The 121,896-nt window shown below is 43.3% G+C and overlaps 2 protein-coding genes across 5 annotated transcripts; one reads left to right on the forward strand and one right to left on the reverse strand.

Annotated features, from left to right (window-relative positions):
- The first annotated feature begins 12,061 nt into the window (after positions 1-12,061).
- Sh3bp5 (SH3 domain binding protein 5) lies at positions 12,062-77,635 on the forward strand. Its single transcript, XM_027389524.2, has 9 exons — positions 12,062-12,339; positions 13,962-14,024; positions 38,132-38,260; positions 63,175-63,339; positions 70,645-70,775; positions 72,649-72,691; positions 73,362-73,581; positions 75,544-75,804; positions 76,129-77,635. The coding sequence occupies exons 1-9, from the start codon at positions 12,193-12,195 to the stop codon at positions 76,344-76,346; spliced, it is 1,377 nt and encodes a 458-aa protein (XP_027245325.1). The 5' UTR covers positions 12,062-12,192; the 3' UTR covers positions 76,347-77,635.
- Positions 77,636-78,644: 1,009 nt separating this feature from the next.
- Capn7 (calpain 7) lies at positions 78,645-119,968 on the reverse strand. 4 transcript variants are annotated; one of them, XM_027389523.2, is made up of 21 exons: positions 119,637-119,968; positions 116,654-116,762; positions 110,744-110,901; positions 109,797-109,864; positions 107,109-107,309; positions 104,469-104,555; positions 101,377-101,503; positions 99,903-99,988; positions 97,518-97,611; positions 93,578-93,724; positions 91,523-91,629; positions 90,715-90,835; positions 87,469-87,613; positions 86,516-86,615; positions 85,195-85,330; positions 84,619-84,694; positions 82,343-82,488; positions 81,512-81,574; positions 80,922-81,052; positions 79,900-79,992; positions 78,645-79,811 (listed from the first exon to the last, which is right to left on the reverse strand). In XM_027389523.2, exons 1-21 carry the CDS (start codon positions 119,736-119,738, stop codon positions 79,667-79,669), a joined length of 2,442 nt encoding a protein of 813 aa, XP_027245324.1. In that variant the 5' UTR covers positions 119,739-119,968; the 3' UTR covers positions 78,645-79,666. The 4 variants fall into 4 exon arrangements, with proteins under 4 accessions (XP_027245324.1, XP_035308495.1, XP_035308497.1 ...); XM_035452605.1 differs by lacking the exons at positions 78,645-79,811; positions 79,900-79,992 and adding an exon at positions 80,011-80,310; XM_035452604.1 differs by lacking the exons at positions 97,518-97,611; positions 99,903-99,988.
- Between the last annotated feature and the right edge of the window lie 1,928 nt (positions 119,969-121,896).

Genomic DNA, 121,896 nt, shown 5'->3' on the forward strand with positions numbered 1-121,896 from the left:
CAAGCCAGACAACCTGTGTTTGTTCCACTCACATAGTAATAGGAGAAAACTGACTTCTGTATGGTGTCTCTGACCTCTGTGTCCTGAGGCATGTGCATGTGCACATACACATGAATAAATTAATGCATGTATGTAAAGTAAATAAGCAGGATAAAATCTGAATTCCTTACCATGGCAGACAGGCACTGCATAGTCTACCCACTGGCAGGTCTTGGTTTCATTTGCCCTTCTCTGACCTACACACACTCCTCCTTGCTCTACCCATTCCCTTCTTTCCCCAGCACATTGCCATCTCAGGACTTTTGCACGTGATGCGTTAGTGGCTAAAATGTTCTTCCCTGAAAGGAGGTACAGTGGTTTATATTAGTGTCATTCAGGTCTTGGCATATTAGGTGCATGTGTTCTAACCACAATAGCACCTCCTTTTCTCAGTACTGATCACACCTGACTCATGTCCACGTGTGTGTGTGTGTGTGTGTGTGTGTGTGTGTGTGTGTGTGTGTGTTGTCGTCTGACTCTGAATAAAATGTAAGCTCTAATATCTGTGGTGAGTTCATGTCTTTTGGTCACAGGAGTCTCTTGGCATCTGGGGGTTTTCAAATGTTAAGTACCCAATAAGTATTTGTCAGATAACTAAATGAACAGACAACTAAGTGGTACCTCATTTTCCACAGTTCATATTTGTGATGGCACATATTCATGACAAACTTGGCCTGATTTAGGATCACCTAGGAGACACACTTCTGGCCCGCCTGGGAGGGGGTCTCTAGAGAGGTATGACCACAGGCTGTGAAGACCTACAATGAAAGCAGGTGGTCATCGTCCCATGAGCTGGGGTCCAAGCGAACAAAAAGGGGGAAAGGAGAAGGTCAGCAAAGCACTAGTGTTCCCTTCTCTGCTTTCTGATTTGTCCAGATGTGACACTACACTGTCGAAATAATACTGCTGGTCCTTCCCTGCCTGCATGAGTTGTTCCCTTAAACTGGATTCACTCACAGTGCTTCAAAGTCATATCTCCTTGTCTCCCCCCCCCACCCTCCATTCTAGGGTTTTCTAGACTTTTGAGGAAAAAACCCAAAAAGTTGGGTTTTGTTTTGTTTTGTTTTGGAGACAGGGTTTCTGTGTGTAACCTTGACTGTTTTGGAACTCCCTCTGTAGACCAGGCTGGCCTACAACAAGACACCCCCCCCCCCGCCCCCCGCCGCTTCTGCTTCCTGAGTGCTATTATAAACAGTTCCTATATCACACAAGGTATAGTAGCTCAGCAGGAGAATTATTTTTGCAAAAAGTATGCCACAAGATCCAAATTGGGCTAGTAAGCATGTCTGTGGGATATTCTTCTACACTGTGTGACTATGCATCATCGTGATTGATTTAATAATCTGCCTACACACTTCAGGACAGGTAGTTCACTTTTTTAAAAACGTATGTTCATGAGTATTTTGCCTGCATGTTGTCTGTAAACCACATGCATGCAGTGCCTGAAGATCTCAGAAGATCCCTCTGGACAGATGGGTGTTAAAGCTGCCAGATGGGTGCTGGGAACTGAACCTGGGTCACCCGGAAGAGCAGCCAGTGTACTTAACTGCTGAGCCATCTCTCCAAACCCTGGTTTTTATGCTAAGGCAGATGGAAACTCTGTGTCTCCCATTAGCTGGTTCCAAGCTCAGTGTTTCAAGATTGGCTAGTTTTAAAAGAATTGGAACAAAGGAAATTGGGAAGAGGTGGGTCACTTAAGCTCCAAGAATGGGGTATGTGTGTGTGAACAAACATTTTGCTGATGGTAGAAGATTAAAACATTTGTATAAAGATATCACAAGATGGAGGAGATAAAAAGATGAGCATAAAATCTTACAAAGTGAGAGAACAAGAATTGAATTGTGGGCTGGAGAGATGGCTCAGAGTTTAAGAGCGCCGACTGCTATTCCAGAGGTCCTGAGTTCAATTCCCAGCAACCACATGGTGGTTCACAACCTTCTGTTATGAGATCTGGTGCCCTCTTCTGGTGTGCAGACATACATGGAAGCAGAATGTTGTATACATAATAAATAAATAAAATCTTTAAAAAAAACGTTATTAAGAATTGAATTGCTTGTCCTAAACAAAAGTTTTTGAGTGTTTGGCAGACTAATAGTAGGTGAGTGCACCCTTTAATCGAAGCTCTCAAGAGGCAGAAGCAGGTGGATCTCTGTGAGTTCAAGGCTAACCTGGTCTACATAGTGAGACCCTGTCTCCAAACAGAATAAAACAAAACAAGACTAATATTTAATGTTTCTTACCCTGCTGAGATTAAAGGCATGTCCACCATGCTAGCCTGGAAAAGACTTTTTTCTTTTATTCGAAAAGAGGCAAAGGAAAATTTCAACACAGCTGAAGATGGAACAGCACAGGACTTCCACTGAGTGTTGAGTAAATAAATCAAAGTGGGTATATAAAAATAGAAATACCCTCAAGTTCAGCTCTCTGAGGAGTGGACCAAACAAGGAAGGATCCTTGTGTTGGAGTTCTGCTTATTTGATCACCCTGGACATCAGGCTTGGATGGCACAGGCACAGCAGTCTGACAGGTATCCTGGCTAGAGAGGAATATGCTGGCACAAGTGTAGCCTGACAGGCATCTTTGCTGTCCTCCCTCCCTGATTTCTTCCCACTGTTTTAGCTGGGAAGCACAAAGCTTATGAGTTTTACCCAGAAAGATTTGTATCTTGAAGAAGTGGCGAGGCAGTGTACAGCCACAGAGAGCATATTTTCACCTACTGTTTGGAAGAAAAGAAACGAACCATGGGGCAATAAAAATAATACCAATGAAATCTTTAAGCAAAGCATTTCTCAGATTTAGGCTAAGACATCCCACCAGTGTTAATCAGACTTAAAAATATTTTAAGTCTGATTAATTTTTTTTAATTTTTATTTAAAATTTATTTAAAATTTATTTTTAAAATTTTTTAAATGTTTTTTTAAATTTTTTAAATTTTTAAAATTTATTTAATGTTTATAGGTGTTTTGTCTGCATGTATGTTTGTACAACACGTGTGTGCCTGGTATCCACAGAGGCTAGAAGAGGGCATCAGGATCTCCTGGAACTGGAGCTACAGACAGTTGTAAGCTACCATGTGGTCCTGAGAATTGAACTTGGGTCCTCTGGAAGATCACCCAGTGCCATCTCTCCAGCCTCCCATCATCACTGTGACAAAAGATCAGAGAAATAACTTAAGCAAGGGAAGATTCAATTTAGCTTCTAGTTTTAGTTCATGGTTGGCTGGCTCTGTTACTTTGGGCCTCAGGCAGGAGCATGATGGTGGCTGTTTATCTCATGGTGGTCGGGAAGCAGAGAGGAGGAGGAGGAAGGGGTCAGAGCAAGATGCAGTCCCTTCAGTGACTGTTTCCTCCAACCAGCCTCCAAGTTCCACAGCCCCACTCTCTCCCAGCAGTCTAGTTAGACTCTGGGTTCAAATATGGATCAGTCCACTTGTGGAGGCCAGACGTGCATGACTGAATCATTTCCCCCAAAGCCACACCTCAGAACACTGCTTGTACCAGGACCTAGCACTTGAGCTGGCTTGGGGATACTTCACATCCAAAGCATAACAACATCTTTGTCCACACCGGAAGCAGGTGATAAGCAATGCCACTTTCACACACGTAGTTCTGAGTTTTGTAACAAGGAAAACTGTAAAACTATAGTTTTCAATCACCATCAGAGACCTGAGAAGGATAAAATATTACCTGAGTAAACATAAAGTGCAGAGAAAGCAACTTCTGAAACTATAGAAATGACAGAGACATCTTGCTGCCTGGACAGTCACCCCAAGGTTCCTCTGTAGTACTGGGGCATCCATCTTTAACCCCAGGGCCTAGAATATTCAAAAGACATTTCTGTGAAGCAGGAAATTTTTTAAGGACTGTCCTACCTTGTCTTGATAAAGTTTGGCGTGCGCGCGCGTGTGTGTGTGTGTGTGTGTGTGTGTGTGTGTGTGTGTGTGTGTGTGTGTGTGTGCCATGCTTGTCCAGTTTGGACAGCATACTGTCAGGAGTTGAGGAAAGAGCAGTTTTTGCTTAAATGACTACTAGCTTTTGTCACCAAGAAAGCACACTCCACAATTCTTCAATTTCCATCATCTTTTTTACGAAGTATATTGGTGATGCCTTTCGTGACAATGAAATGAAATGACAATGTCACGAAAGGCCTTATGTTTCAAAACAGTTTAAATGCTGTATTCTGTAGGTCTTTGAAGTGTTTGAAGACCATCTATCTATTTAAAACATATCTGTTTGCCTAACAGTTTGCCTAAAGATACCTAACATGACTATAAGTTTGATTGTTATAGATGACTACTAACCTATATTTAATAACCTAAATAGCTTTTTAAAGTTAAAACTTTATACAACCTTTTTTAAAAAGATTTATTTATTTATTTATTTACTTATCATGTATACAGTGCATGCCAGAAGAGGACATCAGATCACATTAGAGATGGTTGTGAGCCACCATGTGGTTGCTGGGAATTGAACTAAGAACCTCTGGAAGAACAGTCAGTGCTCTTAATCCCTGAGTCATCTCTCCAGCCCCGAAAACTTTATATAACCTTTTAAAATGAGATGCATAGGTACAATACCTTAAACAAGAAGAGAAACATATATACAGTATAACAAAAATAACTTTAAATTTGTGTCAATATACAAAAATCCATACCAATGTAAATATGAGACTAGTTTAAAAGTAGACTTATCAATTCACTCTTTTATCTTATCATTTCTATATTATATCACTGCTTTTTCCCTTTAGAAAGAGATCCTTGAATCTAATCTCCTTCATTTAACTTTCTCCCTGACCATGATCAGTAACAACTTGTAACCAACCCCTTTAAATAATGACAATCATCTATAACCCATTGAATAACCAAAAAGCATCCACCCCACCTCTGGAGAATGTGGGCATCATGTTCTCTAAACTGCTTCCTGTTGTCTGGGGGCAATGACATCTTTCAGGGACCCTGAGAAAATTAAGATAACATTCAAGTCCTGGGAGCTATCTGTTGTCTAGTCTCCATGTGATGGGAAAATGTAGGGCTTAGCTGAAGTCCTGACTGGAGTAGTTGGTGAGGCAGCCAGCATCCTTGAAGCTGTTCTGGATGTAGAACTCTAAGGAAACTGTAACAGAGACTCTTGAGAGGCTGGATTGCTTGGGCCACCCGTTTTCAATGGTGTCTGGTCCCCTCTGAAAACACACTAACTTCTAAAGGTAACATCCATATCTGCATTAACACAGCTATGGAATGTGCAGTGTGCACAAGTCAGCTAAAGATGGTTTAGTTGTTTAGGACATCAACTGTCAAGTCTGTTTGGATTGCATAACCAAACTAATACAAATCTCTATTCATGACATATGAAAGGATGGCATGAGAACTCTGTAGCCAACAAGATTTGTCATGTCTCATCTTATCTCCAAGCTGATCCCATGTAGACGGATAAGCTAACATGTCACCTGTCCTGTAGTCTTTCTTGGCTTCCTCCCCCATATCTGTAGCCAAGATTTTCAGGAGGTCTTACCCAGTCAAATCTGATCCCTACTAACCTGGAAGGAATCAACCCTTTTGCTTCCTATGGAAACAAAAGCACAACCTCTTCCAACACAATACATTTTTTGACTTCCATTTTAAAGTTAAGGCATTCCTAAGGTATATAAGTTATTTAATTCAGCAGTCCCTTCCACAATCCAATGTCTCTCAGCAGCTGTTGTTTTTAGTATTCAAAAAATTCAAAATTAACAAAGCATCTTATAAAGTCCAAACTCCCCGTGTTATTTCTCATCCTTACGTGGATGATTTTATTATTATTACTACTTCACTTCTCTCTTTAAAAACTTTTTAACATTTATTTATTATGTATACAGTATGTCTGTATGCCAGAAGAGGGCACCAGATCTCATTATAGATGGTTGTGAGCTACCATGTTGTCCCGCGCTATGTTCTCGCCGGCAAGAATCACACAGGACACTCGGATCCTTCTGCAGGAAAGCTTTAATGCATCTTGAGAGGGGAGAGCATAAGCTTACCAGAGCTGAGACCCCGAGCTAAGAATCCCGTCCCTTAATAAAGGCTGGCAGCGGCCGCCTGGGACGTGTCACCCTATGAATGGCTTCAGCTCCTCAGGCCAAATGAGCCACGGGATAGGCAGAGATCAAAGGAATGGAAATTACCAAGCGCCTGCGAAATAATTTACATTCGGTGCCTGCAGGCACCATCATTGTAATGGAGAATGCAGGGACGGCTCCCTACACCATGTGGTTGCTGGAAATTGAACTTGGGACCTCTGGAAGAGTAGCCGGTGATCTGAACCTCTGAGCTAACTCTGCAGCGCAACTTTATTAATTTTAAACTATTTTTATGACTATATCCTTTTTTCTTTTTTTGTCAGCATCTAAGCATATTTTTTAATACACTGTAACCTGTTTAGAGGCTTTTGTTTTTTTGTGGTTTTTTTTTCCCCCATTTGAACCTGTTTTACTGTGTATCTGTAACCTTTTCTGTCTGTGTGAGCAAAATCTTAAACCGCCACACAGCTTTTAGCTCATGGCATGTTGGTGGCTCAAGTCAGCAGGCAGTGGCTGGGGGACATGTCTCTGTACTGCTGCCAGTATGAGAGACTTAGGGACTAGGAAGCTGAGTTTGGCTTTGTTTTTATGTGTTTGGAACCCCCGCCCCCTTTTTTTTAAAGCTTTTTTTCAGGTCTTATGTGAAAATACTTGTCCTCAATTGGTTGCCATTGTAGTCAGCCTTTTTTTTTCCCCCATCAGGATCATCCAGCTCCCCAATAATGACATGGAGACTTATTATTAATTAATTATTATTAATTATGAAAGCTTGGCTGATAGCTTAGGCTTGTTCCTAACTAACTCTTAACTCTTAACTTAAATTAACCCATGTCTACTAATTTGCTTTCTGCCTCATGGTTTTATTACCTCATCTCCAAAGGGTCTACCCTTCTTGCTCTGCATCTCTTGGAATCTCTCTCTTCCTCCCAGAATCTTCTCTGCCTGGAAATCCTGCCTAGCTATTGGCTGTACAGCTTTTTAGTAACCAATCAAGAGTAACACATCTTCACAGTGTACAGAAAGATTATTCCACAACAGACACAGATGAGCCACACACATACCTCTCAGAGCCACTGAAAGCATGGTAAGGAGCATTGCTACCCTTGGAAACACATTACAGACAGCATTAGAAAACTGTCTGAGAATGACACATTATGGTCAAGTAATAGGTGCTTCCCAGAAATAACAAAAGGCAGACCCAGGAAGGCATCATCACAGCACACTTTTATCTATCTAGCTCCTGGGGTATTTAAACTGTAAATTAAACTGAAAGTGTTTAGAGTGGCCAACAAGATCCCAGCCTGAAGTATGCCTTCAAAGCATCTGCTGTTTTGTTTTGAAGTTCTGGTTGTGTGGCTCAGGCTGCTCTGGAACTTGCGACCCTCCGGAGCTTGTCTTAGGTTATGGACTAGATGTTTGGGTTTGGTTCCCTGCAAATTCCCTCTTAACTCCTAATTGTAGAATAATATTTTAAGTGTGTTACATTTCTTCCTACTGCTTTTGTTTACAATGTAAAAACATGTTCCATTTGTTTGATTAAATAAAATTAACCCGTGGTCACGAGGTTGAGTCAGCAACTAGCTGACAGGAAGTGGTAGGAATGAATCTGGTGTCTGGAGTGCTCCTAAGTGGGAGGTGGGCAGAAGGTCTCACGGGCTTTTCGGGAAACAGGAGCAAGGAGAGGTTAGCTATTAGGGATCCAGCCTCTCTGAGCTAGCAGAATTTCACCTCAGTCTTTGAATCTTGAGTTCTATAGAGGGGTAGAGATCTAGATAACGTTTCCCTTTGTAGCTTTGAGAGAGGGAACAGAATCCCCCCATAAAAGAACCCCTCCAACAGAACCCCCTCCCCTGTGGCCTGAACCAGCAATGAGTTGCAGTTGCTGATTAGGACAGCAGTTACTTAAGGGGCAGCCACTGAATTGGGTGAAAACAACACCTAATTGATGGTCTTAGGAAGTGAAGCCTTGGGAGGTTGTAAGGCCTGGAGGGTGGAGGTCTGAGCAAATGGAATTAACATTCTTAGAAAAGAGATGTAATGATAAGTCTTTCCATCACCGCCCGAATTCTGCCTGCCACCACGTTAAGGCCCCAAGTAATACACAGAGACTTATATTAGGTACAATGCTGCTGGCCAATGACTAGGATTTCTTATCTGCTAGCTCAGTCTTAATTATCAACCATAACTATTAAACTATATATTTTATAAACTTATTGAGCAGCAAGCATCCTGCCTCCCTGGGCTCACATGATGACTCTCCCTCTACTACATTTCCCAGAATCCTCCTCAACTCCTAGTCCCACCTATCTTGCTTTCCTATTGGCCAACAGTGCTTTATTTATCAAGCAATAAGACAAACATACACACAGAAGGACGTTCCCCCATCAAAGAGACTTCAGAGATTTTCTTTCTTCTTCTATTTTTGTTTTGTTTTTACATCCCAATCCATTTCTCCTCCCCACCCACTCCTCCTCTGTTTTTCTTCTGAAATAGGTGGGCCTCCCAGAAGGCCTAGGTCAGTCCCATGCAGGATCCCTGGTTGTTGGTTCAGTGTCTGTGAGTTCCTATGAGCCCATGTTAGTTTTGGGGGCTGGGGAGGGGTTAGGTTTGAAACAGGGTGTCTCTGTGGCTTTGGAGGCTGTCCTGGAACTAGCTCTTGTAAACCAGGCTGGTCTTGAACTCACAGAGATCCACCTACCTCTCCTGAGTGCTGGGATTAAATTTTTTCACTTATACCGTCATCACAGCTTCCCTTCCCCTCCTCCTCCTCCCATTTCCCCTCTGCCCCTCTCCCCAATACAACCCTCTTCTACCTCTGTTCAGAAAGGGGCAGACCTCCTATGGGTGCCAACAAAGCATGGCATATCAAGTTGAGGTAGGACTAAACTCCTCTCCTTGTATTAAGGCTGGGCAAGGCAATCCAGCATTAGGAGCATAAGGTGGAAAAGCAATACAGAGTCAGGTCTAGAGATATAAGGGTATTTGTTTAGGAGGATCCAACTCACCAGAACAGCCTAGCCAGCCGGCAGGGAGCAAGGTAAGTAAAAGAAGGGGCCCCACGTGTGTGTCCCTCACTCTTAAACCTTCCTGTAACCAGCCCCAAGCAGGCATGGTTAGGCACACCTGTAACCAGCCCCAAGCAAGCATGGTTAGGGTGTCCGCTACAGGAACAAATTCCCAAAAGCCAGCCAAAGCATTAGGAACAGGCCCCACTCCCACTGCCAGGAATCCCACAAGTAGACCTGCAGAGGGCCTAGGCAGGTCCCAAGCACGCTCTCTGGTGGTCAGTTTTTTCTGTGACAGCTCATAGTCTGTGAGCTCCCATGAGCAGGCCAGTTGCTTCTGTAGGTTCCCTTGTAATGTTCTTGATCCCCCTGACTCATAGAATCCTTCCTCCCTGTCAACAGGATTCTTCTGGCTTGGCCCAATGCTTGGCTGTAGATCTCTGCATCTGTTTCCATCAGTTACTGAATGAAGGCTCTCTGATGACAACTAGGATAGTCACCAATCTGATTACAGGAGATGACCAGTTCAGGCTACCTATCCACTATTGCTACAAGTCTTAGTTGTTGGAGGCGGGGGTGGGGGGATGGTGGTGGTGGAGAGATGGCTTGGGTTAAGAGTGCTGCTTGCTCTTTCCAGAGGTCCTGAGTTCAATTCCCAGAAACTACATGGTGCTTCACAACCATCTGTAATGAAAGCTGGTGCCCTCTTCTGGCCTGCAGTCAGAACACTGTATATATAGTAAATAAACCTTAAAAAGAAAAAAAAAAAAAAAAAAGAAGAAAAAGAAAAAGAAAAAGAAAAGAGTCTTAGCTGGGGTTATTCTTGTAGATTCTGGGAACCGTTGAAACAAGATTTCTCTGTGGGGCCCTGGCTGTCCTGGAACTTGCTCTACAGACCAGGCTGGCCTCAAACTCAGAGATCTGCCTGTCCCTGCCAAGTGCTGGGATTAAAGGTATATACCACTACCGTCAGGCTGAGACCCCACAGATTTTTTCTAAGGCATTCTTTCTGACATGTAAAGATTTGTTGAGAAATTAGAAATCTATAAACCCAGGAGGACCTGATCAGAACCAGGCCTTGCTGGTATCTTGAGGAATGATTTCCAGCTTCTAGAATCAAAAGTGGGCTGCTGCCCTTTAGAAGCCATGGTGCTCTTGAGACAGCAGTCCTCCCCCAAAAGTCCTTCCTCAGTAGGTGGAGTAGTTGGAACTTTCCTGCAACCTGGTGGGCAAACCCTTTTATGAGTACTTGTACTATAAAGGGTTTGTCACTCCCATGAATATGCATGTGGTAATGACCTTAAGAATGAAAGAGAGACCAAATGGTGGCAAGTGTCTATAATCAGTGCTTTGGAGGATGAGGCAGGAAGATCAAAAGATTGAGGCCAGTGTGACTATATTATAAACTATATGGTGACTTCCAGGCCAGCCTGGGCTACAGAATGAGTGTCTGATTTAAAATGCTAGCATATGGGAGGTGAAGGTAGGAAAATCAGGAGTTCAAGGACAGTTCCAGCTACATAACAAACAAGTGAATGAATGGAGAGACACTAGACCCTGACCTAATAAGGGGAACTGCTGAAAGGGAAAGGGGGGTCAAGCTCTTCCAGGGGGCAAATTGAAGCAGGGGAGGGGGTGTGATACAAGTCAGATTCTCTGGCGCTGACTCTGAAGAAGGCCACCACATGAAAAGGATGGCAGACAGCCCCTAGGGTTGTGCCTGGCCTTGTCTGTTAGCAAGGAAGGGGGATCCTCAGACTGAATTTAGCCAACACTGACTTTGGAAGCCATTCTTCCTCAGAGCCTGCAGAAGAAGCAAAACATGGCTGAAATGCAATTTAGCCTGTGAGACTCCAAGTAGATACCAACCAGTGGGTCTGACCCTAAACGGCCATCTTGTTCCAGCCTTATCATGGCACACCAAAAGCCACTACATCTTTAGCAAAGAATTTCAAATCATCTCTCCCAGCAACGAACAGTTGTGATCTTTTCAGAAATAAACCTAGGCCACACACCAGCACCTTCTATATCAGACAGGAGTGCGACCTTGCCTGAGTGACCCCTTTGCTTTGCTTCTGGAAAAAACCCAGCGGCAACGACTTTTGTAAGGCGGCTCCCAGAAACTCCTTTCCCACGCAAAGCTGTCCTCCAAACTCCGTGTGATGGGCACAGCTTCCCTCTACAAAGTGTTCTATAAAGATCTACAAAGAGTCCCTCTCAGGGCATCTGACCAGGTACTTTCTGACCTTACAGTGACTCTGGCACCTGCAACTACACAGCGAAACCACCTGTACTGTTAGCCCTTTTGTGATGATGCCCAGTTTGCCAGGCAAGCTCAGTTCCTTGTTTGAGGTTGGGCCGGAAAACCACATGGTTCCTACACTGGCCAAGTGTATCCACCAGCAGGCAGTGTGATCTCTAAAAAGCCTACCCAGTCCATGAGATTTCCCTGCTCCACAGGCTCTTGGTACTTCCTGGATATCCAGATAGACCCTAGGAGAGCATGCCTTTGCTTGCTGAGCTCTGCCCGCCGTGCTCCAGACTGTGTACGTCCATTTGTTGGCTGGCTGGCTATCCTCTCTACCCGCTGTACACAGGGAAACTGTTGAGTTTCCTTTCGTGGGAAACAAGATCCCCATGTTGACCCCAGAAACAATTCTACCCAGGCTTCCAAAGGTAGCTTCGGAGGATGGAAATCACCTGAACTTTCCTTCCGTGCCCTGGTTGGCTTCACTGGAGGCAGGAGGAAGCTCGCTTAAAGCAGGCGGCCCACGCGCGGGCTGGCGAGCCACTGGGCGGCGCCTCTCCTAGTGGTCACGGCAGGGACGCCAGGGCACTGAGCTTTTTGTGACAGAGCATCGGGTGACGGGCTGACTATCCGGCGGCCGGGGCGAAGCGGGAGCGGTGCGCTGCGGGACACTGCAGACAGGGGGCGGCCGCGCCCACTTCCTCCGCCGCTCCGCACCCGCCGGCGGCGCACCGGGGTGGCAGCGCTGCGCGCCCAGACCTACACGGCTGCGGCGAGGCGGCCCTCCGCGCACTCGGATCCCATCGCGCACTTTGGGACCCGGCTGCGGAGCGTTCGGCTGCCCTCATGGACGCGGTGCTGAAGCGGAACCGCTCTGAAGAGCCGGCGGAGGTCCCGCCGCCCGCCCGGGAGGTGGAGGAGAAAGAGGAGGAGGAAGAAGAGAGGATGGAGCAGGGCCTGGAGGAGGAGGAAGAGGTGGACCCCCGGATCCAGGTAGGACGCGTGAGAGGAGCCCACAGCCCCACCTCACCAGGAGTGCCACGGAAGTCGGCGTCTAAGCGGACACACGCTCTGCATCCCGGCGTGTCCGCGGTCGCGGGGTGGAGGCCTCTTAGGTCCAGGAGCTGCACTGAGGTTTGGGAATACCCCCATTTCACGGCTCCCCACGGGAGGCTGCAGTGCCGGCGTGGACGCGGCCTGATTGTTTCGGGGATCCCTGCAGACCTTCGGCCCAACCCGAGGGTCCTTGCAACAGAACCAGCGGTTCAGGCGGATTGCAACAAAGGGAAAAGGGGGCGGGAGCCCCCGAGCGGAGTCGGGGTACCTTGGCGCGGCTCTCAGTGCCCTGAGCATTGATTGCACAGTCTCCGGGTTTCGGAACAGCATTATCCCGGCCGCGTGGACGCGGATACCGTGGTGGGAGAGTGGGGCCGGGTGGTTGTCTCCTGCCTCTGCGGCGTGGGCTGCACCGGTGCCCGGCGCCGCCGCGCGAGCCCTCACCTGCGGAGGTGCCTGCCTGGCTTCAGCTGCCTTCCTCTTTTGGTTCATTGTCAACACACAGAGGGCTTCGTTGTCTACGTGTTGCACTTGGCCTGGAACTGTTTAAAACCCTGCTTTTCCTTGAGGTCGGGTATGAACACCAACTAGGGACAGCTGATACGTAAAGCAGACGCGTGGAGACACAGAAGAGAACGGGCCTGGCTTTCTGTGCCTCCATTTCCAGAAGAGATGGTTAAAAAACAATTTCCAAGCGAGATCCAGGAGTGACAGCTTAACCTCTTCACCCTCCTTAGCTCAGCAAATTCCTTTCCATGACCCATTTTTATTTCCTTTCCATATATCTTTTTTTTAATTGCTATTAAGCATGTTCTGCAATTTCTGGATCGGTAATTGGTTTTAAGTGCACAGAAAAAAAACCTTGTTTTTAATTCAGTGGTTACGTTTTAAATTCATTGTTTTGTCAAATTAACACATTAAAGATCAGTGAGAAAACCTTCTCATTAGCTACTCTGTTAATTCAGACCATGGGTTTGGACCAGGGAATCTTGTGGTTTTGGCGTATGTTAGCAAGACCCTTTGTTAGCAGAGTAGAGATGAGTTAGTTAACTTGATGTTGGCTACTTCTTACAAAATGTCAGATTGTAAATGTTTAAAAAGAGCAGGATTAAAGCTAGTTAACCAACAACATCCCCCATCAGGTAGGGTGAATAATGGGCAATTAGGGGGAAAAATCATCTCTTTAAAGGGAAAGAAAGACCCACTGATGAGTTAATGCTAGAAGTCTGTCTTTGGCTTGCCTGGCTCACTGGGGTTGTGATTTGGCTTGGCCTCCAAAGTTGTTGTTTAAAGTTGAGGGTGCTGTTTTGACTGGATAACTTACTGTTTGCAACAGCTGAGTTCACCTGAGGGGGAGGGGGATGACCTTTCAGGGAAAGAAAAGGACAGGTTAGAAGGTTTTAGAAGTGCCAAATGCTTTGTCTTTAAGCAAAGCCTCAGCTGTTTTCTTTAAGAATGAAATGACTTTCAGCACTCAGGGGTGATTTTTCCAGTTGTAGACTGTGTTACTCTAGAAACAAAAGGCATATCCTTCAAATCTCTCTCCGTCTTTTCATCAGGGAGAACTGGAGAAGTTAAATCAATCCACGGATGACATCAACAGACAGGAGACTGAACTTGAGGTACGGAGAGCTGGGCCACTGTTCTTGGGTGAAATAGTGTCAGTCACCTTTGACACTGGGCTGGTGAATTTTGTTTTAATAGCTGGAAGTTGACTGCAGGAGGCCCCTGCTTGAATGCTCAGCACCAGCAGCGTGTGCCTGACAATAAAATACACCCGAGTCCAGGCTGAGGGCGGATGCATGTGGATCCAATTTCATGTGTTGTTTTTCATTTTGGAGATTCCATTGGGGCTGCAATCAAGGACTGAGCAGAGTATTAAGCAATGCTTATACCCCAGATATCCCTGTGTCTGGAAAAGCTAAAAGAATTTCGGTTTAGCAGAAGTCCTTAATGGAGAAGAATGAGTGAGCTCACGTCTTTTCTCTGTTTTATTTAGGGTGGCCTCTCCCATTCATGCTTGGAACCGTTAAGGTTTGCTCAGACTTAAGCCAGATAGTTTATCTTCCCATGCTAATAATGTGCCCCCCTTTCTACTTCCTTGCCCATTTCTTTATTGTCTACTTGTATAGAATATAATTATCTTAATGGTAGCAAAAAGCTGTTTGGGCTGGGAAGGGCTTTCCTGCCAGGGAAATCTTGGGAGATAAGATCTTGAATTTGAGGATTTTCCAGCTTTCCTGTAAACAAGTTAGGGTTCTTGTAGTTACCCATTTCTAGTAGTAGTTGGGGTTACTGGCCAAAGTGTGGAGGGCCTGCCAAGAGCTGTTGTGAGATCCAATTTCTACAGCAAAAATAGCAAGCAGTGCCTAAGGAGAACACAGAGAACACCAGGCCTTGCAGAGCGAGGGTGTCGGGGATAAGAAAGTACTTTGCTAGCAGCCTGCTTTCTGATAGCACAGCCTTGGAGATAACAGACACGTATGTGACAGGCAGTGTGTGTTAAAGTGTCTCTGGGCTGTGTGAAGGCTCATCCATCACTAATTTCCATCTGATCTATGTAAGGAGTGGGCAAACTTTGTGAAGTCAGGCAATTGAACTCTCAGAATCTCAGATTTCTAAAGCATTAAACAAACAAACAAAAGTAACTTTTACCATTTTTAAAGAGCAATAACACAAATCAGAGGGTTTCCCTAAGCTTTCATTTGGTCCCATTACAACAGCCCAGAGCTAAACAGTTGGCTATGGAAGCCAAAACCAAAACAGCAATGACAGAAATATTCTCAAGTAGTCTTGGCTGATTTCAAAGTTCAGTATGTAGTGGAAGATGGCTCTGAACTCTGGATCATTCACCCTTCATCCCATAGTACTGGGGTTACAGGGCTGCACCACTATACCCTGATACCCGAACCTTTAATTTCTGAATCCCAAATGTACATAAACAAGTTAGAAATAATTCTGTCTTTTTTTTTGTTTTGAGCAAAAGTTTTGGCTTGTTTATGTTTGCAGTATCGGAATGAAGTTCAGGGCCTTAAGCATGCTGGACAAGCATTCTACTACTGATGGACTTTTGAGACCAGGGATGAACAGAAGTCAGGAACAGCTGGCTAGGCATAGCATGCATTCTTGCAATTCCAACACCTGGGAAGCAGAGGCAAGGAGGATCAGGAGTTGAAGGTCACATAGCTACAAGCAAGTTTGAGGCACATGAGACCCTGTCTTGGGAAGGAAGGGAGAAGGAAGGGGGAGGGAAAAGAAGGGAAAGAAAGGGAAAGGAAGGAGAGAGAGAGAGAGAGAGAGAGAGAGAGAGAGAGAGAGAGAGGAAGAGAGGGGGAGAGAGAGAGACAGACCATTGAGGCAGAGGCAGAAAGCTAGGGATGGCAAGGGGGTGGTCTGGCTTTCTGTTTCCGTTTCCAAGAGAGATTAATAGATAGCCTTGTTTGTCTGTCCCTTTGCTTGCTTCACCACTGCTGGTCACCATTCTTGGTAATGAACAAGATAGTCCCATAGCCCCATAGCTCATTCTCCATGGCAACTGCCTAATGAGGGTTAGGTTGGTTCATTTGTTGAACTCTTTTTAGTCCTCACTTCTGAATTCCACAGATTTGGTGTGTCACAGGAAGCCACTGAACAGGTGTTTCCTGCCAGGCTCTGGAGCACACTTGGAGCCCTGGTGTATTAGAGACAGAGGTTATAGAATGAATCTCTTTCTATATAGAAAGGGTGTTTACTAGAATAGTTTACAGGCTGTGGCCCAGCTACTCCAACAATGGCTGTCTACCAATGGAAGGTTCAAGAATCCAGGAGTTGCTCAGTCCACATTGCTGGATGTCTCAGCTTGTCTTCAGCATATGTCAGAATTCTAAAGAAGTAGACTCTAATACTAGTGAAGGAATGGACTTGCCAGTGAGTGACAGCAAGTTAGCAAAGAGCTTCCATCTTCCATGTCCTTTACATAGGCTGCCAGCAGAAGGTGTGGCCCATATTAAATACAGGTAGATCTTCCCACCCCAGAATGCCAGGATTAAAAGTGAGTCTTCCCACTTTACATGGTTTAATTTAGAAAAAAATTCCTCACTGGTGTACCCAGCTGCTTGGGTTTTAGTAACTTCCAGATGTAATCAGTTGACAACCAGGAATTCAGACCTGAGTGCTGTGAGCTGCAGGGTTTGACAGGGTAACCTGGCTGGATTGTGTTGCTGGGTGGCCTTTGTCTGGTATAGTTACAACCAGGACCAACTCAGAAGTATTATACAAGCCACAGAGGCAATTTAAAAACTCCCTATTTACTGCATTAAAAATTACAAAAGATGGCCTGGCAGTGGTGGTGCATGCTTTTAATCTCAGCACTTGGGAGACAGAGGCAGGTGGATCTCTGAGGCCAGCCTGGTGTACAGATCGAGTTCCAGGACTCCAGGCTACACAGAGAAACCCTGTCTCAAAACAACAACAACAACAATTACAAAAGACATAGGGGAAATTAATTGTAATGTATTTTGTTTCACCCACAATATTCACAGTAGTATAAATTCAACAGGAAGTCACTATAACAATAACTTGGGGGTTGGCAGTTGGCTCAGAAGATGAATACTGCCTAACATGCCCAAGGCCCTGGGTTCAATCTTGGGGGGCAGCTGTATATGAGCCTTTCATTGGTGGTGCTGTTGAGGATGGAAGCTGGGACCCCAAACAAGCTAAGGAAGCACTCTTCTTCCATACTGTAACCCCAGCAGCTAGAGATGTTTGTGTGCTTTGTCTCAAAATTGGTGCAGAGCTTTCACTTTGAGCACATTCCCTTTATAGCCTACTATGTTTGAGAACTCAGTAGCTATATGCAGTCCTGGGATGCACAGGGCTGGAAGTGTTTCCTATCAAATTCCTAATCATATCGCTCGAGTCTGGTGTCGAGAACCATGTATGATGTGAAGCCCTGGCCTCCAGCTTTGTGTCAGGAACTGGCATGGATGAACCATACAAAGCCTTGCCCTCAATGAGTTTCCATTTTGTTGAGCTGGGTAACTGTTTTATATACAGCAGGGGAGTGCCATGCTGCAGACTCCGGGACAAGCATCCATGAACAAGATCAGCAGTTGCATGTGGGGCTGGGGTATATGTCAAAAGACGTGGGTAGCCAGGCATGCTTTGTTATCCTAGCACTTGGGAGGTACCCTCAGTTACATGGTGAGTTTGAGGCCAGCCTGGGCTACATGAGACTGTATACAAAATCAAAATGTACTGGAGAGATTGGAACAGCAGGATTACTGTGAGTTCAAGAGCCGGGGGCTATGGTATGAGACCCTGTCTCAAATAGAAGAAAAAAAAATGGGTAAATTCTCAAAGGTCAGGCATTTGACTAGCTGATGGACGTCTCACTGGAGGTCCCAAAGAGTCTACCTGTATTTTCCTGTGAACAGGTTCAGTATTTACTAACTTAGTGATCACAGCTGTGGCTAAGAGTGGGCTCCACATTAAGTGGGCTACCATACCTCCAGCATGGTAGCTCATGCCTATAGTCCTAGCACTTGGGAGGCTGAATCATGATTTTAATTTTGTCCCTAGCCTGTTGATCCCAGTACTGGAGAGGTGGGGACCCATCGGGTGTTCAGGGTCAGCCCAGGTTCTATTTTAACAAAAACAAAGATACCTATTCTGCCAGGCAGGGAGCTACAGACCTATAATCCCAGCTCCCACTTAGACAGTGGAGGCAGAAAGATAGCAAGATCTACCTAGATTATAGGGAGAGTTCAAGGCTAGCCCAGAAACCAGCTGGGACCTTGACTCGGAGCATGTAAAGGGTTGGGGATCGGAGCATGTAAAGGGTTGGGGATGTGACTCAGTGGTAGATCACTTTTCTAGTGTGTGGTAGACCCTGGTTGCAATCACTAGAGCCCACCCCACCATTAAAAAATCAAATATACCTGTCCAATATATATTATTGATTCACTGACATTCAATAACCAATGCTCATTTATTTCCCATTTTTCCATATCTTCTATTTCAACATGTTAGCTATCACTATGGCATTATGGTGTTTATTGGCATTGTCTTTGTGTGTGTGTGCGCGCGCGTGCATGTGTGCTCGTGTATGTGTGCTCGTGTTCTACTGTGTGCAGAGCTTCCCTTTAATCATCCATCACCTTAGCAAACAGCTTCACTGCCTCAAGCCAAAATTCCTGTCCACAAGCTTTAATCTATGGGTACCATTATTTCTGGCTGCCAGGGGAGTTCTCTCAGCAGTTTTTGTCACATGTAGGGTGTTCACCACTGAGGCACCCAATGACTGTAGCCGATATCTGAATACATTACTGGCTTTCCATTACTGTGATAAAATGTACAAGATAATCAACTTGCAAAAAGGAAGAAGCCCACAGTTTTGGAAGTCTCAGTCTTTGGTTGACCTCAGCACGCCTGGAACTGTTGTGAAGTATATTGTGGTGGGAATGTGTGGTAGGAATTCGTTAGGCATTGCCTTAACGTAAAAAACAAAACAAAACACCAACCACAATTGACCCTAACTTCTGGCGTCTCCAAAGTGCTAAAATTAAAGGAGTGTGCCACCGCACCTACCTGGATATCATTACTATTTAAAAAAACAAAAAGCTTTTTTTAGTTTTTTTGAGACAGGTCTCACCATATAGCTCTAGCTGTCCTGGAACTCACTCTGGAGACCAATCTGGCCTCAAACACACAGAGATCCACCTGCTTCTGCCTCCTCAGTGCTAGGATTAAAAGTGTGCACCACTGTGTCAGGCCCTTTAAAAAGTATTATTATTTTTATGTGAGTGGTGTGTGTGTGTGTGTGTACAAGTGCCATGGATTGCATGTGGAGACAACTTTGTGTAGCTTGGCAGCAAGCACCTTTAACTGCTGAACCAGATTGCTGTCTGTCCCCTCTCATTTCAAATATTTGTTAAAACAGATGAGATACAAAATTTCTAAGTATAATTAGAGCCAAGATTTACAGTAATTACAATAATGCCTGTATGTTTACATATACATGTGTATAAAAAAAAAACCTTTAAAAAAACTGTTTTCAGCATTTCTCCTTCATGTTCTGGAAGGAGGCTGTCCTAGGGCTGTGGAGTGGATGGAGGGAGCAGGAGGTGAAGGTCCTGGGCACCTGCTAGTTAGTCATTCAGCTCCTGGGCTGTTGTCAACAGCTGGCTCTCCTCCCCTTCCCCCCACCCCCTGTCCCCTTTGGCTGGGAGGTAGAAGCCTGGCCTTGTGAATGTTTATCTACTTCCCTTGCTCTCAGATGAGAATATGCAGTCTTGCAAGGTGGCTTGAAATTAAATCACTGGAGTCCCTCCAACTTGCATAAGGCCTGCACCCAAAACCTATCTTTTCCTCCTCCAGGAACAAGCAAACATTTCACTTAGGAAAACAAAAAACAAAAATAACAGCTATGTTTTGAGCTTGGGAACTCAGGGATAGGAGGGGAAAGGGGGCTGATCAGCGATAGCCTGACTGCTGTCCCTAATGGTTTATCAGCACAAGTCAGAAGAGAATAATACCTTCACTAAAGGGCAGTGCTGTCACAGCCTACCAGTTTCTCCTCTGTATGTAGACATGGTGGGCACTAGGCCAGGAAGGTCCTGGGAAGCAGCCTGGTGCTCCAAAGAAAGCCCTAGAGAGCATTTGAAATAACTGACTGAGAGAAGACCAATAACTGTGTCTTGATTTAGGTACCAGATTCTAGGCCTGGTGGCAGGTCAGCTGGGCTGGGTGAAGCCTGCCTGTGTTCTTTCTCCACATGAGGTCTGGTTGAAATGAGTATCACCTCATCCCTGAGGTTTTTGTGCCGCAGAAGACTGAACACATCCAGTGGGGTGGACTGGAGTCCTGTTTAGACACCAGGGCTGCAGTGATTGACAGGACATGAGACCAGTGTCTGCTGTCACAGGTTGCCATCTCTTGGATGGAAGCGTGTACTCAAGTAGAGTGAGAGAGATTCCAAAAGAGAGCCGCACAGGAGCCTCTGATGGGATGGAGACCCTCAACTCAAGGCCTAAAGAACTCAGGTCATCTTGATGTATTAACCCTCTAGAGCACCTAGAGACGGCAGAGGAAGAGAGCTAATGTGACACGTGGCCTGTGTGAGGACTGTTGCGGAAGGTCACTGCTTTTGTTTTATCGTTAGCTGCAACAACAGAAGCCTGTTGTCTCACGGAGCAGGAGGCCAGAAGTCCAAGGCTGGGCTCCCTTCCAGCTTGCACATGGCTGCTTCTGGCCACATCTTCTCATCAGGAAGAAAGCAACAGCTGTCTGGTTTTCTCCTTGTGAGAACACTGATCTGTGTGCTGGGCCCTGTCCATGTGGCCTCACTTGTGTCGCCACTTACAGGCCCCATTTCTAAATAAGTGAACGGGACCCAGTGCCTCAAGTCAGCCTGCAGTCAGCAGTGTTTACTGTTTTCATTTTTCTCAGTGGAGCACTGATGAGGCTTTGAGAAAGGGCTAAGACCTTACTAGAGAAACAGGTCATACTGCTGGGTCTATTTGTATTTGGAGTTAAGAGGTTTAGAATGGAGTCTGCCTCTCTTACTGGGCATGTTAGCAGCTGGCCGGTTGTATACAGACGATGTGTCTCTGGAAAACCTCCACTGGGCCTGCTGCTCTCCACCTGTTACTGTGTGTGTGTGTGTGTGTGTGTGTGTGTGTGTGTGTGTATTATGCTGAGCTACATCTCCAAGCCTACTCTTTAATTTTTTAATTTCAAGCCAGGATTTCATAAGCTGTGCTGCCCGGAAGGCCTCAAGTTCCCTCTGTAGCCAAGCCAGGCCTTCAGCTTCCAGTCCTCCTGCCTCAGCCTTTGGTATAGCTGTGATGACAGGTCTGTGCCACCATGTCCCTTAGAATAATGGTGCTCAGGTCTTGTGTTTCATCTATGCCCTGCCTTAACTTGACCATCATTGGGATCAGGTGAAGAAGGAATCATTTGACTTGTGTGGATCGAATGGCTTTGAATCCCATATTCCCCACTTACTAGCTGTGGGCCCTGGAGCAGGTCGTTTGATGTGTGAGCCTCAGTTTCTTCATTTGTAAGATAACTATGTGGAAACTTTGCTGTGAGATAAGCCCAGAGCTGTGGAAAAGGGAGCAGATGGCCAGGAAAGACCATGGCTTTGGTGTCAGATGATCTGATGACTTTGGAGAGTCCTTGGTACCTTAAAGCTCCAGTCTCATCTGTGACTGTAGGGAGGTGATGATTCTTGTCCAAGTCCTCAGGTGGCTTGGGGAGTGAGAGGAGGTGCTGGGTGAGTGGTTACTTTGAGGGTCATACAGGTTGGAGGGCTTATTAAGTGTTAGATGAGAGGAGGGCTGAGACCTGCTGGATGCTGGACAAAAAAGACTCTGGTGAGTTGTCCATCTAGGCTAGGCTGGCCACAGGGTCTAGTGATGGCTCTGTTGCCCTCCCCTAGCTACTTCCATGACCCCTTTTGGTCAGAGAGATGATACCAGTGGAGGAGCCAGACAGAGGGCTTGTACTGGCCAGGATTAGGCAAGATGACCTTTGCAATCATGAGGTTAGCAGGGCTTTGTGCTGAGGCCATCTATCTGCTGGGTCACAGAAATAGCTTGGTGGGTGTGGTGATGCATGCCTATAATCCCAGAGCTCCAGAGAAAGCAGAATCGTCAAGGCAGTTCTAGGCCTACGTGGACTACCTGAGAACCTGTCTCAAAAGGAATAACATAGCTAGCAGAAATGAGCTTGGTGCCCTGAGTGAGCTCTGGGTACACTTTCTCCTGGAGTTTGCTCATAGGTACCCAGCAGATGAATGCATGACAGCAAATGGACCCATTATGGCTGTGTGACCATAGATTGTAACACAATGCACTGGGTCTCATTTCAGTGATGGTAATGGTATTGCTACCGATTGTCTGATCAAGGAGAGGGCTGCAGCATGGTGGGGAATCCCAGGAAGCGCTCTCTGTCTATTCTAGAATGTATCTTTAATAATGACTAACAATATGAGCACCTGCTGTGTGCCAGAGTCTGTTAAGCATCGAGTCAAAACAATTTTATGACATTTTTTCCCCTCAGTTTCACAGGTGACAAAACCAATGCAAGTGTCATGCCTGTAATTCCAGCCCTTGGGTGGCTGAGATGAGAGGAGGGTTGTGAGTTCAAGGCCAACCTAGGCTATATAGAAAGATCCTATTTCAAAGAACCACAAACAACCACTACCTCCAAATCAACCAGCCAACCATAGAAGCTGAGTGTCTTCTCTATGACAGCTCTGAGCACTGTGCTGTTCTTAGGATAACCTTGAGGAGAGCTGTTACTGTCCTTGATAAAATATAAGCTGTGTTCTCCTTTCCTTTCCCACAATCTGTGCACTTATGAAGGTGTTATCTCATGAAAGTATAATGGTCTGCCATCTTTTAATATGTTTATAATTTAAAATTTGAGACATAGTCTCCCTATGTAGCCCTGGCTGGCCTGGAACTCATGACCCTATGTGTACACCACTACAGAGGCCTATGTTAACATTTTCAGACTGGCCTTTTCTGGTATGTCTGGGGAGAGGAGACAGGTCTTACATAACCCAGGCTGTCCTCAAACTCCTGATCCTCCTGCCTCCATCACACAGCTCTGGGATCACAGCTGTGTACTACTATACCCAGCTGTCAGTGGCCTTTAGTATTAAAAAGAGGTGATGAGTGGCCATGGGCAAATGGGTACATTTTGGAAACACTAGGTAATAAAAGTGTATGTTGGGGCTGTAGCAAAGGCTCACTAGTTAAGAGCACTTGCTACTCTTTTAAAAGACCAGAGTTTGGTTCCCAGTACCCACCATGGTCATCTTACAACCACATGTAATTTCAGCTTCATGTGATCAGTGCCCTCTTCTGGCCTCTGAAAGTACCTCCCCAACAGCATATATTCACAAGACACATACACATAAAAACCAAAACTATACTTAAGGTATATACAATAAAAGAATGTGCATGTGAGAGGGAAAAAAGGTCTACTTACAGTATTCCTACTGTGGGCTGAACAATGTGCACTGATCACTGCCAATTAGGGCTAAGTAAATTCAGAATTTGACAGTGAGTCTTCTGAACTGGACATGGTAGCTCTTGCCTGCAATCCCAGCACCTCGAGCCTTAGGCAGGGAGGATAAGGAGCTCAAAGCAACCTCAGCTACATAAGGTCCTGTCACTAAGGTGATGTTGGCAAGTCTTTTTTAGTAATTTGACAATGCTGTGGCATTTTCTTCCTGTGTTTGTTTTTGTTATGTTCTGTAGAAATATCAGTTCACAATGGAGTTTATCAAATCTGTCATGTTTGGGAAGCATAGTTCCAAAACATAAGACTGCACTCAGGTGGCATCACTGGTTATTGCTGCTGCTGCAAAGGCTGGTGCCTTTATTTTCCATTTCTTGGTGCTTCTCTCAATTATTTTCAGTAACTACATTTCATCATCTTAAGCAGGGGGCTGGGGGAAGAAGCAAAATCTATTATAAAAAGATGCTTTCTATGCCAAAGAAATTAATTTCTCCTTTTTCCCCTGAGACAGAGTTTCTCTGGTATCCCTGGATATCCTGGAGCTCACTCTGTAAACCAGACTGACCTCGAACTCAGAGATCCACCTACCTCAGCCTCCCGAGTGCTAGGATTAAAGCCATGCATCACCACTTCCAGGCAAGAAATTTCCATGAAAGGAATTTTAGAAACCATAAACATTGTTGGGAAATCTTAGGATTGATAGTTCTGCCTTAATTGTAAATAAACCCCAATGTTGGGTGGGTTGCTAGTGTTGTCAGCTTGACTCAAATCAGAGTCACTTGGGAAGAGGGACCTCTGTGGAGGAATTTTCCCCATCAGATTGGCCTGTGGTACATTTGCTTGATTGATGACTGTGGTGCCACCCTGGGCAGGTGGTCCTGGGTTGTGTAAGAAAGCAGACTGAGCAAGCCATTAAGCAGAATTCCTTCATGTTTCTACTTCAGTCCCTGCTTTGGTTTCTCTCCATGATGAACTGTAGCTGTAAGATGAATTAAATTGTTTCTTCCCTAACCTGTTTTTGGTCGCAGTGTTGTTATAGCAACAGAAAGCAAAGCAAACTAGAACAGGATTGCTTGGTGAATCACTGCATCATTATGCTCATTGTAGTGATTCATGGGGAAATGAAGAAGGGCTGAAAAGCATTTTAGGATGGTCTGTAACCAAGAAGCCTTCATTTATGTGGTTGATGGAAAGCAATAGAAAACACAGAAAATAGTAAGAGTATTTAAATAGTCTAATTTAGTTTCTGCTTGTATTTGAGTATTTGAATACCTCTATTCCATCTCTATTTTGGAAACATCCTCCTATAGCTCAGGCTAGGATTATAGGTGTTCTGTTTGCCCCACCCCAAACTTGGTCTCTTGAGCTAGGTCTCACAGACTGACTTGGAACTCAAGATCCTCCTTCCTCTGCCTCCCAAACGTTGGGCAACAGGTGTGTAGCACCATGCCCAGTTTCTGAGTCATTTCTGAATGGACAAAGGGTTGTGGGCACAGGTAGGATAAAGTCTTGTATAAAAGGTTCAAGACTTGCACAAATCCATTCATTATAGCCACGGTAGCAAATGATACAGTCTGGGCTTTGGCTAAAATATAAAAATTACAGTCTTGGGTCCTCAGCTGGGACCCATCATTGGGTCACACATGCCTGCCATTGTAGCACAAGCTGATTTGTACAGCCATGTGACTGTATCCCAGGTTCATCCTCGGTCACAGCCCTGAATCCTGGCAGTTGACAGATTCAGCATTGTCTTCAGGTTTAAGAATGATCAAATTGACAGAACGCTCTGGTCCCCATGGACTGTAACCTTTTAATACTGAACCATGATTTCTTTTTCCTTCTCAGCATTTATTGTGGGGACATTTAACATAGTGCATGTGTGTTTTGGCTGGGTGTATTAAACATCTCTCTAACCTCAGTCTTTGGCCTCAGTCCCAGTTCCCTTTGCTCAGCCCTTTTTCTGGACTTCCTCATTCTTTCCATGGATGTTCCTAGCAGTAAGAATGGATGGTGCCCCTCACCCCAGTGGACTTTTACTAAGTGTCACAGAAATCTGCAAAGCAACTCTTAGAGAGCTTGGTGAATCAGCCCCTTTCATTTCCTTACGAGAAGACGGAAAATTTTTGTTCTATTCTTGTCTGAGTTTTCCTTTGCTGTGTTTTGCTGGATTATCTAAGAGATACTTATGTTTGCACTGACTGAAATTAACTGCAAGCAGGCAGACAATGAAAGGAATATCCGCTGTTTGTTACAACCATGGCCAAACCCACTTAGTGGGACTGCTGTCATTGTTTGGCATCAAACCCAGCCAAAGTGTGATGAATGGGTTCTCTTGGCTTTGTATACCCCACTTCTGTGGCCAGCAGGCGGAAGGGCTCTGGTTGTTGTGATAGATTTGAAGCCATAGATTGAATGTCTGTCTCTTTGGGTTTTGACTTTTTTGTTTGTTTTGTTTTGTTTTGTTTGAGAGAAGAGATGGTGGTGGTGGTGGTGGTGGTGGTGCTCTTTCTGGCTGCACCTGACACCTTTGGAGTTGACAGCAGCCATTTATTTAGGCTGCGGTTTGTGAATCAGGATTTGGAGAGGAGGCAATGAGGCTCAGTTGGCCTGTCCTTGCATGAGGACTCTCTTGCAGTTACAGCCAGGTAGTGGTTGGAGCTGTGGCCATCTGAGGGTATGGTGACTTCCACAATGGCCCACTCAGGTGCCTGGAAGGTTGTTAGCCCTTGGCTGGGAGTTAAGCTAGTGGGTTTTGTTGTTGTTGTTGTTGTTGTTGTTTGTTTGTTTTTCAAGACAGGGTTTCTCTGTGAAACAGTCCTGGCTGTCCTGAACTCACTTTGTGGACCAGGCTGGCCTTGAACTCACAAGCGATCTGCCTGCCTCTGCCTTCTGGGTGTTGGGATTAAAGGTGTGCCCCACCACCACCCGGCAAAGCTATTGGTTTTAACTAGAGCATTGGCAAGCACCTTTCCAATATGGTGGTCTCATATTCTCTGACTTTTTAGGATGTGTGGCATCTCCCAGAGTGCTGGTCTCAAGATGACCACATGGAAACTTGACCATTTTTTTTGTTTGTTTGTTTTTGTCTAATCCTTTGAACTTTCAGCGTGGTGCTTATGTGTTTTCTTGATCTAAGCACAGACAGACCTAACTCCACATTCCTCCTAATGGGAGCAGTGCTGAAGAATTCTTGGTCATGTTTAGAAACTACCATACTCATGGTGGCCACAGAGACACAGCAACTCTCCTTTCCTGTGGGGGACAGACTTCACAAGCAGCCACATGTCGCCATGTTTTTTTGAGAGGTCCTTTAATGTTTAACCACCCAGCAAAACAAGGACTTTGGTTAGAACTCATTGTAACCTGAGGTGGGCCAGCCATACAAAGGGAGAGGGAGCAATGTTAGCAGTCTTGATTGGACATAGGGGGGTATTGCTGCTTTGCCATTTCTTACAAATTCTGCTATATGAGCCTGTGAGATGGTGCAGTAGGTAAGGGCACTTGTCAAGCCCAACAGCTTGAGTTGGATCCCTGGGTCCCACATGGCAGGAGAGAACCAACTCCTACAAGTTGGTGCATCTTCTCTTGCTGGCTGCTGGAGAAATCAAATCCCAGTGTTGAGTCCATCTGCTAGAAACTGGATCTGTTTCCCCAGCTGGAACTTAATCAAGAAGCTGCACTGTAACACTGTGAAACTTGGAATCAAAAACCGCCTAGGAGAGTTCCGGTCTGGAAACAAGAAGAAAGGAACTGCGTGGTCGTCATGGTAGAGGCTGCCATTTGCTGCTCAGGAGAGCTGCCTTCATTGTGCAGCCTCTAAAGACTGATTTACTTGCCAGGCAGTGGTGGTGCACACACCTGTAATCCCAGCACTTCGGAGGCAAAGGCAGGCAGATCTGTGAGGTCAAGGCCAGCCTGGTCTACAAAGAGTTCCAGATCAGTCTCCAGAGCTACACAGAGAAACCCTGTCTTAAAACAATAACAGCAAAAAGATTGATTTACTTTATTTTTTTTTTAATATAGGGTCTCATTATATAGTCCTGGCTGGCCTGGAATTCCCCTTGTAGACAAGACTGGTCTTGAACTCACAAAGATCCATCCACCTGCCTCTACCTCCCAAGCACTGGGATTCAAGGTGTGTGTCACCATGCCCCGCTTTTTACTTTTATTTTAAATTATGTGTGAGTCTGTGTATTGGGGAGGGGGGTTATGCATATGAGTGACTTAGAAGCCAGGAGATATCAGAGCCTATAGAATTAGAGTTACAGGTGACTGTGAATTGTGACATAGGTCCTGGGAAACAAACTCAGGTCCTCTTAACCCCCTAGCATCTTCACAGCCATGAGTTGTTTGTTTTAGCTATTATGAATTTAATTTTCTTCTCTTTCAGATGCAGAAGTCAATACCTATCTGGCAAGGGCTGTTAATGATTAAATGGTATTCATACAATGCCTGGCATGGTCCGTGGCATGTAATATTGAGCCAGGGCCAGTCCTGCCCTTACCTTTTCTTGTTGACTAACCTACATACAAATCGTATTTAGTGAGAGCTTACTATAAGTTAAGTATGTGTCTAGGTGATCTTGGTCTCTTGAGGATGTAGATCAGAAACAGGCACTGAGAGGGTAGGTCCGTCCTCCCAGGTCACAAGCCAGTAGAGGCAGAGCCAAGACTTAACATGCAGGATCTGAACCTGCTTTAATGGTTTGGGAGTACATGTTTGGGGGTGTGGAGGAGGTCCCTGAGATTCCTGTTGACTGGTGAAATGAAAAGAGCACTGGTCTAGAAGCGGGGTTTTCGATCTCGTCCTTGTTGGGTACAAACCTGGTTTCCTCATCTGTGACATGGAAGCATCCGCGTTAACTGTTGGCAGAGTCCTTTCCAACTCTCCCATTTGGTGGCCATGGGATTTCAGTTTTAGGCTAGCCACATGCTGTTTGCATTACAAAGCACCTGTAGTCTTGACACACTGGAAAATTCAAAAGCTTTGTGGTCAGTCTGTGCCACAACAGATTAAACCTTAATGTAGTTTAATTTTTTTTTTTGCAGAGCCGAGGGCCTCATGCATTCAAGGCAAGTCTATACTACTGATATACTCAGCCTTTATATAATTTTTATTTTCAGATATAGTTTCAGTAAGTTGATCAGGCTGGCCTTAAACTTGCAGTCTTTTGGCCTCAGCCTCCCAGGTAGCTGAGATTTTAGTCTTTGTACCACAAGATCTGACAAAACTTAAGTTTTGTTGAAACAGTACTTGACAAGTTTTTCAAGGGCCCAGAGAAGTAAGGTTGAAAGGCCTCTGTCTTCGAACCCCGTTCTCTTTCCAGAAGCAGACACAGTCTTTCACAGCTGCCTCTGGTGTATCTGTAGAGTGGTGATGGTGGAGTTTCTGCAATGGCCCTTTGCACTGTTTGTTCTGTGCTCCCTTTTCCTTCCACGCTGATAGCGCTGGTGAGGAGGGCAACAGACTGAAAGCCAGCAGAAGTGAGTCAGCTCAGCTTGCCTGGAATGCTGTGGTGGGTGGATGCATGCTGCGGGCGGTGACAGTGCCAGATTGATCTCAGAGCTTCTCCAGGCTGGGCTGTGAACTTGCCCTGATGTCCTGGTTCTCAACTTGCTTCTTATAAACTGGACCTTGTATTTGGAACGGCTTGACTGGTGGTTGAAACACTACCTGGTTAATGTGCACATCAGCTGTATGTCTGAAATTTAATGACCCAGATTTGTTTCTAAGCACAGGTCTCAAAGTAGAAATAGTTAAACCTCTTGGCCTAAGCATAGAAACCATCTGCTTGTGGTTGAATTCAGTGAAGCTGCACAGCTTTAGCGACTCTGCCTCCTCGTACTTAAAGAATCCTGTGGGTTCAAGATTGTTTGTGTGTGGCTGATGTACAAAAGACTCACAGGTCCTGTCAGTCTCTCCAACTGTGTGCCCTGGCCTGAGCCCATAGCGTGGCCATCACTATTGTCCCTCCTTAGGGGTATGCCTAACTGACCCCTGCATTGGGTGCTTGCAGAGGCCGAGTGAGGAGTTTCTTTGTCTGGGGAGCTTTGGGCTTTGGGTGTTGAAATATTCCTTCCTGGTGGCTTTAGCCCTATTTTGTGGCTTGGTCCTATAGCATTGATAACAGAGGTGAACTCAAAGGGAGCAATTTCCTAACTAAGGGGCTTTCTGTAGAATCACTGTCCCATGTTATTAAAAACAAGTCAAGGCTGTGAAAGATGAGACTAAAGAGTTGAGATCCTTTTCCTTTTTCTTTTCTCAGTGTGATCTGGGCTGGTCTTCAACCCACACTTCTCTCCCCTCAGCCTCCCCAGTGCCGGGATTATCGGTGTGTGCCCCCAGACTTAAGTGAGACAGTCGACGAGTGTACACAGTCACAGATTGGATCAGTAGCAATGGGTCAGGGTTAATGTTCTCATTTTGGTCCCTGCACTATCATACAAGGCTATGATTGCATCTTTAGAAAATGTATACCAAATGTTCACATCTCCACTTTACCCTCATTTTTTCCAAATCTGAAATTATTCTAGAATGAAAAGCTTTTTTAAAGCCTTTCTTCCTGGGGTCTGGAGAGATGGCTCAACAGTTAAGAGCACTGACTGCTCTTCCAGAAGACCTGGGTTCAATTCGCAGCAACCACATGGCAGCTCACAACTGTCTGTAACTCCAAGATCTGACACCCTCACCCAGACACATGCAAGCAAAACACCAATGCACATAAAATAAAAATAAATTTAAAACATAAAAACAAACCCTAAAGCCTTTCTTCCCATTCCAATTTTGACTTGGCTGCATGTTCAAAGGGAGGCTGTGGTTTTCTGTATGGGCTAGGTCCTCATCTGCTTGTGTGGAAGCTAGTCAAATTAGACTTAACTAGAGCCCTTCTGCATGGAGGGCATGGATTCTGCCAAGGCCTAAAATGTCTCTAAAGCCCCCCCCCTTTTAGTTATAGGGGGAACCTGTGCTGGCCTCTATTTTTTCTTCCTGTTGGTTAAGAACCAGAATGTGCCCTGTGATGCCATGTAAGGGTTGGGTTAAGGAGAAGAATCTGGCCTGGACACCACAGCTGGCCGGAGCCTGGCACTCGCCCATGTTTAGACACACCTCTGTGCTTGCTGCACTGTCCACTCAAAGTTCTTGAAGCTCATGGAGGTCATTTCTGGGACCTGAGGGAGGGAAGATTGTTGGATCTTCCAGGGAGACCCTGGATTTCCCGGAGATCTTGGTTTATGCCTGCTGTCCTCTCACAGTTAGCTACCATGTCCCTCATCCTTCAAAGGTGTCCTCCAACTGACACATTCCATGACCACATTACTCTGAGTCGCAAGCAAGAGGCCAAGAGCACTGCTCCTCTGTCACCTCTTGCTCTTCTCTGTACTTGGGTTCTTGATTGTCCTGTCTTTCCTTCTGGTTTTCTGTGTTCTGGACTCTGGAAGGGGCTTGTATCAGAAACATGGCATCAGGGTTCCCTGTTGTGCTGGGGACAGTCCTCAAGGAGGGAACCAGCAGGATTGGCAGGCCCTCAAGTCTCCACTATTAAAGTCAGGGCTTAAAATGTAGAACGAATGTGACCAGGGGATGGGGCTGTGATAGCACAGTGACCCGGAGATTTTCCTGGCAAAGGATTTTGTATTTTTTCCCTCTCCCTGTTCATTTCTTCTGTGACTGTGGGGCCCTTCTAGCCAAGGTGTCCTTGTCCCGTGTCTTCAGCACATGGAGTGGGACCTATGAGGAGGTCGGGAGTGTTGTAGACTACACAGGGCTGGCTCCAGCCTCTGCTGCTCTTCACTCTGTCTCTTGTGCCCTCATGCTTGGCTCAGCCTTTCTGGCTTGTTTTTCCCAGCCTTGCTCTACCCTGGCACAGTCAGTCAGCTTCCAACCCTGCTGTGGGATTCTTAAGGTAGAAACTGTCCTGGCTCCCCTTGTTACAGGGCTGTGGGGTGTGGACTGAGAGAAAATCCGATAGACAGTGGCAATAGAGTTCCTGGGATAGGACTATGCTGTCCAAAATGGCAGCCACTAGCCATGTGCAGTTGTTGAAGCTAGAGCTTAAGTTAATTAAAATCTGTTCCTTTAGCCACCTGTGATATGGTTCCAGCCTCTCAGCCTTTCAGATAGTTCTCTCAGCTAGCAGTGAGCACTTACCTGCCCCTCCAAACATGGCTCAAGTGCTTTCCTTGTGTGTCTTAGGAGCTTTCACAAGCTCTCAAGGACTGGAATGGACAGCTTAAGAAAGCACAGTTGGCAGTGAGCTTACTTTAAACAGCCTCAGTACCCCACCACCGACCGGCCAGTAAGCCAGAATGTTTCCATGTTACCTTTTGTCATGATTCTGGAACCACCATTCTAGTTCATCCCTAACACTGGGTAACCTCTTGCTGGCACCATTTCTGTCTGCCATGTCTTAGGACTATCTGTACTACTTGTTTTAAATTGTTTTTTAAACTGGTGATTATTTTTACTTCACCTTGCCCCAAAAGGAAGCTTCATTACTATACATGAGCAACCATCCAAGAAATGGCAAAGAAAAAAAAAAAAAACCAAAAAACTTTTTTTTTTTTTTTTTTCCACTTCCACTTCAAGACAGGGTTTCTCTGTCTATGCTTGGCTGTTCTGGAACTCGCTCTGTAGACCAGGTTGGCCTCAGATTCAGCGATTCATCTGCCTCTGCCTGCTAAATGTTGAGATGAAAGGCATGCACCACTGCAAATTTTTAAAAAGCAAACTTTAAGAAAAAAAGCCTAATTTGGAGTAGAAGTTGGTTGTGGTGGCACACATCTGTAATCCCATCACTTTCGAGATTGAGGCAGGGAAATTGCTGAGTTTGAGGCTAGCCTAGGCCTGCCTCAAAAAAATGGATAAGAATAAAAATACCAAGCCAAGCCAGCAGACAGTAATAGTAATATGGGCTGGGGACATAGCTCAGTTGTACAGCATTTGTCCTGTATGTGTGAGCCCTGGCTTCTGTCCCTACCACAGGACATTCAAAATAAATGACATGCCCGTAGAAGAGTGACAGTGTGGTGACTCTCAGATGACACTTGCCAGATTCCATCAGGTCTCTCCCTCGGGCAGACACTGTATCAGTCCCCTTAAGATGAACCCAAAGACGTAATGGCACCCGACAGTGTGCCCCTCTGTAGAAGTTGGGAAGGTGTAAAAGCATTTCAAGGAGGAGCAGCTACCCTCTTACTCAGTACCATGCTGTCTCCTTGGTTCCAGATGTACCTTTACAGAGCCAGTCCGAGTGTAATGGCTGTGATGTGGTACCACGCAGCACACTTGAAGCTTTGGGGGCTTGGGCCACTTTTAATCTCTAAGAATCATTGAGTATCCTAAAGAGTTTGTGAAGCCCCAACTATATGCCATATATACTGGAAATTAAAGGTGGTTGTTCTTGTTGTTTTGAGACAGGGTCTCACTGTGTAGCCCCCTAGCTGGCCTGGAATTCACTTTGCAGACCAGGCTGAGCTTGAACTCAGAGATCTGCCTTGCCTCTGCCTCTGAGTACTGGTGTTACAGGTGTATGCCACCATGCCTGGCTTTTCATTATTTCTCTCATATGTTTAGGGAGTAGAAATCCAAATTGCATCTCATTACAGTGGAAGTGTTTGTTTCTTGTCTATATTCTATTTCTTGCAATGCCAGAAGCCACATGGCTTCTGGAAAAATCTAGGGGACACTCATGAGAGGATGAAGGTGAGAAGGCAAAGAAATGCAGCCAGTGAGATAGTTCAGTGACTAAAGACACTTGTTACACCAACACTGATGACTTTCAAGTCATTTGGTCCCTGGAGCCAATGTATTGGTGAAAAGAGAGAACCAACTGCACAGTCACCTCTGACCGCCATGTGAAGCCACACACATATAAACATACACACTAAATAATTTTTAATAACGTCATTTTATTTTATGTGCATTGGTATTTTGCCTGCATGTATGCCTGTTTGAGCATGCCGGTCCCCTGGAACCTGAGTTACAGACAATTGTGAGCTGTCATATGGGTGCTGGGAATTAAACCCAGGTCCTCTGGACGAGCAGCCAGTAGTGCTCTTAACCACTGAGCCATCTCTCCAACCCCTACTAAATAATTTTTTAAGAAGGAAAAAGTCGAGTCCTACTTTATTATGAAAATGGATTCCAACATCAGGCTCCTGGAGAGGTCTCGGGGACTTCCCAGTGGATTCTGCAGACCATGCTTGGGGTTGGGGGTGGGACCACTAGTGACCACTGCATGCTGGGCTGGAAGGTTCACTGTATAGCGTGAGATACCTACCATGCAGCCTCAGAGAGATCATGTCACCTGGCTCCAGCTGTCTTATCAGCATGCTGGGGCTGTAGTTCCTGTTGAGCCTGTCTTACAGGGCCATTTCCAGGCTCAGCCTATGCCACTGAAGCCTCTCTCCCCAAACCAAAGCTGTGTATTTATAAACGGCATCACCAAGGAGCCATTGCCTTTGAAGTACGTGTCCTGTCACCCCTGATATGTAGGACAGTTATTTTTAAAAATCTGACTTCCTGTCTTTATGCCACTGGCTCTGGGGACACACCTCCGTGAAACCATCCATTATTCTGTTTACAAGCAAGGTGCCTGAGGCTTGGCTAAGTCAATTGGCCAGAAAACAGGGACTTGTCCCCAGTATAGTGACACTGACACCCTGTTTCTAAGGCACACTGGCCCTGAGTAGCTTAGCTGGAGTTCTTATCTGATGTGGGCCTGTGTTTTTGACACACTGACACATTCAAACAAAGAGATTGCTACTGTCAGCGATTCCCTGCTTAAATAAATTACCCTCCACATGAGTCACATAAGCTTAGAAGATATAAAGACACCACCCGGGGAACCAGTTTAGAACTCCTTGGAGTGCAGATTTTTAAATTAACTGGGTGTGGTGGCACACACCTATAATGCCAACACTTACAGGTGGAGGCAGGAGGATTATGAGTTCCAGGCCATCCTGGGCTACATAGGAAGCCCTCTCAAAACAACAGATCACCAGCCCTTAATGGTAAATGGTTTCCTTTGTTTTTATTTGTTTGTTTGTTTGTTTTGGTCAAGCTGGCCTTGAACTCCAGATCCTCCTGCCTCTCCTGGGTGCTGGAATTAGAGGCAAGTACAAGCATGCCCAATGGCTCATGAGTTTTGACAGATAAAGACCAGCCCATCTTCCCAAGGTGCTTGTCCTTAGGAATTACCCATCTTCATGGATCATTTTCCAGGAAAACAGTTTTCTGTGCACCCAACCCTGAAGCAGCTCTACTCCATCTTAGATCATTTGACTGTGACGTAGGTGACAAAGCACTACAGTGAGGTCTTTTCTTGAACTAGGGAACGGAGCAGGAAGCACAAATCTGGCAACTAGCTGTTCAGATAGTATTTAAGGAAATCTTTAGTTGAGTTAAATCCCATCAACTCTGTTCCAGTGGCGGAAGCCCTCCAGCAACCAGCCGTACTTAATTACAGCGCTGTGCCCAGGATGGTACATAGATTGACCTTTCTCTCCCTCCCCTAGTTAATGTAACTAATACAGTAACTAACTAAAGGTGTATGTTTCAGTCTTGTAGTTTCTAAAGGCCCACTTAGCTGCAGTTGATATAAGTCCAATTCCGGCTAGCTTGAATAGAAGGGAAAGTGAAGGAGAAGGTGGTGGCGGCGGTCTGTCTTAAGGAAGAGGATAATAGGGTTTCAGACTTCTGGTCCCTTCTTTATACTGCTGTGCTCTGTCAGGCTGTGCTCTCTCATGGTTCCAACGGGGGCAGTCGGCTACTCCATGCTTCCATCTCATCCTTTAGCCACCTCGGTGGGAAAGTTTCTTCTGCTAAGTTACAGAAAATCTTTAGAATGTGTTGTGCCCAAGTTGCAAAGATCCCCAGAGACTACCAGGAAGACAGACTACCACCAAACTGCAAAAGCAAGGTTTTATTGATTGTTCATCCAACCATGACAGGGACCCCGACTAGCAAGCTTCCAGAGGGTGTGAAGTTCCCTTGTACTGCTAGGTTTTAAGGACAAAAGTTACAGGATTACATCAGTAGGTATGGGTTGGTTTCTGATTGGTTGACATTTGGGACCAATCAGAAGAATTTCTCAAAGTCATATTTTGGCATGAAATACCTGTGTACCAATTATTCTCATTGGTCAGTGCAGAGAGGGAACATTTCTGTGGTCTCTATGGCATTGTCTTGTTACTTGCAGGTGACCTGTTCATAGATACCAATAGTTTTCAGAACTATTTCCTGGAGACTACAGAGGAGATTTTGGTCTCCCCTGGAGTTTCTCTGTGTTCAGTTTAGGCCCTAGGCTCCAGGAGGCCAGGGGATCTGGAGTTTCCTTGTGCCAGAGGCCTATGTGTCTTTTCTGTAGCCTGTCATGGCTGCTAAAGCAGGGGCTGAGTGAGGGTCTGGTCCCTTCATTCCTGGAAGTGAAGCCTTTGAGTTTAGTTTACCCCTTTTGGAATGAAGTCTCAATAGTTCTAATTCCTCAACCTCTTTCCCCACAATCACTGTGGCTAGGACTATAAATTGCTGATGAGCCACCGTGGGCCACTTGACCACACCTGGGCCCAGAGTTGCTCCATTAGAGACTGAGCCATGGGGTTGAAGCTGTTAGATTGGGCAAGTGGGAAAGATTCTGGTTTTGAGGCTCTGATGCCTCAGTACTTTGGGGGAATTATCACTCAAGTAGCCATGATAGCTGGCAAAATTAAGAACTAGATCATTTTCTCTCAGGAAAGATGACCCTGTTAACTGTGACCACTTGGATGAATCTGTGTGGCTAGATGGAGCTGATCATATGATGTCCAGATGTGTAGCTCACTGTTGGGAAAATATGGTTATCAAATCTGTCCTGACTCCCCACCCCCACCTCCAAGCCCTTGAATGGTCACATTTTTAGTAAAGTTAGCCAGGCTGATGAGCCCTGAAGAACTGCCTAAGGCACCTTCAGAAATACTCAAAACCTTGTGACAGTTTGAGAAGACCCAAATATAATCAGGTCATTTTCCCTGAAATCCATCACAAGCTATGATCCCTGCCTCCTAAGGCAGGAGGTTGTGAGTTCAAGGTCAGTGTGAGCTACAGAGGGAGATCCTTTCTCAAAAAATCCATCCCTACCACCCTGCTCCAGCATGGGTGATTACTCACAGCATCTGGAGCTGGCGAACAACTTGAAGACAGCTCCACAGTCGGATTGCCAGCCCTTGCTTGCAGCTTATGTAACTCAGGAGGCAGGGCTTATGGATGCTATAATGTTCTGGGTGTGCTGAACCCTGTAAGTTTGTGGACTTCCTGAGTCTTAGGGATTCCCCATTTTTCTCCAAGAGAGAAGGTTTCAATTTGGAAGAGTTTTGTGTACCCCACAAAAACTGTGACAGTGACACAATTGGGTAAAAGCTTGTGTCATAAGTGGGATTTGGGCTCAGGAGCTCCCAAGGGCACAGCAGTGGCCACACTTTCGTGTTCTGGAAGACCATCAGACCCTCTTTCCAAGCCCATAGCTTGAGATGATAAGGTTATGAAATAGAACTGAGCCAAGCCTCCTTCAGCTCCACAAGGCCCTGCAAATTCCACATGTATAACACAAGTGTGTAAGGTTAATTGGAAGGAAGGCCCTTTCCACATTGCAGACATCTGGTTCCCTTAGATGCCTGTAAATATTGCTGTTCCCTTCCTCTTCTCAGGCAAGTAAGGCCATTGTGTTCTTCTTGGGACAACCCCCCCATTCCCTTGTCTCTCCCCACTCAGGCTTCTGTGTAGACCCTATCTACTCCTTTGAAGGCTATCTAGGAGTCCTCTGCAGTAGCTGGTCTAGTAAGGGTCTCTGCTGAGTCCCACAGTGTCTCCGCACTGCTGGTTCTACAATGGGCACACCCATCAGGCTGGAGGTGCCCTAAGGTCAGGGTCCTACACTAAACCTGTACTCTAACATTTGAGAGTCCCATTGCTTAGGGCTCTATGGGAGTGTGGGAAATGGTGTGGTCGTATGAACTGAAGTCATCAAAAGCAACTGAGACTTCTTCCCCAGAGGACTGGAAGGTTTTAACATACACAGGGCAGTCTAACATAAGTCACTAGACACTTTGGTTTTTTGTTTTAGTTTAGTTTTGGTTTTTGAAGACTTGGTTTCTCTGTGTAACAGCTCTGACTATCTTGGAACTCACTCTGTAGACCAGGCTAATCTCAAACACACAGAGATCTGCCTGTCTTTGCCTCCCAAGTATTGGGATTAAAGGTGTGCGCCACCACCACTGCCCAACAACTAGACACATTTTTACAAGGTTCTTAAATTACATAAATAAAAAATACATAAATTACAGGGTGTGGTGGTTGAATGCCTATTAAATCTCAGCACTGAGGTGGCAGAGGCAGGAAGATTTGAGTGTTCAGTGCCATAGTAAGACTATTCTGAATGGATAAGTGAATGAATGGTTGAAAAACTGTAAAATGTAAGTGTAGCTAAAGTAAGCTGCAAATATGGTTTCTTCTCAGTCACATGACCATCTCGAAGCTCTCATGTAGCTGGTGGCAGCCACTGACTGGAGAGTGGATTCTGGATCCTTCTTAGAATGGCTGACAGGTTTTGGATGGTGCCAAGCCTGGCACTGGGTCCCTGCAATGTGTGAATCCCTTCCAGGTGTTTCTTGTCAGATGCAGCAGATGTTTGCTGTTTCCTTCCTGAGCCTGATGGTATTTCCTCCATCTTCCCCCTGGTTAGGATGCACGCCAGAAATTCCGATCTGTCCTGGTTGAGGCGACGGTGAAACTAGACGAACTGGTGAAGAAGATTGGCAAAGCTGTGGAGGACTCGAAGCCCTACTGGGAGGCCCGCAGGGTGGCAAGGCAGGTAAGGTGGCCTGCAGACATCTCCTCTGCCCATGGCCCCCCCAGCTGCATTTGGGGGTCACCCTTTTGGTTTCTGTAACTCCCACTGAAGGCTAGAAGCACTCGTCCCGTGGGAAATGGCTGTGGCTTTGTACAAGGATGCTGCATTTGATCAGCTTCCTATACCCTTCCCTCATCGGCTCCATTCCAGCTCTTGGCACCATTAATCGGTATGGGTGCTGATATCTGGATGGCTCTTGTCTCATGACTTGGCTGATTGCTCCGAGTTGGAGAGCTGGACTCATGGGCATTGTGAATGTGTCCAGAGCTTGTGCATTCCTCCTCTCCTAGTGGCTGCCTGAGAGGCACTAGGCAGAATGACCCCTGAGAAGCACTTCTCACACCCTGATGTGTCGAGTGAGTGTTCAGTGAGAGAAGCTGTGCACCCAGGGAACTTTGTCTAGGGTATTGCATACAGAAGGAATCAGTGAACCAACAAGTGAATGTCGGGCTTGGGAGCCACCAGCCAGCCTAACATCCACCTCTACTCCCTAACTTAAGAGTTCTCTCCCTCCTCATCACTCATATCCCTCCAAATGCATGCCTGCTTATGGCTGGGGAGCAAAGCAGTCTGGTTGTCTTCATTCAAATCATACTTGGTGGGTGGGGCCTCATCTGGCTACTGCCACACCTGAGTGGGTTTTAGTGGGTTTTATTTTACAGTTTTTCAACCATTCATTCACTTATCCATTCAGAATAGTCTTACTATAGCACTTACTTTTCCTTACCCCAAATCTCCTTTGGGACAGGGGTAAGAGGGAGCTGTGTTGGGAGGCACCTCATCTGCTGGGAAGGAGTGGATTATGGCGTATTTCTTCCTTCGCTCCTCTTTTGCCACTAAGCATGATAATCATGATCACCAAGTGCTTTATCCAGCAGGTAGGTGGCTGGCTGCAACGGGCAGGGCCAGAATGAGTCTTGAGGGAACTGGGACTAGAGCTGAGCTGCAAAGCTCCTCACTGATCTCTTTCCTGCTTGCCGGTGGGAAGTGGGGAAAAGGGTTGAGGTGCCCCTTACTTCAGCTCCAAGGGACCTTGGTCTCTAATGAAGGAACTGGAAGGAGGTGAAGGCTGAGGCAGGCAGGATGTTAACATTTCATTCTGTGGGTGACAGGTTACCTGGGCTGGAGCCAGATGTTGTGAATGGCGCTGTGGCCTTTCTGATCCTAGCAGAGTGTCCACCTCAGATGCTGCCAAGTGGAGTTCCTGTTTTCTTCCTCTGACTTATCCCCACTCCCTTCCTTTTGATGTTTGCAAACCCCTCTGACTCGCCCAGCAAGGTGGTAGCTGAGAGTCCTGCTCAGCACTTCCTCCAAGTGTGCATCCTGGGCTTTTGCATCTCATTCTTGAAATGCTGGCGGCATTGTTCTTAGGACTAAAATGGGAGGATGTATCTGACAGTGGCATCCTGGATGAACTTGGGTTTCAGCCTCTCTCTCTCTCTCTCTCTCTCTCTCTCTCTCTCTCTATCTCTCTCTCTCTCTCTTTCTCTCATTGTGGAAAATTTAGAACTGACTTACTCTTTCCCTCCTCCACTTCCTCCCTTTATGCCTTTTCCCTCATCACACCTTTGGAATGAATGCCTGGTTCCCCCTCCAGCACCCCATTGAATCCCACAGGGTATTCACAGGGAGAAAAACCTTTCCTACAACTTGGCTTTCTGTAAAGAGTTTAGAAAGGCATGTAGTCATAGGACCAGCAGAAATTGTAACCCTGCGTCAGAACTGTCTCATTCTCAATGTCAAATCATTTTCCTGACAATAAATTAGACCATCTGAGACCCTGAGACCAAGTCCAGGTTGTACCATAGGAGCCAGACCATGCCATCTTTTCTGAACTGGGCTTGGGGCAGGAGACTGGCTTTGATTTTTTTGGGAGCTTTGGTGCCTGGGTCCAAGCTTGTTTCCAAGGCTGCTCTGATGTGTCTGCAGTGGTTGTGAGCATGAGGGTGAGAGCCGTGTGGCATGTACCTCTGTTTGCTCTGCTCTGTGGGGGCTAATTGCCCCAGCAGTAGTCTTGGGCCTGTCATATTATCACTGGCAGACAAACCTTTATTTATTTGATGATTGTTTTGTTTCTCTTTTTTATTTTTATTTATTTATTTTTTGTTTTTTTGAGACAAGGTTTCTCTGTGTAGCTTTGGAGCCTATCCTGGCACTTGCTCTGTAGACCAGGCTGGCCTTGAACTTACAGAGATCCGCCTGCCTCTGCCTCCCAGGTGCTGGGATTAAAGGCATGTGCCACCAACGCCCGGCTTGTTTCTCTTTTTAAATTGGTAAAACATATATAACAAGAAAATTTCTATTTAGTCATTTTAAAGTGTGCTATTTCAGTGGGATTAACATTTACTTTGTTAGGCAACCCAAACCACCAGAACTTTTTCTCTTCTCCAGTTTAGATTCTGTAGCTGTGACCAGACAATCACTCCCCATTCCTCTCTTCACACAAACCCTGTTAACCATCCTCTCTACCCTAGATGCCTCATAAGTATTGAGATGTTAAATATTTGTGACTGGCTCATTTCATTTGACATGTATCCCCAGTGTTCATCCCTGGTGTGCCACATGTCAGAGTTCCCTTCGTGTGTTTGTTTATTGAGACAGAGTCTTACTATATAGAACAAACTGACTTCAGAGAGCTCTCCCTGCCTCTGCCTCCCAAGTGTTGGGATTAAAGATGTGGGCCACCATGCCTACCTAGCTCCCTTCCTTTAAAAAAAAATATTTTTACATTTATTTATTTATTTTGTGTGTATAGGGGTGGGACACGGTGCCACAGCCCACACGTGGAGGGTTCGGAGTACCACTAGTAGACATCTGTTCCCTCCTTCTTCAGTGTGGCTTCTGGGGATCAAACTTAGGTATCCAGGCTTGGTGGTCGGGTCCTTTATCCTCTAAGCCATCCCACAGGCCCTCCCTCCCTCTTTAGGGTGAATGTTATTCTACTGCATGTATTACCACATCTTGTTCATCTGTCAGCAATGGCAGTCTTGTTATTTTTAAATGGTTGGAATGCCTCAGACGAGGGCAGAGCCCTTTGTAGTCTGTAAGGGCAGTGTCAGCACAAAATGACAAGGTCAAAAGCTCAGAGCTGCATGTTGGGTGTTTCTGGGGTCACAGAAGGCCATGTTCTACATTTAACCTTCTTTAGAAGAGACACTAAGTGAGGGAACATTTGAAATTTGTAGAATGACTTGGCTGGAAGAGAGCTGCCAAAGCTTGGCCTGTGAAGCCAGACCACAAGGCTTGAATCCCAGGTCACCAGTTAGCTGTGGGACCTTCAGCTGGTCTCTTAATGTCTGAGCCTCCCGCTTCTCATAAAATGGAGTTGTCTGTCAGCTAGCTTTTGCTACAAATCAAACCATTTGTGACTTAGTGGCTTAGAATGCTTATTTAGCTTATGGCTTATCTAGGCAGTGTTTTTGCCAATCTTGTGTGTACGCGACTGGCTGTGAGTGGCTCATCTTGGATGGCCTTATTTGTTACACTTGGTTGGTTGTCACCTGGGGTGGCAGGGGTGACTGTCTCTCATTCAGCAGGACAGACTGGTCCTTGCCATGGTGTTAGGTTTCAGGAGCAGAGAGAGCATGCCCTTCCTAGGCCCCTGCTTCATTTTATGTTTGTTGATGTCCTTCTGGTTGGAGTGGGTCACGTGGCCAGCCCCATTCCAGGAGGTGGAGAAAAATGACCTCCACCCCCTACCCCCCAGGCATTTGTGTGACTTACTCTGGTGATTGATTTAGTGTCCTGGAAGCATTTGTTAGAGAATGCATTATTCTAGATAATCTTTCTGTCAAATATATATTTAGGGTGAATCTGCTACTTTAAAAAAATAGCTAGAGAGCTGGCTCAGCAGTTAAGCACACTTACTGCTCTTGCTAAGGACCCTAGTGGCTCTCAGCATCAACACCTGACAGCTCACAACCACTTGTAACTCCACACACACACACACACACACACACACACACACACACACACAGAGTTAAAAACAATGAAGAGAAATCTTTTAAAAAATACAACAATGAAAACCAAACTAAAGTACAAAATAATCTAGGCTAGAATAAGAAACAAACCTTTGCTGACTGGGAGGGGATATGTAAGGCATGAATACCAAATGGATTCCACAGATGTAGCCGATCTGTAGCTTCATTGTGTACTGCAGACTTTTCTCCTAGCACTTACGAGAGGGAGCGCGTTCATGTTGGCCAATTCCCTCTTCCTTCCTCTGGAAGTAAGTGTATTGCACAGTTGACTCATTAACCAACTCACGGCCAGCAGCTCTGTAACTCATGCCTGTGTGAAGCTCAGCTAGCACACACCTCTGCTCCATGAACACTCCTGTGCTCACCAGCACCAGATTCTCTCTGTCACTGCCCTTTGAGGCTAATTTAAATAGCATAATCGCAAAAAGAACAAAAATGTGAAAAACATGGCTCCTATACTGTGGAGAGAGGATACTTATTTACTGTGTGAGAGCAGAAACGGAAGGCAGAGAGTCGCCTCAGCTTAGAATGTGTCTTGGATGACATGCTGTTGTCACTCCCTGCCTCTCAATGACCCTGGGAGCATCCCAGGCATTGATTCGGGGTTACATGGAAAAAGCATAGCAAATAGGTACATTTGCAGGTATGGAGTCCATGAGTGACAGAAATCACCTGAGCTTGCTACATGAAGAGCCAGGGCCTCAGTTGTTAGTGTGCCGACCACCGCATGGGGGAATGGCATCTCAGTGGGATACTACCGACCAAGAAAGCCTGGGAGAGCAGCTTGCTTGAGGCCTGTAAGCCAAGAAGCCGTGGAGATGGCAGGAGAATAGAGGTCTAAGGGAGAAGTGGCTAAGTATGTCTGCTCAAGGGCCTGGGGAAAGGCCAAGGGAACTGAAGTGTAGCTCTCAGGGATGGAACATGAAGGGCTGGTAAGAGTGTATACAAGCTGCAGACTCACTGGGGCTTGGCAGGGGCAGTGTGCAGGACAGCACTTACGTTGTGTGGTGTCCCTACTTGAATAGAGCACCATTTTGTTTTATTATGCTTTGAGTCAGGGTAGCCTAAGCTGGTCTTCCATGTGCTAGGATTTCAGGTGTGAACCATCACGCCTGGGTCAGCAACACCATTTGATTAAGCTCTAACTATGTTATGTATCATGCTTGCTACCATTAGCTTCCCTTTTTTAAAAAAATATTCATTTTTACTCTATATGTATGAGTGTTTTTGCTTGTACATATGTCTGTGTACCATGTGTGTGCCTTGGGACCCTTTGAGGCTAGAAGAGTGTGTCAGATCTCCTGGAACTGGAGTTTTAGGTGGTTTGTGAACTACCACATAGGTGCTGGGAATTGAATTGGGTCCTCTGGAAGAGGAGTTTAACTGCTCCATTGTCTTTCCAGCTCCTTCCCCTCCTCATTTTATAAACGATAAAACTAATATTGGAGCCTGAAGATTGCTTCTTGGGCCCCTACCCAAACCTTTCTAGTTTGGAGGCCTCATCTGAGAGAATGTGAAGCTGGTTAATGCCAAATGACTTAGTAGTTAGTTGTGGTCAAGACTGTGTGATGGTCTGACTGGCCAGTAGGAAGTTGTCAGAGAGTGGGTCTGGCTTGTGTGTGTGTGTGTGTGTGTGTGTGTGTGTGTGTGTGTGTGTGTGTGTGTGTGTCATTTCACAGAACAATTAGATGGAGGTGGCTGGATGCCTTAGTGGGAAGGCGTCTTGGGAAGGCAGGAAATTCAGAGTGATAGGGAGATTATGACTGGATGTGTGTGGGAAGCCAAGAGTCAGAGGTTAAAGATGGAGCAGAGAGGTGTAGGTACTCTTCTACATGCCTGAGGGGACTTCCTTTTGGAACAGGGTTGGGGAGGTTAAGCTGGCCACGAGGCACCACAGTCCTGAGTGACTGAGGAGGTACCAAGCAGCTAGGCCTGTGGCATTAGAGCATTTATATGAAGGTGTCAAGGCTAGGGTTAGTTTCCTCATTCTCAGAGGGATAGCAGGTTGAGGAAGTGCAATGTGGTGCCCAGACCCTGAGAGGAGAGCAGCAAGGACTGGACCCTGGTCCTGGCTGACACCTGATGTTGGCACATTGTGGGCACTTAGGGATTGTATAATCATGGCTGACCAACCCACAGGCAAACTGAGGAGACCTGCAGGGCACATAACAGACCGGTGCCTGCAGGTACTTCCTCTCTGCTACCTACCTCTTCTGGGCAGGGGTAGCCTTCTTTTGGATCTTTCTTTCTTCCTTTCTTTCTTTCTTTCTTTCTTTCTTTCTTTCTTTCTTTCCTTCTTTCTTTCACATTTATTGATGTGTATATGTCTGTCTGTTCATGAGCATGTGTGCCATAGCATGTAGGTGGAGTGAGCAGAGGACAACTTTCAGCAGTCAGTTTTCTCTTTCCGTTGTGTGGGTCCTGGGGATTGAACACGGATTTGTCAGGCTTGGTGGCAAGTGCCTTTGTCCACTGAATCGTATTGCTGGCCAGTTATGCTAGAGGCGCTTGTTTTAGCCTGGGTCCCTTCACAGCACACTGTCCGTCTTTTACAACTTCAGCATGGCTTTGTCATGTTGCCTCCTTCCCATTTTCATTTCTGCCCAGTCATTTCTCACTGTGGGACTTGGGTAAGGAGGTTTGGCTTGATGACGTACATCCCTGTGGCCCTGGTCACATTCCTCTGGGTGGCCACAGGCCAGTTTCTGGGAACTGCGTCATCCATGCTGCCTGAGGTAAGGGTGCGGTGGAGTGAGGGGGCACTTGTCCCAAAGCAGAATGATTTAGTGTGTAGGAAGTGGAAGGTTACTTCTCCCCTGCCCAGAGGATGTGCCCTGCCTTGCAGTCTTGGCTGGAGAGTCTGGGAAAGAGAGAGCAGCTGCATGTTAGAAGCCTAGACTTTTTTTTTTTTTCTCTCCTTGTCTTTTGGTGTTTTGAGACAAGATTTTGCTATGTGGCCCTTGGCTAGCCTGGGACTCCTTATGTAGACCAGGCTGGCCTTGAATTCATGGAGATCTCTACCTTCAGAAGGCTGGAATTAAAGATCTGGGTCACTATACCCAGCTTTTTTTTTTTTCTTTAGGTTTTCATTATGTAGTCCAGGATGGCCCTGAACTGCTGATCCTCCTGCCTTAGCCACCCAACCATTGGGATCACTAGAGTGTGCCATCATGCCCAGAAGGCCAATATTTATGTTCTTTTTTTCATGACAGGGACTCACTATGTAGCTCTAGCTGGCCTAGAACTTGCTTTGTTGACCAAGCTGACATCAGATTCTGAAATTCACAGAGCTCCACCTGCCAACTGGTGGTGTTCAAGATGTACAACATCTCACCTTAATGACACCAGCATTTGTGAGTTAGAATGGGCTTTGGAGATAAGTGTTCGCCTCTGCCAGGCCAAAGCCTCTAACACAGAGGGACATGTCTTGGCTGCAGGGAGCTGTGCCACACACACACATCCCTCCTGCATGGCTATTGCACTCTGCCTCAGGCATCCTGGCCCAGGGCTAGAGGTAGAAATAGATATGGTATGGCCCATTTGGAGGCGTTTTCTCTGGCAGTGGCATGGACATACTTGCATTTGACCCTTCCCTGAGTGCAGGAAGACTGGCATAGAGGGCTGGATGTGCAAACTCTCAGCCAGGCAGTGGGGCAGGAGGAGCCCATTGCCATACTTGGAACTCTGTACCAACGGCTGGCTTGCTTTTCTCTGTCCCTTTGGCTTTTCTCTGGGGCATGGCCTATTCCCAGCAAGTCCTTCTGGGTGGACAGCACGTGGGTGGGCATCACAGTACAGAGATGAGAGGGAAATGTTGCTGTTGAGTTCTCTATGCTGCCTGAGACGGCAGAGCCCCTTGGATATTTCTGGTTAGCCGCTCTGTATTTTTATCAGCAAGATAATAGGTTGAGGATGTACAATCACAGGATCTTGCTGTGTGGGCTCAAGCTGGCCTGGAATTTGCAATCCTCCTGCCTCTGCCTCCTGAATGCTAAGATGACAGGCTGGAACCACCACACCCCCATATGCTTCCCCTTTTTCCTAGAATGTGACACTACAGTGGCTGGTTCCCTCCCCTCCCTCTCTGCACTCCACAGCATTCCCTGGAAAGAGTGACAAGGTGATTAGTCACCCCGTTAGAGAAACTCAGAATTTGGATGTATCTCTGTAACTAGTTGGTCAATACAGATAGACCGTTTATGCCGCCAAGCAACATGATTTGAGCTCTGGCCAGAGGGCAGGGTTCCTCAAGAGCACTTTGGTACATTTTCAGTTCCTGTTTTTTTTTTTTTATTTTGGGGGTGCCCCTGCTTTCCTTCTTTTTCTTTTGCCCACCCCATGTGTGACTTTATATTTCCCCCTTTCCCTCCCATGAAAATCGACCCCTAAGAACCTGATGAATTAATTCGATTGGGAATGTAGCTCAGTAAAACATTTTCCCAGTAAGTTTGAAGCCCTGGGTTTGAGAATCAGAACTGCCCCTCCCCCCCCAAAACCCTCCAAAAAACAAAAAACAACAAACCACAAACAACAAAAAGGCAGGATGACACACAGCTATAATCTTCAGCTTCCAGAGGACAGGAGATCAAGGTCAGACTGTGCAATAGCATGTTGACATAAAAACACAGCTCTCACCTCAAGGGAATAAGATTTTATTCTGGAGCTAGATTTGAATGACCAAGTCCCAGGAAACTCAGAGCTAGGTTACCCCAGGTTCTGTGTTCCCATACAGAAGCAATTTCATGGAGTTTTTTTTTGGGGGGGGGTTGTTTGTTTTTTTCATTGAGACAGGGTCTCTCTGTGTAACAGCCCTGGCTGTACTGGAACTCACTCTGTAGACTATGCTGGTCTTGAACTTACAGAGACCCATCGGCCTCTGCCTCACGAGTGCTGGGATTAAAGTCATGCACCACCACACTGGCTCATGGACTTTTATAGCAACGAAATAAAGGTTATGAATCAAGGCCTTTAAAAAATAGACTGGTGGGTGCGTTAGAGAGGCAGATAACTCAAGATGGGGTAAAGTATGCTATGGGCCTGAGATACTATCAGATGATATCCTAGCTTTTGGCTTGGTGGAAGCTAAGTGGTCTGTTAAGTTAATAAATTCCAAAAGGTTTTTATCTGTTAGTCACAAGATGTTCTGATATAGACTAGGCAAGGAGTGGCTATCTAGGGGCCTACAGCTAGCCTGAGATAAGGTAATTGGAGTCTGGACCTGCAGCATTCCAATCTCTGCGCATCACTGCAGTTCTAATCAGCCAGTGGCCTTTGGAGCCTCAGCTTCTTTCCAGGAATTCTCTTACAAGCAGTATGTGCTCTAAACCACTGAGCCATCTCTCTGGCCCTCTTGTTTTTATTTTTATGGGTTAAATCTGGCAAGCCTGCAGAAGAAGGAAGCCGCATTGAGGTATTAGCAGGTGAAGGAGAATTTGGGATGTTAGCTGTCCTTCTTTGGGCTTCTGACTCACAGCTTGTGAAGCCATGCAGGCCTATTTTGCAGGGACCCATTGCTTATCTGGAGGTGATCCTGGCTCAGGCACACAATAAGCACAGTCTGGTGTTGCTGTGCTGGGCAACTGCCTAGCCTGGGGACTCAGCTAAAGAACTGGAGGCTTTTCCTGCCCCATAGTCCCCTAACAAAGCTGCTGGGAGCTGGTCAGCCCCAGACAGAATTCCAAAGGGCTTCATGGGAGGCCATGGCAGCTGGCTCTGTCTGAAGAGTCTTCTGGAATTTGGGCCCCTCAGAAGCTGTTTCTTCCCTTGACTTCTCCAGCCACTGGTTTCCTGGTTTCTCCCTTGCAGCTTCCTCCTCTCTCCCTCTCCTTCTCCCTTCCTCCCTTTATTTATCTGTTTGTTTATTTGGAGACAGTTTCACTCTGTAGCCTATGCTTACTTAGAACTCACTATATAGCCCAGGCTTGAACTCCTGGCAATCCTGCAACTTCAGCCTCCCATGGAAGGTGGTGTTATTTTTCTCAAACTGCCACACCTGGCTTCAATTTTCTACCTTCTCCTCTTTCCTTGCATATGCAAATGTGAAGGTAGTGGGTTTCATGATTACTTTCATACACGGATATGATAATCAGTAACATCCACTCCCCTTCTCACTGGCCCCTCTCCTCTGCTTTTATGTAGTCCTTTTTCTATCATGTCTGCTAAAAAAGAACTGAATTAATAGTTCTGTTTTGAGACAAGTCTCACTGTGTAGCTCAGGATGACTTTCAACTCAGTCTCCCTCTTCAGCCTGGTTTTTTGTTTGTGTTTTGAGAGCTGGACTCATGTAGCCTAGGCTGGCACAGAATTTACTGTGTAACCAAGAATGACCTGAACTCCCAATCCTCTTGCCGGTCTTCCCTGTGCTGTGATTGCAGACATGCAAAACCACGCCTGCCTTCCTCTTTTTAGCTTGGTTTCCGCATGTGCGATAAAACACGTGATACCCGCCTTTCTGCCTAACATTACTGCCCTACTTAGTTTCAGTTGTTTGTCAGCATGGCAGCCAGAGTCAGAGTCACCTGAGAGGGAAGCCCTAGCTGAGGAATTGCCTGGATCAGATTGGTCTGTGGGCATTCTGTGGTGAGTGGTCTTATCAGCTGATACAGGAGGACCCAGCCCACTGTGGGCGACTCCATCCCTAGGCAGGTCTAATCCTGGTCTATATATATAAGCTAGTTAAGTATGAGCCTGCAAGTGGCCAGCTAGCATCAGCATCCTCTATGGTCCCTACTGTACTCCTTGACTCTGAGTTTTCTGGTCCTGCCATCAGATTCCTGCCTTGAGTTTCTGCTCCAGCTTCCTTCAAAGAGGGCCTGGAAACATGAGATAAGTAAACCCGTTTCCCCTCACATTGCTTCTGGTCAGAATATTTTGTTACAGTGACAGAGAAGTGACAAAAACAATTATTATCCTCAGTCCCACTGATGTTTCTCAACAAATAGCATGCTTTTGCTTGTTGTGGCAGATGGTTTCGGTGGACACTGGAAAAGCTACTGTGTGCTCATTAGTTTATCCTAACCCTTTGCTCTGGAGAAGCTGCTGGGTTTCCTTATTTGTAAAAGGATGACTTTGAGAGCTCCTGGGGCTCTCGCAGCCTTTGAATTCTTAACCTGAGCTTCAGGCTAGCCCAGTGAACGTCTACATAGAGAAAGCCTGGGAAGTCTGTTTTCACACCAGCCTGGGTCCTCCTCCAAGGCAGTAGGAAGTATCTATACTAAATACAAATACTTTTTGTATTTTTAAATATTTCTTTTTATCTCTGGTATATGTTCATGCATGTGTGCATGAATAAATGGTGGGCCAGAAGAAGCCATTCGGTCCTCTGTAGCTGAAGGACTAGGTGGTTGTGAGCCACCTGATGTGGGTGCTGGGAACTGAGCTGGGGTCCTTTGAAAATGCCCGTCAGCCCTGAGCCATCTCTCCCGTCCCACCACATGTTTTTGGGGATAGAAGGAAGAACAGGATGGGTATTTATTCCCTTGCTTTAGAGACTGTTACGTGGAGTCTCACACAGTCCGTTGCTTCCATTTATTGCTAGAACCTGGTTTTATATAGTTCACTATCTTCTAAAAAGGTGCCTGGCTGGACTAGCCGACAGATAGGCATCTGTGACCCACAGAGCAGGCCTGGGACCCCTCTGGACAGAAGCACTGTGTGTCTACCCAAATTCCTTTGCTGACTCACATGCCGCCCTTGCTGTGTGAGAGACTTCCTTTCTCTTGTCTTGTATGGGAGTTCTGTGAGGAAACCCTTGCTTCCCACACATCTGCAAGTGGATGCACTTGTGTTTTGTAAAGTTACAGAATCCACTCAGACTTTCTTTTACAAATATGATTTTGAATGACTCACTTCCCAGGGCCACATCTTGAATGCAAGCCCTCATGGCTCACGTGCACTGTTGGGATAGCCTTTCCCCTGCCTCAGTTCATCTCCTGGTGCCCCCATATCCTACACCACCTCCCATCCCAACTATCTTGCCAAAGTCAGTTGTGCTGATTGCCTCGCCCAGAGGAGCACACACGGTTAATCTTGCATTTTCTGTGGTTGGATCACGGTGCCTGGCATGTGGTCAGACATTACAGGGGTTTCCATAAGGGTGCTGGTGCAATTGGCACCTTGAACAGGACAAAGGGACCTCCCTGGAGTAAGTAAACACTGTGCAGACTTGAACTATAGCCCTGTCTCTTCCTAGGGACTCCACTACCCTCTGTAGATTCTAGGCTCGCCTTTGCTCCAAGATCATTGGAGCCAGTACTTAAAAGTCAATAGAGCAACCAGTTGCTAAGCCTGATTGATGGTCGGGGTGTGATCCCCAGGACCCACGTGGTGGAAGGAGAGAACCGACTTCCACAAGTTGTCCTTTGAACCTTCGTACCATGCTATGGCACATGCATGCCACCCCTCCCCACATACACACGCACATAAAATGTAATACATTTAAGAAAAGTTAGTGCTCTGATTAGTGTGTGCCTCTCAAGTCCTGTTCCCTGGGGAACCGTGACTGCTGAGCTCTTTGCTTCGGTGTCCACTTTCAGGCCTCGGAGGCAAACACAGGGCAAGAGGCTTTCAAGTGCAGGCTGCCCTGACCATTCCTGCTATGCTTCTCTGACTCCGTGTGGTCCTTCAGCATGCCGCTCCCCACCAGCTCACAGTTGTCAGAACCTGGAGTTCTCACGATTCTTCAATAGTCAGGGATGTTCTGTATCGTTGCATGTTCTGTTGCTCTCAAAAAAAAAAAAAAAAAAAAGTTGGGGTTTATGGAAATTTTAGAATAGGGATATTTAACTAATAAAATCTGTGTAGCTGTTATAAAAATCTGAAAAAGTCCAAAATCAGACAATGGTTCCAAGCATTCAGGTAAGGGATGCTTAGCCTGTAGTCCTATGAATCTAGCCCAGCCTGCCAGGTAAGAGGCTGGGTTGGGGCAGGAGCTTGACACTTCAGTGAGCTAAGTGCACCAGGAAACTGATAGAGCCAAATGAGCCAGGGAAACCCTGAAAGCCTGAGCAAGCAGGCCTGGGAAGCCAGGGTCCCCAGCTAGCCCAGGTTTCTAGATGCAGATTATCTGCTGTCCTGGTGATGAGACTCGGTGTCTCAATAAGATTGAGAAAATCAGGTAGCAAAGTTATTCAAGATATTGGTTCCCAATAATTTTAGCAATTTTCTTTCTATTTCTTTAAAACTGTGTGTGTGTGCGCGTGCGAGCGTGCGTGCGTGCGTGTGTGTCAGAAGACAACTTCACAGAGGCTGGCACTCCTTATACTATGTGAGTCCTGGGGACCAAACTCAAGGCCATCAGGCTCCAAAACAAGTGTCTTTACCGACTGAGCCGTCTTATTGGCTATCTCCTGCTTTTTTTTTTTTTAAAACTGGTATATCAATTTATTTAAAGAGTTAACTTAGGCATTTGCATTGGTGGCTAAAGCCTCCTGCTCAACTCTGCTTGATGTAGTCTATCACTCAGAAGTCTGTGTAATCACAGAGTGGCTGTGGACTGTCAGACTTGGAACTCTTCCCCACACTGTTTTTCTTGTAGTGATTTCTTTTTTTTTTTCTTTTCTTTCTTTCATTTTTTTTATTTTTTATTTTATTTTATTTTATTTGAGTACTGAGCTACTCTGTAAACCAGGTTGGCCTCAAACTCACAGAGATCTGCCTCCCAGGTGCTGGGATTAATTAAAAGTGCGTGCTACCACATATGGCCTCTTGTAGTGATTCTTAAGGTCTTGGTGAATGCAAACTAGTCCTTTCATTTTCTAAGGACCATTTCCTTTATGCCTCTGGGCAAATCAGCATCTGCTTTTCTCCAGACTTCACCCTGCACCTGGTAAGGGCCATTGGGTTCCCCAGGTGTCTTTCTGTATCTTGAAAAGCCATAGCTGGGATGTGGCTTTCTGACCAAGAGCAAACAGTGGTGAGACAGGATGGCACAGAGCTCTCCTGCATCCTCAGCCATACCTCAGAAGATGCTGGGTGCTTTTCAAAGTTGGTTTCACACATGCTACCAGATGGCAAAATACACACAGAATCCTGGACCTGGGAGTTCCAAGATGTTGAAGTTTCCCCCAGGCCTGTGTTTCCTGAAGACTCACTGGGATCTGGGTTATATAACCTCAAGCTTTGAAGAGATAAAGTGCAGTGAGGGGATGAGCTGGGGCTGGAGGCATTCCTTTGGTGACGTATGCATACCATGGGCGAATCATCCCAGTGTGCTTTCACAGTGTCCTTCCTCAGACACTTCCGAGAGCAAACACACAGGGAGACGCATTGATTTTATTGTGTATGTGAGCCATAGGAGAGCAAAAAGAACCACACATGCCTTAAAATAAGTGGCCACAAGGGCATTGTTCACAGCATGGCTCCTAGCTGGATACCTTAATTAAACAAATATTTCTTACACACTGGCAGCCTTCTAGGTATGGGAAGGAAAACCGTAGCAGTGGGGCTGGAGGAATCAAGAATCAAGCGGCTCAGTGGTTAAGAGTGCTTCTGCGCTTCCACAGAGCTGGAGTTTGGTTTCCAGCGCCCACACTGGGTAACTCACAACTTCGTAACCCATCTAGATCCAGTAGAATTGACATCCTCTTCTGGCCTCTCTGGGCACCTGGATGTGTGGAGCATGCACGTGCGCGCACACACACACACACACACACACACACACACACACACACACACACACACACACACACACACACACACACACACGCACACAAGAAAGACAAAGGCAGCATGGACAGCCATGCCCTCAGGAGGCTTCTGTAGTCCTAAGGGAGACTGTGCCCCTACTGTGAATGAATGAGGGGATGATGTGTATTGGATTTGTGCTGCAGTATCTTGACCTCAAGGCTCCTGGGCCTGGGGAACTGACTAGGCTTCACCTAGTTGTGCTGGTTCTATAATCGAGTTGCCCTGGTGTTTCCTTCCACTGTGTTCTCTCTTCACATTCTTCCTGGCTCTGTCGCAGATCTGCAGGCTGGGAGGTGCCCTGAGCCTCCATTGCAGAGCGTGAGGAGGTGTTTGCTGAACTCATTCTGTATAGGATGATGAGGCCTCTGCCTCTGCAGCCCTTGGGAATGACGCCACAGAAGCCCCAGGCTCCAGGAGGCTGGAGCCCAGCCTGGACAGATGTTCTCCAGTCCCCACAACTCGGACACTCCCTCTGACTTTCTGAGCACTTTTGTCGCAGAGGCGTGGAGACTGTGCGTTAGCATGGTGGAGAGCTGCCTCCAGGTGGGCATAAGGAAAGCACAGGGTTGACTCAGGAAAGCCTGGCATGGGTCAGGGTGAGTGCGTGCGCTGGTGGGGTGGCGTGTGGATGCTCTGGTCTGTTGTGGCTACCCATCCCTGCACCACCCTGTCTCTGAGTCCAGAGAGATGGTCTCATGTCTCTTCATGTCTTTATAGTGTTAGCAGAGTTTTTCTGGCCTAAAGGGGATTTCAAGAAGTTTGTGGTCGTTTGTTTTCCCCGGAACAATGGGAAATGTTCTGTGTAATGTGCTGTCGGGTAGTTGTGCCGGTAGAACCCGATTGTGGCCTTTTTGAGCACATTGGGGACCCCGTACAATTCCTATTCAATCTGGCTGTGGGGTGCGAATGATGACGATAAAGGAGATGCAGGAGGGTTCGGAGGCACCTACGGTCGCCTGTGGTAGGTGTGGTGGTGTTGGCCATACTTGTCTCTTGTGGAGTTTTTGGTCTGCAGGCTCACCTGCAGGGTGCAGGCTGCCTTTGAAAGTTATCGACCACAGGTTGGAGAGTCTAAGTCACACGTGGTGGTGGTTGCCTGTTGGTACTGGGCCAGCCTGAACTACATGAGAACCATATTTCAATACCACCACCACCGCCCCACATCCTCGGAAAGAAAGAGCTGTTAGTGCTGATGACAGAACACAGTGCTCACTAATTACTATTCTTTCAACTTTGTGTGCCCTTAAGACATTCCTGAGTAACCAGGTGTGGTGGTGCACTCCTTAAGTCCTAGCACTAGGAAGACAGAGGCAGGTGGGTGTCTGTGAGCGTGGGGCAGGGAGTTCCTAAGTTTTTAGCCAGGTGTGGTGTGTGCAGGGTACAGAGTGCATATCTATAATTCCTGCACTGAGAAATCCAAAGCGGGAGGATTTGTGTGTGTGTGTGTGGTATTGGAAACTGGTGACTGAACTTGGGACCTTCTGCACATGCCTTGTAAGCTGCCAAAAGACTAAGTTGTTCTGGCTGGCATTGAATTTGTGATTCTTCCTTAACCTCCTGAGTAACTGGGAGTATAGACCTGCTTCACCAGGCAAGGGTTGGCCAGGAGGATCTGGAGCTGAAGTCAGTCCAGGCCACACAGTGAGGCACTTTCTACCTACCCTTTCGACCCTATGAGGCCAACGGCAATGGTATTGTATGAATGTAGTCTCCATGCCTGTGTGTGGAAAGCCTGGTACTTTTTGTAATGTGCATATCTGGTGATTTCTGGCACTTTCTCTCTGCCTAATAGCTACCCCAACATAGCTACCACACAGGTCCTGCCTCCCCTCCACTCAGTAAGCCACAGAGTTCACCACCTACTCCATATTCTTATACCTGCCATTCCTTCAATAGGAAACACAACCCTACCCCCCTCACCATCCTAGGGGACTCCTATTCACCCTTTAAAACCCACTTCAAATGTCCCATCTTCTGTGTGTTCTTGATTGACTACAGAATACTGGACTCCTGTTAGTTATTCTATCTTCTTTCTTATGACTCTTAAAAAGTTATTGGCCATTATCTTCCCCAGAGTAAATAGTCCTATTGATACTTCTGGGAAAGAAAAATCAGTCTTCTCTAATAGAGTGTACTGGTGGGTATATCAACCACACTGCAGGGCAGACCTCATGTGTAGGAGTAGTTGGCCAACACAAAACACTCCATGGTTTGTGTGTGTCGTGGGAGCACATGTTTTGTTTTCGTTTTGATTTTTTTTGTTTCATTTTTAGGAGAGAAAGTATATGGAGTTGGGTGAGTAGAGATGTGGTAACAGCCTGGGAGGAATTGAGGGAGGCGATGGAAGATGTAAGCGGGGGAAAATGCCTGGCTCAGCAGTTAAGAGAACTTGCTCAGCCATGAGAGCCAAAGTTTGGATCACAACACCTACATAACAAACTGAGCATTCTGCAAATAACTGTAACTCTAGCTGTAAGGTGTCCAGTATCCTGTCTGGCATCCGTATGATCACAGGTACACACATATATTCACATTCATGCATGTCCACGCAACACAAACACACAACAAATCTCTTAGAAAACAAAACAGCCTAAGCTCAGTGGTGTCCCCTGATGCATGCTCCTTAGCCGGCCTCTGCCTTGCAGAACACATCTGTGGTTCCCCGAGGTAATGCTGTGTTTAGATACTGTAAGGCTTCCTGGGTCTTATCAGAGGCCTTGGCATTCCAGCTGGAGACGGGGAGCCACTTGTTCAAGGTTGCAGGCCCAAGACAGTGGTCTTTGTCGGTACCAGGAATGTACCCTGTTCTCCCATATCTCTGGACACAGCCTCCTGCCTCATAGTGACCCAATTGTCCTAGCCATCAATGCCAGTTCTGTGCAAGGCACTGCAATGTGTCTTTTGTTAACATGCTGGTTAAGAGCTGGGAACCCTGGGGAACTGGGACGCCACAGGGGGGCTGTTTGTTTTTATTGGGGATGGTTGGAAGTATGGGTACCTTTCCTCACAGTCCCTCCAGAAGGCTATGCCTGCAGGCTAGAGCAGAAGGTTCATTGGTGGAGAGGAAGGAGAGGAGGAGGTGGGGTCAGAACTCCTAATGTTTCCAGGTCCTTGACTGAGACCAAGGCCCAGGGTGGGAAGAGACACTGTTTCCAGTTCCAGCTTCCTAGTTCTGTTTTCTTTTAGAGGCTAAAGTGCCTCTTTTTGTTTTATTACTACTACTACTATTTATTATTATTATTATTATTATTATTATTATTATTAAAATGTATGGTGTGCATGTGTATACCATAGCATTGGTGTGGTGGTCAGAGAACAATTTTGTGGAGTCACTTCTATCTATGGGGGTTCTAGGATTGAACCCAGGTCATCAGGTTTGCATGGCAGATACTTACATCTCTGTCTCCCTCCCTCTCTCTCTAAGTATCTCTTTCCCCCATCCCCTCCCTCCTTCTATCCCCGGTTGTTTTTCTTTTCTTTCCTCATGCCCCTTCTGTGATGACCCTAGGGTCTTGTACATTCTAGTCACCGAGCTGCAGCCCTAACCCACCCTAGTTCCTTATCTATACCTCTGCTCCTATCAGCACCAGCTTCTTAGCTGCCAATGAGGTATAATGATGGAGTGAGTGGCCTTCCCCTAGTTAGCATCCAGCATCCCCTCTGGTGTAAGTCAACAAACACTCCACCACCTTGGAGTGTTGGGTGATGGATGATTCAGTCACTTCTATGCCCTGAGTCTGCATTTTGTTCCCCAGTGGAGGGAAGGATGATTGTATTCTCAGATTCATCTGTGTCTTTCAGACTCTGAAGCCAGATGCCTCTCCTGCAGATGGCATAGTAGCAGGCCAAGTCATGAGTGGATGTGTGGGACCGAGGTTCAGTCCTGCTGAACTGCACAAACCAGAGGGTGGTGTGTAGTCTATAGGTATAGAATCTAGTTCATTCTTGTCTAGCGTGTGTAGGGCCCAGGAAGAACAGTCACTGCTGTCTGTCCCCTACCGCATGCCCCTGCCACATTGCCTGGTCCAGGACTTCTGCCATCAGCAGCCCCATAGCAGATGGGCCTCTCACTGCTACAGCACAGCAAGTGTGGGAGGAAGCCCCAGTAGGACTGTGGGTACACCCTTCTGGAGAGGGTGGGCGGGGAGAAGTTGGCATCTGTTGTGTCCCTGTAGCCACAGGAAGAGTGTGGTCGGGAATGTGTTGTTCCTAGAGGCCCTGCTGCACGTGGCTGGCATTGGTATAAGTTGCTAGTCATTGCGTAGAGGTATGAGCCCGAGAAGGAAGTTGAAATAGGCTGACATGCTGATTCAGGCTGAGTTGCTGTGTCACCATTTTTGTCCTATACTGTTGACAATATATTACCCAACCATCCACCCATATTGTCAGTGTCAGAAACACCCTGTCAGCTGATACCTCATGATCCAGGGAGGGACTGCCCATAGCCTTCCTTAGAAAAGTGAGGGGTCTAGACTGGGTGGCCTGTAGCCCTCATTATACCCGGACCTTTGGTGTAGTCAATACAAATGTTTGGATGCCCTTCAGAGAGTGATTACGGACTGCATGGATACCCTGCTTGTTGCTTTTTGGCAGCCTCTTCTACTTTTCACACCCACCCCATCCATGACATTTTGTAGAATGTTCATACATTTTCAAGTGCTTTACAGTCACACCTGACTAGGGCTGGTGTGCAATGAGGGTCACCTACCCAGCTCATTCATGAGCAGCCTTTAAAAATTCTCCCCATGGCTATTTCCGTGAACTCTGTCCACATCCCTGAGTCGTGGAGGTATTTCAGTCTTTTCCTGTGTGCATCTTATAGCCCAAACAGAGCTGTGCATCTGCCCCAGTGGTACTCTTAGACGCAAGCCTCACCTCTCCAGTTTACTCATTGGTTTGCTCTGCTGAGTTAACCACTGCATGGCCTGAGCAACACCTCGGAGCCAGAGCCAAAAGCCCTTAGTCAGACCATATGGTAATAACAGGGTCTGGGGCTTTTGTGCTTCAAAGGCTGAATTTCATTAGTTGTATCAAGGATCTCTGGGTGTCATCTTTCATACAATGGTGAAGAGCATTTGCCTGACATGTGTGAGCTCCTGGGTTCCATCCACAGGATGGATGAATGGATGGATGGATGAACGAACTAGATAATCAGCTTTCTCTGTGATTAACTCTCTGGTTAACTCAGCAGAGCAAACCAATTTAGCAAAATTGGCTTCTGCTGTTTGAAGTTCTTTGCTATACCTGGGATGCTCTCTCAAGTTGAATCTCAAATTCAGGCAGTAGCTCTTGGATGATTCTAATGGCATGGCCTGAGATCCAACACATGAGAAATCTATGCTAAGATATTTTAGTAACTGACCTCTTCCCTCACACTCTTGAGTACTTCACCTCTCTCACAGTTCATGGCTGGCTTCACACGAGAGTTCCTTGTGAATGTGCCCATTTTCCTAACCTACCTGGGGTCCCATATTTAGAGGCTGGCCTCTGTGTTCTGGAGCAGAGTCTCCAAGAAGCATTTAACAGATGTGGAATCACATGTTTCTGTTTCTTGCTGGCCAGTGAGCCGTAGAGTGTTCCTTCTCTCCTGTGCCTGCCTTATTTGTCCTGTGTGTATAGTTTTAGGAAGTGGATGTGAGTAGCCCTTGGTGTGGTGTGCATGCCCATAACCCCACTGTAGGTAGAAGGATCAGGTAGTCACACCCTAGCTATGTAGTAAGTTGGAGGTCTTCCTGGACTACATGACACTCCCTGTCAGAGAGAGCAAGGGAGAGAGGGATGTTTTATGAAAGGTGGTCTCCACTGTGCACCTCTGAAGTCCCCACATGTATCCACAGCTGCTTTTACCTTCTAGGTGTTCCTTATGCAGCACCTCACTTCGTCACATTGCTGTACCAAAGTGCCATAGACAAAGCCTTTAAGCAGCAGACTTATTCTGGAGGCTAGAAGTCCTGCAGAGACATTGTCTGGTGGGGAGTCTCTCTGGACTCCCACCATGTGCTCACTGGAGCTCATGACCATTCTTTTTTGAAGATTCCCCTTTTGCCTGTGTGTGTGTGTGTGTGTGTGTGTGTGTGTGTGTGTGTGTGTGTGTAAGAGGGTGCTGGGTCCCCAGGAGCTGGAGTCACAGGTGACTGTAAGGCACCTGACCTGAGGAGTGCTGGCAGCTGACTTCCCCTCGTCATCTGCTGGAGCAATAAGTGCACTTAACCACTGAGTTCTCTCCAGCCCTCAAATTCATTCTTCATGAGGCTGGTCTAGGCCTGTCTCAAAATTAAATGAATAAATAAATAAACACAGGTCTGGGAGGTGGCTCAAAGAGTAGAGTACTTGTTATTCAAGTGTGAGGACTGCAGTTAGGACCCCTGTCACCCATGTAACTGTTGGGTGGGTGTGGCAGCCTGTTTGTAATCCTGGTTCCTGGAAAGGGACAGAGAACCCTGGAAGAAGCTGGGAAGTCAAACTAGCTGAACTGATAAGCTCTGGGTTCACCTGAGAGATCCTGCCTCACTGTATAATGTAGAGAGCCATTGAAGAAGACACCATTGTCAGGCTTTCAATGCAAATGAGCACAAGCAGGTCTGGAGAGATAGCTCAGTGGTTAAGAGTATATATCACTCCTGAAGAAGACCTGGGTTCAATTCCCAGCACCCATACTGGGCAGAAAAAAAAAATGTCAGGCGTTGGTGGTGCATGCCTTTAGAGGCAGGCAGATCTCTATGAGTTAAGGGCCAGCCTGAGTGCCAGGATAGGCTCCAAAGCTACACAGAGAAACCCTGTCTCGAAAAAACAAACAAAACAAAACAAAACAAAAAACAAAAAAACTTGTAGCAAATGAACACACATGTACACATACCACACACACACACACACACACACACACACACACACACACACACACACACACACACACACACACACACACCACAAACAAAATAACAAACCACAAAGGCCGGGTGTAGTGGGGAGGCAGAGACAGGAGGATTGTGGCAAGTTCAAGGGCTGACCTAGTCTACATGGCAAGTTCCAGGCCAGCCAATGCTGTCTAATGAGACCTTAAAAATAAGAGTGATTTGACTCATCTTTGTAATCCCAGACTTCAGGAGAGTGAGGCAGGAGGATTGCCTTGAGTTTGACCCCAACCTCAAAGAAAGATAGCTCAAAAACTAAAGTAAACAAACAAATGAAAGAAGGGGCCGAGACCCCACTTTAGAGAATGTTAGGGTTTGAGGGGATGAATTCCTGTGTCTTAGAGCTGGTGCAAAGCTGTGGGTAGAATGAGGTTGGAGGGACGGGTCACAGTTTACCCTTTCTTGAACCTGTCTGGAGAGATGGAGGCCCACGGGCTGTCTGTCCTGGGAGAAGGAAGACTGGGTAGGCTCAGCTGGGGAGGGAAAGTCATGTCTGTCTTTCAATGGCTGGTCAGTTCTAGAGAGGGTGTGCATCTCTATCCCTGTGTGGCGTAGGCTACCCCAGTGGATGTAGTTGGCTGGTAGGTAGGTATTCATTAAGGCTTGTATTTTTATTTTATTTTTTGAGACAAGATCTTGTTGTATAGCCCAGGCTGGCTTTTTAAAAGTGTTCCTTGACAGGTAGTACACACCTTTAATCCCAGCGCTTGAGAGGCAGTGACAGGTAGATCTTTGAGAGTTCAAAGCCAGCCTGATCTACAAAGTGAGTTTCAGGACAGCCAGAGCTGTTACACAGAGAAACCCTGTCTGAAAAAAAAAAAAAAAAAAAAAAAAAAGCCCAGCCAAACAAAACAAATGCTTACTTTCAGCATTACAGACATCCTACAGCCCCTGTCTCATAAGTCCAGAGTCTCAAATGCTCTCTCTGACCACAAGTGCTCCCTGGTCTCCTTCACCTGAGCTGCAGCTCCTCCCTGCCCTTCAGGCCTCTCTTCAGGACCTTCCTTTAGGAATCCTTCCTCTTATGGGAAGCAAGTCCCCCTTCTCATGCCCTCGTGCACAACCTGGAAGCATAGATTTGTGCACTCCAGCCACAGGTGGCTCTCAGTCTCCTGAGTGGATCTCTGGTCTGAGGGCTGGGATTGTGGGTGTGCGCAGGCAGGGCTGACCAGGGAATGTCATCATGGGTCACCATGGGTCACCGAGCTGTTTCTCCCCCGGGGTTGCTGCGCTGTAGTCTCTGTAGTCGCTGTAGTCTCGGTTTCTTTTCCCCTTCATTTTCTTTGCAAAGTACCTTCAGGCTATGTGAAGATTCCTCTAAGTCATATGAGACTTTCTCTGGGGAAGGGTGGAGCCCTGTTGTTCCCCTCCTAAGTCCCAAGGGCTGTCCTGTTAGTGTCCCATCAGGGCTTCTGTAATTGGCCCAGGGACCCTGTTGACTGGGTGGGGGCAGGGCCGGGTGGGGACTGTGGCAAATTAGCACTTGTAGCAGTGGCCTGCCCTTGGCTCTGGTAGGAAATTGGAGGTGAGCCCAGGGAGAGTGGTGCCTGTAGTGTGTGCTGCTTTCTTTCTACAGTGAGTGGAGGTTGGAGGACGGCCTCAGGTGTCGGCTCTCGCTTGCCTTTTACCTTGTTTGAGATGGTCTCATTTTGTCCCGAGCTCCCCAGGCTAACAGCTGGCCTGTGAGCTTCTGGGGAGCCTCCTGTCTCCAACATCTCCTGTCTTGCCGTGGAGTGCTGGGATTATAGATGTGTGCTACTGGATCTGGCTTTATGTGGGATCTGGGGACCCAAACTTAGGTCCTTACACTTGTACACCAAGCGCCTTTCCCACCAACCCATCTCCCCAGCCCTGTTTCTGATGCAGTCACACAGTCACATCACCAAAGTAGTCTAGTATATCTCAAATATCTCATCACTGATCAGAAAAATGGCTAATGGGATAATTTACATTTTTTGTACTGAGCCTTTGAAATGAGGTATTTTTTTCTTTTCATGTGAATGTGTGTGGTGTATATACATGTGTGTTTGTATATTCACGTGTGGCACACACATGAGCAGGTATTCATGAATGTGTGGGTACATGTGCATGTGTATGGGTATCAGGAATTCCCTCACTCAGTTGTCTACCTTATTTTTGGAGACAGGGTCTCAATCAAACCCAGAGTTCTGAGATATAGCTACTCTCTCTAACCAGTTTGTTTCAAGGATCTGCTGTCTTCATTTCTGAGCTGTGGCAGCTGCCACACCTCCCCAGCATTTATGTGAGCTTTGGGGATCTGAACCTCTAGTCCTCTTGCTTGTGTAGCAAGCACATTAACCACTGAGCTCTCTCCAGGCCACAAGAGAGGTTTGCATTCATTTCTTGTTAACCACATTTGGCCTGAGATTGTTCAGCCACTAAAGTGCTCATTGTACAAGCAGCAGGGCCTGACCTCTCAATACCTAGAACCCATATAAGAAAGCCAGGCATGGTGGTATGGGCTTGTAATCCCAGCACTGGAGGGATGAATGGATTCCTGGGGCTCACTGGCTGGCCGCCTAGCTTAACAGGTGAATTTCAGGCCAGTGAGAAACCTTGTCACAAGGCTCCAAGATTAACCTTAGGCTTCTCAGCATGTACACATGCACACACACATAGACACATGTACACATACACATGTACACACACATATACACATCTACACACAAGCATCATCACACGTGCTATGAGGACAGCTGCAGTTTGTGTTAACAATGTCTTCCTGAAAGCAGGGTTGTTTTGGTAATAGGTCCCAGGCCTGGCCACTGCCACACGTGGCCTGTCTCTGCAGCTAGTGTGGACTGAGCCAGTGGCTATGCTAGGTGGCACTCACTCATGTGGGGTGTTTGCCTGAAGCCTTGCTTCTGACCAGCTTTGGAATCTCAGGAGAGGCTGTTTATCAGCTTCTGTGCCTCATCTGTAGCATGAAGTCCCATAGCTATGGTTTCTGAGGCACTTTTGGTTCCATGTGCAGGGAAGGTGCCCAGGACTGCTGCGCCTGCCAGCGCTCTGTTCCTGAGCCAGGGTGTTGGAGAATGGCTACAACTGGCTTAGCCATTGCCATGGCAGATGCAAGACCCATGCATTTACTTATCTGTTGAGCTTCAGACTGTGAAGACTGTATGCTCACCTCTCTGGGTTCCACTCAGCCATCAGCCACCTGTTACCCTGTCCCATGTATGAAGGACCTGTGACTCGTCTCTGAGGGTGGTGGTGATGGGCCCCAGGGACTCCTGGTCTTTGTCTCAGGCCTCACAAAGACCTTCTCTCTCAACAGGCTCAGCTGGAAGCTCAGAAAGCCACACAGGACTTCCAGAGGGCCACTGAGGTGCTCCGTGCTGCCAAGGAGACCATCTCCCTGGCTGAGCAGCGGCTGCTGGAGGATGACAAACGACAGTTTGACTCTGCTTGGCAGGAGATGCTGAATCATGCTACTCAAAGGGTAGGAGTGATAGTGTGGATGCTGGTCGTGGGTACCCGGCCTGTATGCTGTATATTCTTTGGCTCCCCACAGGAGTAGAGACAGGTTTCTGGGTTGCATACAGTGCCTCCTGTAAAGGTCATGGGTGTAGTCTTTTGGCTGCCCTGACTTTAAGCCACACTCAGGCATGACAGTCTCCCAGTGACATGTGAGAATAATCTTTCTCTATATTGCCTGAAACTTGTCTGGTTCACATGGTCTCTGAATGTCTTGGCAGTGGAGTCTAATTTCCCAGAGGGACCAGGATACTCTCCCAAGGTCAGCTCCCAGTACACCAGAAGGACCAACCCTACCTCCCACCCCTGTGGAAGTCCCGTTAACATTCTCAACCTGCCCTTGGGTGTGTATGTTGGTGGGTGAAGTGCCTAGCCCAGAGTCAAGTGGGCACTCAGTCAAGCAGGACCTCTCAGGTGAAGTTGGGGTCTGGGGAGTAGTATGTAGTAGACAGTGGTAGCTGGGAGTGGTTGCAAGTGGGATTTATGTCACCATTATTTGGCTCTTTACCTGCTCCCAGGACTTCCTCTATTGCTCGAAATTGGAAGTGATAATTGTCTTGGTCTAGGTAAGCTACTAAACAAAATACCATAAACTGGTTGGCTCCTATGCAGAGATCTTTTTTTCTCACAATCTGGAAGCCAGGAAGTCCAGAGTCAAGGCTGGCATGTGTGGTATCTGACTTTCTGGCTCTGAGAGGGCTGTCTCCTCTTAAACTGACAAGTAGGCAGAATCTTCCTGTGCTAGGCATTGAACCCAGGACCTTTCACATTGGAGACAAGCACTGCAACACTGATCTACATCCCCACCCCCTTGGGGCCCTTGTGTAAAGGGCACTGGTCCTGCAGCACTGTTCCCTTAAGCCCACAATATCACCTCACTGGTGACATTGCTACTCTAGCAAGTAGGGCCACAGTTTGATACTGTGGACTTGGGTTTGCTGGGGTCACAGAATATTCCTGGATGCTGCTCGCTTCTGCCAGGTACAGCTCTGGTTCTTCTGATTCTTGGTCCCCTGGGTGCCAGCCTGTCCTCCCATAAGGCCAGAGGAGTGTAGAAGGGCAAGCAGATGAGCTACAGTCCCTGGGCACAGACTGTAGTTTTGGTTTCAGTGAATGACAGGAAGGCTGTCTGTGAGGCTAAAAAAGAAGTCCAGGAGTCAGTGCCAATGGCTGCTCCCCTGTCCGTGTCACCTGCCACAGTTGCTCAAGTCCTGGGGTTTCTGATGATTAAAGATGGCCTTGAGTATCTTTAGAAAAGCCTGACATACAAATGACTTCAGGAGGCAGATCTGACTTGACTTCATACCAACTCTCCCTGGGGCTGTAGACAGATGCCTGTGGCTTTGTGGCCGTGAGCTTCCTGCCCCCTAGTGGCCATGATGCTTGTAGACCCAGCGAGGCTGAGAAAATTCTTACTGGGTCAGATGTAGACAAACCTAAACCAGCCACAGGCCTGCCTTTCCTTTTGAATCTCTTGCCCTCCAAAGCTGTAGACCTGTAGCAGCAGGTAAGAGGCCATTTCAGAAATCACCAAATGAGCCTGCTTATGGTGGTGTATGCCTATAATGCCAGACAGGGGGATCAAGGCTAACCGAGAAAGAAACCACTGCATCTGTTACTATGAAATCAGAAAATCCACATTTTAGGGCTGGAGAGATGGCTCAGAGGTTAAGAGCACTGACTGCTCTTCCAGAGGTCCTGAGTTCAATTCCCAGCAACCACATGGTGGCTCACAACCATCCCTTATGAGATCTGGTGCTCTCTTCTGACGTGCAGGCATATGTGGAGGCAGAATGTAGTATACATAATAAGCAAAATCTATAAAAAAAAAAAAAAATCCACATTTTAGTCATGGGGCTAATGGTAGTGGATAGCTGCCCACAGAGAGGCCTCCTGAGACCCTCACACTGTCCACAAGGCACCACATGCTTAGTCTTTGGAAACAGTGTTCTGGGGTCTGCATAAAACAGTCTGTGGACCTTTACAAGATAGCTTCAGACTCCCTCAGGTCAGTTGGGGCTTCACAGTGGCCCATTGGCCCCCTGATGTGTACCCTTTGGCCACCAAAACAAAGGACCTAGGCATCTGGTTCATGTGGTGTGGTGGCAGCAACCTGTGTGAATCGGTGGGGAGTTGTGGGTCACGAGCCAGGCCTTCCTAGCATGTGTGGCAGTTCCTTTTCCTTGGTCTATCATGGTTGCATAGCCAGGATGAATCTCCTTGAACTGGTGAGAAATGATCCTCATCTTGGAACAAGTAGCTTGGTAGTACAACAAGTGCATGCCCTTAGTCCATAAGAAGTCAAATCCATCCCTGGTAATAGGGGAGAAAAAAATATAAAAGTGCTCTCCAGACCATGACCTTTCCCCTACCTCACTACCCTATACAGAGCCTCAGCCTGCAGGGTAATGTAGACCCAATCCTTCCTGCAGTCCTGATGCTCATGTTTGGCTCTGAAATAGCATGAGTGACTGTGACCCTCTGAAGTGAGCATTTCTCCCAATGGGACTCATGTGGACTGTTTCCCAGACCTCGTGGGGCTAGCATGCTGGGGCTGCCCTAGCAGAAGGCCAGGCAGAGACTGGCTGACTTATGGAGATGCCAGAAAGCCTGTTTCATTAGGGGAATGGAGCTTCTTATAACATTAGATGGCCGTACTTGAAGCTTTAGCAGAAGCTAACACCCTAGATCTTAGGAGTCCCGATATTCTCTAGTGGTCACATGTAACATCATAGACAGGCCATGGGGACAGTTCTCGGCTAGGTGCTGGCAAACAGCAAGTGGTTCCAGTATCCCTGCCAAGCCTGCAGCTGAGCAACCTCCCTTGGGGTGCATGGCTGTGTCTGCAGTTCCTCAGCACCAGAGGGAGGTTTGGCGGCAGAGACATCTCCAGCACTTGACTGCTTTGATATTGAAGCAGTCTTTTGGGGAAGGCAATGGCTTTCAATTCTCTGAGACAGGAGTGCTGGCAGCCTGGCAGAGAGGAATTGGCTTTCCTGATGTCTGCTCAGAGGACCAGATGGAGGGAGAGGGAAATGTGGCTTGGACACAGGAAGGCAGTCCTTGTTGATGAGCTGGCAGCAGGGGCCCCTGGAGAGGACAGGATAGGACGTGGCCAGCCTCTCCTCAGGCTTCCAGGATGGCTGTGAAGGCTGGGATGGAAGAAGAGTCTCTGCCTGGAAGACTGCTTGAAGAGGTCAAGGGCCATCTTATGCCCCCTCCTTAGTGTAGAGGAAACAACCTGGAGCTATTCAGTGAGGCTGTGAGGAGATGGGAAAGCCCCTTTCCGCCTGGATGGATGTTTCAGGTTAGAGAGAGGCTGTGGATGAGCCCCCAGGACAAGGCCCATGTTGGAAGAATATTTTAAACCACCTGAATGAAGGAGAAGACCTCTTTCATCTAAGACAGTTGTTTCCTTGAGCTAAGTTCACCTTAGGCCTTCTAGCTCAAAGAAGGGCATGGAGAGCTGAGCACCATTGCCCATCTTGTGTGTGTCCTGTGTGGTCATGCCATGGCAGTGGCAAATGGGACATAGGGATGCAGAAGAAAGCTGTAGCCTGTTAGAAGTGTTTCGTCCAAGCCGGGCATGGTGGTACATGGGATACCTGTACCATGTTCCAGATGGTATGGGGATACACGGAGAATACAGACATCTCAAATAATGAAACCCAAACCAGCTACATACTGACTCCCACCAACTACCCGAAATGCGACATACTCAAGACCCCTCTCCAAATGCTGCCTCTGCTATCACAGCTCTGCTGAGTGGCCAGAGCTAGGCCAGCTGCCTGGACCCCACACTGCTTCGAATAATCCATATTGCAGCGGGAGCATTCATACCCTGCTAGGCTGTTAACTCCAGGTTTGGCTTCTTGTTCTTTGCCACAGTAGGTACCTGACCGGTGTAAGTGGCTCTGAAGTGTGAGAGTGGTGGTGGCAGTAAAACAAAAGAGCACCTTGTAGAGATGGGAACAAGGATCCCAAGTCTGGACTAAATACCTGACCAACGGGAGCCTCCAGGAGCCAGGGGTGGCCCAGGGAAGGCATTCCTCTGTGGCTCCATCTCTGTTGCCCCATGCTGGCCCACATTTCCCTGGGGGGGAGCTTCTGTCCCTGGGCCCCAACCTTGCCTCCCTGTCACGCCTGCCTTCCTGCCCCCATCACTGCACATGGCTATGCCTGATTCTAGGCTACAGCTGGAGGAGCTCCTTGGTTGCCTAGGCAGTGTACCAAGGTGACATGCTGGGTGGCCACTGGGCAGGAAGCTCTGTGTGTAGTGGTGGGGGTATCTTTCCAGAGCTGGAGGTTGTGTAGGTGGAGAGGCGAGATGCAGACAAAGAATAAGTGTAGTGATAAGGCAAATAGTATAGGGTGAGGCAAAATGTGTGTCACCTTTGAAGGCATTACCGGCAGTGTAGCCACCTGCTTGGGGCATTTGGGTGCTTAAGTTTAAACAGCCTTTGCTTGTTTGCAGCCTGGGAGCTGAGGTGGAATGAGGGCCTATGTACAGATGGGGAGAGCTTGCTTCTCCCAGGAGACACTTTCTGTTCAGCAGCTTTTCAGTTGTGTCTACTTCAAGTGGATCCATTTGTTTCCATACATACAGAACTCCCTGTAAAAGAACAAATCACTTCTGAAGTGTTGTCTGAGAAGCATGGGGTTTTCAGTTTTTGTAAAAATTAGGCCAATAATTCATTAAAAGCCCAGCCTAGGGGTGGTGTGTGCCTTTAATCCCAGTACTCAGGAGGCAGAGGCAAGATCTCTGTAAGTTTAAAGCCAGCCTGTTCTGCCAAGTGAGTTTCTGGACAGCCAGAACTGTTATACAGAGAAACCCTGTCTCGAAAAACCAATAATAATAATAATAATAATAATAATAATAATAATAATAATAATAATAAAACTCATTTAACGCTTAAGATTCAAGACTAGACTGGAATTACTGCTGTTTCCCCAAGTGTCAAGCACGAGATACTTTTAGTGTGTTTTGTTTCATTGTGAAATATTTGTGTTGGAATAAAAAAGGGAAGGATTCTTCTAACTCCCGAGGAGTGGTAGTCACTTTAGTCAGCATGCTGTCTCTCTGTAGCCTCTTTTCTCTCCTCTTTTCCTTAGAAATTATACCTTTATAAAACACACATATTGTAATAAGGTGAAAGCATAATTATTCCACAAGCATAAAAATATTATCATGGCAGTGGCTTGACCTGATAAAAGAGGAAATTACTATGTTATACAAGCTCCTAATAATTTGGATTCAAGTAATTGGACTTCATCATTAATCAAAAAAAAAAAAATGGCCCACAGCTTAGTCTACAGGGCAATCTGTAGGAAGGAGTGACTCCCTCTTAAGTCAAGCTGACAAAAATTAACCAGCACTGTTGGCCCCTTGTCAGCTTGATACATGAACACATCACTATTAAACCATGTTCCTGAGACCTCTTATTAATATCACAATATAAAATACAGGCTAGAGCCAGACATGTGGTGCATAACCTTTCATCCTAGCAGTCAGGAGGTTGAGATAGAGGGATCTTTGAAAATTCAAGGTCAGCTGGCCCTACAAATTGAGTTCCAGGCCAGCCAGAGCTACACGATAAGACCCTGTCTCAAAAACGATAAATTACAGCCAAACATTGCAAAGTCCCCTGGGCTGGAGAGATGGACTCAGCAGTAAAGAGTACTGGCTGTTTTTCCAGAGAACTCAGGTTGTATTCCCAGTGCCCACCTGTTGGCTTATAACTGCCTGTAACTCCAATTCCAGGGGATCCAACACCCTCCTCTGGCTTCTACAGGTAACAGGCACTCGTGTGGTACACAGACATACATGCAGGCAAAACACTCACATAAAATAATAAAACACATCTAAAAACATTTTTAAAGTCTCACTGTCAAAATATTCAGCACAAAAAGTTCAAAGTCTCTTAACTGTGGGTTTCTGAAAAAAAAAGTTAAATACTTTCTTCAAAGGGAATATATAATCAAGTCAAAGAAAAACCCAACATCCAGCAGTATAAACTGAATTCTGTAGTCTCTGTCCAGTATCTGGAACTCACTCATAATGTGATCCAGAGAGCCTGGACAGCCCCACCTCTCCAGCCTTTGCACCCACAGCTTGTCTCATAGACTCAGGCTACCTCCACTCTATATCTGGTCCCTCCTTGGTGGTTGTTCCATAGTTCTAGCATCTCCAATATCCTGGGGTCTCCACTTCACCAGTCACTTCTGCTGGGTGCTTATGATGCCAGCCAGTCCTGTTTCTTTCCTTGATCGAACCAATCTTGGGGTCATTACTGAACCAGGGCTGACTGGACGACAGAGAATGCCAGTGATCTTTCCATGAACTTCTCTACCCTCGTCACAGACACCATAGACAGAGCTCTCTACAGGTGTCCTGCCAGGGTCTAGGAGAGTAGCCAAGGACCATACCCCTTCCCACCCCTCCCCTTGGGTTAACAGAGACTGACCCCGTGACCTGGTCTCACTTCGTCTGTTGCCGATCCTCTGGTTCTGCAGTATAGTGTGGCTGTATGTAGAAGACAGGGTCAGTAGCTGTCCTCACAGTTCTCTCAGGTCAGGCCTTACTCTGATGCTTCATTAAAGACAGGGAAGACCAACACTGTCATGGCTCTCTTCAGTTTGGGGCGCTCAGGACTCTTGCTGTTGCCTTATCAGTAGGTTTAATGCCATGTTCCCACCAGAACTCTGCCTTTCTCTTGATGGCAGATTTTTGCAGACCTCAAACTCTAATATGAACAACTTCGTTTTAATTATAACTGATTAAATGTGAAGTCTGACCCTTTTGTGTTCTGGACTTTTCTGTGCCTAGCTAACTTCAGGACCTTTGGGAAAGGCTACCCACTGGCTTTTCTGCCATCATGCCTAGTTTTGGTCTTTTTCATTTTAATGTGGCCATTTGGCCATTTGCCTGTCCATCAGGCTGGCCCCAGGGTTCTCCCAGATTCTGCAGGCCCATGCAGAAGAAAATAGATATTGGTTGAATCTGGGTATTTCATAAATTTCTCAAGATTTTTACTTTTTGGTTTTATTTCCCAGTCATTGCTGTAGACAACTTGGGTATGTTATCTGGCAGGCTTTTTCAATATATATCAGAAAGAAAGCGGATCCTGTTTTATTGACATTTAATCTTAATCTTCCTGTAGATTTACCCAAGGAACCTCCTCTTGTTTTTTAAATGACATGAGTATAAGCAGTATGCCAGCAGGGAGCTGTTCTGGGCTTGACCAGGCTGGTCTTTGCTGTTGTTTGAAAGGTCATGGAGGCTGAGCAGACCAAGACAAGGAGTGAACTGGTACACAAGGAGACAGCAGCCAGGTACAATGCTGCCATGGGCCGTATGCGGCAGCTGGAGAAGAAACTCAAGCGAGCCATCAACAAGTCCAAGTAAGTCTGGGCACATCCTTCCCTAGATGGGAGTGGCTCTTGTCTGCATCTGCTCCACCTTTTACCTACTTTCACTGAGGGACTGCCTAAGCAAGCACTTTATATAGGTAGGCTCTGGCAGGGGTGCTGGCAGGAGGCAGGAGAATTGCTCCAGATACGACTTTCATGACTTTCACAGAAAAAAAGGAATTTCCAAAGCAAACCATTATCTGGCTGTAGGCTATGCTTGGGGGAACTCGGCTTGTACTTCCAGCTTTGTAGCTGATGGTGTGGACTGGACAAGGCCCTGCCCCTCAGTTCACCTGTCAGCATAGTAGGAGTGAGTTCTGCTTGTCATTCATGGTCTCTGTGGATCAAGAGCTGATGAAATGCTACAAGATTGATCAGTGGCGCTTTCCCTAAGCTCTTCTCCCTAGTATCCCTCTGTATGTTGACAAAGTAACAATTATAGTGGGAAAACATGACTGGAGAGACAGGGTCCCTGCTTCATTCACTGGGCCTCCAAGAGAGAGGACCCAACAGTGAGTCAGAACTGGGACAGAAAGTAGGTGCTATTGTCTGCTCCTCCTGGGACTGGGCAGCTAGAAGCTTGACAGAGAGCCTGTGTTCAGGTGAGAGAACATGCCAGGTAAGTAAGAAGTTACTAAAGGATGAGGTTGGTCCTCTTCTCTGTACTGCCCCGTATCTTCTCCTGGACTTGTCCTCTGATTTCTGCCTGCTCCCTCATGTTCACATGCATCTATAGACAATGTTCATGTTTGTTACTGCCATTCAGTAGATATATGTGACCTTCTGGGGAGACACAGCTGGGAGAGGTGGTGAGGGCTCCTGGAAATCCCTCCCCTCCCCCATGGCTGAGGGAGAAGCCTTTCATGCTGCTTGCTTTGTTTGGTGTGAATACATGGAGTTTGAAGACCCTGGTGCCCTCTGTACACTTCTCTCTCACTTGACCTGCCCACTCATCATTGAGGAAACAAACTCCCTGTGGCCACACTCTGCCAACCTGTCAAGATAACTTTGGATGACTCTTGCCTGCCTGTGAAACTAGATGCCAGTCTGTGCCTTCCATAGAATGGCTTCTGGGGCTCTGGTAGGTCCACTCCTCCTTCCTGTTGCCTTGGTCACACTCCCTTCCCTTGTTCTCCATCTTTGACATTCATGTTCACATTTCTTTTACTTGGACATCTCATACACCCACCATACTTTTCTCTACACCTTGGCTGGGCTGATATCCACTCTGTTTGGCCACTAAAAGGAGCTTATGCCCACATCTCAGATTTTCCTTATGCACCAAAGAGGTCCTGCAATGTGTTGTCATCAGCAATTACAGATGCAGGACTAAGGAAAATTTGACAGAGGAGAAACAGCTCAGACACTAAAGCTGCTACAAAGTGCCAGCTCTTCTGTCTGACCCAGAGTTTGGGGGACTTGACTTTTTCCTTGCCTGATTGTTTCACTGACTAACCTACCCTTGATCACCTGTACAAGAGGACTGACTTGAGGTTGAAGACATGGCAGCCCTGCTATACCCAGCTGACAGCGAGTGGTATTGCTTCCTTCCATAGTTGGTCTCAGCAGAGGGAATGTTTTTAGCACCTGTTCCTCAGCCCATCTTTTTTATTGGTCAGTAGATCCAAGCAGTCTTCCTAGAGTAAAACAAACCAGGATGCAAGGTTTCCAAAATCTTGAGACGGGAGTGAGGTGACTACTGAACTTATGTATCTACTGAAGCCTTAGGTGAGCCAGTAGCTCTGCTGGTATCTTTGGAACTGCCGTGGCCTAAATCCTGAATGGCCCGACTAGCTTAAGTGGGTGTATCTACAGGAGTTCACCATGCAATCCTATTCTTACATTTTCTTCCTGTCTTTTGCAGGCCTTATTTTGAGCTCAAGGCAAAGTACTACGTGCAGCTCGAGGTATGTGTGACCTTGGATTTGCCACCGTTTTGTTCTCCACCCCTTCTCACACTCAAAACTCAACTTTAGTGTGGTATAGCAGGCCTTCAGATGACACAATGTGCTGTGAGAGAATGGAGAAACGTATTCCTAGACTTTAGTTTTCAGATAGTCTTGGGTGTTGTCTGGAGCTATTGCCACTTGCTCGCTGAATTGCACTAACTTACTAGGTCTCAGTGTGAGCTCCCAAGATAAGCAGTCCTGGAAACTTTTTCGTAGTACAGTTCCCAGGCTCTCCACCCTACTGTCAGAATCTTTGGGGGTTGGGTCAGCAGTCTGCATTGTAAGTGGCCCTACAGACAATTCAGATACGGGGGCCAAGAACTTCTGTCTGGGACCAAGTGAGGAGGCTTCAGGACTTGATGTATCTATTGTTCCTTCTCTGAGGGCTACATTCTATTAATAACCATTTCTGCATGTTCTTGTCTGTCACACGGACTGGTGTTGAGATGTAATGATTTTCTTTATAGTGAATGGGTAGCCATGATGAAAGTAACTGGATCCTCCTTAAGGCCATCATGATCATGTCAGGCGTTTTAGGAAGTTCTATGCTGTAATCATGTGAAACCCCTCTCTCAATGGGGATATGCAGAGCCACTTTGACTTACCAGGCCCTCCATCTTTCAATTAGCAACTGAAGAAAACAGTGGATGACCTTCAGGCCAAGCTGGCCCTGGCCAAAGGCGAGTATAAGGCAGCCCTGAAGAGCCTGGAGAGGATCTCAGATGAGATACATGAGCGGCGACGTTCCAATGCCATGGGTCCTCGGGGCTGTGGCGTGGGGGCTGAGGGCAGCATCACATCAGTGGAGAACCTGCCTGGGAGCAAACCTGAGCCTGATGCCATTTCTGGTGAGTCTCTCCAGCAGGGATCACACAAGCATGTGTGATCTGCTTTCAGGGCTATCTTATCCCACAGTCCCTATCCTTTGTCCATCACTTAAGAATTGGAGAGTTGGGGGCTGGAGAGATGGCTCAGAGGTTAAGATCACTGACTGCTCTTCCAGAGGTCCTGAGTTCAATTCCCAGCAACCACATGGTGGCTCACAACCATCTGTTATGAGATCTTCTGCCCTCTTCTGGTGTGCAGATATACATGGAAGCAGAATGTTGTATACATAATAAATATTTAAAATCTTAAAAAAAAAAAAGAATTGCAGAGTTTGGCAACCCTGCAGGCTGTTTGATGGTTTCTCATGTTTTGTGGGACACTGTGTTCATTGGCTTGCTACTGAATGTTAGCATTCTGTGGTCAAGTAAGTTTGGAAAGTGTTCCACCTCCACCCCTCTTAAATAGTCTAAGTACATATTACAACATTCAAGACTTGAAGTTCTGAGGACAGATTTAAAAGGGACTTGGGACCCAGATTTGATTGTGACCCCACTTTACCACTGCACATGGGCTAGTGGGCCTTCATGTGTTAGCTGCTTCAGCTTTGTGACGGGGACAGTGTCTCCTATGGTAAGGAGGGTTGTGAGAAGTGACAGCTGGCAGGTCTCCCTGGGGTCTGACCACATGGGTCTCTTCTGTCCAGGCATATCCTGTGCAGATAGGATAGAGGACTGACCTAATTTCTGTTTATCAAGAAAACTACACTGTGACACTCAACACTTCACAACTTTTCTTTTCTTTTCTTGTGGAATAATCCATTGTGGCTCTTTTAGGCCCTGTCTTCAGACATTCTTTTTTGTTTTTCCTTATTAGTATTATCTTTAAAAATAATTTGTGTATGAGTGTTTTTCCTACATGTGTATCTATGTATACCACATGCTTGCCTTGTGTTAGAAGATGTCAGATGCTCTGGAATTGCAGGCATTTGTGAGCTTCTATGCGTATGTTGGGAATCAAACCTGGGTCCTCTGGAGGAGCAGCAGGTGCTCTTAACCACTGAGCCATTTCAAGCCCCATCCTCAGCAATTCTTGAAAGCCATCAACAAATGCTGAGTTGCCAGGTTGAAGGGAAATGAAACTATAATGTAATCAGTGGCTATGAGTGAGTTACTTTATACATCACTTCATTAATCCTGTCCATAGAGCATTTGAGCAGTCAAGTTGCTTGACAAGGCCACACAGTCAACAGTGGAGTTAGGATCTGAATTCATTCAGTCTGTCTGAAGCAGTATAGTACTTAGAACAATCCTCTCAGGAATGCTAGAGGCCATTTTTAAAGATGCCATAGGTGTAAAGGGAACTAGGAAGGATTTTAGAAGCGAGAATGCAGTCTGAGAGGCTCTGAAAACAAGATGGTATGTCTCTGTGCCTTGGTTATTCTGGTCCACAGATTCAGGCACAGTCAGAGCATTGAAAATGAATGTTCTTTGTTGCAAACAGTTAAGGGCATCTCGTGAGATCAGAAGATACTACAGACATTCCAACAGCTCTTGCTGCTTACGCCAGAAGGAAGACCTTCAGTCTTCACTGTAAGATTGCCTCTGTGTAGGACACATTTCAAAGGGCTAGTGTCTAAATTTATCTGTCTTCCCTTTCCTTCAGTGCTGGGGATGGAAACCAGGCCTTTGTATATACTAGACACGCACTCTGCCCTAGCCATCCCTAGCTGTCCTTTATCTAGGTAGCACTTGCTGGCACAGAATTAGAGCAGGAGTTAAATTCCTCTAGAACACAAACTTTGCACAGGAGCTAGCTGCTGCTTCCTTTCAAATGCTCTGGAGGCTGGTCAGAAGAAGGCTCAGGAAGGTTGTAGGTCCTGCCGACTCCATGCTGTGGGACTGCCTGCCCGCAGAGAGCAAGCCTTTAGGAACTGGGGTACTACTTAGCAGACTCCATGTGACTGATGTTCTCTCTCACCATAGTGGCTTCCGAAGCCTTTGAAGACGACAACTGTAGCAACTTAGTGTCTGAAGATGACTCAGAAACCCAGTCTGTATCCAGCTTTAGTTCAGGACCAACAAGTCCATCTGAAATTCCTGACCAGTTCCCTGCAGTGGCAAGACCCGGCAGCTTGGATCTGCCCAGCCCTGTGTCCCTGTCTGAATTTGGAATGATGTTTCCAATACTGGGCCCTCGAAGTGAATGCAGTGGGGCCTCCTCCCCTGAATGTGAGGTGGAACGAGGTAAGTTGCAACCCAACTTGTGGATTGTTTGTGCCTTTGCTTGGGCTCTGCCTGACCAGCTTCAATAACATAGAACTTAGGTCCTTTGTCTCTCCTTAGAACAGTCCCCTTCACTGGTTTGATTCCTAGCTACAAAATGAGGATGAGTGTATCTCTAAAGATACACACTAAGGAATAAATGCAGTGTATCACCCAGTGCTGGAGAACCCCTGAGATGCATGGTGGGTGGCGTGGGAACTGCAGAGGGCTCAGGCGGCTGATGCCAGTGCCTATGGTACTCTTGGAACTGTCAACTCCCATTTGGCAACCTTTGTATCTCTACAGGAGACAGAGCAGAAGGGGCTGAGAATAAAACGAGTGACAAAGCCAACAACAACCGCATTTTCGGCAACAGCAACAGTGGTGGTAGCAGGGGCAGGAGCCAAAGCAGCACATCCCTTGAGGGCCAGACCTTGGAAACCCGTATGAAGCAACTCTCTCTACAATGCTCAAAAGGAAGAGATGGGATTATTGCTGACATAAAAATGGTGCAGATTGGCTGATCCATGTGCAATGGATGGCTATGGATGGCTATGACCCATGTGCAAATCACATTTATACATGAAACTCAAGAAACATCGTGCCAATAATCATTTAACATAAGCCAAATAGTATGCATTTACTCTAAACTGCACTAACCAAGTTTCAGTGATCTTGAGGGCTGAAGAATTTCCCTCTGATAAGAGCTCTTGGGCTGGTGTGTTTTTCAGAGCAGAGCCATTGCAGATAAACTGTGACCAGGGTCACAGCCTTTGCAGAACATTCCCTGTAGCGGCAGTGTGGAAGCAATAACTAGTTTCTGTGAAAGAACCTGAGCCAGGAGGAGAACTGGACACTTAGCCAGACTGGGGTCACCAGCCTACATCTCTATCCCCTCTGCCCCCTCTGTTTGGGGAAACTGAGATGTTTTCTCCATTATATCACAGGGCACCAAAATAATTTTCAAACTCACACAAAAACTCAAGTGTTCAGAACACATTGTTTTGACCTAGTGAAAGCTTAAAAACAATGCCAAGAACACAATTCATCTTCATCACCTCTGGTGCTCAGAGGGGGATTTAAAAAAAAAAAAAAAAAAAAAAAAAAAAAGCATGTCTTCTGGGACACCAATTAAAACCATTTCCTAGGAAAGCCACCATGAACTGCACTTTTGGGGGGTGGGAAAGGTGAATGAATGCCAATGTGGGGATGGGTAATGAGGTTGCAGGGACATAGCATAGAGGGGATTTGTGGCTGTGGGAGGCTCTATAGCCTGACTTTAGCCTGCCAGCCAAGGGGGGGTATATTCTAAGACAAGTGCATGTGAAGAATGGTTGCCACTGTTCTATCTAGACTGACAAGAAGTTAATTTCTCTGTAGGCTGTAACTTCTACAATAATTGCAATTATTTAAGGTTTATGCTGCACCTAGTATTCCTTAGAGGAAACGGTCCTTAAAGCTAGGAAAGGGAGTGGGCATGTACTGGCAAAGGCTGGTAAATAGAAGCAATGGATGCCATGATAATAGTGTGTTTAGACTTAGTGTTTATGGTTATGCATATTTAGGGCACTGTATTTTATCTGTCCTGTTTTATTGATTTGGCTTTTCTGAAGAAAAAAGCACCCCCTCCTCCATTTCTTAATTGTCTCTTAATTCTGTCACAGCTTGTATATTTTAGCCATGTATGTATAGCTTCATACAACAGTGGTTTCTCCTTTTTTATTGATGGATACAGTATCCTAATTACAAGGTTATTTTGTACTTGTTTTAATACCTTGAGGGTAATAAAAACTAAGAAAACTTTGTGACTTCAGATGAGAAAGCCTGCTGTTGTCTTACTCTGGGAAATGCCATCGCTTTAAGAAAGCCCATAGAGTGCAGTGGGCATCTGCTCTCTTTTTCAGGTAAGATGGTAATCCTGGTCATTTAAGATCAATCCCAAGGTCTGGATTCGAATTCTACTCATGCATGGTGTTACACAGGTGTGCACCAAGGAGAGACAGGCAGGCAGCCCACAGGTGACACTCAGCTTCACTGGGGTGGGGGTAGGGGTGGGATAGGGGCTAACATCCTGTGATATGGTTTGTCAGTCTGATTTAATTTGTGGTACACCTGGGCACTTTTTCAAAGGAGTATCAGATTTTAATGTATATGCTGCATACTGAAATGTGTTGTGGGATAAGTGCCCAGTTAGTGTTGCCTATTAATGTTCTCAGAAGTCCCTTTCAACTGCTCTGTTCCCTGTAGCCGAGACTTTGTTTATTTCTCCTTCCTATCAACATTTGTGAGGTAAAGTTGTGTAGTTTAATGTTTAGGATCTACCACGGGGGATTTCTGGGTCACCTATCACCCTGAATGTTGTTTCTTCCATTTGCCTTTTAAGTGGGAGTCACACATTTACAGCAGGGAATAGAAGATAGAATTTTCTTGTGTTGGGAATCATAGTACTATATCCCTTACTTGGGCACTGGGGCTTCATAATCTGGCCTCTGACCTCAATTCCCCATCCCCATCAGCCTGGGAATGCACAACCTTTGACCTGGCTCCTGTTTCACAGTGCTCCTCACATTTCCAAGTTAAAGCAGGGCCACTGTTGCCATCATGGCCTTCTTACTTTCTCTGCAATGTTGGGATTCGCTACTCTTTTGACTTTATTTCAAGTTTATATGGCCAAGTGAAATCTCATTGATACAAATCTTCCAACTACTGAAGTAAAAGCTATCCCTGAATCATGTATTTTCATGCACATCTATCTTTTATAAGGAATACAGTAGATTAATCCAATAAATCAAGTTCTGAAGGTTAAACTAAAGACACTTTCCATAAGTATAAATATTTTATTTCAATTAAAGGCAGTAGAAATAGTTTTGATAATTATAAAGTAGAGACAATGACAGATCCCATCCTATTTTTCAGAATTTTTAAATCTTGAGCATCATTCTGTACTGATGATTTTTATGTAAACAAATGGGAATTTACACAACACTAATTCCTGGCAACTTACTTTTTATGAATGCTGTATAACTCCATCACCACCTACTAAATTCTCAAGGACTTTCCAAATCCCTGTTATGAAAGCACCAACTACAGAGCAATTTAAAAACTCTACACGCTAAACTTTAAAATTTCCAGTCTCAGATTACTACATTCACCAACCTGCTAAGAATTAAAACAGCAACAATAACTATACCTCAGTTCTCTCTACAATGGATGAGATACAATGTATCTAACACTGACAATCTTCATTCTTAAGCCTGAGCATCTTCATGCTAAGCTAAATAGTACTTTTTAAAGCTTTATTCTCTCATAACATCTAGGCAACAATAAACATTTAAAGACACAATTAAAATTTAAAATTAATTATGACATTCATTTGGTAATTAGTTGCCTAAGATGTATGGTGGGGTTCAACATGAACAAGTTAAACTCACCTGCTCTGTAAAAATGGGAAACATAATGTAACTATTTCAAGATACTAAAATAGCCTGCTCTTGCATTCAGGGGATCTGTGACCCTCATCTTTCTAATCTTGTTTCAGTTCCCTTGTCCTGTTAGCAAAAGCATCTCACAGTGATAGCTGAATCTAATCTATAATCATAATTTTTATACAAAGTAGCCCTAAATACATGCCAACTCTGTATGCACAAAACCATGTAAACAGTCCTTTAGATGATTAAGGTAATTCTGACTATGTACAGTTCTTACCAAACACCATGACAAGTACCAGATTCCACTGTAACCTGTTTCTGTTTGAATTCCATTCTGACGGTTTACCGTCATGATTTGTCTCTGAAGAGTTGATGACTGCTAAGTATAGAATCCAGTAATAGTTGAGGATTCTCTATCATTGGAGTTGTGTTGTCTTGATGGGGACAGTACTATTAAAGTCCAAGAAAAAAGGTCCTTCTTGTTTAGGCAAAAAAGTACTGGGGATGATATTGAAGATCCCAGCAGGTATATTTTCCAATTCTAAGTAGCAAAATCCACACCTACATTCAGGGAAAATAAGATAAGGTTTACAGACCATCGTGTTACATAATAAAGTATACACTGAACACAAACAAAATGCCAACTTACCTATAGTCACCACTAGATTTCCTCTGAAAACAATGAGGACCAGAATCTCCAATTATGGAAACTGCTACAACCTCAAATCCAACACTGTATTGCCTAGCATTAAAATCAAACAGCATTCCTATATTAGTAAACTTTCAAATACATACTGTAAAGTGTGGGTGAACTATCCAAGAATGTATATGCATATATGCTTCAATTTTTACCAAGAGGAAACAGTACTCTGAAACATAATTTCTATTTAGTTTTGAAATCAAATCCATAAAGACTAATAATGCATCAAGCTTACCTTAAAACAGACTTTTTGCTTTTTGAGACAGGGTCTCAGTAAGTAGCTCTGATTGTCCCAGAACTCACTATGTAGATCAAGCTGGCCTCAAACTCAGAGAAATCTTTGCCTCTGCCACCTGAGTGCTGGAATTAAAGGCATTGAGCCATCACTCCAGGCTAGACTTTTTTTTTTTTTTTAAACTACAGGCTTCCCAAGGAATAATATAAAAGATAAAACATCATTTAACATAAATTTCTAAATGAAATATTGTCATTGTAATCAACAGAAAACCCTACAGAACAGGAGAAAGCACTAACAGAATAGTTAGTATAGCATTCCAAGACTTACTCATTCACAGAAAAAAAATGTTGAACTGTATTTCATACCAGATATTCATCTGTATTATATTCAGGAAGTTATTGTTTACTTTGAACATTTAGTCTGTAATCTAGAACTGATTTTTAGGCATGGTGTGAGATAGGTTAAATTACTATTACACATGGATACTGAAGGCTGACCTCTTTTGTATAATGTCATCATTATCATAAATCCTTTGCCTATGTTTGCACAGATTTGTTTCCAAACTTTGTTCTCTTAAAGTCAGTTTTAATATATCTTCATTAACTTAAAACTAAGGATTTTAAGTTAATGAGGGTATAGCTCAATGGTAGAGTGGTTGCCTAGCATGCACGGACAAGGCCCTAGGTTCAATCGTCAGCACAGAAAGAAAACAAGGCAGCTACTCATCACAAACCTTGGTCCTCTCAGTTCTATCAGTAACGGTCCAGTCTTATCTACATGGAATTGGTAGATGGGGTTATTTTTGTGAGTCTCCTGAAAATTTCCACATCCTCCGGCACTCTGACCACTCCACTTTCCATTAATCTACAAAATAAAGTTTGTCTTAACAAAATTTCACATTCTGATTCCACCATGGTTTGAGTTTGTTTCTTCAATCTTTGTCACTGACCATCTAAGTCTTCATCCAACCAGGCTGCTTTACTATACTCCACCTCTCACTCAATTATTAAATTGTTCTCCCACCAGGAATTCTCCCTAGAAACTTCTGCACTTTTATTTTACCCACAATGCAAGCTATTTTCAAATTCTCTGAGTTCATGCAAGTGGACTTTTAACAAGCAAGGTTATACTAATCCTTTCTCTAGGATTACTTGTTTTCTATTTCCACTGATGATCTTTTATTCTAACCAAAATAGCAAACACTTGTTTCCCTTGATTTCTGTAAAATCCCAGAAAGTGTTTTAACGAGAGTGTGAAAGGAAATGGATTTCCAAAAGGCTAAAAAGAACATTGAGACAGATTACAACCCAAAGACTTTCTTACCCGTTTTGATAAGGTGTATGGTGAAGGGATCTTGGAAAAAGTAAAGCTGCATGCTGAATATACCTAGATTTAAAAAAAATGGTAATTTGTACAAAAAGTTATTCTGAGAAACATCATAGGAACTTATATCATAGGAATTTATAAAGTGTTAAGGGAATCCATTGGATCTATTCTACAGCTAAAAATCAACTTGGGATCAAGTCAGACTTAAGTAACTGGCAACTAGAGGATCTTGTCTTTGTCACTGTGTATGACTTAGGACAAAGTTCCCAATGTCTCTTATTAAAAATCCATTCAAATTGAACTTATTATTTGACAAACAAATCTACGTACAACAAAATAACAATGAACTGAGCAGTATAGGTAAATATAGTTCAAAATTGTTTTTGTTTTTTTTGGGAGGCTTAAGACAAGGTCTCAAGCTGGCTTTGAACTTGAGATCCTCTCGCCTCTGGGATACAGGTGTGTGCTTCCACTACCATGTCCTTTGAAAGTTGTCATTTAATTGCATTTATTAATCTAATATACCACATTATCTCAGGAATAAATCATGAAAATGTATGTGTTCATTCAAAATGTTATTCAAAGTACGACTCACATTTTTACAGAAAATGATTTTTAGAAAAAAAATTTTTCCCTATCACGCTAGAAGCTGAGGTCAAAGTATGTGAATTCAAGGCCAGTCCATAGTGAGCTTAAGGCCATACATAGCAAGGCCCTATCTCAAAATCTTCAAATAATCCCACATGTAAAGCAGAACCTATCATAGACTCTATTACATACAATGCTTTTTCACTACATGGTTTGTTTCATGGTTGGTCAATTTCTTACCCGGACTGTGTAATGAATTGTGTTCTGTTTTTCATACTGAGAAACCACTAAGGTAAAGGTGTGAGTTCCAGGTGTGGTCAGCTTTATCTTAGTCAGGTAATGAGGGCTGTTGATCCGAATCCCATCAATGTATGGAGGTGGGTCAGCTGCACAGTGAGTTTACAGAAGAGATTTTCAAAGCCAGGATTAGCTTTTTTTGAGGTTAACATTTTTTTTAAAAAGACAATAAGTATATAAAGACATCTATGTAGCACACACCCCCAACTTAGAACTAAATAAACCTTGGAGGATGTTAAATTAGCTTCTTGGGGGGGGGGGTTCAAGGCAGAGTTTCTCTGTGTAACAGCCCTGGCTGTCGTGGAACTCTTTGTTGACCAGGCAATCCTTGAATTCACAGAGATCCACCTGCCTCTGCCTCCCAAGTGCTGGGATTAAAGGTGTGCACCACCTGGCTAAATTAGCTTCTTAAAGTTCCTCTTAACCACTAATCTAATCTTCCTTTCACTAATGATTTGGTGGGGCTTTTTTAAAAGGGTTTTTTGTTAACAATGTGTGTGGAGGTCAGAGAGTAACTTGAGGGAGTCAGTCTCCCCTTCCACCATATGGGTGACAGGGATTAGATTCAGGATGCCAAACTTGGCCACCAACACCTTTATCCACTGAGCCATCTCACCAGCCCAGGGGCGAAGTTTGAAATCAGTGTCTCTGTTTATTCTTTTGTTAATGAGAGTGAAAATGCCTGTTCTAGTGTAATGAAAATAAAACTGTAACCCTAGAAGTATTCTGAAAAATGACTACACATAGAAGAGGGAACACTGTTTAACTAGTTTTTTAAAGCAAAAGAGGTAATAAAAGTGTCTGAAATCATAAAATTTTCATGGTAGGAAAATATTTGTTTTTTTTTTTTAAGATTTTATTTATTATGTATACAACATTCTGCTTCCATGTATATCTGCACACCAGAAGAGGGCACCAGATCTTATAACAGATGGTTGTGAGCCACCATGTGGTTGCTGGGAATTGAACTCAGGACCTCTGGAAGAGCAGTCAGTGATCTTAACCTCTGAGCCATCTCTCCAGCCCCCGGGGTTTTTTGTTTTTTGATTACATAATGATCAACATTTGAAAATAGCTAGTTTGACTTGGTATAGACCACTGACCTTATGTGTCAAGCCAACTGCAGAACTGAGAGCACTAAACTGGTAGGTTTAGTGCTTTCTATAACCAGTATAATGGTGAAGAATTCTCATTTTCCTCTGTGACTGAACAAAGAAGGACATCAACTAATTCTGATCCTCTCTAGAGCTACCTTCCTACTGAGCCTGTTCTTGCAAGGTCAATAATGACTACCAGATGCTAAGTCCAACTGCATCTTCTCTAACCTCTCAAACAGCAGGAAACAGAGGTGTTCTCTTTTTTCTCTCTTGGAATACCTTTGCTTAGGTTCTATCAAATTTCACTATATCATCAATTGTTGTCATCAAGCTTTCCAGTAATAGTACAAACTCCTTTGCCCAGCTTCAAGATGTATGATAACCTAAAGGTCAGGTCCTGGGCATTCAGCCTCTATCTACAACTCTCTTCAAGAAGGATTTATATAGTACAGGTTTCATATGTGACCTATATGCCTCTACCTCATCAATCTGCACCTCAAGTCCTTATCCTACCTCATATCCCTACTCAAAATTCAAATTTAACAAGTAAAAATTAACATCTGATTTTACTCTATAACATAATCTGCTCTCTCTTTGCAATCTGACCAATTCTTACCCATCTTGGTAACCACTACACCTTTTACTAACCAAAAAGTCCGAAATCACCATGGATTCCAGGGTACCCCCTACATCAACTCAGCAAGTCCTATACAAACCCCACTGAAAGACAAATCTACAACAACCCAAGTTAAAACCATCATCATTTCTCAAAATTGCTTCATTTGGGACTGTAACTAATAAATGCTTAGAAGAAACTCAATGCTTTTTTTAAACACAAGATGATCTTAAGCTATGTCAATTTCCCTCTGTTCTCTTTTTGGTGGTTTATAGACCTTTGCACATCTTAGAAATTAAGTCCCAATGATAATGTATCAGAACATATAAACCCAAATTCTAAGTTTCAAAATTAAAAACAAGAACTAAATACCGAATCTGTTTTGCTGGTTTTTATTAGTCTAACAGAATAATTATCATTGATTTCTACATGCATCTACATACAAGTAGTACATAACTCAGTTTATCTAAATAAGAATGTTTCAATGTCTGCTCAACAGAACTTACCTGGGTAATAAACTTTCTTGCCATCAGTCTTGTACACAACCATTGTGATAAACTCACGGTTATTTGCAAAGTCATCCTAAAATCACAGAGAACCCAAGGTGCTTAGGAAAATGTAGTAAAGATGTTCTCTATTCTAAATGCTCACTGAACTCATTTTCAAGAATACTTCAGCTACTCAGTTCTATAGAAGCCGTGCTTTTCTGAATAAATGACTACTATGTGAATGATTAAGATTATAGTTACCCTTTCTACAATCAAAACTAATGATCCAACCTTTCCAAATCCCTTCCAGAATATTCTAATCTTAACATAAATTCTAAAGTACATATAAACACTCAAATTCTTACTGAAAAGCAAACTTCTCCTCTAGAGAAGTCTGATTAGGACTTAAGAGTCTAATTATAAAATAAGACAATTTACCTGATGATAATAATCACTTACTCGAGGAGAAAAACATTATTTTCAGACCATCTATAATATAAATGGAACTGGCTAGTTATAAAACTATGGATCCAACAGTTAATTATACTTGAAAGAATTTCTGAGTGGTGATTGTATCATCAGAAGATATCCTACCTTGTCTGTTATGTGTCTACTAAGCAAAACCCAAACTGCAGCACCCCCTTGTGGGCACTGCACCTCCAGTTTGTACTGGGGGTTGTTGGCCAGGCTATAAGCATCTTTCACGGGTCCTTGTTTAGCATCCCAAGTACTAAAAGATAAAATCAACAAAAAGACAGCAATAATTAAATTTTTCATATATCTAAGAGATGAATTTTTCTGATATTTATTTTGTGTGTATGAATGTTTGGCCTGCATGTATATATGAGCACAGTATGTGTGTTTGGTGCCTGTGGAAGAAGAGGGCATCTGATTCTCTGGAACTGGAGTTAATAGATGATTATGAGCCACTATGTGGATGCTAGGAGTTGAACCTGGGTTCCCTGCAAGAGTAATAAGAACTCTTAATGCTAAGCCATCTCTCTAGCCCATGGCTAAACTTTTAAACACTACTTTTAAAAGTGTTTCAAATGTAATTAAGCTATCAGGATTTTTAGCAATTATTATTTTTCAAGACAGAGTTTCTCTGTGTACCCCTGAATGTCCTAGAACTCACTATGTAGACCAGGAGAGCCTTGAACCCAGAGATCTGCCTGCCTCTGCCTTTGCCTCCCAAGGACTGAGTGAGATTAAAGGCATGCACCACCATTAGTCAGCATGGCTATCATATCAGGATTCCTTTATTTCATCCTTTAAAATAAGTAATATAGAAAAATGTTCTACTGTGAATGACAAAAAAGGGGTAGATGGTCCTTCTGAATTGATCATTGTATTTAAAATCTTTAATGTGGAGACTAGGCCCTGGAGACACAGCTTGTGGTTAAGAGCATGCACTGCTCCTGTAGATGACCCTAGTTCAATTCCCAGCACCCACATTGGGTGGCTCATAACTGCCTCTAACTCCAGCTCCAGAGAATCCAACATCCTCTTCTGGTCTCCCAGGCATATACACTCATGTGCAAAACCCCATTCCCATTCTCCACATAATTTTTTTCAATTTCCACAGAAGTGGGTGATTTATTATATTCATATTTTCTTTTTTAATTTTTTATATGAATTAAAAATTATTTTACATGTCAATCCCAGTTCCCTCTCTCTCCCCTCCTCCCCAACTAACACCCTACCTATCCCATACCCTTTCTGCTCCCCAGGGAGGGTGAGGCCTTCCGTAGGGGTCTTCAGAGACTGTCATATCCTTTGGGATAGGGCCTAGGCCCAACCCCTTGTGTCTAGGCTCAGGGAGTACCCCTCCATCTTCACATAAATTTTGAAGTTTTTTAAATCTTTCAAATGTAGAGAATATTATGAATCACTCTAAAATGTATAAAAAGCTTACCTGTGAATACAAGTTGATTCTTTAAAAAGAGCTGGATTCCAACTCAAATAAACTACATCATAATACTGGCAAAGATCATCCCAGGAAATCCAAAATATTCCTAAAAATTAAATGTCTTTGTTAATCTAAAAAAAATATCTTAGTAATAAATAAGGGGCTGGAGAGAAGAGTCAGTGGTTAAGAGCACCTGGCTGCTTTATAAAGGACCCAGATTCAATCCCAGCACCCACATGATGGCCTACAACTCTTTTTAACTCCAGTTTCAGAGATCCAAGGGCACCTCCAAGGGATCCTCCAAGGGCACTAAGCACACAGATAGTGCACAGATATACATGCAGGCAAAACACATAAAAATGGAAAACTCTTGAGACAGGTATATCTCATCTTGAAAAAACAGGTTAGTAGAAATGATACTGAAGGGCTGGAGGGGCTATAGAGATAGTTGAGTGTTAAGAGCACTTGCTGCTCTTGAAGACCTGGATTTAGTTCCCATCACCCACACAAAGGTTCACACTTATCTGTAACTCTAGTTCCAGGGGATCTGAAGCCCTCTTATGACTTCTGCAAAGACTGCACACATCTGGTGCGCACACATACATGCAGGCAAACACATACATAAAAATAGGAAGTGAATAGCTGGGGAAATGGCTCCGTCAGTAAAGTGCTTACTGCACAAGCTGAGCACCCGTGTTCCATCTGGGCATGCCAGTGTGTGTTTATATTCCCAGTGCTAGGGAGGCAAGGACCATAGGATCCTGGGGTCTTGCTGGCTACCAGGCTAGCCAATCAGTAAGCTCCTTGTTCAGTGAGACACCTTGTTCTCAAAAAGCATTGTGGGGAGCAACAGAAGAAGACAACTGATGGTGAACTGTGACCTCCATTGCAAACACACACATGTATTCATACACACCTCCCACTCCCACATGGTATTAAAGTTACAAAGAGATATTTACCATTATCTATTTTCTGAGCTGTTCGGGGATCAAAGTTTAAATACTTTTGCAATTCTGGGGTCCAGTTTTTCACATCATTTTCACTGTACCTTCCTTTCCAGCGTAAATGGCTCCAAGGATTTTTCAACTGGATAAATCGCAAGCCCTATATTAAAAGACAAAACAAAAAAATAACAAAGGATACCATTAAATTGAAAGAGATTTACCATATTATTAGTTATAATCCTCTTAGAATAAACTTTGATTACTTATCAAGTGTCAACTCTCAATTCACATCAACACTTTCTAAAAGGGGAGCATAAAGGAGTAGAAATTTACGCAAAATTTTTCAGAGGCAGATCTTAGGCATCACAAACATTCAAGGGCATGTGATTGAAAATTTTTATTGATAAACAGAAAGGGGCCCAGAACAGAGGAAGAAATGTAAGAGAATCTTAGAAAGAAAATTTGGCATATGCTGCAACATATAAATTCTAGTTATTTCCAGCGAAGGAGAAAGATAGGTTAAGAAATGCTGAAAGGCTTTTGTGGACTGAAAAGAAAGGGGCTGGAACCAGGGATGTGCCTTAGAGTAAACTATGGAACATTCCCTCCAGGAGAAGACATAGAAATGAAGGAGGATGGGAAATGGGATTGAAGATCACAGAGCATGCAAGCATGTTAGATACAGATACATACACACACAATAAATACTTTTAAGAATGTATTAATAAAAATCACAAATGAGATTATAAGAAGCTTTAAGACTGTGAAAAGAACTCCTACAGGCATAGTAACATTTCAGAAGAAAGTCAAAATTGGCAGGGTATGGTGGCACATGCCTTTAATCCCAGCACTTAAAAGGCAGAGGCAGGCAGATCTCTGAGTTCCAGGCCAGCTAGAGCAACATAGTAAGACCCTGTCTTTAAAAAGGGGAATGGGGGGGTCAGATTTGAGTAAATGTTTCAAAGACTAAATATAGCAGAAATAAAACCACACATACACAATAAAGGACAAATCCAGGAAAGTTTCAAACTTATACACAATTAGATAACACTAGTTAAAGCCTTCAATTTTAACACATTGACAGCATGAAGTTCACAAGCAAGCTTAAACTGGTTACTCTACGGGTTATAAAATCTGCTCAAGCTGGGTAGCAATGCTACACATCTGCAATCTGAAAGGGAACATTACTAGTGAAAAAAGGATTCCTGGGTCACAGCTTATTTTGTTTACACATACTCTAATAAAATGTCTCAATCTTTTTAGAATCACTGTTAAGTAATCAACACTATACAACTAATGGCACTAGTTTGCAAATAGAGAGGCTGTTGTTTTACTATCCTCACATGCCACTCTCTTACTATTCTTCACACTGCACTGATACCAACCTCACAGGAGGCTCTAACAAGAAAAGGAGCTCAGGACTGGATAGTAACTGTTACTTGCAGCATTTCCTGTGTGTATAAAATTGCAATTCTAAAACAGGCACACCTTCTGGCTTTCCTACTTTACATTAACTTTTTTACTTTTTGCTTTAAGGATTCAATTTTACTGCCATGTTTAAGGAAATAAACAATCTTATACAATATGGTTGGTGTTGGAATCCAGCCTAATTCATAAAGCCTTGAGATCAAGTTTTACTAAGGATTGAGAATTAAATCCATGACCTCATGCCTGCTACAAGTGCTCTGCTACTCAGCTACATCATCCAGTGGAGGACTCAAAGTTTAAATGTTGTGGCAGGCTCACGTTGCCTTTCATTCCCATACAATCATGTGTCACAAAAACATTTGGCCAGTGATGGACCGTATATACTACACTGATCACATAAGATTATAATGGATCTGAAAATTCCTGCTACCATCCTAATGTCAGAGTGCACTACATTACACACTTGTAACTAAATAAGCTAGGAGGCTTGTTGGTTCAGAACTGAACACACAACCACTGGTCAAAATATTATGAGTAACAGTTACTACTGTTAAGTACTACATATTTGTTGTTTGAAATATCTTATTACATATCCCTGGATGCCTATAGAGCCCGTGCTGGCCTTTAATTTGCTTCTTATCCTGTCTCCAGAATTCTGGAATTTTTTTAAACCTTTTTTAAAATTTGTTTTTCTTTTATTGTGAGGCTTGTAAAAACAAACCTATTGTACTTGTACAGTCAACTGTAACAAGTATAGTACATATAATTATGTACAGTACACAATATCTATTAATGACAAATACTTACGGCATTAGTTTATATACTCCCTGTCCAAATGGTGGCATGTACCTATAATCCCGGTATTTGGGAGGTTGGGCAGAAGGATTAGAGTTCAAGGCCAGCCTGGGATACATGGCAAAACACTGTCTCAAAAAAAGACTTAACTGTTAAACTGTATGCTGTTGCCTTAAGCTAACAACAGCTTCACACATCATATGTCTCCTGTTGTGCCATTTTCTCATGTTTGATTTAATCTCATATAAATTTCTTGCCCTAGGAGCAAGACAGACAGACAGACACAATATTGCCTAGCTCTGTAGTAGACCATACCATCTAGGCTTCTGTAAATACAATCTCATGTCTACATAAACAACAAAATCACAGACAAATTTCTTGGATTATATCCTGGACTAAATAACTTATTTCTGTGTGCCAACTTAACACTTAATTTAATTTACAAATAACAGGTACTGTTTTTGCTGAATGATCACATCTCTCTATCTGGCACTTGTATCTTCTACTACAGAGAACTCATCAATTTTTCATTTAAAAATAACAATAGCCCGAGAAGTAATAAAGTCACACATTCGAAGACCTTAGCCCAAGGACATATTATATTGAGAAAGGTTGTAAAAGGCCTGACAACATGCAAAGACTTCAAGGAAGAGAAATGCATGTGCACACAGACCCAATGGTATCTCTTATTCCTAGCCATCTTCCTACATTTCCTTTCACAGATATGTATCTTCTATACCCTAGAGCTTTCTACAGTTACTAACCCAAAATACCAACATACCACCTGGGACCTTCAGTGCTGTGCATTAGTCTCAACTGTGGTAACTTTTATGGAAAAGGAAAAGGTGTAATGGCATTCTGTTCTGTTGTCATTATCTGTACTGTCACTGCGTGTCATTTTCTACCTTTGCACCTCCTAATTTCCAATTGTAGAAGCCAAGTTGCTTACATTAGTACAATGACTCTAAAATTCTGATCATTGTTGTAACACTATAACATCTTATCAACCAAGAAAAAAATAAAACTATAAGGGTTAACCTTGAACTCTCTAATATCCAAAACAGCATATGCATGTGTGGGAACCAGGCCCCACTTCTCCCCTTCAGCTTCAGTCATCATTCCAGTTGATGCAGTAATGAGGACATCGCCTTTGTGAAATCTGCAAAGGGCCCAAAGACAAGAAGTTAGAGGAAGACACATTTTAAACCTCTGATCACATTATCTCTCTTACTGTCTACTGGCTTACATGAAAACTTGGGAACTTTTAAAAAACTGGCTATTTTAACAGAGGAATTATTGTTTTTCTTTTCTAGGACAACTTAATTCCCAGGCATAAGCCTATCAGTGAAGAACAAGTGCTAAATTTTCACCTTACAAATAATGATGCAGATGTGAAATACCAAATTTACATCTCCAAAAGAGATCTGGCTTTGTTTACCAAATAACAGTGTTTCTTACTTTTGATACTGTATGTTTGTTATGGTTTGGAGAATTTCCCAGAACCTCCATATAAATTACCCACTTGCAGTTTAAACTCTCAAGACTTCTCCGACCTTCCCTCAAATTTGATAAGTACACATTCCACATTCAATTACTTTAGATTATCTAAAATTTGGATTAACTGTGCCCACTACTGAAGATAACTAAGGCTGATGGTAGGGCACACATAAAGTCTGTGCATAGGTGATCCCAGCACTCAGAAAGCTGAGGCAGGAGGATCACAAGTTAGTTGCAAGCCCACCCATACTTCTCAAAAAACAAAAGGTGACAGGTCCTGGAATCTCTACCCTAAATAAAGCATGGTGCCTTTAAACAGGAAGGGAGAGAGGGAAGGAAACACAATTACCGTTGATAAAGCATTCTGAATGAATTATCCTTACTGAAGGTCTGACTATCTGAATGCATCGCAATCCTTTCTGGTATCCACCCAGTCAGCGCATGTAGATCAATATTCTAAAATATAAACACAATTCAGAACTGTCAGTGTTTTTAGGTTGTTAATAAATCCTCAGAAGAGCTATTGATTTGGCATAATGATCTTGATAGGTATAAATCTGAAGATAAAGTTGCGTTTTTGCTCTCTGAACTCAAGTGAATTTTTAAAAGACTTATGTGTATGGGTGTTCTACATTCATGTATGTCTGTGCACCACATGTGTGCCTGGTGCCCATGGAGGCCAGAAAAGGTTATCAGATCCTCTGGAACTAGAGTTACAGACAGCTGGAAGCTGGCATGTTGGGAGCTGGGAATAGAACTCAGGTTCTCTACAAAAGCAACAAGTGCTCTTAACTGCTAACCTATCTATCCAACCTTATAAAAGATTTTTTATGGTAAATATGGTGAGACTCAAAAATGCAACACAAGAGATTGCTTTAATGACAAGTTTTGGGGTTTTGTTTTGTTTTGTTTTGGGGTTTTTTGTTTTTTTACCATACAGTGAATTTTTACAATCAGACAGCCAGTTCTAACATGTTACATACACTCCTACTCTTTCTTTCTCTAAGTTGAATTTAAAAAGGCAATCAGTTAGGTGGCATGATGGAGACAGAGACAGACAAATCTCTGTGACTTCAAGGCCAGCCTGGTCTATATGGCCAGTTCCAGGACTGCAAGGGCTACACAGAAAGACACCATCTCAAAAACAAAAACAAGCAATGAATTACAAAGCTAACCTAAAAGTATCTGAAAGAACATAACTGAATGTGCAGGTTGGGAAGTAAAACTGTTAATATCTATTTTAAGTATGACCTTTACATTCACTGCCATGCATTGTAAGATCCTGAAGAGTGAAGGACTCGATTTAGGCAAGGAAACTTCCCAAGTACAAATGATGGGTGATTTGCAATTTATAAAATTCATGTTTTCTATGCACACAAGATCTTCTTATATCTCATCCTGAAGTCACTATGTAGCCCAGTCTGACCACAATGTTACAGCAATCTCACCTAAGCCTCCCAAAGACTATGCCATCACCCACTGACTCATTCTTTTTGTTTGTTTGTTTGTTTTTCGAGACAGGGTTTCTATGTAGCTTTGGAAGCTGTCCTGGAACTCACTCAGTAGACCAGGCTATCCTCGAACTCACAGAGATCCACCTGCTTCTGCCTCCTGAGTGCTGGGATTAAAGGTGTGAGCCACCACTGCCTGGCTCTGACTCATTCTTACAAACCCTAAGAGGTGACTTTCTCACTTTCTTTTTTTCACTTCCTCCCTGCCAGCCTCCCTCCCTCCTTCCCTCTCTCCCCCCCTCTCCCTCTCTCCTCTTCCTCTCCCCCCCCTGGAACTTGCTCTGTAGACCAGGCCGGCCTCAAACTCACAGAGATCCGCCTGTTTCTGCCTCCCGAGTGCTGGGATTAAAGGAGTGTGCCACCAAAATCCAGCTAAGAGGTGACTTTATAAATGTTACATTATAGACACACAATGAAGAAATGTATACTACTTCTAAGGCTGGTTATTATCAAAATTTAAAGTTTATGTCAATTTGACTAATTTATGGCTTAAATCTAATAGTTTATTCATGCAAATGAAGGACCCTGTGGCACACAATTCAATTTTACAGATTAATGATGGCTGGAAAACAATTCCTTGTACCTGAACTAACAACGATATACATAAGACTATCAATATGATACCCACTCACCCCTCTTTGACCTGGAAATGCACACTTCTTTGTATCTCAATGTAACAGCAGACACATATATTTTAGGCTTTACTGTACACATAATTTATACAATGTGCTATCTTTACATAAGAAAATATGTTCCCTTATCATAGGGAAACTGATCACATTTCTCAGGGATTAATAACCTGTTTTATTTTCCCATAAACAAAACCATCTACAACTTTTCAACTTTAAGATATATTAGGCAGTGTGTGTCTGTAACATATACCCATGACTTACTGAGTTGGATCCTGGAAAATCATATCCTCCCATAACTTTCATGTATGCTTTCTCTATAAGTGACACCCATAATTCACTTTTATTGTTGGAATAAGAACACAGCAATTCTCCTTTATGATCAACCGGTAACTGATCATCAATTATCACCTGCAGAAAGAGAACATTACCTTCCTTAAGTAAAACAAACAAATTCTTTAAATCTCAAGATTTAAAAAAAAGCCAACTTTGGTATCAATAAAAGTCACAATATAACAACAGCTTTATAAAATGCTCATCATTTTAATACAATGTCTTTATTCAGTCTTACGAGCTAATCTCACCAACAAGTAAGCCACTAATTATATATGACAGATGTGTATGTATGTATATAAAATCAAAACTATTGGGGATTTTAGAATATACACATATTTAAAATTATAAAAGTCTTGCTATTTTTGACCTAACCCTATAAAGATTAATACTATATATGATTGTAAAAGTAGAATATTATAGCTAAAAAATACATTTAAATAACTGAGCAAGCAATACCACAAAGATATGGTATCTAATTAACATTAAAAATGATTTGGAAGACATGGGGATAAAAGAAGAATTTTAATCTAAGAACAGTACAAAGATTATTACTTTGAAAACTTTTCTTTAAGACAGGCTATGTAGCCCAGGCTGGCCTCTAACTAGTTATCGTCCTGTCTCAGCCTCCTGAGTGCCAGGTATAGATATATGCCACCATGCTCAACACATTACGACTCTTGAAGAAGAGGTTACTATCTTACTCAAAATTTTTTGGTTTTTAAGTAATCAAAGTGATTCTAAAGTGTTCCCAAACAACAGTATCAGCATCAGGATTAACACTCATCCTAGACCCACTAAATGAGAAAGTGAGCCAGGGCAGGTGATACAGGCCTGAAGTCTAAGCTGCTCCAAAGGCTGAGGCAGGATTACAAGTTCAAGGTCTGAATGGGTACAGGTCTGTACAGGGATAACATGTAAGTCAGTGATCTCCTTTCTCAAAATTTAAGTAAGTGTGTGTGTGTCTGTGTGTGTCTGTGTGTTAGACTGGGGAGTCAATATAGCCTAGAGACAAAACTTTTGCTTTACCATGAACAAGGTCTTCGTAAATTCAATCCTCAGCTCTACCAAAATATACATACTTGGGGGTGAGTCATAGTAACTAATGCCAACAGGTAATTCTATGCACACTAAGATTTGAGTTTTACTGAGCTCTGAAACAATGATTTTCAGCCTCAGTTACCAGGTAATTTTGTTAAAACTAGACTCTGGAGACAAGAGAGATGGCTTGATGGTTAACAGCACTGACTGCTCTTCTAGGGACCTGGGTTCTATTCCTAGCACTCACATGTCAGTTAACAATAGTCTAACTCTAGTTCTAGAGCAGTGGTTCTCAATATTCCTAATACTGCAACCTTTTAATACAGTTCCTCACATTGTGGTGACCCCAACCATAAAATTATTTTGTTGCTACTTCATAACTGTAATTTTTCTGCAGTGATGAATCGTAAATATCTGATATGCAGGATATCTGATATGTGACCCCTGCGAAAAGGCTATTTGACTCCAAAGGTGTAACAACTCACAGGTTGAGAACCACTGCTCTAGAGGATCTGATGGTCCTTTTCGGACCTGCTCAGGTGCTGCACACACATGGTGCACAGATTTGCATGAAAGCAAAGCGCCCACATACATAAAACAATAAGTAAATCTTTAAAAAAAATTTGCAACTCTGATTCAGTACATCTGAAGGAAGGCCTGAAATTCTGAAATTCTAAAAGCTCCTAGGTGATGCTGAATTGGGTGCATGGAACTGGGAGTAGACAAGTGCTAGAGAATGCTAACTATACAAGGAAGGCCCTATTATGGAGTTCAGAATGCTAAAAGATACCAGAATTGTGTGGTTTAAAGCTGCATATATTTTACAAGGGAAAATAAAGGCTTCTTATATTGTGTTATGATTATTTATGAACTCCTCTGATTTAACAGACTTACTTTATCAGGTTTCCTTAATCAATGAACTTATTTACTGATTTTTTTTTCTTGATTCAGGGTCTCACTATGTAGTCAAGTGGCATGAACTCACTATGTAGACTAGAATAGCCTCAAACTCAAGAGATCTACCTGCCTGCCTCTGTTTCCTGAATGCTGGGAGTAAAATCATGTGCCACTAACCCTTTATTAATTGATAATTTAAAAAAATTATTATTGTTATGTGTGAATGTGCATGATGCATGTATATTTGTGTAAGTACATGCCAAGGCAGGAGTGAGGTCACCTCTGTCTCCTACTTTTACATTCCAAGGATTGGACTCATATCCACTAGGTTTGCAAGGGAAGTGCTTTAACCCATGAAACTATCTGGCTGATCCTCATTTCCTTTTAATTAAAAGTTAAAGAGCCTTCCCATTGTTCTCAAGAAGAGTGGGGTAGAGCATTACAAGTTTGAGGCCAGATGGGATACATTAATCATACCCTGTCAGCAAAAGGAAGCAAAACAAAAATTTAGGTCAGGTTTAAAAAGTTTAATCATTAGCAATTCTTTATTAGAAGTTTACATAAGGTATATGAAACCAATTTTTAAAAAGACTTTAGTACTCATATCTGTAGCTCCAGCTACTCATAAGGATCACTTGAGACCAACTGAAGACCATTTGGGCAAAATAATGAAACACATCTATTAAGAAAATATCTTTATGGGGCTATAGAGATGGCTCAGTGGTTAAGGACCAGAGTTCAGTTCCCAGTACCCATATCAGACAGCTCACAAGGACCTATAATTCTCAGCTCCTGGGGCTCTGACATCCTTTTCTGGCCTCCACAGGCACCTGCACATGTGATGCATGCACACAAACACACACACACACAAATTAAAAAACGAATCTTTAAAAATTTTATACTTCAGGGGAAGAATAGAGGAGAGAGAGCAGGATGAGAGATACCATATCAGAGGGAGCCACTATAGGTCCGAGAAGAGATCTGGAACTAGGGAGATCTCGAGAGACCTACAAGGATGACACGATCTGACAGTCTGGGCAGTGGAGGAGAGAATAGCCTAGAAGCCCTTCCCCTAGAATGAGATTGATGACTACTCTCTATGCTATCCTAGAATCCTCATGCAGTGGCTGATGGAAGCAGAGACAGACATCCACAGAAATACACTGAGCGGAAATCTGGAACCTAGTTGAAGAGAGGGAGGAATGAAGAACGAAGGGGTCTGTACCAGGTTGGAGAAACCCACAGAAACAGTTGGCCTGAAAAAGGGAAAGCATATCGACCCCAGACGCTCTTTGGGAGGGCCAGTATGGGACTGATCCAGTCCCCTGATCATGGATGCCAATGGGAAGGCCCCTGCACTCCTGGGAGCCTCCGGAGGTGGACTGGCATTTTGCCCTGGTGTGTGTGGGGGGACTTTGAGAACCCATCCCACTTGAAGGGATGCGCTTTGTCTCTGGACACATGGGGAGGTGCCTAGGCCCAGCACAGGAAGATTTGGTGGACTTGGTGGAGCCCCTGTTGGGGGCCCTACCCTGCCTGGGGAGTGGTGGGTGGATGGGGTGGGGGTAGGTTGGAGGTGGGGGAGAAGGAATGGGGGTGAGGGGAGGGAGAGGGAGAGGGGACTTACATGTGAAACAAGCCTGTTCCCTAACTTGAATTAATAATAATAATAATAATAATGATAATAATAATAATAAGAAGAAGAAGAAGAAGAAGAAAAAAATTATACTTCTTTTATTTTTAATTAGTAACAAATGAAATCTATTGGTAGTAGTAAGTACAATTTACCACATATTCAAATCAACCAAACTGACTTTTAAAATCTTTACATGGTCAGCTTTTCTTTGTTTGTTTCCTTTCTAGAGTCAAGGGTAAGGAGGTGAAGAAAGAGGAGGTAGAAGTACGGATTAGGAAGGAAAGCAGAGACATTCACCTTTCTTGGGACACCATTGAGGTGAAGTTTTACCATATACTTTCCACAGGGATTGTACTCTGGTTCGCCATCCTTATTCTGTGGGTAAATTATGCTTTTGGAAAGGAAAATGGATATTAAAACACCAATGTTAATATTCAACATCAACTAATATATGACTTTATATTTTATTTAAACATACTATTCATTTATAAATATTTTCTTCCCAACTTTATAAAAATGAACCTAAGACTATTTTAATATTTTAAATATTTCTTGGTTTTAGTTTTCCTTTTGAGATAGGGTCTCAATATGTAGCCAGGCTGGTCTGGAATTCATGAGCCTCCTGCTTCAGCCTCCCAAATGCATCACCACTCCTAGCTTAAGAAAATATCTTCAAAATCATACACTAGAACATAAATTTTCAGAATATTCTGAGTCAAGGTCTTACATACTTCAGGCTGGCTCTTAACTATACAGCAGAGGAAGATTTTAGATTTCTGATCTTCCTGCTTCCACTTCTAGAGTGGTGGTATTATGGGTGTGCTCTATCATGACAAGTTTATACAGTATTGGGGATTGAACCCAGGGCCTTGTGTACACTAGGCAAGCCCTTTATTAACTGAGCTACAGTCTATAGTGCTCAATTTTTAACTATATGATTTAACAAGTTACATACTGAATTAACATATTTTAAGCCAGTTTAAATTATCTTTTATCGTTGGTTTTAAGAAACAAAGATCATTTCACTAAGTCACAATTAAGGCATTAAGCACAATTCTAATAAAGGTACATAAAATTAAAAATATATAATGAATTCTAGAGAAATGTGTTACAGGATTTCCCATCTGGTTCCATAGCTGCCTTGCCCCAGATAAATACTCAGAGACTTATATTAATTATAATACTGTTGGCCAGTGGCTTGGGCTTCTTATTGGCTAGCTCTGCCTTAATTATTAACCCATGTCTATTAATCTAAGTATTTCCATACCGGAGAATGCCTAGGGTGCATCCTATCTGCCCAGTGGCTACATGGCAACTATTTCTGGCCTACCTTTCTCAGAATTCTCGTAGTGCCACCTATCTCCCTGCCTCTATTGGCCATAGTGTTTTATTCATCAACCAATAAGAGAAACATATACACAGAAGGACAACCCCCTTCAGAGATGGCTCAGCCTTAAAAGTACTTGTTGCTTTTGAAGAGTACCTGGCTGGGATCAGTTCCTAGCACCCACATGGTGACTAATAACCATTTGTAACTCCAGATCCAGGTGATCCAAAACCCTCATCTAATCTCTAAGGGCACTGTACTCCTGGCACAGACAACTTCTGTGTGGGGATTAAAGGCGCAACACCCATAATCATGTAATTAATAAATAACAAAGTTGCACAAAAGGCATGCGGTGCACAGATATACATGCAAGCAAAATATCTATCTATCCATACACATTAAAAAATTTTAATTATACAATGAGATACTGTAAAAACTTCCACTACCAATTTTCTTTTAAAATATACTGCACCAATCAAGCACATTCCAAGTTGTTTCTTTATATAGCAAATAACTGAAACTAAGGACTATCTGCTTTATCTTTTATTCTTAAGACGAGCTAATTAAAAAACTGGTTATAATTTATACTGAGTGGTTTTAAACTTAATATAACTTTCAAAAACTAAAAAAAAATTCAGAAACATTTCCATACATTTTAAAGCTGTTATAATCAATAGAAATGCATGCCATTTTATATTTTCCTGTTAGTCATATTAAAAGTTAAAGATGAAAAAAGCATTTAATCTCAACACTAGGGAGGCAGGAGCAGGTAGACTTCTGTAAGTTCCAGGCCACCCAGGTCTACACAGTGAGTTCCAGGCCAGCCAAGGCAATGTAAACACCCTGTCTCCAAAAATAAAAACAAACAAAAAAATTTAAAAATAAAATTAATTCTAATAACATATTTGCTTAATCCAATTATGATTTCAAAATATACTCAATACTTGAGTTATTTTCCAGTTCTACAATTTGCATGCTAAGTTTTCAAGATCTCGTGTACAACTTGCACTTGCAGCCCATCTTAACTCAAAATAACTGATTTCAATTTCTCAATGACTACAGGTATCTAGTGGCTAACTTACTATATAGTTTAAATTAAAAAGTATAAATAGGACGTGTTTCTCCTTTGATTACATCAATTTCAAAACACATTTCATGTACATTACTTTGCTACGTATGCATATGTTCTTACTGCTTTAGAAGAAGTTCTCACATCAGGAATCATCTGTGTAACCAACACAGGAGGGTCATAATAGTCTAATGATATGCCCTCTCCACCTTCTACATGCATACGGTCTAAGTTTTAAATTTCCAATTAAGAAATAATTATATGAAAGACAAACACAAAAATTTACCTGGTAATCAATTTCTTATTGAATCGTCTCTCATAAGCTGCACTGATAGCCAATGATGCCACAAAGGAACAATCTGATACTATTGTCTGTTAATAAGAACCACATATTCTTTCATTCATATAATTTCAACATTTGAACAATTTTTATTCATTACTCCTACTGTTAGTATTTAGGCATTTGTACTGGTCTGCCTTTGGAGTTCTGACAAGATATGCCCTCAACTGCTGCCACTAAGAGCACCACCTGTGCCTATTCAATATGTTCCCTTTTAAAAGGGTCCTGCCCACCTCCCATCCCCTCCTCTATCTGCCCCCCAACTTCTCTTTCCTGCTGCTTCTGTCCCCAGAGACTGGTCTTCCCCACTCCCCTTTCCCCTTTTTACGATCCTTTCCCCCTAACTAAAAAAAAAAAAAAAAAAAAAAAAAAAAAAAAAAAAAAATCCCTCCACTTGAACTCTCATGGCCCTTTTTAAAAATTACAACACCTACCACTTTAGCTTTTATATTAAATATCTTAATTATTATTCAAATAGGAAATAAAACGTCATGCTAGCAACTCACATATTTTATTTAAACAAATATTAGAAAAAGTGTCTCAATGAATAACTTAGGGTGTGTATGTCTCTCTGTGTGTGTGTGTGTGTGTGTGTGTGTGTGTGTGTGTTAGTGTGAATATAAGATAAAAGCAAGTACACATAGGTATATAGAGGCCCAAGGTCAATGATAGGGATGGTTCCAATCAATCACTTTCAACCTTTTACTTTTGTGTTTGTGTATATGTTTTAATTATGTGCCTCTGTATGTGTCTATTTTGGGCTATGTGTGCACATGGAGTGTGGAAACCCATAGAGGCCAAAAGAGAGCATTAGATACCCTGAAGCTGGAGTTACAAGGTGAAATTCAATTCTCAAGTTTCACATCTACAAATGCAAAAGTCTTTAATTGGAACTGGGGCTGTGGGTGGCTGCCTAGCATTCACAAGACACCAAATTCAAATCCCAATACTGAAAAAAAAAAAAAACCTGTAATTTCTCAGAACAGTTTCTTACATTATTTTCTCAATGTTAAAGACAGAATGTACAGAATGCACTAGGCATGGTAGCACACACCTATAATCTTAGCTCCTTGGAAGACTGATGTTGGAGATTACTGAGTTTAAGATCAGCTCAGATAAAAGAACAAAATGCTGTCTCAGAAGAAAAAAAAAACTAACAAATTTTTGGTCTCATTTTGAGAATTATTTTGCTATGCAGACTGGTCTCAAACTTACTATGTAGCTCAAGATGGTATTGAACCACAAGTGCTGAGATTATAGATATGTGCTACCAAATCAAGCTGGAAACAATGTGAAAAATGAGAAAGTCTTACAATTATACTCATGCATCTAAATATATACACTCTAAGAAAAATCAAATCTATATTCAAATTTCTTTAGAGTGCTAACTTATTGAACATTATACAAAATAAATATTTACCTGCTTTATGCTAAAACTGGATACAGTATATATCATTGTAGGATTGTTGGTGAGATCTTCTGGTCGTACCCATTTAGAAAATGTAGTTTTTTGTTTAGGTGATAATGGAAGCTTGCCCCATCTATCACTGAGGTAACAATAAAAGTTAAAAGAATATATTATTTTTTAAAGATGACTTGAAGCCAGAATGAAACCTTCTTTTTGGTGCACAGATCATATAGCTGTACCTTTGTGTTCCTAAAATAATCAAGTCATATCTGGCTCTTTACACTTAACCTTGAATTCAGTCAACCTGAACAGCTTCTCCAATTAAAAAAAAAATAAGTGAAGACAGAGCTTATATTTATTTAAAAATATGGTATAGATGCTTAACTTAGCACAGTTATGATGTTCAGGAAAACTCAGCAAAACAATGAGTCATTAACAATACAAACTGGGGCTGGCGAGATGGCTCAGAGGTTAAGAGCACTGACTGCTCTTCCAGAGGTCCTGAGTTCAATTCCCAGCAACCACATGGTGGCTCACAACCATCTGTTATGAGATCTTCTGCCCTCTTCTGGTGTGCAGATATACATGGAGAATAAATAAAATCTTTAAAAAAAAAAAAAAAACAAAGCCACAGAGAAACCCTGTCTTGAAAAAACAAAAACAAACAAACAAAGCAAAACAAAAAGAAGTGAATATATAAAAAAAAAAAAAAAAACATACAAACTGGCGGGGGCGGTGGTGGCAAACACCTTTAATCCCAGCACTCGGGAGGCAGAGGCAGGTGAATTTCTGTGAGTTCGAGACCAGCCTGGTCTACAAGAGCTAGTTCCAGGGCAGCCTCCAAAGCCACAGAGAAACCCTGCCTCGAAAAAACCAAATAAAATAAAATAAAATAAAACCAACATACAATACCAAATAAAAACCATCTACCTTTGCAGCCCCAAGCCTTCACCTTCCTACAGCAATGGCAACACCTCTTTGGATTTCAAAAGATTTTGTGGTAATGTGTAATATGCAAACTAAAACAAATTTGTGCAACATTCTTTTATCCAAGAATGCTAATGAGTATTAGATTTAAAAAAAAAAAAGATTTTGTGCTCAAGTATGACCTGAAAACTCCTAAAGTACTAGTTTCTTCACTGTAGGTAGGACACCTCTAGACTTTTATGAGCCCATATTGTTGCAAATCTCTTAAGAAGAAAAGATTGCCCACAATACTGCTCAAAAAATTTTCGTCGTTTTAAAATTTTGAGACATGATCACCCTACCTCTGCCTCCTGAGTGCTGTGACTGCAGTTGTGCCATCACACCTGGTCTCTCAAATATTTTGATGATCACCTTACAGAACCTCTACTGTTCCAGATAACTATTTAGCTAGAACCTAATGTTAGAATGTTAGGAGCCAATTATAAATAGAAACAGAGCTGAGTGAACTTAGGAGTTTAAAGATAGCAATCACAAACTTGTAAGGGAGAAAATCAAAGCTAATTCAAACCTATAATTTTATCTATTACTTACTCATTATTAACTTTCCATATAACAGATACTATAGAATAAATTTAAGGTTCCATAGTATTCTCTCAAATCACTGAGTAATTAAAGTCTGTATAACACATTTCTTGTCCTAGACTCATAAGGCTATTAAAAATATTTTATAAAATACAATGCTTATGATTTAAAGGTTAACATATCACCAGAATAAAAAAAAAATTTTAAAACAGTGGTTCTCAACCTGTGGGTCGTAACTCCCTTCGAAAGTACTATATAAGATATCTTGTATATCAGATATTTACATTACGATTCAAAACAGTAGCAAAATGACAGTTATGAAGTTGCAAAGAAATAATTTCATGGTTGAGGTTCACTATAACATGAGAAATTGTATTAAAGGGTCACAGCATTAGGAAGGTTGAGGACCACTACTCTAAATTAAATTATAGAGCCCTTTTCCTGTCAATCTGTTAAATGAATTTTGAAATGTTTATAATTATTTTTTCTTTTGGTTATTCTCTAAGTAAAATAACTTAGATGACAAAACCAGTGCCGCTAGTTTGGTATTCATCTACTCTTCTTAAAATATAATTCATTCAGTAAATCTTATCACTATATAACAGATACTGTGCTAGATATAGGGTAGGACTTAATTAAACAAACATGGTCTTTGTCCTTATGAAGCTTATAATTTCCATCAAAGGACATGTATTAAGCAAGTAATTACACAAAAAAGAAAGGGGGGTACTTCCAACTGTGGAATTTAGGAGTTCCAATTTAGGAACAGCAATTCCTACATTAAAGGCGCTTTTGTATATGGTCATACCATCCTGAATACATTGATCTCCTGTAAATTAAAGGAGTTTCTGTATTTCATGTTTTACTTCTCCAATTATATTAAATTGCCCCAAAATTTTATTGTTCATACCGTATTTTTCTTTTGTACATTCCAACATGAGAGATATAATTTATCTTAATTTGCTACATATAAACTAAAATCACAAATTTACATCTCCTTAAATATAACCACATACTAGAGTGAATATATACATACAGCACATAATAGAGAGAACATATACATTCAGCACATACTAGAGAGAACATATACATACAGCACATACTAGAGAGAATATATACATACAGCACACACTAGAGTGATTTACTCTCATGATTATAATCCCAGCATCTTTTTTGTAGGTATTTGAGTACATCTCTAAATACTTTTATTACTTTCTGGACTTTTTTCTATTGTGATCCAATCATTAACTGGACAAATGTTTGCTCAGTACTTACTCTGTACCAAGTATTATATTAAGCACTGTGTCTATAATGTTAGGTTTTTCAAAAAAGTGCCTATGAGCCCATGACCAAGCCAATTAAATAAATGTGATATTGAGGTACTCTATCATGGTACTGCATTAAACTGACAACTTCATGGTGTTCAGATTTTTTATTTGGACCTCTTTAGTTTTCCACCTCTTTCTCACAAATACTCTTTTCCAACCAACTTTGTATATAAAATTTAATTTCAGGACTATGAATTAAATCAAACTTCAGAGTACTGGGAACTTCTTTAAATTATCTTGGAAGTGAAAGTTAACATGTTTACTTACCAAAAAGGCATTGGATAAGCAAAACGTTCCCTCAGATCAACACTCATGAAAGGAACATATTCTATACCATTTATTTTTGATGTTGTCCTATAAGGCACAAGAAAAAGATCTAAGTTTTCAAGTCTACCTTAGTCACCAATCTCAGTTAAACTCTAAGTTTAAATAACAATAGCTTCTCAGACTTTTACCTAATACCAAAGGTAAAATTTCAGTGACAAAGTATGATACTGTATTAAACTGACAATTTCATGGTGTTCAGATTTTTATGTGGACAATTTTGATAAGAGAAAAACCAGAGAGTAACTGTTATAATTCAATTCATTTAAAAAGAACATTCTTTTTAAGTTAACTTCCTGGACTTGGGATGCAGCACAGTGGTAGCATTTTTGCCTATCATGTATAAAAGGTTCAACCTTCAGCACAAAAATGTAATTAATATAGCACCAGTAATGAAAAAAAAAAAACTGACATCCTCTACAAAAAAAAAAATTGTTTTAAAATAATCCTTTGTTTCCAAGTCTATCCTAAGTCCAAAGAAACAAAGCAATAGCTTAGTTATTTGGGGATTTAAAAACAAGCTGGGCAGTGGTGGCACATACTTTAATCCAAGCACTTGGGAGACAGAGGCAGAGGCAGGCAAATTTCTGGGTTTGAGGCTAGCCTGGTCTACAACGTGAGTTCCAGAACAGCCAGAGCTACACAGAGAAACACTGGCTAGAAAAACTAAAAATCAACCAACCAAACAAGCAAACAACAAAAATACAATAAACTCTGAAAAACGTGATCTTTCTTTTTATGCTATGGGAATATGGATGAGTCTTGAAAGAAGAAAGTGTCATAGAAACAGTTATGATCTGTCGACAAATTTAGTGAGGTTTGTAGAGGCTCTGCATGTTTTATGCATATCAACAACTTCCTTTTGAGGGTTTATTAGTTGTTGTTTAACTGAGATAGGGCTTCGCTATGTAACCCAGGCTATCAGGCTGTTCTTGAACTCAAAATTGCAGCACATGCCACCATGTTTAATAACTACCTTCTTATACATCTGCTTTTTTTTTTTTAAAAGAGTAGTTGTAGTCTTTGGGTAGTAATATTCAGTGAATCTGAAAATTAATGCAGTCAGGAATGGATACAATAATTGTTGGGACAGTGTACACTCACTTTCACTTGTATGAAGGATAGCTGTGTTTTGACAGAGTTCTTTTGATACAGTGAAGAATTCCAAATGTATAGTATATATAAAAGTAGCATACAGATACTGTGTAGCCAAAATGATGAATTCTCACTGTACTGAACAGCTTCAATTGACAAAATACCTTCATAGGATCAGGCTGTAGGTGAGCCTATAGGTTATTTTCTTAATGATTGATTAGGGAGGGCCCAGTCCATTGTGGATGGTGCCATCACTGGGTTGGTGGTCCTGCATTCTATAAGAAAGCAGGCTGAGCAAGCCATGAAGAGCAAGCCAATAAGCAGCACACCTCCATGGCATCTATATCAGCTCCTGCCTCCAGGTTCCTGTCCTACTTGAGTTCCTATTCTGACTTCCTTTGAGGATGAACAGCGATGTGGAAGCATAGCTGGATAACAAATCCTTTCCTCCCTAAAATGCTTTGGTCATGGTGTTTTATCACAGTAATAGCAATCCTAAGACACTCAACTAACTTAGAGCCTCACCTTTAAAAGGAACAGTTGTTGTTTTGTTTTGTACTGTGTTTATTCATATACTATTTTTCCTAGGCAAAGGAACCAGGCTAATAGACGGATAACTAAAATCTTCAGGAAGAAAGGAAGATGCTCTGGAAAGCTGTGACCAAGGAGGGAACACTGCTTCTTTCAGCTCAATCTCAGGAAAATTTAAAATTAACACCTATCTAACCCACCCAACTCAAGAACAGCCAGCGGGCCCAAAGACTTATCCTCTTTCAACTTATCAACTGATTCAGAAGACAGTAAAGGATTTCTACATTATTGTGAGGTTTGCTGTTACTGGTTTTTGGTGCAGGTTCTCCTCCGTAGCTGAGGCTGGCCTTGAACCTGAATTTATAAGTCTACTTCCTCCAGAGTGCTGGGATTTCAGGCAAGTGCTATGCCAAGCTCAGGCTTTGAATTTTTAATAGCATCCACGGCTGCTTTCAAATACAGTGAGCTGTCTGTGAACATTTTCTGTAAAGATTGACATTATATACAGTTTAAGTTTTACAAAGTGGTCTTTGTCATAATTCTGTTTTTTCATTTCTTTTAAACTCCTAAAAAATTAAAAAGTAGCCAGGTGGTGGTAGTACATCTCTCCCCAAAGGGGGAGTGGGATTCACAACTTCAGATTTTTGTTTGCTGGTGATAAAGGTGCACAGAGCATTATTAGCAGCCTGCCATAACTGCTATGTTCCCCAATCTTCAGGACTCAATTATGCAGAGTACCAGAGTTAGCTTTAAAAAAAAAAAAAAAAAGACTAGGAAAATAATGCTAACACTAAAACATGTTGGTTGGCTCTACTCTGTAACTATTCAAGCTGATATATGATATAATGCACAGTTAAATAACGTATCACAACAAAGATCTGAAGGTAATTCAGAATGAAATGGTTTGCACTCATTATGTTTAAAGTTTTCATTACCCTGAGTCACAAGTGGATTTACCTGAGCACTTCTATTTCTTCCGCTGTATATCTTTGTCCTTGGGCGTCACATGACTGTGGACTTATAAATGGCTGAGGCTTTTCAAGGAAAGGATTAGGTCCTAGAGGAAAATGTGTTCTTACTGGAGGAGTCTTCGTTTTCATATTTGTTGACTTGAGTTTACAAAATGGCTTTGTCAAAGGTTCACTCAATGCTTCTGCTCTAAAACAGAAGCATAAAAGAACTGTTCTAGTTTTCTTCTTACATTTAGGCCTTTGTTTTTTATGAGACAGGGTCTCATAAAGAGGCTGGCCTCTAACTTGCTATATAGCAGGCTGGCCTTGAAGTCGTGATCCTCCTACCTCTACCTTCTAAGTGTTTCATTTAAACTTACAGAACACAAAACTTACTTCAAGTTAGTAAAGCATCCTAATGTAAAATCAGTTCATAAAATCCTTATATACTAATCAAAAATTCTCTATATAATCTATTGCACTTATTTTGTAAGTACTACTGAAACGAACATATGTTTGTATTATATGTCAGATACTATGCAAGGTAAAGGGTATAATAGTGTATAAATCTCATCCTTAAGATTTTGTGGATAAGGGAGCTGGGTGGTGGTGGAGCACACCTTTAATCCCAGCACTTAGGAAGCAGAGGCAGGCAGATCTCTGTGAGTTCGAGACCAGCCTGGTCTACAAGAGCTAGTTCCAGGACAGTCTCCAAAGCCACAGAGAAACCCAGCCTCGAACCCCCGCCCTCCCCCCAAAAAAGATTTTGTGGATAAGGGGCTAGAGAGATGGCTCAGTGGTTATGAGCACTGGCTGCTCTTCCAGAGGTCCTGAGTTCAGTTCCCAGCAACCATATGGTGGCTCACAACCATCCATTATGAGATCTGGTGCCCTCTTTTGGCCTATAGGCAGACATACAGGCAGAACATTGTATATATAATACATAAATAAATATGTATATATTAAAAAATATTTTGTGGATAAAAAGACAACTTTATCAAAACGACAACTTTATCAAAACAATAGATGCCAGGACAGAAGCATTTCATTCAAATGAATACACAAAAGCAATAATAGCCCTAATGACCAAGAAAAGAGAGTGAGTGAATCAAGGGAAGTATGCTTAGACTTAATGCTTGAGTCTTAGAAAAATTCATCTGCAGTAAGGAAATATATACAATGTGCAGTAGTATCAAACAGCAGAGCAAGCTATGGCAACTTCAAAAGGATGAATACAGGCCCTGTGAAAAGTACAAAAGGGAGACAGCAGGAGATAAGGTGAGAGGAAAGCAGGAATTCATGACAGAGGGCATTACATGATATACAAAGGGCTTTTGACTGTTCTGTCAAAGAACTAACAAGCTAAAACAAGTTCTTAACCTAAGATCCACATATGAGCTTCAGGAGTCTTGTAACACTCCAAAATTATATGTCAAGAACATTAGATGTACATTTTCCTAGAAAGAAGGTCTTTAATCTTCAACAGATCCCCCAAAAGAGTCTGACACCTCACCCCATTTGCCTTTGCTTAGGATGGACTCAGAAATGCTGGATGGTTTATCTACACAAGCATAAAAATCAACTATGATTATAACTGGTAAAAGAAATCACGATGGAGAAGGCAGCTATGTCTGGTAACATGGTAACCCCTATGTCATGGAAATCGAGAAGGCAACTATGTCATACTTTCATGAATTTGGGTAAATAAACTAAAGCTTAGCTGATGATGAAGTAGAAAAGGGATGAGTTATATCTTAATGAAAGGACCAGAACATAGGTAGAGCTTTAAACTAAGGTCATTTCAAAAATTCACATTCTAGAAATAGATGAATTTCTACTTCTTTCCTTTAAAAGAAAGTGGTTTTCTACCTCAACTCTTGAAAAAGGCATAATTCATTTACACAGACCCATTCATTCAGCAAATACATACTGAACACATCTATGTTAGGCATTCTTTGACATGCTTACTTAAGCACCGAACAAAAGAAGCAAAATTCTGTTTTCACAAGCTTCCACTTAGGGGATGAAGGCTAAACGCAGCACATATACAACAGACTGCTCTTTTCTTATATTCCACAATGGGGTAATAACAATGGAAAAGAATATTAAAACAAGCAGAGCAATCAGAATGAAAGTGCAGGGGAGACTCGACTTCAAATAAAATGCTTATAGCAGGTCTCAGAAGTGACACAGCTTGAGATGAAGGCAATACATATGGTGTGATGTTGGGAATGAATGCAAGGCCACTCTCAATGTCTATCTTTTAATAGTAACTCTGGAGGGCCTTCTGAAAAGGTTGTCTTGGAAGTCTGACATTGCACAACACAGGAAGTATTCCATTTGAGTTATGACTGCTGGGGGCTGGAAATATAGCTCAGTGGTGGAATACTTGAATAGCATGCACAAGATCCTGGGTTCAAGCCACAAAACTACCAGACACTCAGTAATACCAGGGCAATAAAACAGTTCTGTTTTCTAACAGCAAAAATTAAAAGGCTTCTTGACTAATGGATGGGCTACTTATTCTAAAGCAAGGAACTAGAGAGAAGGTAAATTTAGTCAGTGAAAAAGGGTAGCCTTCTAAGTTTCAGCTTGTAGAGAAACATGTAGACCTTTACATTAAGATGTTATGTTAAAAAAAAAAAAAGCACAATTCATGCTATCCATTGATAAGAATTTGAGTGACAAAACTCACCTATCTAGTGCCTGTCGAGCCAACTGTTTCAATTTATTTTGCAGAGTCTTATCGGCAGTTTCGTAAGACTTAAGAGAAAGAGATAGACATTCTAAAGCATAGTTCTTTAATTTATTTAATCTATATTTCTATGCAAAAATAAAATATACTTCTTGAAATTGTGAGTAAATAAAGACAACATTTTATTTCTGTCTTTAAAAGTTATCACTTAAAACCATATTGAATATTTTGTCACTAGGGTGAACTTAGAAGCCATTTCTGTAGACAAGTGATAACTAGACCACAAATGTATAAACATGTACCATGGAAGGCTGAGAAGGAGGAACCTGGGGAGACCAGCACTTATCTATATTCTCCAGGTTATAGAAATCAAGGCAGATGGTTTCACTGACCACAACAGCCTACCAAAAAAAGCTGGCATATAAAAGACAATAGGAACATCCTCTACTACTTTATCTCATCCTCCTCCCAAATGCACTGTGCTCTTAAGTACTAGATGCCCCTTGAAGCTAAGCATCTCAACTAAGGTCCATCAGGGAGTACTAAGAGCCACTCAGCATATAGATTTTATTTTCCAAGTTAATGAAACTCTCCCAAACCACTACTTTACTTTTTATTGTATGAAATCGAAAAAAGCTTATGCTAAATTCACAGATTCATGATGGTGAATTCTTCTTATAGTAGTTTTAGTTACTAAGATAACCTTGAACAGTTTAAAAATAAGCAAATACAATTTTTAAAAGCAACTGCTTAGTGATTCAGTAGCAGCAAAACTTTAATAAGGTATAAAACTCTATTATTAGTTTTCTACTCAACATTTTCAGTGAAGATTAGCTTTATTTATAATGATAGAATGTGAGGGTTCCTTCAAATTAAATAAAATTTGTGAGTAAGGGAAGCAATTTCTTAATATAATTCCATCAAATTTGACTCATAGCTATACCTACAGTTTTTAGACAGAGATCCACAGCTTCCGTATATAATTCTATGGCATCTTCCACATTCCCCTTTTCATCCTCATCAAAAGCTTGTGTAACAAGAAAATGGGCACGCTCTAGATCCAACTGATGTTTTGATTTCAAAGGATCAGCACTCTTTGACTGAACTAGTACAGAATAAAAAAAAAAAACATGCAGGGAGAATATTACTTAAATGCAACCAGGAAAACCAACATTTTAACATATTTAAGACATTCTTTGCCAAACTGTATATCCCTCATTTAAAATGCTTAGCAAAATACACAACAAAAATCTTTTTTAAGAGGAATAATTTTTCCTTTCTATCTCTAAACCCCCTACCCAAACCCCATTATTTAGACACCAGAGACAAGATATTAGAAATGCTTGAATTATTTCTACTAGTACTCCCTTCACTAAAATAAAAAACAAAACAAAGGAGTCTTCTTCATATTCTTCTCCCTCCATAAAAAACAAAGTAAAAACCTGGAAAGTACTAAATATTAAGAAACACATAGGGTTGAGGGTGTGGCTCAGGGGCAGAGTGAGCTTGCCTCACAATATATCCTGGGTTTTATGGCTAGTAGCAGAAAAGGATAAGAGGAAGAAGAGGAGGAGGAAAGAAAAAGAGAAGGGGGAAGAAAGAAGAAGGGATGAGATGAGGAAGAAGCAGCAGTCATCATATTTCAAGGTAATTTTTTTAGGCCCTGATGATAAAGTTCCTGTTTTTCTTATCCATCTAGGTCCAGAAGAAGTTATCGTGCTTTTACTGCTCTTTAAGATAAGTATTTCAATTTGGGTTTTTTGTTTTGTTTTGAAAGATTTACTTATGTACATGGGTGTTTTGCCTGAATGTATGTCTGCACATCATGTGCAAGCCTGGTGCCCTTGAGGGTCAGAAGAGGGTACTGGATCCCTTGGAACTGGAGTAACAGATAAGTCATTAGCCACCATGTGGGTGCTAGAAATCAAATCTGGGTCCTCTGCAAGAACAAGTATTCTCAACTCCTGAGCCATCTCTCCACTCCATAGCACATGTGTAGATGCTCAGCATCATCAACCCTCAAGCAATGCACATGAAAACCCAATCAGACGGTATTTATATCCATTAGGATGGCTAAAAATAAAAATGTCAATAACAAATCAGTTCTGGTGGCAGAGCTCTGCAATCCCAGCACTTGGAAGGTGAAAACAGATATATCAGAGTTTGAAGCTAGGACAGCAAGACTTGGTCTTAAAATAAAAAAATTTTAAAAACTTGTGCAGAGCTAAGGATATTGTTCAGTGGCAGGGCACTTGCTTAGCATGTATAAGGCCATTCTCAGCACTTACCACACACAGAGAAAAGGAGAGGGAAAGAGAGTGTATATATAAGAGTGAGAACATAAAGGAACTAAGAAACTGGAACTAGCTATGCTGCTGGTGGAACTATAAGCATAAAGTGCAGTCATTTTATACATGAATGTACACAATACATAATGTACAGTACACTATGTAATGTACATAGTACCTTTACAATAAACAAAAGGAAGAAAACCCAAATATTTTCCACTTGATAAATGGGTAAATAAATTGTGGTGTGTTAATACAATGGACTCTACTATCTATCCATGAAAAGGGGTAAAATACTGATACATCCGATTGTTGTAGAATAATCTTTTTGTACACTGTGAAGATGTATCACTCTTATTGGTTTAATAAAGAGCTGAATGGTCAATAGCTAGGCAGAATCTCCAGGCATGGAGAGAACATTGGGAAGAAGAAGAGCAGACACATGAGGAGACACAGAAGCAGGAAAACAGGATGGACAGTATGTAGATGAGGTAAATGAGCCTCAGGGTGCACAAAGATTAATAGAAATGGGCTAATCTAAGTTATAAGAGCTAGCTAAAAACAAGCCTAAGCTATCGGCTGAGCTTTCATAATTAATAAATCTTCATATCATGATTTGGGAGTGGCTGGAAGGACAAAAAAAGACTTGCTACATCATATAGCATAAATAAACATTACAAACATTAATCTCAGTGAAAGAAGCCAAATAACAAAATAAGATAGTTCTATATTAGGTGATTCATTTCTATTAAATATCCAGAATGAGAAACCTAAAACAGAAAGTTAGTCTAGTAACCTTAATCTCTACATTTGTTTATTTCAAATTGATATTTTTCTCTACAAAGAAGTCAACCTATCCTGTCAAGAGGTTCTTGACTATAAACAAGCTGTTTTGACATTTGAGGTTCTATTTTCTTTAATTTTTTTTTTTTTTTTTTTTTTTTTTTTTGTGAGAGGGTCACATATAGCCCAGGCTGGCCTCAAATTTATCATGTAGTCAACAATGACCTTGAAATTCTGATTATCTACCTCCAACATGCTGGGATTACATGCCTGTTTCACCACATGTACTTTATATGTTATAAAGAATCAAATCTAGGGAATCATGTCTTTAGGCAGGCACTATATCAACTAAGCTACATCCCAACCCTGATTTTTTTCTCTTTTTCTTTAATTTAAATTTTTTAAAAAATCTTATTTTACATACCAATCCCAGTTCCCTCTCCCTCCCATTCTCCCATACCCCCCAAGGAAGGTGAGGCCTCCCATGAAGGATCATCAAAGTCTGTCCCATCATTTGGGGCAGGGCCTAGCCCGCCCCCCAATGTATCTAGGCTGAGAGAGTATCCTTCCATAGGGAATGGGCTCCCAAAGTCCGTGCACTAGGGATAAATACTGGTTCCACTACCAGAGGTCCCATAGACTGCCCTGACCTCCCAACTGACACCCACTTTCATGGGGGGCCTGGTTCTATCCTATGCTGGTAACTCAGCTGTCAGACTGAGGTCTGCGAACTTCCACTTGCTCAGGTCAGCTGTTTCTGTGGGTTTCCCCAGCATGGTCTTGACCCCTTTACTCATCACAATTCCCTTTCTACAACTGGATTCCACGAATTTGGCTTAGGGCTTAGCTGTGGGTGTCTGCTTCTGCTTCCATCAGCTACTGGATGAAGGCTCTGGGATGGTATTTAAGGTAGTCATCAATCTCATTATAGGGGAAGGACATTTAAGGTAGCCTCTCCACTATTGCTTAGATTCTTAGTTGGGGTTATCCTTGTGGAACTCTGGACATTTCCCTAGTGCCAGATTTCTCTTTAAACCTATAGTGGCTCCCTCTATTCAGGTATCTCTTTTCTTGCTCTCTTTCTTTCTTTTTATCATTTATTTGCATTTTGAGACAGAGTCTCATTAGGTAGCCCAAGCCAGCCTCAAATTCAGATTCCTCCTGCCTCAATATCCTAAGTATTTGGATTATAAGTATGCCTCATCATACCTGGTTAAAATTGAGGTTTTGAACAAGGTTTTTAACTAGAAAAAGTCCTTTTTTGTTCAAAGTAATAAATACAGAAACCACAAACTTCTCACAGATTACATATGTTACATTTACTTTACAAAATAAGGAAAATATCAGGGATATTTTCAAACAATTAAGATATTGTCTGCATTAAAAATCCTTTTCCAGGCCGGGCGTTGGTGGCGCACGCCTTTAATCCCAGAAATCAGGATGCAGAGGCAGTCAGATCTATGTGAGTTTGAGGCCAGCCTGGTCTACAAAGCTACACAGAGAAACCCTGTCTGGAAAAATAAAAATAAATAAATAAATCTATTTTAAATCCTTTTCCACAATTTCATTTCACTGGCATATTCTTGAAGAGATTAGTGTTATTCTTCTGTAAGAGATAATCACATTCATGGTATCAATTTTAGAATTTACTTTCCAGGATCAAATGCACTTTGTTTTTGTTATGTATTGTTGCTATATTGCTCAGGCTAGTCTCAAATTCACATGCTCAAGTGATCCTTCTGCTTTAGCCTCTTGAGTACTGGAACTGCAGGCTCATACCTATTTAAAAGCAGTTGCTCACACCAGTTTAAAAGCTATTTCTAAAATGCTGCTGTATTTAGTACAAAGTAGGGAGATATTTCCTAATTCTCTAGAGAAAAATAATTTTGTGTTTTTTCACAATTGTTGGAAGAACTTGAAGGATTTAGAGACCACTGACCGGAATGATTATAACAGTCCATCAATAAGTATGACTGTGTACATAAGACAAGGGAGGATGGAAATTCCCTCAGTTACTAGTTCCTACTCCTAAGCTAGTAGCATGCATTCTTTCCTTCTAGAGAAGTCTATGTTAACATTAGCCTAATATATTTCAGAAAGAGATTTCTACAACATTGCAATGTTTCTATTTTTATTTTTCCACATTTGACTTAGGGTTTCCTGGGGCCTCTTCTACTACCCACCCACTTACCATATAGCCCAAACATTGACTCAGTAGACGATTGTTGAAATAAACCAAAATATTTATAGAGAGGACAGGGAAATCATGGAAACACTCCTGAAGGATTACTTTATGAACTTTAAAAATAATTTCCTTGGAAAACAGTATATGAAATAATGTGTATGTATAAAACAAGGCAATTACATTTAAGAACTTCATTTACTTATCTGGGAAAATGAAATTCTTTTTAATCATGCAGGGTTCTATGCCCCTCCACCTTCCCATGTTAAGGAAACCCAGAACCTCAAGTATTCTAAATAGATCTGGGCTACTCCCAGAGTTTCCAACAAGATATGCTGAATGCAACAATTAGTGGAACTTTCTATCAAGCAAAGTACAATACACAGACAATTCCTACAACTTCTGGACACCATTTTAAAGTAGCCTACCAACTTTTAAAAAGACTGTTGTAACAGGGAACCAAAAGCAGATCACATAGACTTTATCCTAATTATGTGCTTATAACTAAGTGCTCATTCTACTCAAAATAAGTGGTAGACAGTAACAGAATCTACCTAGAGTAAAAATCCTGAGTATTCTGTGAATTATCCAACAATAGAAAAAGAAAAAAAAAGGTTTAAAAATCATCCTAAAGATGAATATACATATACATACACATACATACATACATACATATTTTGGTTTTTGAGACAGGGTTTCTTTGTGTAGCCTTGGCTGTCCTAGAACTTGCTTTGTAAACCAGGCTGTCCTCAAACTCACAGAGATCCACCTGCCTCTGCCTCCAAGTGCTGGATTAAAGGCATGTGGCCACACTGCCACCACCACCTGGCAAGATGAATATATTTCTAAGTCAAAATGTCAGCAATATTCTTCTTTTCTACCCATATGAACAGCAGATTTTGACACAAACCCTTTTTCTCTAACAAAACTGATCACCAAGCTTATATATACTTCTCTCCTGGCATCTGCTATGTTGTTTATAAAAGTAAACACAAGCTGTTCCAGGTCTCTGCTTACATGTTGTCTTTCCAAGGTGTGGCATTAAAACAAAAAAAGAGTTCACCCAAAGTCTGTAGGTAGAGGACTCTGACAGAAAAGTGTGAATCTACTGCCTACTGCTGAAGTCTTAATCAGTAAAAACACTTAGTGCCTTAACTTTAGTTTCAGAACTGACATGGTCCTCATTGCAACTTTGTCAATGATAAATTCAATGTAGAGAATTTACTATCCTAGAGAAAACTAGGAAAGTGTAATCTATTATCTCTAACATTCTTCTTATAGATATACTAATTTATTTCCCTATAATGATTTCTTAAATCTCTTTAAGAGATTCTTCTCAGTGAGCAGAAAGAGTGAGTATCAAGATCCAAGATGAAGCTGGGCTGTGGTGGTGCCCGCCTTTAGTACAGCACTCGAGAGTTCCAGGCCAGCCTGGTCTATAGAGTGAGTTTCAGGACAACCAGGAGCTACACAGAGAAACCCTGTCTCAAAACTTCACCCCACCCACTCATGCCCCAAAAAAGATCCAAGATGAAGAAGACAAAGAAACACAGGAGTAAATGTGGTCAGAAATGAGGGAAGAGCAAATGGTGTCTTTGACTAACCTGCAGAATGCAGAGCTTGGACTCTTTCCAGATATTCACTGATCTTTTCCTGGATCCTTTCTAAGCTGGATCCTGCCATCTCAGCATAAATTAAGGCTTGTGCAGCTTCCTTAAAATAATAACAATAATATATTCAAAGAATCCAAAAGACCTTCACAATATGAATTTTAATTACTACTTTCTAATTTTCTATTAATTTCACAACAAAACAAAAACATCTTCATGTTTTTTTCATACAGCAAATAATTTATAAAATTCTCTATTACTTTTCTTTCCATTTTCAATATTCTTAATTCTTATATTCTGTTGAAAATTTAAGAACCGAATCATTAAACATTTCTTCAGAATAGCTGTGACTGACATGTTTTCTGTTTTCCTTATGTGCAAATTATATACTTTGAAAAGGTACCTTAAGTCTTAAAACAGGGGCTAGGTAGGGCTTAGCTATGTACAGCAGTTGCCTAGCATGTGTAAGGCCCTGGGTTCATGTGTAAGGTCCAGGACCATCAAAACCAAAACCAAATTATTAAAACCATCACCAAAATAAAAGATCAATAAAAAAAATCACAAGAAATTGTAAAGATTTAAAGTCTCAAAGTAGAATAAAATATTAGGGTAGAACATAATAAAGTAGATTTCAGTTTTATGAAAACTTAAGGAAGCCTAATTCACCTTCCAGCTTTCCAGAATGTCCATAGCCAGTTGTGCTATGACTAGTGAGGAAGAGCTTCCATTTTCCCTATCACTGCACTTAGGACAGAGATTCCTGCAAGTGACAGCCCCTCTCCACAGGAACTGAATGGATGCTACAACTCACAGCCCTGGCCTCATGCTGTTTCCAAAGCATCTACCACTGAGCTTCATTTTGCAAGCCAGGTTTTAAACAGAAGTTATTTAACTGAATCCTACAAAATCAGTAAATGCAGTTTACACTCCATGGGAAATTCAACCATAAAAGCCAGTTGACTTCTTCAGGTCCATAAAGCAGATCTCTCAAGGAAGAAAAAAATAATTTTCCATACAAACATTAAATATCTAATCTTACATATACCATAATTATTAAAACACATTATACTTCAATAAACTGAACTTCTTGTATGTAAATTAAATATTAATTCTGAGTATAGGTTACCCTTCACATGAAAGTACTGATTTTCAAATAATCACCTCCCTTTTTTAAAAAAGCTAAATAACGCCGGACGATGGTGATACACGCCTTTAATTCCAGCACTGGGGAGGCAGAGGCAGGCGGATCTCTGTGAGTTCGAGACCAGTCTGATCTACAAGAGCTAGTTCCAGGACAGGCTCCAAAGCTACACAGAGAAACCCTGTCTCAAAGAAAAAAAAGCCAAAAAGAAAGTCAAATAACTATCAATTTTATTATACTCATTTCATTTTTATTCAAAAGTGAAAACATAATGGAGACAAAGAACAACCTACATATCTCTCCCCCCCACCCCAGCTTGGTTGGCTTGTAAACTGAAATGTAGACTGGGCTAGCCTTAAATACCCACTTGTCTGGACCCTCCAAGTGCTGGGATTACATGTGGGTAAAAACGTGATACCCCCACCCCCCACCCCAGGGTCTCATATGCCCTAAGCTGGCTGGTCCTCCTGACACCGGGTTATGCAGCACTGTAGATCCATAGCCCCCCCCCCCCCCACGCCTTTTTGTTTTGTTTTGTTTTAAACTTCCTTAAGGATGAATTTTAATTCTTAAATGACAACTATTTTTAAGAAAAAGTCTGAATAGTCTCCTTTGTTTTAGAAAAAGTTATTTTTATATGGTACTTTTGGGTTTTGTTTTTGAGACAAAGTCTTACAATGTAGCCCAAGCTGGCCTGAGCTCAGTGATCCTCTTATCTCTTTGTACTGAGTGCTGGGATTACAAGCAAAAAGCAGGTGTTGCCTCATTGGGCTATATGGCAGTATTTTACTGGCTTAGTAGTTGTGAAGTCATTTCACAACTGAAACAGAGTTTTCTTTTAAGGAGCTATCATCTTGTAGTCAGGCATGGTAGCACATTCCTGAAATCTCAGCACTGGTGAGGCTAAGGCAAGGGGAGGACAAATTTGAAACCAGCTTCAGAGAGGGACACCACCACCACCACACACACACACACACACACACACACACACACACACACACTTGTATAATCTAAAATCAGAAAATTTTAAATGAATGATTCTAAAACTCCTCAAAAGTCTTTAAGTGTAAGGTAGATTTTAAAATAAAAGCAATAAAATATTAGCGGAAAGCAAACTACGCTTTGCTGATAGCACATTAGCTTGGGAGGAAAATTTACTACTTCTGTATAGTCAAGGATGCCCATATCACGAAGATATAACTGGAGGGGTGCATTTACAAACCCTCAGGATAGGAGAGCACAGGATAAACTGCAGAAGCGCATAACCCTTTGATTTAGCGATTGTGCTCCCAGCCATTCATCCAAAAGATGTATCACAAAATTAGCTCTAAGGATATTAACCGCACCATTACATTGCTGGACCACAACCAAACAACCGAACAGGCTGCAAATGTGGCACATGCAAGCAACCAAACATTATCTGGACACACAATGCAGAAGTGAGGTGTTAAACTAGTATAAACGATAGGATTCAAGTTTTGGAGTGTAAACTCGTAAACACACAAACGTTTAGAAAAACAGCCAAGCATATATATATACATCAAATGCTAGAGTAAGAGATGAATTTCTTTTCTAATTTACTTTTTCTTTTCTACATCGAAATGCACTACTGGCATATTATTTATGGCAGATCACCCACGCTGGCCACACATCAGGGACAAGGGACAGCTAACAGGACATTCACTCCCCATCCCACCTCCCGCCGCCACAGGCAGCAGAGCCGCTGGCATCTGCCAGCTACAACTGCGGCCTGAGAAGCAGGACCCCGCCCCTCCGCCTTGGGCTCCGCCAACACTCGCTCCGGTGACCCGGCCCGAGCCGGGTGCCTGGACCTACCTTGTAGTAAAACACCGCCTCAGAGTAACGGCCTTCGTGGTCGCGCTGCACTGCCAGCCGTGCGAACTGCACCGCGTCCCGCTCCAGCGCCGTAGCGTCCATGGCGCCCAGGCCCCGCGTCGGGGGAGGCAGGCAGGCCCTGACGCCGGCCCACGCCGCCTGGAGACACTGCGGCGAGAATTAGGGACCCCACGGGCGGAGCGGCAAAGTTTACTTTCGAGGGCGGAGGAAGGGAAGACGGAGCCCTTACTACCTCAGACCGGCCTGGATGCCTGCTAGAGCCGAGCAGCCTCTGCTCGGAGCCCTCGAGGCCGCCCCTCCTCGCGCCCTCGCTCCGCCCACTGGCGGCATTGCGCAGGCGCAGTCGGCCCTAGGTGGGCTCCCTCCAGAGAGAGCCGGGCTCAAGTCGACGCAGGTGGGCGGGGCCAGAGCAATGGCCGGTGGGATTGGGCGAGAGGAAGCAGGTGCCAGGTCGAAGCTGAGGGTTTCTCTTCGGCTTGCTAGGAAGGCCAGGTGGCAGTGCCAGTGAGGTTGTTGCAGACGGTTCCGGTTTGGCTTAAAAGGAGCATGCGCTTTATGGAGCCTTTCATCCACTAAGTATAAAAAGGGTAGGCCGAAAGAAACAATCAGTAGCACCTCCCGTCGCCAACTGGGTTAATTAAGGATAAATTAGAGATATGAAGTGAGGCTAACGAGGTGCTTTTGAGATGATCTGATAATGTTCATTTTCCACAAACTAAAACATGACCTTATATGGCTCCCCAAGGTACACCTAAGTGTGCTATTGTTTGAATTGTCTACGAACCAGCTGATGTATTTTTACTTGTGTCTTTTGGCAGGTTTAACGTTATGATTAAATAATAGGTGACAGCTTGATGGCTTTCTTCGGTCCCCTTAAAAGTTTGAATTCAGCAGTGATGAAAATGAACAAATGGCAGATTTTAGAATTTGGATGAAATTCAAAATTCATGCTGTGTCAAAGTAGCAAGTCTTGACAAATTATATATTGTATGATTCCACTTATAAGAAACATTGAGCAGTATATGGTAACACATGCCTGTAAAACAGCAGTCTGGAGGCTGAGGTAAGAGGACTAGGCCAGCATGATCTACACAGCTAAAACCCTGAACAACCCCAGGAAGCATGTATCTGTCATATCTTGGTTCTTCTCCATACAAATATGAACACAAATCACCCGGAGATCTTGTTAACAGTTGGTTGTCAGCCAAGCATGGTGGTGAATGCCTTTAATCCCAACACTCCAGAGACAAAAGCAGAGGCAGTCGTATCTCTGAGTTCAGGCCAGCTCCATCGTCAGAGCATATTCCAGGGCAGCCAGGGATACACAGAGAAACCTTGTCTTGGGTGAAAAAAAAAAAAAAAAGTTGATTGTGATCCAGTCTACAGTGGTGTCAGCAGTCCTCAAACCCAAGAAAGACTCCCTGGTAACACTAATGCTGGTGGTTCATGAAATTCATTATCAAGGTCACAATGATGTGGATGCTACTTCACGAATTGGTCAGTGTACAGCTTACTAGGCTGGGGTTATCATCCCTGTACACCATGTATCCCTGGACCTTCTACCTTCTTTGTGCCAGCTGCCTGTCATCTCCTTCCTCCCTTCTTACAGTCCCAAGACCCTGTAGTAGGATTTTCTCCACACCAACCCCTGAATTCGGTCCAGGGCTTTTGTTCCATGGCATCATCTCCTAGAGGAGTTCTAGGCTGAAGCTTAGCCTTGACAGTCCCTCACAAATGAGCCATGAGACTTAGACAAATCATATTTCAGATGGGTAGTTATTTATATGTTTGTTCATCAGTTGTTAAGTATTTGCTTATACTCCCACATGCTATGTCCTTACCTGTCAAATCTCCCAGGATTCAGGAAGCTCAAAAAGTATGTTCATGAGACTACCTAAAAGGCAAGAAGTGCTTTTAAGGGTAAGTGCTTTTCCCCCACAGCTGGAGACATGGCTCAGTGGTTAAAAGCACTTGTTCCTGCATGGGACCCTAGAGGGATTCCCAGGATCCACATAGTGGCTCACAACATCTATAACTCCAGTTCCAATGCCCTTTTGTGACCTCCAAGGACATCAGCCACACACCAGATTACATTTGAGCAAAATATTCATATACATAAAATAAATAAATCTAAATATAATTTTAAAAGGAGTACTTTTTCACAAAAAGGCCATAAATGTCCATAGCAGTTTTATTTTTAAATGTATCTTTTGATTAATAAATATACATATCCATGGTG

Source organism: Cricetulus griseus (genome assembly GCF_003668045.3).
Source record: "Cricetulus griseus strain 17A/GY chromosome 1 unlocalized genomic scaffold, alternate assembly CriGri-PICRH-1.0 chr1_1, whole genome shotgun sequence".
Lineage (NCBI taxonomy): Eukaryota > Metazoa > Chordata > Mammalia > Rodentia > Cricetidae > Cricetulus > Cricetulus griseus.

Coding starts and splice junctions, on each gene's coding strand:
- Sh3bp5 (XM_027389524.2), top strand. CDS start 12,193: ATGGACGCGGTGCTGAAGCGGAACCGCTCTGAAGAGCCGGCGGAGGTC. Junction 63,340..70,644: donor TGAATCATGCTACTCAAAGG/GTAGGAGTGATA, acceptor GTTGTTTGAAAG/GTCATGGAGGCTGAGCAGAC. Junction 70,776..72,648: donor CGAGCCATCAACAAGTCCAA/GTAAGTCTGGGC, acceptor TGTCTTTTGCAG/GCCTTATTTTGAGCTCAAGG.
- Capn7 (XM_027389523.2), bottom strand. CDS start 119,738: ATGGACGCTACGGCGCTGGAGCGGGACGCGGTGCAGTTCGCACGGCTG. Junction 116,763..119,636: donor AGGCGGTGTTTTACTACAAG/GTAGGTCCAGGC, acceptor TATTATTTTAAG/GAAGCTGCACAAGCCTTAAT. Junction 85,331..86,515: donor GAATCAACTTGTATTCACAG/GTAAGCTTTTTA, acceptor TTTATCTTTTAG/TACTTGGGATGCTAAACAAG.